General features: G+C 45.9%; 9 protein-coding genes, 2 long non-coding RNA genes, 1 other non-coding gene and 1 pseudogene across 13 annotated transcripts; 7 read left to right on the forward strand and 6 right to left on the reverse strand.

The window, feature by feature from the left end:
* The first annotated feature begins 19,080 nt into the window (after window positions 1–19,080).
* On the forward strand, window positions 19,081–23,635 carry LOC136450236 (flavanone 3-dioxygenase 2-like). Its single transcript, XM_066450609.1, has 4 exons — window positions 19,081–19,378; window positions 19,504–19,751; window positions 22,496–22,820; window positions 22,969–23,635. The coding sequence occupies exons 1-4, from the start codon at window positions 19,184–19,186 to the stop codon at window positions 23,209–23,211; spliced, it is 1,011 nt and encodes a 336-aa protein (XP_066306706.1). The 5' UTR covers window positions 19,081–19,183; the 3' UTR covers window positions 23,212–23,635.
* A 4,038-nt stretch (window positions 23,636–27,673) lies between these two features.
* On the forward strand, window positions 27,674–31,152 carry LOC136450242 (psbP-like protein 1, chloroplastic). The gene is made up of 7 exons (XM_066450621.1): window positions 27,674–27,935; window positions 28,044–28,124; window positions 28,296–28,378; window positions 28,524–28,646; window positions 28,748–28,819; window positions 30,507–30,603; window positions 30,767–31,152. The coding sequence occupies exons 1-7, from the start codon at window positions 27,770–27,772 to the stop codon at window positions 30,871–30,873; spliced, it is 729 nt and encodes a 242-aa protein (XP_066306718.1). The 5' UTR covers window positions 27,674–27,769; the 3' UTR covers window positions 30,874–31,152.
* A 1,357-nt stretch (window positions 31,153–32,509) lies between these two features.
* On the forward strand, window positions 32,510–35,499 carry LOC136450219 (uncharacterized). The gene is made up of 3 exons (XM_066450590.1): window positions 32,510–32,584; window positions 34,005–34,634; window positions 34,738–35,499. The coding sequence occupies exons 2-3, from the start codon at window positions 34,056–34,058 to the stop codon at window positions 35,326–35,328; spliced, it is 1,170 nt and encodes a 389-aa protein (XP_066306687.1). The 5' UTR covers window positions 32,510–32,584; window positions 34,005–34,055; the 3' UTR covers window positions 35,329–35,499.
* Window positions 35,500–36,042: 543 nt separating this feature from the next.
* LOC136450266 (uncharacterized) lies at window positions 36,043–37,463 on the reverse strand. The gene is made up of 3 exons (XR_010758289.1): window positions 36,984–37,463; window positions 36,589–36,636; window positions 36,043–36,187 (listed from the first exon to the last, which is right to left on the reverse strand). It is a non-coding gene; the product is annotated as an uncharacterized lncRNA (long non-coding RNA).
* A 3,784-nt stretch (window positions 37,464–41,247) lies between these two features.
* On the forward strand, window positions 41,248–42,883 carry LOC136470030 (DEAD-box ATP-dependent RNA helicase 10-like). Its single transcript, XM_066468007.1, has 7 exons — window positions 41,248–41,277; window positions 41,421–41,567; window positions 41,720–41,857; window positions 41,973–42,084; window positions 42,194–42,282; window positions 42,409–42,564; window positions 42,866–42,883. Exons 1-7 carry the CDS (start codon window positions 41,248–41,250, stop codon window positions 42,881–42,883), a joined length of 690 nt encoding a protein of 229 aa, XP_066324104.1.
* Window positions 42,884–54,990: 12,107 nt separating this feature from the next.
* Window positions 54,991–65,615, reverse strand: LOC136450272 (uncharacterized). 2 transcript variants are annotated; one of them, XR_010758291.1, is made up of 5 exons: window positions 65,562–65,615; window positions 62,584–62,973; window positions 62,216–62,411; window positions 55,267–57,609; window positions 54,991–55,166 (listed from the first exon to the last, which is right to left on the reverse strand). It is a non-coding gene; the product is annotated as an uncharacterized lncRNA (long non-coding RNA). The 2 variants fall into 2 exon arrangements; XR_010758297.1 differs by lacking the exons at window positions 62,216–62,411; window positions 62,584–62,973; window positions 65,562–65,615 and adding exons at window positions 57,782–58,171; window positions 58,921–59,180.
* On the forward strand, window positions 63,147–64,563 carry LOC136510939 (U-box domain-containing protein 7-like). The gene is made up of 3 exons (XM_066505218.1): window positions 63,147–63,164; window positions 63,214–63,293; window positions 63,444–64,563. Exons 1-3 carry the CDS (start codon window positions 63,147–63,149, stop codon window positions 64,561–64,563), a joined length of 1,218 nt encoding a protein of 405 aa, XP_066361315.1.
* Window positions 65,616–66,610: 995 nt separating the features above from the next.
* Window positions 66,611–68,704, forward strand: LOC136450250 (uncharacterized). The gene is made up of 4 exons (XM_066450631.1): window positions 66,611–66,915; window positions 67,006–67,178; window positions 67,290–67,353; window positions 68,327–68,704. The coding sequence occupies exons 1-4, from the start codon at window positions 66,708–66,710 to the stop codon at window positions 68,533–68,535; spliced, it is 654 nt and encodes a 217-aa protein (XP_066306728.1). The 5' UTR covers window positions 66,611–66,707; the 3' UTR covers window positions 68,536–68,704.
* A 24,052-nt stretch (window positions 68,705–92,756) lies between these two features.
* LOC136450229 (probable long-chain-alcohol O-fatty-acyltransferase 4) lies at window positions 92,757–93,914 on the reverse strand. The gene has a single exon (XM_066450599.1). It carries the CDS (start codon window positions 93,843–93,845, stop codon window positions 92,802–92,804), a length of 1,044 nt encoding a protein of 347 aa, XP_066306696.1. The 5' UTR covers window positions 93,846–93,914; the 3' UTR covers window positions 92,757–92,801.
* Window positions 93,915–100,472: 6,558 nt separating this feature from the next.
* Window positions 100,473–100,579, reverse strand: LOC136512624 (small nucleolar RNA R71). The gene has a single exon (XR_010773172.1). It is a non-coding gene; the product is annotated as a small nucleolar RNA R71 (small nucleolar RNA).
* Window positions 100,580–103,199: 2,620 nt separating this feature from the next.
* On the forward strand, window positions 103,200–103,377 carry LOC136512391 (U2 spliceosomal RNA; annotated as a pseudogene).
* Window positions 103,378–105,428: 2,051 nt separating this feature from the next.
* On the reverse strand, window positions 105,429–110,652 carry LOC136450211 (DEAD-box ATP-dependent RNA helicase 10-like). The gene is made up of 13 exons (XM_066450579.1): window positions 110,287–110,652; window positions 110,033–110,165; window positions 109,880–109,949; window positions 109,473–109,535; window positions 108,976–109,050; window positions 108,630–108,749; window positions 108,239–108,280; window positions 108,060–108,134; window positions 106,805–106,951; window positions 106,516–106,653; window positions 106,283–106,394; window positions 106,090–106,178; window positions 105,429–105,957 (listed from the first exon to the last, which is right to left on the reverse strand). The coding sequence occupies exons 1-13, from the start codon at window positions 110,465–110,467 to the stop codon at window positions 105,838–105,840; spliced, it is 1,365 nt and encodes a 454-aa protein (XP_066306676.1). The 5' UTR covers window positions 110,468–110,652; the 3' UTR covers window positions 105,429–105,837.
* Window positions 110,653–133,647: 22,995 nt separating this feature from the next.
* On the reverse strand, window positions 133,648–133,956 carry LOC136470037 (peroxidase 45-like). Its single transcript, XM_066468015.1, has one exon. It carries the CDS (start codon window positions 133,954–133,956, stop codon window positions 133,648–133,650), a length of 309 nt encoding a protein of 102 aa, XP_066324112.1.
* Window positions 133,957–142,197: the final 8,241 nt, after the last annotated feature.

Here is a 142,197-nt window from a genome sequence, read left to right on the forward strand (position 1 = left end):
ACCTTCGACGTCGTCGATCTGTATTACCCATACAATGCCATCTTGGGCAGAGGATTCACAACCAAATTCAATGCAGCCCTACATATGGCCTATCTATGCATGAAAATACCAGCACTCCATGGTATTATCATAGTCCAAGGTAGCCAGAAAGAAGCAAGAAACATAGAAAAAGCTATCTACAGAGCCCAAAGAAACATCAATGCAGTCGAGTCGGCAAACAAAGAACTAGAGCCTCCGGATATGCCCAGAGGAAAAATAGATATGGCAGGTCAAGAAGAGACAAAGCTGATCCCTCTAGAAAAGGAGTTACCAGACAGAAAAGTAACAATCAGCTCACAATTGAGCAAGGTAGAAGAGGAAGAGCTTATGGAAACTCTAGTAAAAAACAAGGACATCTTCGCCTGGTCAGCCTCCGACCTCTAGGGAGTCAGCAGGGACATCATACAGCACGGACTGGATATCAATGAAAACATGAGACCAAGAAAGCAGAAATAGAGAAAAATGTCGGAGGACAGAATCCTGACAGCAAAGGCAGAGGTGCAAAGATTGCTAGATGCAAAAGTGATCAGGGAAGTCAAGTATTCAGAATGGCTTGCAAACGTAGTACTGGTACCAAAGAAAAATGGCAAAATGAGAATGTGCATAGATTTCACAGATCTGAATAAAGCTTGCAAAAAAGACCATTTCCCATTGCCAAGAATAGACGCCTCCGTCGACAAGGCAGCCAGATGCCAGAGGTTCTCTCTCCTTGACTGTTTCTCTAGGTATCACCAAATCTAGATGAAAAAAGAAGACAAAGATAAGACAAGTTTCACCACTCCATTCGGGACATATTGCTATACCAGAATGCCAGAGGGCCTCAAAAATGCTGGAGCAACCTTTGCCAGAATGACAAAGGAAGTTTTGGGCTCACAACTAGATAGAAACATCATAGCCTACATCAACAACATAGTGGTCATGAGCAAGAACAAGAATGATCATGTCTCCGACTTATAGGAGACCTTCACCAACCTCAGGACAGCTGGCCTCCGCCTCAACCCAGAAAAATGCATATTTGGAGTCACAAAAGAGAAGATGCTCGGTTATATCATAAGCAGCGAAGGCATCAAAGCAAACCCGGACAAAGCCAGAGCAATAATGACAATGGCAGAGCCCAAAAACAAGAAAGAAGTGCAAAAGCTAATGGGAAGAATAGCAGCGCTCAACAAATTCATCTCAAAATCAGCAGAACGCAGCCTACCCTTCTTCCAAGCCCTGAGGGGCGGAGGCAACTTTGAATGGGGGTCCAAGCAGTCGGAGGCATTTCATAACTTGAAAGAGTATCTGGCAAACTCACTGATGGTCTCTGTCCCAGAATCGGACAACCACCTATTGCTGTATGTGGCAGCCTCCGACCATGCAGTCAGTGTAGTCTTACTCCATGAGCTGGAAAAAGAATCAGGCAAAACTCAAAAACCAGTTTATTTCATCTCAGAAGCACTGTCCGGAGCCAAGCTAAACTACATAGAGGTAGAGAAAGTTGCCTACGCAGTGCTGATGGCATCAAGAAAACTAAAGCATTATTTCCAAGCCCACAAAATCTTAGTTCCAACATCGCTGCCACTACAAGACTTGCTCAGAAACAAAGAAGCCTCCGGCAGAATAGGCAAATGGGCTACAGAGCTATCACAGTTTGGTATCTCATATGTCCCTAGAACAGCAATCAAATCATAAGCATTAGCCGATTTTGTAGCAGATTGGACACCTCCGACAGAGCCCAGGGTACAACCAACAACTCAAGGCTGGATAGCATTCACGGATGGAGCCTAGGGCCAAGCCAGAGCAGCAGTCTCTACCGTCCTAACGGCACCCTCCGACGTCAGACTGAAATACGTAGCAAGGCTAGAGTTTAAATCAACAAACAACATAGCAGAATATGAAGGCCTGATCTTAGCGCTGAGCAAAGCAAAGGCCCTAGGGGTAAAAACTTTGACAGTCAAAACAGATTCTCAAGTGGTCACTGGCCAAGTAGAGAAAGAATACACAGCAAGAGAGCCAGAACTCATCAAATACCTATCCGTTGTCAAAAATTTGGAGCGGAGATTCGAGGGTTTCACCCTGAAGCACATCCCAAGATCAGAAAATGCATAGGCAGATGAATTGGCAAAGGCTACGGCAAACAACCTGCCACTGCTACCAAACACTTTTTACCAGATCTTGAAGTCTCCGGCAACTGTGGAGACATCCAAGGCACTAAAGCCCATACTACACCTGCAAAATGAAGATTGGAGAAAGGAGATAACAGAATTCCTAGAATGCAAAACCACCGAAGAAGATGAAGCAAAAGCAGCAAGAATACAGGCAAGGGCAAGAAATTACACAATCATAGATGGTGTACTATACAAGAAAGGAGTAGTCCAGCCTCTCCTCAAATGCATATCGTAGAGCGAAAGCATAGAGTTGCTTCAAGAAATACACTCAGGAATTTGTGGGTCGCACATTGGCTCTAGAGCTTTATCAGCAAAGGCAATAAGGCAAGGCTTTTATTGGTCAACACACATACAAGACGCAGAGCAGACAGTCAGAACATGCAAAGCATGCCAAACATTCTCTCCAGGACAGTCAAAACCATCGTCGGAGACCCAGCTTATACCTCTGACATGGCCGCTACAAAGATAGGGTATGGACCTGGTCGGCCCATTACCGCCATCCCAAGGAGGAAACAGATTTGCAGTAATAGTAGTGGAATATTTCACAAGATGGATAGAGGCAAAGCCGCTGGCGAAGATAACCTCAGAAACTATCAGAAAATTCTTCTGGCAGAACATCATTTGCAGATTCGGTGTACCGAGGATTTTAACAGTAGACAATGGAAAACAATTCGATTCAGAGAACTTCAAAAAATTCTGCAAAAGCATAGGGACAAAACTAGCCTTCGCCTCGGTATACCACCCAGAGTCCAATGGCGCTGTGGAAAGAGCAAACAGAATAGTGTTTTCAGCAATATCAAAAACATCGCTGGGCCTACGTAAAGGAAAATGGATAGATGAATTACCTAGAGTTATTTGGTCACACAATACATCCGTCTCAAGAACAATAGGATTCACACCATTCAAACTGCTTTATGGAGAAGAGACCATGATGCTAGAAGAAATAAAGTATGAAAGCCTCCGCACAACGAGTCAGCTGATGTTGCAAGATGAAGAATATGCAAAAGAAACAATAGAAGCAATAAGACTGGAAGCAGTAAAAAACATTGCAAAATATCAGTCTCAAACCAAAAACTAGAGAGACTCCCAGGTGGTAAGGAAAGACATAAAACACGAAGACCTCGTACTCAGAAGAAAACCCAACGCACAACTTGTCGGTAAGTTGCAACCGAAATGGGAAGGCCCATACATAGCAACGGCAGCAGGCCAACCTGGTTCTTTCCACTTGACAGACAGCGAAGGTGTCATGACAACCCACACATGGAATATTGACAGCCTTCGCAGATACTATATCTAGGCAATGTACCAAAGGGCAACCTCCGCAAAATATAAGCGGAGGCGCCTCCATGCATTTACCTTAGTTTTTTTTACTACAATCAAAACAAAATGTAAAAGAGCCTACACTCTTTTCCTCACAGGGGAACTCCAAGCGGAGGTGAGGTTTTTAACGAGGCAGGCTCAATGTAAAAATCCTCTACAAGTATAAAGAGGTAATTCCCCAAAAGAACGCCCAAAAAACCCAAAACCGAAAGCGGCCAGCTCTGGCGCCGCAATATTCGGTAAACAAAAACTACAGGTCCTTTCAAAGCGCCAGCCATAGGCAAGGGCAATTTGAAACGACCTCTATGGCCGAATAGGCCTTCGACCTTGACAAAGACTTGATCAAAGTCAGGCATCAAGGCAAAATTTTCTCTTGGCCGAACAGGCCTTCGACCTTGACAAAGACCTGACCAAAGTCAGGCATCAAGGCAAAATTTTCTTTTGGCCAAAAAGGCCTCCGACCCTTGATAAAGACCTGACCAAAGTCAGGCATCAAGGCAAAAATTTTTGGCCGAACAGGCCTCCAACCCTTGACGAAGACCTAATCAAAGTCAGGTAGCAAGGTCAAAAAAACGGGGGGGGCCAAAAAGGCCTCCGACCCTAGAAGAAGACCTGAACAAGTTCAGGCGCCAAAAAACACTGCCACCACTGTGGTGCCAGGCCTCTTTACTTCAAAAAGATCTCAAGGGGAACGAATAATTTAGGCAAGATACAGGCTATTAAAGCCAAGATACGTTCCAACTAACAACGTACAAAAATGTTAATACCCGAATGCCACCACCCCACTATAAAAATGGATTCCCCCCATGCCCTTAAGAAACTCAGTCAGCATAAGGCGCAAGGGCGCAAGGGGGGAGCAAGCCATAGCATAGGCAAAAGCCATAGCGATAGCCATGGAGGCAGGGGTCTCCTTAGATATCCAAGTCGGCCGTAGATATTGTACGAAAACTCATAAAATCGGAGGCAACAGTAGACAGTCGGAGGCAGTGGGGAAAGGGATAGGACCTACGGCACGGTGATGAACAGCAAAGGCCTACGGGAGAAGGGGGATATCGCACGAAAACTCATAACATCCCCCTGATGCCGGAGACCTAACCTACCATCTCCAAAGATCAACCGTGTCCCATGGGTGTGCAGCGTCGGAGACCCATGCCTCCAGATAACTAAAACACCCAGCTAAAGAAATATCAAAAGTCTCCGCCGTCTGCACAAGCTGCGCCAAACCTCTAGTCGGATCAAACAACGATTCGGCAAGCCTCGCCAGGCGGACTTCAAGTACGCCTTCGCCGGTCGAAAAACTATGGAGACTTCTACCCCGGCCATCAAGCGAGCACAGAGAATGAGAAAAAATGGGGCGAGGGTCCTGGCCACCACCTCTGTATCGTGCGCGTTCGCCCAAGCAAAGGACAACGGTGTGCGAGCTCGGGACTAGACGAGATATGTAAGCTACCACGATGGGCTCAAGCCATCGCACAAACAATCAAGAAAGTGAACCTATCTTGTATTCCATAAAGCGTCGGGAAACATTCTTACAGCACACCAACTTGAAATAAAATCCTAACTATTGTGGCGAAGGTCCGCGCCAAACGAGCGCGCGAGTAAACCCAGCGCGCTCGTCGTCTATGTCAAACCTAACTGACTCGAACATGTCGCGCGCAACGCTGCGGGGAAAGGAACGCCAATACTCCCAAAGCTCTCCGCTCACATAAATACCGTCGTTGTAGAGAGTCAAAGGCGCAACATCTTGCGCAGGCTCCCGATTCGGAACCTGTGCAAGGTTGAAATTTTCCACAAAACCATTCAGAACAAAGTAAACTTTATTCACAAAAGTCCAGCTAGACTGTAGAATACACGCTAAAAATAACTAAGTGCTGCAAAGAGCCTAGACCTCCGGTGCATCGGCCATGGCGGAAGTACCGGGAGCGGAGCCCGCATCAACTATGGGCGGGCACGGCGCCTGCAGCCTCCGACCACCACCACCACCACCGATAGTAGATCCCCCCGGAGTGCCGCCAGCGGCGGAGGCACCAACCGCAGTCGCCGAGCGCGGAACTGACGGAGGCCTGCCCGCAAGACTCTTCTGTGCATCCTACAGCATAGGCTAGAGTGTCAGGGGCAAAAGCAACGAAAGCCTTCACAGCATCGCCAAAAACAAAAAGAAAAAGGGGTGGCTACAAAGACTACAAATACCTTCACCCTCTTGTCCTCCGCCAGTTTCCGGGCAGCAGATCTCCCAAATGGAGCCCAAAAGTGCCCAATGAAATTTCTCAAGGTTTTTCGCAAACCAAGAGAGGTCTCACCGAGCTCCTCTAGACCAGGCAGCGCCCCCTTCAGGATACTTTCGGTATGCGTACACCCGCCGCGTGCCAAAAGTTTGGTGTAATTCGCCACTCTCGCTAGCGCCCCGTAGTCCGTGCAACCGTTGATCAGGCCGGGGAGCTTCGCACGGTGACGCTTTAGCCAGGAGGCGAGGGTGTACACGCTGTCTTCCTCCGGAGGAGCGGAGGTTTCACCTCCGAGCTCGGCGATGGTGGCCCGGTAGTGGCCAATGGTTGCAGCAAGGACTCCTTTGACCGAGTCCAAACGCCTCGTTGTCAAAGACAGCTGCTCCCTCACCGCTGCTGCGGATTCCTTCTCAGAGGTAAGCTCTCGCTAGAAACCCTCGATCAGCTCGTTCGCCCTACGGGCCTGCTCGACGGACAAAACCTCCGCTTCCCAGGCCTTGGCGAGATCAGCCCTCAAGACATCCTTCTCTCACCCCCTTCTCCGTCAGAGACAGGCGGAGAGCTGTAAGAGAGTCCGACAGACCCCCCTTTTCACCTTCCAGGCGCTCGATTTCTGCCTTGAGCGCTTCGATCGCGGCGTCTCAGTCGGAGACCTTGTGGGTACAGTGCTCTTCCATAACAACACCTGTGTGATACCCCTATGACCAGAGGGAAAAAACCAAAGCGATCAGCAATGGAATCAAGAACAAGTCTAGAAGCGAGCATACAGAAAAAATAAAAGAAGGAAAGGGGCAAAACCACCGGAGACGCACCAGGCTCTGGTGTTCCAGGTGAACACGGAGAAGCTGGAAGAAATCTATGTCCCTCAAACGCTGTTTGAAGTGATCTGTTCAAAGAAGAACAAACAAACATGAAACGATAAGGTGAGAAAAGCAAATCTCACGTTAAACGCACCAACAGCCAAAGACCACCTCCGACGTCTCCAAGAACGGCAAGATAACACTCCTCCCAACCTAAGATAGAAGTGTCAGAGGAGCCTACGTAAAAAAAACAACAACAACAGCTCAGGTCAGAGGGCAGATCAGAAACAGGCCAGATGATGATCAAAATAAAAACATTTTATACTTACTCGAACCCGGCGCCGTCAGCCCCGGCTGCCCTGGACCGAACCTAGCACCCACAGCGGCTGCTCGCTCCTTCGGGGTGAGGAGTCCAGCCATGACATCACCTGCAAAGCGACAGATACAGAATATTAACACTTAGCGCAATACGCAAAAGAATGAACCGGGCGAAGACAATAAACACAAAGATGTGCACCAAACAGACATACTCATAAAAAGCCCAGGCTGGGCAGCTTGCCACGCCCTCTGAGCAGAAGTCTCCGCCATATCATGTGGCGGAGGCCCAAAGGGCCGGACTTCCTCAGCCAGCGGCCCGGCGGGCGGAGGACTCAAAGAAGGCCGAGCCACCGGGGCCTCCTCAGCAAGCGCGGCCTCCAGCCGCCCGACGTCGGCCGTAGGCACGGGCGAAGGCGCGACAATGGCAGGGGACGAAGGAGCATGCCGCGGGATGGCCTCCGTGTCCTCTTCAGAGCTTGAGCATAGCCCGCCAAGAACGTCGGGCATAGGCTCGATGGCGCTATCTTCTGGCTGTTCGCCGACGCTTGTAGCACCATGCGAGGGGCGCGCTAGGGCAGCGCTGGTTTCTAGACGCCCGGCACCGCTCACAGCTCCGCTCGTCAGCCACACCAGAGCTACGGGAGACACGCGATCCCCTCCGCTCGCAACTTGCGCGTCCGCTGATGGGACGGAGGAGCTCTCAATGTCTTCACTGCCGGCGGAGGCCACGCCCGCACTACCGGCAGAAGACATGGCCGGCACAATCAATGGAGCACTACTCTTCTTCTTTTTCATGGGCGCCCGAGCGACAATGGTGCCCTTCCTCTTCTTAGACCCGGCCTCTGCCGTAATGTTCTTCGTGAAGGCCTTCTTCTTATTTTTCTCAATCGAGGCCAGAACCTCAGCGGGAACCTCACGCTCCCGGTAGACGATCCTGACCTCCTCAAAAACTCGATTGAGCCGCGGCATGGTGCCTGCCACGACCATCCGAGACGTGTACTCATGCTCGGAAATCTTGCCAACCAACCCTATGGCGGCTTCCTCAACCTCGGAGATGAAACTGTCCTCCGTCACCCCCTCCCCCAAAGACTGGCCAAAACGGGGAAACGGAATCTCAGCCTCCAGCCCAAAGACGGGAACCTTCACCTGTTCTAGTCGAAAGGCTAGGTTGTTTTTGCCTAGGGGCCAGTAGTTGGAGGCCATAATCTCCTCCACCAGGTCACGGCCACCGAAGTAGCGGCACGCCGCCGCAAAAGCCTAATCACAAGACTCCCTCGTCGGAGACACCTCCTCCGGCGGATCCACACGTGTGAGCGGCGCCATCTCCTCCATCCTCGAAGTCAATGGGTACTCTGAGAACTTCGTGCCATCCTCGGCGATGCTATGGACCCCGTAGGTCTTCACGTAGAACCATTGCTCAAGCCAGCCGTGGTCCCACTTGCCCTTCTGGCAGAAAGAGATCTCTAGGCGGTCCGCGCCCTGGTTCCTCTTAGACATGAAGGTGCAACTACCGTACTGGTAGATCACCTCCACCTCCTTGCCCTCCCGCACCTCCTTTTTCTTCTTCGGCTGCTTCTGCAGCTCGTAGTACGCGTAGAAGGTATCCACATCCGGCTCGGCACCGTAAGAAACGCACGCCCAGCAAAATTTGCTAAGCGTGAGGAAGGCAGTAGGGGTCAGATGATGGAGCTGGACATTGAAGGTCTCCAACACCCGACGGAGGAAGGGGATGTAAGGAAGGCGGAGGCCGCAGGTGAAGAAGTCCCGAAAGACCACCGCGTATCCCTCCTCCGGCTCTGGAACAGTCTGACCCGGCGGAGGGATTTTTACCCTAGAAGAAGGAAAACATGACTCCTTCAACATCTCCACGATTGCCTCCTCAGTAATGGAGGAGGGGCCGAAGTCCCAAGACTTTATTGCCATATCTCTGGAGTCCGCGGTGATCAGGTCTCCGATAGACGCAGAGACACTCCCCAAATCCTCCTCCACTAGTTTTTCAAGCTCCAACGCGGAGGCAGAGGCGAGCATGCACTCCTCAAAGTGCGCACCCTAGCCGATGGCCCTAACGCCGAGAAGGTGGCGGTAGGGTCTAGAAAAGGCGGGCCTGCGAGTTTGGGTGGGGCAGAAAGGAAAGCCACCGCGACAGCAACCTAAGCGTGAGTCGCAAGCAGAAAGACGGAACGCGTGGGGGCAGCAAAAGGCGAAAGCGAAGAGAGCAGAGAGCGATTTCTCGAATGCAATGAAAGCGAATGAGCGGTACGAGGGGGACCCCGCCACCAACAGCACCCTTATATAGGCAGCGGGCAGGCGGTCTAGCTCCCGCCACACAACGGTCACCTCCGGAAGATTCGCCCGCCGCACAACGGTCACCTTCGGAAAATTTGCCCGCCGCGCAATGGTCACCTCCGAAAAAGTCGCAGGGTATGCAACGGACACTGACACGGTAGAAACGGCCGCACCGTAGGGCAACGGCTAGATTTGCTGCCCAACGGCTACTCTCAACGAGACCAACGGCCACGCCAGAGCGGGCCAGGGGGGAAGTAGCGAGGCCTCGCTCGAAGACACCGATGAATATGGCCTCCGCCCCCGCGGACGCCTTTGGCCAAGGCGTTTTGAGCTCACGGCACGCTCCGGCGAGCCATGGTCTCAAAAGGGGGGAACTGTTGTAACACAGCTTCGGCGAGTAACAAAGGCCTCCGACAGCAAGGTGTCGCTAAGGCGTCTTCGACCGTCTTAGGGCGGAGACCTGGCGCTGATTAAAGGAACTTTCCTGGCTATGCTCGTAGGGCACTACATGAGGCTCGGCGGGCTTGTCGCGAATTCTGCCCAGGCCGGGCGCTGAGACCTCCGACCTATAGTTAGGCGGACGCCGCCCCGCTTCGGCTCGCCTCCGGCGATGTGGGCGAAGGCCGCCTTACCTCGGACGTCGCCCTGCTTCGGCTCGCCTCCGGCGATGAGGGCGGAGGCCGCCTTACCTCTGAACTAATCAAACAAACAATCTTGCCTAAGTGTGTGTAGGTACTCAAGCGCAGGCGCCCGTGGTCCGCGCAAATGCACCAGCATGGCCCCTGCGCGGCCGGGCGGAGACCTGCGGATGATGTCTCCGACCAGACCGGCGGAGACCTGCCAAGGCGACGGCGCGCCCTTGAAGGCGAAGGCCAGCGTTGAGAACCATGGCCCCCACGCGGCCGGGCGGAGACTCGTGGGTGATGTCTCCGACCGGCCGGCGGAGACCCGCCGAGGCAGCAGCGCGCCCCTGGAGATGGAGACCAGCGCCGGGGACCCAGGCCTTTGGGCCGGCTGCTCATGGAGGCCCATTACTTGAAGACGGCATGGCAGGATTGCCCCGTAAACAAGAGGCTAGCGGCGGAATATTCCAGGAATGTACTGTAGCAGTTGAGGGGCATTGTAATAAATTCTGTCATGGAGTAGTTGAGCCCTATAAATATGGAACACTTGTAACCGTGCAGGTTGGTTGGTGAATGAATTAATGAAACCCTAGTTCTTTGTGCCAGCTTCCCTCAAGTTCACCTGTCGAGCCTATCCTGAGCCTCCGCCCGAGGGCGATCCCTGACGGGCGGAGGCCCCAGTCTCTCCCACACTGTCTGAAACCGCCAGTTTCAACACAATAAAACTTGAATGAAATACTCACTCTCAATGCAAAGTTTTATTTTAGAGTTTCATAAACATTTAATTTCATGACTCATAGATAATTGGTAATCGTGTCAAGAGAGTTTCATTTTCTTCTCTCTTCTTAAATACACTGCCACATCATAAAAATGACTATATGACAACATATTTAATGCATATAAAACTCCCATGAAACTACTGAGACTGTCCTAATAAAGTTTGGAGTTGTTGCTTTCCAAATCCCGATTGTAAACCATGACGACTGGATGCATGCCTATTGGCTAGCTGGGTAGCAGCTAGCTATGTCGACACTGAGTAGACTCCAAGTGTTTTGAATTCGACTACTAGCAGACCGTGAGAAATATAGTTTATCCAAGATAATCCGATACCAAATGCTTATTTGGTGTGGTCATGGCTCACATGATCGTGCCCATGCTTGTTCTAGCGCGATGAGCAGGATGTTTTATTCGGTGGGCTAGTAGCTTTCGTAGTAGAGTTTGAGGTCCTTTATGGTTGGGCTTTGTCCAGCTTCGACTTCGCTACTATTCATACACCGTAGCTATTGTAGCATAAAGCCATTTAAAACAGTAAGACACTGGCATCACCGGCTTTATAGTTTATTTTATTGTAAACTTTTTCACCAGCTTCAGTCTACGGTAGCTCAGCAGTAACGCTGCAGTGAACTTGCCAGAGAAGATAGAGCTCATTTTTTTTAGCCCTTGTTTAGCAGTAGGAATTTGAATTTTGGGGCTACTGTAGCACGTTCATTTTTATTTGGTAAATAGTGTTCAAACATAGACTAATTAGGCTCAAAACGTTCGTCTCGCAATTTCCCACCAAACTGTGCAATTAGTTTTTCTTTTCGTCTACATTTAATGCTCCATGCACAGGCCGCAAACATTCGATGTGACAGATACTATAGCAACTTTTTGGAAGTTGGGGTAGAACTAAACAAGGGCTTAGTATGCCAAAGATGCCCGGGGCCGTCAGCATAGATGATGATGATGATGTTTAAAAAAGTTGGTGTCGCAATGGCATTGATAGTACTCAAGAGTTCGCGACCTACAGTATCGTTCGACCTTTCTTTGACATGTATTGTGGATTTTTTTTTTTTGGGGGGGGGGGGGGGGGGGGGGGGGGGGGGGGGGGTGTCTATTTGTTTTTTCGTGGCCGAGTCACCGATGGTGTCATGGCTAAAAAGGTGCAAACATTGTCGGCTGCCCACTCTCCCTGTCTCATCGATCTATGATGTCACATATTTGTTCATGTGTGCCAAGGCGCAGGCGACGACGGTGCACGGGGCATGGAGTTGCACTGGCAGGATCGCCTCGGTCTCTCTCTCTCAGCGATCTGTGATGTTGTTCTAAGTAATCTTTGTTGTATCAATTTGCAGCTTCGATTTGTGAGGGTAGCCGACAGTGGTGGATATGGTAGACATGCGGTGGGGAAGACGGCCAGTCGTGCCGCACGGAGGCAAGGCGTAGCGGGTAGCGTGCGAGGGAATCAAGGAGCTACAACGGAGGTGTTCTATGATTTCTTTTCTTTTCTTTTTTGCTTTTTGAAATCCTCATTACTGCTAGTTGAGAGTCCGACAGTCGCCCTGTTCGCTTGGTTTATAAGCTATATTTTTTTAGCCAATGAATAATATTTTTCTCTCGCAATAAATCAGCCAAGACTTATCAGCTAAACGAACAGGACAAGTGCTAACTTCTTATCTCCACTATCGGTTAAAAACCCGAAAGGTACCTTGAGACCGACACTAATCTCCAAGTCTACTGCAGTGGTTGTTTGTCAAGGATAGAGTGTATAGTGATTCAAAGTCTTTGGCTCGGCAAGTGGTGGCCGCTGAATGGCTACAAATGGGGATTGGTACCCTTTTTTTTGTGATGGGGATTGGGACGTAGTGGAGTGGAGCTCTCCAATGTACGGGTTCATCTACTCTGGGTCTGATCTTAATTTGTTTTACTTGGCAATGGTGGTAGTAGTGTCACTTTTGTTGAAGACAATTTGTAGAGTTTGAAAATATTTCTGACCAAAGTGAAAACTCTTATCATGGCATTCGGCGTTGTCTTTCCGAACGTTTGTCCTTGGTGGTGGACTACCAAAATGGTGGAGTTTCCTAGTGTTTAAAGCAGCAGTAAGAACACCACCATTTCTAGCACATGAGAATCCCCCTGAGAGGCATTTGGTAGGGAAAAAACTGATACTAAATATGTTAAATGCTAAACAATAGAACTCCCGTCACTGGGAGAACCTGCAGATTCTGGTTGTGGTGAATGGAATTGGACGCTCTGTTGTGTTTTATCGCTCGCCGTGGCATGATATTTGTCTTTTTTTTATTTCTTTGGTAAAATTACAGCCTGCATACATCTTAACTAGCTATGCGGACGTATTTGTCATGACCTATTATCGAGAGAAGACGATATCGTATTATTCAGCAATCAGCAAAGACTAACTTGGGAGTATGTGTGTGCATAGATTGGGTAGGCTGAAAGGAAGCAGTCAAAGGTTGGCAGTCGGCCGAGTTCAGTCGCCCGCGACCGCGAGCTAAACAACAGAAGTGTGGCCATCAAGATCGCCGGTCATTTTGACGTGTCTCGTAGTAGGGTCTTGGCATCGACCACGATGGCACCACGATGAAGAATTCCACGCGGAAATGCCGACTTGCGACTATGTAGTAAGAGCCGGTGCCGACTCATGCACACGTGGAAGCTACGCATCGATATGTATATCCAAACGCTACCGCAGCCAAACCAGCTCTACGTACGTGCTCAGTCGAGGAGAAATACGTACTAATACTGATAGATGTGCTAGCTCGCCACGCATGCGTGTATATCCAAATGTGTTCTGTAATCTGAGAAGGTCAGTAGTCAGCAGTCATCCACAGTCCATGAAACATGGCATCATGTCCGCTGCTGAATGGTGACAAGCCTGTGACTGTGAGTGACCGTTCGAACCATCGATCTATGATCTATCCTGTCAAACTAAGGACATGTTTCATAAAGCTCCAGAAAAATAGCTCTAGCTATTAATTTTGGATAAAAAAAAATAGCTTCAGCTTTAAAGGTTAGAAAAACGTTCGGTAGCTTTTTCTAATGGTTAAAAAGAATAAATTTTCATAATACTCTATTTTCTCTTTTTTTTTCTTCTCTATCCATCTTATCCTGTCCCACAACACCACCGCACAACACGTCTTCTCTACTCTTTCTTTTTCCTCCTCCCGAGCTCCCACCGTATGGGCCGCCACCCACGTCGACCCTCCCTTCCCCAGCCCATCTCCCCTTGCACCGCCGCTCAACCTCCCATGGCTGCCCCTCTGTGTGCACAGCGGCACGTATGGTTGCATGCCCGTGTGGTCCGTACCACCGGCCGATGGCACGCGAGGGGCATCAACATCCAATTAATCAAGCAAAGGAGTCGGTCGAAGCTAGATTTTTCAACTCTTCCACCTTTCTACGGTGATGTTTTTGTCGTGCCTTATTTGGTAGCGTCGTGCGTGAAGCTAGTACTATAGGTGCCAAAGAAGCGCTACCAAACAGGCCCTAAACTGTGTTTGCCATTGGAGATTGGTTACTATTATTTGCAGTAGATATATACTGTTTACACTACAGGGAAGAGCACGCTACTATAGTATGTTTCTATTGTTTGGCTATAGCTTTTTAGAAGATCTATCACTAGAACGTTCCCACCTATCTCATCGCTGCCGCTAATGATAGCCACGAAATGTTTTGGCATCAATAATCTTAAGCGAGTAAAATATTTGTATCTTAGTACATACCTTAGGCCCAATTTGGATCCCTGGGCTAAACTTTAGCCTCTTTATTTCAAGAGTTAATCTTTAGCCTTGGGCTAAACTTTAGTCCCTTGGTCTGTTTGGATACATGACTAAAAGGTGGCTAAAGGTGAAAGAGAGAGGATAGGGAAAGAGAGTAAAGTCTCGTATTAGCACTTTTAGTCCTCTTTAGCTTACCTTGCCAGGGGGGCTAATGGAGGGCTAAAGATTAGCCCCTCTTTTTAGTCCTCCTGTTTGGATTCCCAAGGGCTAAAAGATGGCTAAAAGTGAAGGGCTAATCTTTAGCCCCTTGATCCAAACAAGGCCTTAATTCTAGATGACCACAATTTAAACCTCTCCATTATGTTGTTTACATACGTAGTAAATAATGTATTCAGCCCTCAAATAATTGTTGAATTGTTAAATATTAAATGTTAAATGAATATAAAAATACGAATCGTAGCATTGAATATGTTGATTGGTTTATTCAATGTAAGTAATGAATCTAGATATATGTTCTCCTTAAGCTATGTATACAAGTATGTATTTATATTCATATAATTATCTTGTTTACAAGTTTTGCATAATTAATTAAAAAAATTTATACTATTTATAAATTCGCTAAATAAAATATAGTTTTCTATAGTTTTTCATGGCTATTAGAAGACGCCACCGCTAAATGTATTAGCCCACGGTTTAAAACCTCGACGCACGGAATTAACAAAACATATCTTGCTGTCGAATAGTCTATCGTAGTCGCTGAGCGCCTGCGCTTAGTGGAAGGCGAAGCATTCGGTTTGTTCGCTGATTGATTTCTGGGCTGATAAGCTCGACTGATGCTGGTTTGTTGTGAGAGGAAAATACTGTTATCATTGTACTCCGTCGGGACCGCCGCCCGTCGTCGTCCATTGCACCTCGACGACGCTAGTCGGAGATCGCAGGATCTTCCCTCGTCGGTTGTCCTGTCGGGCTGTCCCATCCCGCTGCCGCATGGGCGAAGCTCAGGGCAGGTCGCCGCGGCCGGCGGTGCTCGGACGTACGACAGGACCAGCCAGGTTCGATGCATGCACTCGACGGTTGCCTTCATTCCGTTCCGCGAAGCTCCCTCCCACGGTCCCACGAATTATTTTTCCGGTCCTGCCGAATCTGCCGTTGGGTGCGTGTCGGGAGCCGGGTGCGTTTGCGATGCCGCCGCATTGGCCATTGGGACGCGCCACCCCCCCCCCCCCCCCCCCCCCCCCCCCCCCCCCAACTGTCTGCTTCTGCTCTGCTCCCAGTCAGTCTCAGAGCGACAAAGAGAACACTCTGCCACTGTCGTGTCTGCTGTCCTTGGTCGTTAAATAAAAACGCACGTTGTTTTTGGGAGCATTGGTTGCTCCTGCTCCGTGGCATTATCTAGCCTCCGTTTGTACAGTGAGGCTCGTGAATCCAGCCGAAAGGTAGAAACGGATACAAAGATCCACGCTGCCGAAAGGTACAGTGAGCTCAACAAGGCGCTGTCATCTTTTCTTTTTTACTAGGAGAGGAAGCCTTTCGCCAGCCTACTCCTGTCGATTAGCTTAATGCGTTTGCAACGACGGCGACAGGGGCCGCGGCGCCGCAGTTCCGCCGGTGCGTTCACTCGACGCGCTAAATCTAGCGCTCCTTTTTCTCCCAATCGCTTGCATGCGTCTCCTTCGATTCTTCTGTTCCGGTGCTTGCTTCTGACCAAATTCATACGTGTTCCGAAGTCCGAACGACAAATAGTGGGCCTCCAAAGTACTAGTAGTTGTTAAAATCTGCAATTTTGCCATATGATTTCACGTCTTTACAATCTTAATTAACTAAGAGGTCTAATTCTTCTATGCTAACCCTTTTAACATTCCTGCCATTGTGTAAAAAAATAGCCTTCGTGTGGATTTCAAGTGATTTTTTATTAAAAAAATCAACTTTGATCGATGCAGGTTGTTTCTTTTCCGCTAATATTTATTCTAGGGTGATCTTTGTTGCCGGCTCTAGAAGAAAACGACACCTACTGGATCGAGCAAAAGCAAGAACATTCAAAGTTCTTGATCCGTTCAGCAATCTCTGTGCTCTCTCACTGCCTTAAGTCCGCCGTTTTCCCCTAGGATTTGGACAATTCATCCGGTAAACCTTAGCGTAAATAACTTCAGTTAGTTGACGTAGTATCTGAATTCAATAGTATAATGACGCATTATTTGGACCTTATCAGTCGGCTTATCAGCTAGTATCTATAGTATTTTCCTCTCACAATAAAACAGCTTCAGTCGGCTTATCAGCCAGCTTTAATAATAGCCGAACGGAGATATGTCAGTACTACTGAACCCTGAAGGCTGAAGGCAACACGTTTCCTGCTTCGTCCAGACGGTCAAATGTGCAGCCAACTTGAGCACTATGGATTGGGACGAAGGAAGGTTCCAGCCAGTGAGCCAGCAGGTAATTGATTTGAATTCAAACCAGCAGAGCCGCAGCCGCCTTGACAGAAGAACAGTAGTGTATGTAGATAGGAATAGTTTTTTTTATTTCAATTGTAGATAGGAATAGTTGACCCATGGATCAAGCCATCAAGGCTAGGCCAGAGAACAGTAGTGTATGTGCTGGTGAAACATAGTACCTAGATATATGAGTTGTACATGACTATGACTTGTAACTCGAGCTGTATTGGCTATATATCAAAACCTAGGTTTGTGTGTGGTGTCTCTCTCTCTCTGCCTACCGTACTGATACACAAGTATACCTTACCTATGTGAACAAATCCAAAAGATCGATTCATCATAATTTGAGATTGACTAAGAGCCCTTTTGGCAGGGCTCTCAGAAGAGCTTTTGCTCCCACTCTACCAAGAGCCGTCCCAGACACTGATGAATGAAATAGCTCTGGCCAGGGAGCTAGCATAAGCCGCTGGAAAGGAAAATGAACTGCGTGCAAGTAACCAGAAATTGTGGCTTCCACGCTCTTTTTATTTCTCTACTTCACATGGCACAAATTTTGAGACTTTCAAAGCATTTTTCTTCTCAAATATGTACCCAATTTTTGATATGTTGTTTGCAATTAATTCAATACAAGAAGATCAAACCTGAATATATTTTAAACTTTTGAAGAAAAAATCTCTACTTTAAAATTAGAACATTGGATTTTTTGTTTTCTTTTGCTCGGAATATCCTAGACATTATATAAATGTTGCGCAAAGTAGCATGACATCTTGGACATATACAACTATCTTCCACTCATTCCAGAAGATACAAATGAAGTCGTTTTGTCAAACATTTTCTAAAAAAGCTCCAGCTCCACCGGAGAACTATCTCTCTAGAGGAGCCTGAGTTGTTTTAGGATGAGCTGGAGCCTACCAAATTATCACTAAGTCACTGCAGACACCTCGATATTGATAGATACGTCGTCTAATACTAAATGAAATATTTAGACGTAAATGCGAGCACAGATGCTAATCCGAAGACCTGAATCGGAGGTGGCCAGGCTCCACCTAATTTCGCTGCATTGAAGTCTCTATTGATAGACTATACTAATACAACTGTAATGATTATGTGTACATATGTGATCATAGCTTTGATAAGATTTTCAAATGATAGTCCATAACTATATATATATATATAGACACACACACGCACACTCCTAAAAGGTATGGTAGCAAAATGTATGGGAAGTGGACCTGTACATATCCCCTACCTTTAGGCCTGAACAAACTGTATTAGACTTGTTTGGGTGAAAGGGGCTAAAGATTAGCTCTCCACTTTTAATCACCTTTTAGTTCTTGGGGATCCAAACAGGGGGCTAATCTTTAGCCCTCCATTAACCCATTAGCCCTTGCAAGGTTGGCTAAAGGGGGTTAAAAGTGCTAACAGGTGACTTTACCCTCTTTCTCTCTCCTCTTTCTTTCACCTTTTAGTCATATATTCAAACAGCCCAATAGACTAAACTTTAGCACCTTCATTTCAAAGGCTAATTTTTTAGTGCTGAGCTAAACTTTAGCCAAGAAGATCGCCTTACTAGGACTAAGGAAAAAGGAAAAGAAGGACCACAGTGAAGCATCCCACGCTTGACATTTTTGTACGTGCGCTTGACATTTCTGTATGGCCCCGTTCGCTGGTCCAAAATTTGGCTGAAATTGGCTGAAAACACTGTTCTAGCTAAAATGTTGTAAGAGAAAAACAATGTTTCAACTTAAAAAAAAAAACTGAACAAGTCAAGTTTCAGACCAGTCGAACGGATTATATGTCTCTGACTCCCTGTCGATCCGTTTGTACACTGCAATCCCACAGACCATTCACGGGAACGAAAACCGGCGAGAAAACAGTGTGCCGTCCAACTAACCTTTGCAACCACCCAGCACAAAGCTTGAAGCCGTTTTTCTACTGACTACTGGTATATGCTACCGTGACCATGAGAAGACACGCTGGGTTCCCTCAACTCTGCACGAGTTCCTGCCACGCCAACGCCTGAATCGCGTTTCGCACGCCCTCGCGCTCGGTGGGTGATCCACCATGCTCGGCAGGTTGACAGGTAGCTTCAGCTCGGCACGCGGCGAACGCTGAAGCTGTAGGCGTGGGACGCTCACATCACGCGACGCGCAGTGGACACAGAACCGGCCAAATCCCGCTGCTGCCGTCAGTGCCCTGACGTTGCCCTGCGCCGTGTCGCTGACGATCGCTCAGCGGCCTCAGCCGCCTCAGCCCGATCAACTGGGAGCCGAGCGTAGCACGGATCCCGAGGTCTCGCCGGCCCCACGTGTCATCTCGATCGGAAGCTTGTGCCGCTGCTAGCTGGTAGCTGCTCGTCTCGTCGTCGGTCGATCACGTTGCGTGTCTATTTATTATTAAGACACGGGCATGGAGCACGCGGCCTAGCTGCGGCAGATCAGACGCCGGGAGCTCGCTCGGAGGCGCTAGAGTCTGGAGCAGCGTGCCAGCGGGCATGGCGGAGCAGCTCATCTCCACGGCCGAGCACGACAGGCTGCCGGACAGCTACGTCCGGCCAGAGACCCAGCGGCCGCGCCTGCGCGAGGTCGTCCCCGACGCGGAGATCCCCGTGGTCGACCTCGCCGACCCCGACCGCGCCGCCGTCGTCGCCAGGGTCGCCGAGGCGTGCCGCACCCACGGCTTCTTCCAGGTGGGTACTGGGTACGGCTCGGTAGTCTTGGTCGTCGGCTCGCGGCTGGCCGTGCGCTCGATCGTAGTACTGGTTTGGTGAATATAAATAAATAATTCCGATCCCTGTTGTCGCCCACCGGCCAGGTGCTCAGCCACGGGGTGCCGGAGGAGCTGACGGCGGCGATGTTGTCCGTGGCGTACGAATTCTTCCGGCTCCCCGCGGAGGAGAAGGCGAAGCTCTACTCCGACGACCCGGGCAAGAAGATGCGGCTGTCCACCAGCTTCAACGTGCGCAAGGAGACGGTGCACAACTGGCGGGACTACCTCCGCCTGCACTGCCACCCGCTGGAGCACTACGTCCCCGACTGGCCGGACAACCCGCCATCATTCAGGTGCCACTACCTGCCTGCCTCCTACCCAGCTTCGAAAGCTCAGTACTCTGCTCCAGTACTATAGTAGCTGCCCATTTGTTGCTTGTGTTGTATTCTCGCTCTGCTCCGCTGCTCGTCCAATCCGGTGAGACGGGAAGACGACGACGGACCCTAACAAATCCTTAAAAATAAGAGTGCAGAGAGAGATGACCCATTGACTCTTTTTTCTTTATCGCCTAGACTAGACCAGATTATAAGGACCAAAAGAGTAGCTTTGCTATAATTTTAATATTAAATTAAAAAAATAATCTTCTTTTAAGAAAAAAAATGCATCTGAAAATTGATTATGGCTTGTTCGGTCCTGTATTCAACTCCATCCGTGTGTGTTAGATGGGTTGATACATCAACACACATAGATTAAGATAGATTCATGAGCATTAGACAGGGCCTTACTGGAACAGGCAATACCCTGGGCTGGAGGAACACCATGTAACGGGGAAAAGAATTATGCACTCGAGGTGTACAGCTCCACGTGTCGTCTGTCGTGTGCAGTACCACTCTGCCTGTCGACGTGTCCGTAGTGCTGGGCTGAGCGGAAAATCTTTCCGAGGCCATGGGTTCCGCACTGCACAGAAGAACCAGGAAGGCCGATCATGAGTTCATGACACATCAGTAGTAGCAGCAGCCAAGATGTGTTGCACTGGCATCGCTAGACATCACGAGTGCACAATTCTGTTTGTGTGAAAAAAAAACGGTAAAAATCTACACTCAAAAGAGAAGCCAAGGACTTACATGAATATCGGTGATTCGTGAGTTATTGTTGCCGAGCTTTAGGTTTAGATTGATACTACCCCCATCTAAAAAAAGATGCAATTTTTAGGTTTAGATTGATACTACCCCCATCTAAAAAAAAGATGCAATTTTTAGGTTTAGATTGAATCAGGCTTACTTAACTTAAGAAAATTTGTGTTTTTTTTTCTCGAGAACGTGTCCTTCACTCTTTTTTGGATGGTGGCTCTGAGAAAGATGACAAGCCTATCCTTCAGTCTTATGTTAACTGCAGACAGATAGGAATCATTATTGGCCCCGTTCGCTGGTCTGAAACTTGACTGAAACTGGCTGGCTTTGTGAGAGAGAAACACTGTAGCGGCTGGTTGATGAATAGTGTTCTGTGAGGGTGTTCAGCCGGCTGGTAAAACCAGCGAACACGCCCCTTGTCTCCTGCTGCTTTCCTCACGAGACCCGTGACTGAAGCGCTGGACAGTGCTTCAAGGGAGGGGGAATTCGAAAGTGACTAAGGGCCGTTTGGTTTTTATTAAGTCAGGTGACTTATTAAGTCAGGTGATTAAAAATTAGTGACTTATAAGTCATGTCTGTTTGGTTGTAGATGACTTATAAGGTGTGGGCCTCACGCAAAAAGGGTGGCTTATAAGTTTTAGGGCATGTTTGATTTCAAATAGGTCACATACTTATAAGTTAAAAAGTGAAATAAGTGACTTATTTTGTCAAACACCACCAACTTATAAGTCATCCCTGTTTATAAGTTAAGCAGGGGTGAACCAACTTAAAACTTATAAGCAGGGGTGACTTATAAGTTGGTAGTGTTTGACAAAATCAATCACTTATTTCACTTTTAACTTATAACAAACAGACCCTAACCACCGTCACCGTGTACCTTGGACGTCTCTACCATGTGCTGGCGGCCAGTTTTAAAGCTGTTTCTAGGACAGGCAGACCTCCCTGCCGTCAGAGAAGATAAGCCGACCGAGCCTCCAAGGAAATCCTATACGTATAGAGTAGCAGTTACTAGGAATGGCAGTATAGAACGAACGCGCGCGAGCGGTGGTCCATCACTCCATCCAATCCGAGACGCCACTTGCCCGGTGCTCCTCCACTCAACTTGCCTAGCTTTGCTCAGTCCGTGCTACAGGTAGCTAGTAGCGTTGTCGATGCAGCCATCGCACCTGACGAACAGCACTGCTGGTGGCATGGTGATGGTGGAGTGTATTTGAGACGACAGTGAGACAGACCAACTCACTGTCTTCTCTGTTTTCTTAAGGTCTGTTTGGCAGAACTCTCTCTCACACACACTTTGGCTCTGCCTCCGTGCTATATTAACTAAGGAGCCGTAGTTGGATCGGAGGACCCATAAAATGATGGCCTCATCGACCTCCTAGTGTATTTCATAATAAGGGAGCCGGAAGGATCGGAGCTATAAGAAGAAACAAACCCTTAGTTCCCCTTTGTTAGGCTCGATCCGACTCATGTAGATTACGATAGTAAGTGAATCTAGCAGCGACAAAAAACAATAGAGACAAACAGAAATAGTACCGAAGCCAAGATTTTGAGGCTCCACGACGATATATTATCGCTATAGTGCCACAACGCAATGAGAGCCACACAACGCAAATAGAATAGCACGTGTGATCTTGTCCCCGGTCACATGAAAGAAAATGACCGCATGCGTACAGTAACGACGATGCGTTACAGTAAGTGTCCGCCGTCCAACAGACGACGACAACGCCTGCTCACTTGCTACCATCGATCTTGCAGCTTGCATGGGATTTACTTATGCTTAAACTTAAACAGTGGCTTGTCTATTGTACTGTCAGTAGTGACTTACATAGTACTCCATAGAATCATCTCACAAACAAACAAAGGTTGTCTGGACACTGTACGTACATGTTCTAATTAACAGTTTGTTTGTTGTTTGTTGTTTGGTGGTGGCCGGCCGGCAATGGCAACGTCCACGTACGCACGTACAGGGAGACCGTGAGCGCGTACTGCAGGGAGGTCCGGGAGCTGGGGTTCATGATATACGGCGCCATCTCCGAGGGCCTGGGCCTGGAAGGAGGGTACATCAAGGAGACGCTGGGCGAGCAGGAGCAGCACATGGCGGTGAACTTCTACCCGCGGTGCCCGGCGCCGGAGCTCACGTACGGGCTCCCCGCGCACACGGACCCCAACGCGCTCACCATCCTGCTCATGGACCAGCAGGTGGCCGGCCTCCAGGTGCTCAAGGGCGGCCGCTGGATCGCCGTCAACCCGCGGCCCAGCGCGCTCGTCGTCAACATCGGGGACCAGCTGCAGGTAGTGACGAGATCGACTGCTCGATCGATCGTCTGCCACCCACCTAGTAGTACACGTTCTGGCACTGGCAGCAGCTCAACTACTGAACCCGTGTCCTCTCTCTCTCTCTCTCTCTCTCTCTCTCTCTCTCTCTCTCTCGATCCTGCAGGCGCTGAGCAACGGCAGGTACAAGAGCGTGTGGCACCGCGCCGTCGTCAACTCCGACAGGCCCAGGATGTCGGTGGCGTCGTTCCTCTGCCCCTGCAACGACGTGCGCATCAGCCCCGCCACCAAGCTCGTCACCGGCGACACGCCGGCCGTCTACAGGGACTACACCTACGCCGAGTACTACGCCAAGTTCTGGAGCAGGAACCTGGAGCAGGAGCACTGCCTCGAGCTCTTCAGGACCTAGCAGCACCTGCGTACACGGTAGTAGCAGAGGAGGAACAGCAACAGAGTAGACGCTTCTCTTTCATTTAGCTTTTCGGTTTTGCGCATCCCGTGCATGTAGTAGTATGTATACGCAACACCTCTACTCTGGTAGTTTGTTCGTTAGAATTGAACTTGCCGAATCAATAAAAAACTGTGTGTACCCCTCATCAGCTTCCCCTCCAACTCGGCTTTGCTTGTTCTCCTAGGACTAGGAGTACAAGAATTCACGGCGGGGTCTGTAAAATTGCTTCTAGGCTCCTGATAGTGTTAATTTCTAGGGATCGTTTTGGGCCGAGTTGGAGGGGAATGGGCCAACTCTCACTGTCTTCCTTTCACTAGAGTAGCAGTAGCAGTAGCAGCAGCAGCAATGGCGAATGGGTTCAGAGAAGAAGAACAGATAGCGAGAATGGATTCAGTTTTCTTTTCAGCACATGCACGGTCTTTATACCCCTTCGGCCACCAGCCATACGTCACAATTACATCATTATTACGTCACTAAGCCGTTACATCCGCTAAGCGCCAGCTAAACCCAAACAGACAAGGAAATTTTTGGAAGAAACTAGACTAGTTCAGCAGAGTCAAGCAAAGCCTCCAAACGAACTTTGAATCATGGATCCTCAGCCTAAATTCCGATGTTTAAGCAGCTTTCTGTTTGTTTTTTTGTTTCAGCCAGCCCAAATCACTCAGCCAACAGTGTTTTCCTCTCACAGCAAACCAGTACCAGCCAACCCAAATCAGTCCAGAAACCAACCAGCGAACAGGCCGTTCTTTTTATTTTCTTTGTTTCTTTCCTCGTTCCCTAGAGCTTTATGCTTTGTTGAGAAATTTTACAATGGTTGGAAAAAAATATAGACCATTCATTGGACAAGATCGGATGGTGGAAAAATATGATGTACCCAACGAAAGTACTTGGAGGTACCAAATAGACGGGGGCAGTACCAAAATAGGTGGGACAACGTCTATTTTTTATTTTATAGTTTATTTTCCAATAAGGATAAATAAGTTATTTTAGTATTGTTATTCAAGGACACCCACAAGCCCTGCAGCCGCCGTCGCCGTCCGCCCGCAGAGTCCTACCTCTGCGGCCTCGCCGAGTTCGGAACCGGCCTGCGCCGCGAGACCAACGTGCTCTGGAGGCCACCGCCCGGGCCGCGTACACGGAGCCGTAGCTGCAGCACCCCGGCGGGCTCATAGGTTTTGACGCGCCGCGGACAGAGCTCGCGCCCGTGCCGGCTCAGTCGCGCAGCTGGACGGTGCCTGGACGCCCGCTGGACACCTCGGCGTGCTACTTCCCAAACATGGCCGAGATATGGGCGCCGCTGCCGTCGCCTCGCCCCGACGGCAAGCCGCCAGGTCTCTGCAACACCCTGACATAGGAGACGCCTTCGAGCCAGGACGGAGACCGTAGAGTTCACGGGATTGTTGCGCGGAGACAGCGATTTGGTACGCTTGCGTGCTCCAGCCTCCATCCATTCGTCATTCATGGACGACGACGACTGCAAGCTAGAATAGTTGTTCTTGCTCTTCTCCCCTTGTACTCTTGTCTGTTCTTGTTTTCCTTTTCCCTTCGCGTGGACATATAAGACGATGTAGCTGGTATTTTGCTGTGTATTAACACATGTAAATTACTACAGAGGCACGATTGGTACGCTTGCTCCAGTCTACTCTGAAAACCACCATCAGACACCTAATGGATGATACGCTTGTCCGTATATATACCGCGTCGATGCCACGGACAAGTAGAAGTCCGTGCAAACGATGCCTCTCTGTCAGCGTCGCAGCTCTTGCGCGTGTCCTGTCCCGGCCGGTCTCGCTTGGCAGTCGGAAGCGCTGCGGTGACCTCGTCGCCCGTGCGAACGAACAGTATTTTCAGCCCGGTAAGCGGGGCATTATTTAGAAAATAGGAAAAGATGAAAGTACTTGAAGGTAGGAAGGTACCTTTTCAACCATCCTAAAAGATTTCTTCTTTATTTTGTAATTTTGGCACCTTTTTATTTGTAATAAAATCTATGTAGGGGCTAAGGCCCCTCCAGTTTCTAAAACAAATCCCAAACAGACAGCTAACAACTAACCGTCGCCCTTCAGCCACTTGGTCAACCATAAGCCCTTGCTTATACAAGAATTCATGTCCGGGTCTGAGCGGAGAAGGGGAGTCTCTCTCTCTCATCTGTAAAATTGTACTGAGTGTCACATGACCATGTGGGCTGGTTTGACCTTTTTTGTTGGGCTTCTAGGCTCCTTGCACTACAGCCCATGTACTACATTTCTTTTACAGGAATGCTATACAACACACGTGTGTTTTAGCACTAAAAAAACATATGGATTTTAGTCCACCGGATTGTTGCCTCAGTGTATCTGCATCCGTCAGATCTGCTACGCTGAAACTGAAATTTGCCCGACGCGAACGCAGCCTGTTGTTTTCCGACGCACGCAGCATGTTGTTCGTCAGATCCGTCAGATCGCTGGCGCACGCAGCCTGTTGTTTTCCGACGCGACGCGAACGCGAATCTGACGACCATGAGGAACGGGCAGGCAATGGAATCAACCCCTCCGTAATTTTGTTCTTTCATAAAAAAAATTGTTTTATGTGATATGTAATTTGTGATATGTGGATCTATGATCTTGTGATTGTCTAGAGGTAGAAGAAGGATAGAGGCTGTTGGATCTTAATTTTATGGTGCAAAAAAAAATTCATGTGTTGAAATTGTATAAAACGCATGGTTGTGCAGTAGAAGGATTTTGTTCTGGACTTCTGGCCTTCCAGGAAGACGACCAACTGTCCGGTCTTCCTTTCAGTAGAGCAGCAGCGACAGGGAATGGGTTCAGATAGCGAGATGGACTTTGAGAGAATGGATTCAACTATCATAATTCAGTTTCCTGTTCAGCACATAAACGGTCTTTATACCCCTTCGGTCACCAGCCATACGTAACAATTACATCACTAACGTCACTAAGCCGTTACATCAGCTAAGCGCCAGCTAATCCCAAATGGCCAGCTAACGGCCAACCGTCGCCCTTCAGCTACTTGGTCAAGCATAGCCCTTTGCTTATACAATAATTCAACGGCGTGTTTGGATAGGACCCTGGTACCAGGCACGTCGGCCAGGCAACGCATCGGACCCAACCGTCCAAAATCGGACGTCTAGGGACGATGCCTCAGCCAGGCAAGTTTCCCAGCACGTCGGCAAGAAGGGGAGTTTTTTTTTTTCTCTTCTCTGTAAAATTGTACAAGTGTCAGATGGCCATGTGGGCTGGTTTGACCTTTTTTGTTGGGCTTTTAGGCTCTTGGCAGTACAGCCCATGTACCACATTTTTTTGTAGTTAATTTATAGGAATCGTTGTGGCCTTCCGGGAAGACAACCTGCCTGCTTGTCGCTGCAGCTTCTTTGGTTGTGGCTGTGGCTGGCTGATGTGGTCAACATTTTCACAGGCTATTCTCTTCGTCTGCACCCTTATATCTATTAATTTGTATGGGCTATGAGTGTTTTTTTTACATAGGCAATGTAGTTTCAAGCTAGGTAATGTATGTTTATTTGTTTCAACTGCATTTATATCCTCTCTTTTCTCATTTTAAGCCTTTTTATATTGTAAATTTATTATATTTCATCATTTTCTTTGCTGCTTATAGTATATTTTATAGCTTCCTTGCAAAAAATATTTTGTAGCTATTTTTACTTCAAATTTTGCGACAAGAACGACAACTTGTTCGCACAACATAATTTGATTCTCTGCAAAGAATTTTTATATATGTTTACTAATGGAAACATAGGGGGACTTTGGTTATTTCTACAACTTAGCATGGATATTTTGAATATAATGCCAAAAAAATTTATTTATTGAAACATTGTTCCTGCAAAGCTAGAATTTTTTTGCTATGAAGCTAGAATGATTTCCTCATAATGATAGAACATTTTCTCGTGAAACTATAACATTTTCTCAAAAAGCCAAAATATTTTTATCAGAACTTACCTTTTCTGAACAAATCACTTATGTTTACAAAAAAAGTACTTTTGTTCAAGCCTGGGTATTTTTTATTTAAGCTAGAGCATGTTTCTTGGAAGGCCGATAGAGCATTATTTCATTGAGGTATATCATTTATTCAGAAACAATCAGGGTGCCTTTTGAAAATTTTGATTTGCATGAATAACCACTGATACAGATACTACAAGATATGTATAGACGGAATAAATATAAATAAAGTACTCACAAGAAATACAAGAAACCGAGAAAGAAAATAGAAAATAGAAAACAGAAAACGAGCTGATGTTTTTTTTTCTCCAAAAAATGGGTTTCTCCGGTCCCGCCTCCCGCATTGGGCCAGGCCGGGGTGGCTGTTGGACCAGGCGGAGCCGATCAGGGCCCCGCGCCGCTGTCCAGGCCCAACTCGCGCATGGCTCGGCTCCGGCTTGGCGGCACGCGTCGTGTGGACCAGAAAGGGAGCGAAATCCTACTCGGCGCACGGAGTCCGCAAGCTGCTTTTCGTCGCTTCGCTTTCGCTCCCCTCCCCCACCCTCCTCGTCGACGCCACGACGCCTCCCATGGCCACGGCCGTGCCCGCCGCCTCCCTCCGCGCGCCATCGTCCTCTCCAGCGGCCGCCGCACGCCGTCTTGGGGCCGGAGCCCCGTCGCTGCGCAAGCGGCATTGCGCCGTCGCGCCCGTCGCCGCCGCCTGCGGCCCCGCGCCGCCGCGGCAGCTCGACAACGGTTGGTACCCCCACCGCCGCTTCTCCTGAGCAGGATTGCGTCTCCCTGCCCCCGTACCTTTATGGCGTCTCGCTTTACCGACGTTGCTGTGTGACCTGCCTGACGCAGAGGAGGCGGCTAGCTCCGGACGGCGGCGGGTGCTTGTGGCCGGTGCCGCCGCGTTCCTCTCCCGGCCTAATCCGGCGGCATGTGAGTTGCTTCTTCGAATTTACTTCACTCTCGCCTTAGACTGCTTCGCCCTCTGCAGCGTTGCGTGCTTTGATTGATGTACACTGACCGCTCAGTGGGAGACGAGCTTGCACTGTGAATGGTTTATTTGATCAAAACTGCGCCTCTGAGTGCGATTCTGATCTGGTATAGTCGCATCAGAGGCTAAGAAAGGGTTCCTGCCTGTCGTCGACAAGAAGGCTGGTTACTCCTTCCTCTACCCGTTCGGATGGGAGGTGACAAACACTTCTTGTATTAATTATTGTCCTTGATTGATTGAAGAGAAAGAAACACAATTTGGCTTAGTTTTTTTTTTTTTTTTTGGCTGCACGATGTATTTTATCATGATGTGTGTGAGGCTAATCACATTATCCTATCCAGGAAGTGGCTGTGCAAGGGCAAGACAAGGTGTACAAAGATGTGATAGAGCCTCTGGAGAGTGTGAGCGTCAACTCTATTCCCACTAGCAAGGAGGATATTCGTGATCTTGGTCCTCCGGATAAGGTTTACTATTCTCTTTTCCATAATCCATAAATAAACTAGGATAGTCCGTAGTTATCCAGCGTAAAGGGTCCAACTTCGATTTATTAACTCCTATTTTCCAGGTTGCCGAGGCTTTGATAAAAAAAGTTTTGGCACCACCAACACAAAAGACAAAGTTAATTGAGGCGAAAGAGGTGTGCCTTCCTTCCAATTTGCTGTGCTTCATCTAACTATTCCTGTTAATATTCATGGACACCAGTGCATGTCAAATCTTTGAGGATTAGGGAATGATGATTTATGACATATCATGGTTCTTTAAAAAAAAACATTCAGCCATGCTAATTGGTTATGTGGACAGAATTATAAAAGACTGAATGAACTTGGTGCTGATTGACGAATCTTTCTGAGTTCATTTTATTATTAGGTCGAGCATTAAGCTGAACAGCTACTCTCTGAAAATAAGATATGTACTAGTGATGGTTTCCACCTGCAGCATTTATTGAAATTTGTTGCCTGGTTTCCATGTTTCAGCTGGTATGCTGAGCTAATAAAAGATTTGGTAGTCAGTTACCAACTTGAAAGTACAGGTGACAATATGACAGATAAAACGTATCAGCACCACCGTAAACTAGCTAGTACTTCTCCCATTTGTATTAGAATCAATTTGTTATTTGTGGAACATCATGTTCTTCACATTGACCATGCTATTCTGTTCTTGAAAGATATATTTTGGTATTTTGCTTATGACAAGATACCAAGGAATGTTATGTGGTGGGCATTGACAAACATAAAGTCCCAACAAAGTATGTTACCCTCATCAAGGACATGTACAACAATGCCATGACTAGTGTACGAACAAATGATGGCAGCATAGATTACTTCCCGATTAAAATAGGACTTCATCAAGGGTCAGCATTGAGCCCTTATCTCTTTGCTTTGGTAATGGATGAAGTGACTAGGGACATTCAAGGGAATATCCCTTGGTGTATACTGTTTGCAGACGATGTAGTGCTAGTTGATAAAAGCTAGGCATGAGTTAATAGGAATCTGGAGTTATAGCGGCAGACCCTTGAGTCCAAAGGTTTTAGAGTAAGTCGAAGTAAAACAGAATACATGAGATGTGACTTTGGCAACGCTACACATGAGTAGGGAGACGTGAGTTTGGAAGGTCAAGTGGTGCCTAGGAAAGATACCTTCCGTTATTTAGGATTGATGCTGCAGAAGGATGGAGATATTGATGCAGACGTTTGTCATAGGATTAAAGCAGGGTGGATGAAGTGGCGCCAAGCATCTGGCATTCTCTGTGACAAGAGGGTACCACAAAAGCTGAAAGGCAAGTTTTATATAACGGCGATTAGACCCGCTATGTTGTATGGCGCTGAATGTTGGCCTACAAAAAGACGACATGTCCAACAACTGAATGTCGCGGAAATACGTATGTTGCGTTGGATTTGTGGTCACACAAGGATGGATCGAGTTCGGAGCGATGATATACGTGACCGTTTAGTGGTAGCACCAATTGAAGAAAAGCTTGTCCAACATCGATTGAGGTGGTTTGGCCATGTCCAAAGGAGACCTTCAGAAGCAACAGTGCGTTGTGGAGTTCTAAGTCGAGATATCAATGTGAGAAGAGGTAGAGGAAGACCGAAATTGACATGGGAGGAGGCAATTAAAAGAGATTTAAAGGGTTGGGATATACCTAGAGATCTTTGTTTGGATAGGAGTGCTTGGAAAATAGCTATTGATGTGCCTGAACCATGACTAGGGGCTCATGTTGGGTTTCAACTCTAGCCTACCCCAACTCGCTTGGAACTAAAAGGCTTTATTGTTGTTGTTGTTGTTGTATGCTGTTAAATTTACAAGAAGTGTTTTGTCATGCAGAATGATGTTGATGGGAGAGCTTACTACACTTTTGAGTTCACAGCTCAGGCTCCAAACTACACAAGACATGCACTTGGTGCTATTGTAATTGCAAATGGTATGACCTTCCACCTGCGATCTTCTCTGTCAATAAGATATTCTATTAGTAGTTAATATTTGTGATATATTGTACTCTCGACCTTGTAGTAACTGGAAAACTGTATGAATGGCGTAGCTTTTCACTGCCATCTACTGTTTTCTAATTGAGTGGGATATTGCAGGTAAATTTTTCACATTGACTACTGGAGCAAACGAGAGAAGATGGGAAAAGATGAAGGATAGGCTGCATACAGTGGTGGATTCCTTCAAAATCGAAAATAGAATATGAGGAATGCCTTAGTTGCTGTGCTGTTTTTCCTTTGTTGATTTGCTTTCTTTCGGAGCTGCAATGGTGAGATTTCAGTAGTAAATGTCGGGAATGTGGATTACACTGTTCTGTGTCATTCCGGAATGTTTGTTACAGAGATTTGAGCAACATTTGTTTGTACTTTATGTATAATATCTTTTCACCTTCGGTACTGTGATCCTTGAAGTTAGGAGGTCCAGACCTCTGCTGTGTAAATCTGTGGAAAATAAGCAATAGAAAGGCTTCACTCGTGGAAGATTATATGTGTGGCTAATCTATCATGTTCAATTCCCTGATTTAGGTTTGTAGAAGGAAATCAACGGTGCTGAATTTGACATGCAATTTACATGTAACTCGCGCGGATTATTCTGGTGCAGCCATATCATTCATCAGAATAGCGCAGTCTTCAGTTCGGTATCCCTGTTTGGTGATAAAAAATGCTCAAGATTTTCCACTTTTGAGAAAGGTGAGTGAATATTCAAGTGTGAGAATCAAACTACCTGGCATCAAAATTGGGCAGGAGATTTCTGAATGAAATGACACGAGAGAGAAGCAGAGGCAGGAGCCGTCTTGCTGATTCTCTGATTACCCGCTTCTCCTGTCAATTTTTTTTTTTTTTATCATCGTTAGGGAAAAATATGGCAAGATTCCTTAAATAAGTTGGTTGTTTCACTATTTGCGTGTAAACGAGTCTGTGCATCATCAATTTTCTCAAGAGGAGACAGGTGAGGTGACCTTGGTAAATCTTGTTATTCCTGAAGTACGTGTTCCAATACAAACGAGTCTGATGTCTTCGCCACAAAAGACGTTTCCCTTGTGAGAAGGTTTATCCAAGAGGGTAGTGCCCTGTCCCCTCCTACAGTCCTACGGATTAGATAGGAGTAGGGATGAAAACAGATCGGATATGGACGGATATCAACGATATTACATTTGTTTTCATATTTCTGTCCGGATTCGAATATGGATAGTGTCAACTATGTCGGATATGATACGACTGGATATCGACATCATAAATATACGATTTGAGTATTCAGATATGGATACGGTATCGGATGTTGGATATCCGGACTCGGATATGGACAGATCTCAACCCCTCTAAACGAATTCAGTTTCGAATACGGTCGAAAAATATCCGTACTGTTTTCATCCTGGAGGATAGAAGGCAGGGAGAAGAACACCTCACCGCTGCACTGCTCCTTCGCGGCGCTGCTTATCTGCCGCTCCCGGACCCGGAAATTTTGCCCTTAAGGGCGCATACTCCTACACATGCAACCGTTGATGCTGCTTTGAGATGTGTGCCACTTTTCACAGTACAGTTTGTATAAGCCTCGTATTTCTTCCTGGAGCATTTTTTTTACACGCCGTATATGAGTCTGACAGCACCTGACAACTTTCTCGCGACCCACCCGTCTTCCACTTTTTGCTTCGCTGCTTCTTTTCCCAACCCACGACGCCGCCTGCCGCCGCCGCCGCCGCCGCTCCATCTCGCCGCGCAGCCCCGCTCCACTTTAAGTTGATGTAGCGTCCCTTCTGGAAGCTAACTAGTTTTAATGTCTACATCGCTGGTTTGGACCAATTGGCAGGTAATAGAGATCCCTCCTAGGACAGTGTTGTTGAAGCTCATGGAAGCTATTGGTGCAAAAGGATCACCTATTTTCACGTATCTATTCCTTGTGGAAGTTTACGTTTCAAGGTGTTTGTTGAAATTGATATGTCAATTTTTCTATTTTCTTGTATATTGGTACGATCTACAAGAATAAAGGGGATATTCAAAGTTGTACTAATTACCGGGAAATTAAGTTGATGAGCCATACTATGAAGCTATGGGAGAGAGTTATCGAGCATCGCTTGAGAGCAATAACGTGGGTCTCTATGAACAAATTTAGTTTCATGCCCGAAAGGTCAACCATGGAAGCCATTTTCTTAATAAGACAAGTTATGGAGCGGTATAAGGAGAAGAAGGACCTACACATGATTTTTATTGACTTGAAGAAGGCTTATGATAAAATATCAATGAATGTTATGTGGTGGGCTTTGGACAAACATAAAGTCCCAACGAAGTACGTCGGGCTCATTAAGGACATGTACAACAATGTTGTGACTAGAGTTCGAACAAGTGATGGACACACGGATGACTTTCCGATTAGGATAGGACTACATCAAGGGTCAGCTTTGAGTCCTTATTTGTTTGCCTTAGTGATGGATGAGGTCACAAGGGACGTACAAGGGGACATCCCTTGGTGTATGCTTTTCGCGGACGATGTAGTGCTAGTTGATGAAAGCTGGACAGGAGTGAATCAGAAACTGGAGTTATGGCGGGAGACTTTAGAGTCCAAAGGTTTTAGACTCAGTAGAACTAAAACTGAGTATATGAGGTGTGACTTCGGCACTACTATTTAGGAGGAGGAAGATATTAGTTTGAAAGGTCAAGTAGTGTCTAGGAAGGATACATTTCGATATTTAAGATCAATGCTACAGAGAGACAGGGATATTGATGAAGATGTTAGCCATAGAATCAAAGCAGAGGCAACAAGCATCTGGTGTCCTATGTGACAGAAGAGTACCACAGAAGCTAAAAGGCAAGTTTTATAGGACGGCGATTAGACCTGCTATGTTGTATGGTGCAGAATGTTGACCTACGAAAAGACGACATGTTCAACAGATAAGTGTCGCGGAAATGCGTATGTTGCGTTGGATTTGCGATCATACAAGAAGGGATCGAGTTCAGAACGATGATATACGTGATAGATTAGGGGTAGCACCAATTGAAAAAAAAAACTTGTCCAACACCGGTTGAGATGGTTTGGATATGTCCAACGAAGACCTCCAGAGACAGAGGAAGACCGAAGTTGACTTGGATAGAGGCAATAAAAGGAGACTTGAAATGATGGAATATACCTAAAGACTTAGCCTTAGATAGAAATGCTTGAAAAATAGTTATTCACGTGTCTGAACCTTGATTGCTTCTGCTGGGTTTCAACTCTAGCCTACCCCAACTTGTTTGTGACTTAAAGGCTTTGTTGTTGTTGTTGTTGTTGTTGTTGTTGTGATTTAAATTGATGAGGTACCTCTCGTAGAAGTTTGCCAGTTAAATATACACTTCCTTGATACAGGCTAATGAGCAGGTAATAGAGATCCCTCCAAGGACAGTGTTGTTGAAGGTCATGGAAGCAATTGGTGCAAAAGCAGGACCTATTTTCACGTGCACACCATGTGGAAGTATACATTTCAAGGTCTGTGTTGAGCTCGATGTATCAGGCGCTAGATTCTCAGTTGGTAAGCCACCTCCAGTTGCTAAGGTGGAGGGTGAAATATGTGATTCTCCAGCACTAGCAGAAACCAGCGCTATCATTAATGCTTTCAAGTATTTAGGTGAGAAGCATTCCATTCAAGTTCTGGACTACAGTAGCAGCATAATTAAGATGCTTGGGTTAAGTTATGATTGGCGTGATGTCGATGATTTAGACTATTTAACTAAGAAGTTGATTGAGCAATGGGACTTGTCACTCAAACAATGTGAGCAGTTGTCACAACATTTAGACTACAAAGTGATTATGGATGATAATTATGTTGAGATTACTGAAGCTAGTCAAGTCTATACAACCTTGGATGATTTTATAATCTATATCATCAAGAGGTATAGGGGCATTCCTGTTTATGCACGTTCAGAACTAGAGAAGATTCAGGATGAACGCCTGAAATACAATGAAAATTCAACTAAGAAGCACAAGTTCCTAAGGAAGGTTAGTGCACTTCCTGTGTATCTCTGAAAATGGTTATGCACAATCCATATGTCCTTGAGTTGCTAGTTTTTCTAATGTAGAATATAAAATTGTACTGCTGCAGGTACATTATTTGCCGTCGGTTTGTTTTTCTGTAAAGGATGTGTTGGATTATGTCCTTTCTTATCTAGGTATAGGCAAAGCTGAGTACAACAGTGTTCCAAGCGACGGTGGTAAGATGAAGGGCGAGGCAAAGTTTTCATTTCCTTGTATGGTAGAAGGGAGATGTCACAAACTGGAAGTTCATAGCCAGGCTCTAGCATCTTCTAGGGCAGAGGAAGTTGCTGCACGTGCAGCGTTGCTATTCATGGAATCAAATTTCAATTTGAAGATTGTTGATCTGAATTATGCTGGTCGTCAGGCTGCTGAGAAGGAACATAAATCCGTGGAATTTATAATATATAGGTTGCTTGAGGTGGCTCATCAGATGAAGACTCAATTGGGTAACATGGTGGAGTGCATTGCAGGTGGATGTGCGGCATACAGTGGTGATCCAAGATTAGTGTTTGGAGGTCCTCCGTATCAAGAGCAAATGATGGCTGTTGAGTTCTGCTTCAAAAATGTAGAAGCTGTTCGAGCTGCTTGTGCCACGTGCTATGAGAGTGCTGCATCCATATTCCAGGAAATGGAAAAGCTAAGCTATAGGTTAGAGTGACCGTAAGGATTAACCATAGCTCGCCCTGGCTGCACCTAGCACTATGTAATATGTAGGATAATTTCTAGTTGATCATATTGTATCACGTAAATGCAGTACTAGTCATTATTTGTACTAGTAGAAATGTAGAATATGTTGTGACTATTATTTATCTCCCAACAGATCTTTGTATGGTTGGCATCTGAAGTGCGTTATTTTGTTCATCTGGACTTATACTCTAGTGCCGCGATGTGTTTGGTTGCATGTGGTTCACCACCTTGTCCCTTCGTATATTTTTGAGCCGGAGTTTTTTTTAGTTTTTTTCCGGTAGAGTTTTTTTTTCTCCAGTCCGAATGTCCGATCAAGTAATTCCCAGAATCTTACGAGTCCGATCATATTTTTTTATCGGAGATTTTATTTAGTTTTTTTTTCTTCCAATTTATATATTTTTAGATTTTTTTTCTTCCGATTTTTTTCTTGGAAGTGGCTAATGCACGGCCGGCCATAATATAGTGCTTCCGCACGGCCTTGCCGTTTTTGGTAAAAGTGCAATTATTAGACACCTTTTTTTGGCAAGATGCTAATTAACGCTGGCTTGTTGGCATGCCCGGAGGAAAAAAATTCCCACCCTCGAGGCTTGCGCGGCCTGTGCCCAGATACGACCACGGTTTTTGGGAAAAAGGCAAATCAGGCCCAGATATGCTTTAATGTACTACATGTATATGTTCATAAAAAGGACAATGTATTCATAAAAACATATTTTGTATCTGCAGTTTTCTAGATCACAACACTATACATCTAGTCCCTTGGAAAAAGCACACATTTACGCATCTTCTCTGTACATGGCCTGCATCTTGCTTCTCAGTATATGGCCTGTATCCTGCATGTTAAAAAAGGATAACACGTGTCATAATTTTGTTGCTGGATGGAGATAAATATGTTGCCTATTTGAGAAGACATTATTGTTCCTAGTGATGAGCAGGTTGCTGCTGGTAAATGCTGTAGTGGATTGTATTTTCTTGGGCAATTTAAGTGTCATTCGTTAGGCAACAATGTCTTCCTAAACAGGAAATTTATGTATTATGAAAAAGCAAGTATAGTGTCTATGTTCATTTGCAACCCCCACCCCCACCCCCAATTTATTTGCAAAAAAATAGAGATTCGATTAAAAGACGCAAGTGCCTAACTGACACGGATCTAAAATCTAATCCAATCATCCTCCAATATAATTTCCTCTCTCACCACATATGTACTTATTTACATATATTGCACACATCATACCTGCTTTGTGCTTTGTACTTGATCTCCCCCTGCTAGATAACTTAGAACCTGCAATGTAAAAACAGAAAAAAAACAAAGAGAGATTAGAGAAGAATGATATAAAAATTGCCTAATGATTTGCATCATTTTGCCTTGATCTTGCCACAATATTGCCTGGTCAGAGTACATTTAGTTTCCTATTCCCAATGAAGTTTAGTAACTAATCAATGCATACGTGACATGTAGTCAATTAGTGGTATCTCAACTAGAATCCATGATACCCCCAACCGATCCAGCTGTCATTTGTCCTACTGCTACATCGCAAAACATAAAAGAACCTAGCAAAAGACCAAAAGTGATAGGCCCATTGCTTGTCACTAGATATGGAAAAATGCTTGTACTGTTGGTTGGAATACCTGTGCATTGTCACTTGGTCTAGGGACCATGTTCAAAGAGTTCCCTGCCATCGATCTCTGGATTACTTGAGCATTGTCAGTGGGCCTTGCCACTTTATTCAAAGCACTCCCTGCCATTGAGCCATTTTTGAGGTGCTCCATTAAACTGGTCTGCTCTCATGGAATAAGAATCTCCAGAATCAGGAGGTAGTGCTGGATTTCCAATAATATCACATTCTGCAGCAAGAACCTCCATGTTCAGAATAACAAATAACCCTGTGATAACAATCAGCTTATCAGAAAGAGCAAATAGAAACCTGAAAATCCGTGCATAACCACAGCAGTAAAAGTGCAACGATCAAATCCCATCACATGATACGGTAATGCTGTAGTGGATTGCACTTTCTTAGGCAATTTAAGTGTCGTTCATTAGGCAACAATCTCTTCTTAAAATGGGCAATTTATGTATTCTGAAAAGCAAGTATAGTGTCTGTGTTCATCTGCAACCCACAGCCCCACCCCCACCCCCGGTTTAAAAATAAGAAGTACAGAGTTGATCTGGAGTGCGCATGTGGAGAACAAATGCAAGATTTTTGCTTGGATCTTAGTGCAAGATAAAATTCTAACGGCACAAAACCTACAGAGGAAAGGGTGGCCACACCATCAACAATGTGTGCTCTGCAATGGCCCTTTAGAGACCGGCCTCCACCTATGCCTATGTTGCCCCTTCGCGAAGGGGGTTTGGAATCATATCCTATCGTGGGAGAACTTCCATCAGATCCAGCAGCAACCCCAGGTGCAACCCACCGATATCAGATCATGGTGGGAAGAGGTGACGACGAAAGTGCCAAGATCAGAACGTAGGAGGCTGAACGGGGCACTAATCTACACCTTCTGGAACGTGTGGAAAGAAAGAAATAGGAGAATCTTCGACAACAAGATACATACAGTGCTGCAGGTGGCCTCAAAGATAAAGGATGATATAGACCAGAGGAAGAGAGCAATCGAATATGGGTAGCAGATGACCCCTCTCCAGTGGGCCGGGTGTTTTACACGCTTGAGGGGGGGGGGGGGGGGGGGGGGGGGAGGTTCTTTTCCTTTCCTCGACTAACTTAGTTTGTACATAAACTATCTTTTTCCCACTTAATTGAAAGGCAGAACTCCTGCCATTGCGTTTAAAAAAAATAAAAAATAAGCAGAGACATATGACTGTATGAACCATCACGATTAGCATTGCTATAGAAAATGACCCGTAGTACATATTTGGCATGCAGATCTCCCGTGAATGTAGAACTGTTAAACCTAGGACCGACCGTGGCCTCAATGCCATCAGGCCGGCCAGAGCTGTCTAGGCAGGCTGATCCTTTGGCACAGGAGTTCGCCATGCAGGAAAATCTCAGATTAGCAGCACAAAAAGATTGGAAGCAAGGGGCACTAGTTCGTTTGTCTGATGGTACCATGATGGTCTACCAGATAGATGGGTTGGTTAACGACAATTCAATCCAGCAACATGTGTCTAAGTCGCCAGCTAATTCTAAAAAACCCATTATCTAGTGAAAAAGATATGGGTATTGCCACCGAAAGCATTGACTGGAAAACAACGAACATGAACAAAGAGTAAGCATTGACTTGCCACTGAAACTCCATTATCTAGTGATCAAGACATGCTGGTCCCTTCGTCGAAACTTATTGTAGCCGTTCTTTCACAATGCATCAAAAAATATTGAGTAATGGGAAGCAAACTACTACTACTAGAAGTTGCTAGACTAGAAGCAAAGGACCCCTGATCTATCTATCAGTAAATCATACATTTATCAATCTCTCTAAAATCTAAATCAGTCTACTGCTGCTTGCGGTTGTGGTGCAATTCAGTAATAGGCCAGTTAGTTCAATTCAATAGCAGCTACGCTAGTTCAACAAACTAGATTCAGCACCATCTAATAAATTTGTATATAAAAACAACAATCAAAGCGGCAGTTCTGGTGTCTGCTAAAAACAAGTTTAAATCAGCTGAAGATCTTACTCAGTACATATCTGCCACAATTTTTAATTCCTAACAAGATTGTAGTATGTCAACAGAAGTTATAAATTGGTTCTTTCTGCAGGGTTTTCCACCTTTAGAAAGTTTCAGACTTGTAGTATGCAGATTAGTATTTTTAGCATGTTGCTGATGACTGGAAACAGAGAAAACAGGATAGAGCTAAAATATTTATATACGTAATCTGATGACTGAAAAAGAAAGAACCACAGGCTGTGTGTAACATCATTTTGGAAAATATATCCCAGCCATCCAGCAAAGGCAGAGGCACACACCAGTGACAGACACCCTGACTCAGCCTTTCAGCAAGGTTCCAAGTAAAAGTCAAAAACAGTACAAGATGATCATTTAACAGCAACGGCAAGCAGGCTCATTTTTAAAGTTTCAAACAAAGAGATGATCACTATTCTGGAGTTCTTCACTAGTATAGTTTCAGACAAAGAGATGATCACTATGCTTTCTCCATGCTCGCTACTACCACTACTGATGTGCCGTGCAAGTTGCTACTACTATACTGTATCAAAGGACCAAGTGCCTCAGGGAGCAGAATATAGAACTACGTCATGCAACTGAGGAAAAGGGGCAAGTGGCCAGCCTCCTCGATATCCATGTCAGTAAGGATGCTATATTTCTGATCCAGCATTCAAACTTGTGAGATTTAAACAGCAAGACAAACAAATTAAAGGGGTACTTTGCTGTAAGCACTCTAAAATATTTCTTACTTGAACTACTTCCTATAGGATCCATATAAAATTTCTGAAATACAACTCTTACTTACAATAACACTGACAATCAAGCTTGGCAATCTAGGCAGAGACACTATATACTTTATATACTACACATATCCAGAATCCAATCCATGAAAGAAAAGGAGGAGGTTATGCTCAGTACTACATGGTAATCTAGGCATGGCAAGAAAAGAAAAGGCACGAACAGATCACAGCCACGGTCAATCTTTCAATCTGCTAAGCAATCAGGCAAAAAAACGCAATTGTTTAGAGGACTCACCGACGACGGGTCGACGGACAGCGACTGCAGGTGGGCGGGAGATGGTGATGTACTGATGTGCGTAGGGATAATAGCTACTGCACAGAAATACACATATGAGAAATAAATCTAGGCACATCATTACATGATTTTTGAAAAAGATTTCAGGTGTACATATTACAGTTAAATGCCTACAATATGACAATACAGTAAGGGCAACTAGCTCAATCATGTACGACATCAGGTATTTCCATGTATGCTTAGAAACCAGAAACTCACATGAAGAAAATATGGTAATCAGCCTGCTCGGCTGCAATTATTTGGCTGTGGCTGCAGCTATACTTACATTAGTTTACCTTTGCAGCCAAAATAGCAGCAGCCGGCTGCAAGAAGCTGCATTTTCTTAGGCAATTTAAGTGTCATTCATTAGGCAACAATGTCTTCTTAAATAGACAATTTTTGTATTCTGAAAAAGCAAGTATAGCGTCTGTGTTCATTTGCAACCCACAGCCCCCAGATAACTCACTCATTGATGGCGTGCAAAAAAAAGTACACCAATAATATAGATGGCTCACTCATGATGAGCACAGAGGGAAGGTTAATGCAACGGGAGCCAATAACATCCTAGTAATACCAAGGTCTATTACCTGAACAGTATTTTCTCCTCTCCCCCCCAAGCATACACCTAGAGTGACCAAACAGCAACAAAGCCTTTTAGTTCTAAGAAAGTTGGTGCAGGTTAAGAGAATAAAAAACAAAATATGTGTTCAAGTAGAAAATGATGAGTACCAAAAAAGAAGATTTTACAATGCATAGAGATTGGATCAGGTCGTTTTGTGCAACTCATGGGACCTGCTCAGCTGTGCTTATGAAGCAGCTACAGCATTTGCTGCTGCTTATTTTCTACTACAAAGAATAGTAAATGTAGGCAGGCTTGCTGCAGCAGCAGCCACAACGCTTGCTGCAGCGAAGCAGTTCCGACAAGTCTGACATATACATAGCAGTTCCGATAAGTCTGACATATACATATCAACGCAATGCTTGATGGGGAAGCCCGTTGTCTTTGAGGCTGAGAATAGGAGATGGATTGCAAAAAGTTAGAAATAGCGGCAACTAAACATTGAGTGCACGAAACAGGTGAATACAAAAAAACAGAGCTAACAGATTGGTGATTGGAACCAATTTGATGTTTCGATTCTTCTTGTGTTGCATGTCTCTGTTAACTGTCTGGACAATCCCCAATTCATTTAATAAGCAGTTATGGAAAATCATGGCTGCAATGAAGTTACTGTATTGAATGTTGTTAACCTAATTCAACATGTGTTATGGGCGGAATAATTGAATTCTATATTGGTTAGCATTAGGCCATCACAGCAGAGTACCCTTTTCCATGATTTGTCTCTGATCTACCTTTTTTTTTATGTGAATTTCAGGATTGCTACCTTCTTCATGTTCTGAACGAGAGGCAAGACAGCATGATCATGATCTTTGTGCGCACATGTGAATCTACTAGGCTCCTTGCTCTTATGCTGAGGAATCTTGGTTTGAAAGCTATGTCTATCAGTGGCCAGATGAGTCAGGTTTACTTTCTTTGACTTAAAATGTCAGACATATAGATAATTATATGACTATTCCATTCAGTAGGTTAATCCTTCTGTTCTGTGAAGTGGATTTGTCTTGTTTATGTCTTCCCTTTAATAATACTTTTCCGTTTATTTTTCTTTATTACCAGGACAAGAGATTAGGTGCTTTGAACAGGTTCAAAGCGAAAGATTGCAATATCCTTATTTGCACTGATGTAGCAAGTCGTGGCCTTGACATTCAAGGAGTTGATATGGTGATCGATTATGATACTCCAATGAATTCTAAGGTCTCTTTCTGTCTGTTTGAGTACTGGGCCATTGTGATTTTGTTTTAACTGCTTACAATTAGATGTTCAAATTGGATTCGTTATGGTCTCAAATTTTATGCTGCGCGGCATGTAGGATTATGTTCATCGGGTGGGTAGGACCGCACGTGCAGGGCGGTCAGGTTATGCTGTATCTTTGGTGAATCAATATGAAGCCCAGTGGTTTGTGCTGATCGAGAAGCTCCTTGGTAATTACAGTTTTTCTTTTCACCTCCTTTTTTTTCTTGGCAATTGACAGCTATAGCTGGAGATGCCATCTTTCCAAAGCCTGCCTCTCTTATCAACTATGATTTGCAGGCAAGCAAATTGACCTGCGTAAGGTGGACAGAGATAAAGTCATGATACTTAAAGGGCCCATATCCGATGCAAAGAGAATTGCACTCACGGTACGTCCTCCTTTGACATCAGTATCGATTCTGTAATTTTTGCGCCATTCTTGCTGGTAGCAAATCTATGCAAAAGTATGGCTATCTGCTGGCTCTTACAGTCATGCTACTTATCTTGCCTTGTAGAAATTGAAGGATTCCGGCGGCCACAAGAAGCGGAGAAAGGTGGGAGATGATGTCGAAGAGGTGGAAGATCATTCTCATTCTAAGAGACCGAAATCCTTCAAGAAAAATTCTGACATTACAAGAGAGCTTTTCATATGCAGATACTATCCCCAAATTGTAAGTCTGCGAATAAGAGGATACATAGGTAAGCCGTGTCAAAAATTTTAGGGTCCATTTGTAGTTTAGAAAGACTATATTTTCTCAAACATTATTATCCAACACATGGTTACAGCATTGGTGGCATTCACTTCGGAAATGAACAAATCAAAGAAGCAAATCATATTGGGATGAAAATGTACGCCTAAAATGATTTCTTAAAAGTGGGTTTGAACCATCCTTTCATCAATATTCCAGTGCAAATGCATGAGCAAGATAGCCATACTAACATCTTTTATTTTCTTTCTATTTTCATTTTTAGATTGTCGCCGACACCTGAGAATAAGCATTGCAGTGCTCTAACTGGTATTGATTTGCCGCGCTCCTATTTTTGATTGATGCCCATATTATTTTGAGTCTGAGTTTAGTTTCATAACTTCATATACAAATTGTGACTCAGGCAATTCAACTCTAAATTTTCATATAGAAATCTGGTGCAGTAGAGTAGTACCTCCAACCTCAGTTTCATCATTCTGTCTAATGTCTCATATTCCCCATTATCATTGCATTGTACTCTTTATACAAAATAGCCTAACAGCACAAAGAAATATTGAAAATCACCGGTCTTGTTGCAAGGAAGGGCATGGCCGCGTCATCACAGCACACTGAATGTCAACACATTGGTAGATTCAATTTGTTTAAGTTTGTTTTGAGGTGGGTGGTATGTATAGCAGATAGCAAGAACCCACTCCCCACTGGTGTCATCATTAGAAGTGTATATAGAGTATGATGATAAGTGTATATAGTCAATTATTTATTATAAATTTGTTGGTTTTATTTTTATATGTAGGTACTGTTATCATTGTGCATGGTTGAATACATACCTGGTGCTGACTCATATGGATTGCTCTAATTAATGATGTCACTGATCTTAGAGCTGGTGCAAGTGGCTAGGGAAGAGCAGGCTATGTTACAGAACCGTTATTATGGTGGAACATCTGAGTATATCACGAAATTTCTTAGCCTACTCATGTAAGGCCTTGTATAATTGATAATTCAATCAATTGAAATTTTGAAGCGTACCATAAGAGAAATGACCGTTGTTGTGAAAGAAAGTTATCCTTTTAGCTGTGGGTTGATTTTTTATACGAATTCAAACATGGTGTTGGTGCTTACCAACCAACTCTTGTTGTAAATAAACTGTTTATTTTCATTCCGGTATATAAATTGAGCAGCAAACTCCTGCGGCAAATGCATGTTCTTATTTCTATTTGGATTCTTGTTATCTATTATATGAATCCTCTTGAATGTGTATTATTATTTCTCAAAATTTTCACTGTAATTCCTCCAATAAGAATGAACCTTTTTATGAACATGTGCGTGCCGTATATGTAGGAATTCAATTATTAAATATTTTTTTTGTACTCATCCATCTTGATATTTATAGACACGTGTGTATCGCACGTGCATATGTACTGTGCATATCTACTAGTAAATAGGAAAAATCACGTAAGAAGAGTCCCGAAGGATAATAAAAGAAATGTACAAACTCCGCCTTGGATACAAGTGCATGTGTAGAGCAAAAGGTTACGTACGTGTATACATTAGATTACATGCATTATTATACTTTCCAGTCGATTACTAAGCGCAACAGCTAGTTTTTGGATTTGTCGATCGGAGGAACTGCCATACCGCTGCACAACCGTAAGCTATATATATTAGCCCGATCGAGCGGCCGCCGTAACCCTAGCTTTCGCAAAACATTGTGTCAAGCCATATTACATCGCGTGACCGGAGTGGGAGGAGAGGAGGGCAGACCCAGCGGAGCCATCGTGCCCCCGGCCCCTTTCTGTCCGGCCTCCGACGGTGCACCGGCGACCAGTGGCGGATCCAGGAAAAATTTTAGGGGGGCTGAACAAAAGTGCGACAGCAACATACCTCCGACTGCTGCTCGATCTTTAGTCTCAGCCCCACCTACACGATAGAACTTTGCCTAAATTTAATGGGGGCTCCAGGGGCGCTACAGGGCTCCGGTATCGGTAGGGGGGCTCAAGCCCCCCCCCCCCTCGCCCCACCGTTGAACCGCCATGGACCGGTACCGCCATCTTCTGGTGCTGCGACACTTGGACGCACCATCCAGGGCGGCGGCGATGAACATGATTCCTGCCGAGAAGCAGCCGAACGCGGAGGTCGACGTAGCGGAGGAGTACGTCACGATGGCGGAGTTCGCCCATGGAGAGAAGGCGGTTATCACCACTAAGAAGCCGGTGGGCTACTCGCGCGCCGCTGCTCCTCATCTCCAGGTCGAGGATAGGTCACTTGCGCCACGCGTGCAGGTACGGCACCGGTTGATTCGTTTTATTTCATTTATTTCCGTTTTTCATTTATTTTCGTATGTTTTGCATGCTGGCCGTGCCGCCTAGGGTTTCTTGTATGGATTTGGAGTATTTCGATTTATTTCCGTATGTATTGCATGCTGGTCGCGCCGCCTAGGGTTTCTTGTATGGATTTGGAGGGTTCAAAATGGATCTGGGTGATATATTAACCGTAATTATTCCACGTCTACAGGTAGTCATGTTTCTAGCACTACAAGCGCTGAATGACCTATTCATGGTGGGCTGGTGCCCCAGAAACCTGACTGCGGCCAACATCACCCTAAGCAGGGCATCCATGACGCCGAAGCTTGTGGGTGTGGAACTTGTGAAGGTCAGCCCGGAAGGAGTCCAAGACTGTATGACCAGGCTCGCTACGGTCTTCCGCGAGGACTTGATGCTCAGCCTTTTAGCTGTGGGTTGATTTTTTATATGAATTCAAACAGGGTGTTGGTACTTACCAACCAACTCTTGTTGTAAATACACTGTTTATTTTCATTCGGTATATAAATTGAGCAGCAAACTCTTGGGGCAAATATATTTTCTTATTTCTATTTTGATTCTTGTTATCTATTATATGAATCCTCTTGAATGTGTATTATTATTTCTCGAAATTTTCAATGTAATTCCTCCAATAAGAATGAACCTTTTTATGAACACGTGCATGCCGTATATGTAGGAATTCAATTATTAAATATTTTTTTGTACTCATCCATCATGATATTTTTATAGACACATGTGTGTCGCACGTGCATATGTACTGTGCATATCTACTAGTAAATAGGAAAAATCACGTAAGAAGAGTCCCGTAGGATAATAAAAGAAATGTACAAACTCTGCCTTGGATACAAGTGCATGTGTAGAGCAAAATGTTACGTGCGTGTATACATTAGATTACATGCATTATTATACTTTCCGGTCGATTACTAAGCGCACCGGCTTGTTTTTGGATTTGTCGATCGGCGGAACCGCCTTACCACTGCACAACCATAAGCTATATATATATTAGCCCAATCGAGCGGCCACCGTAACCCTAGCTTTCGCAAAAAATCATGTCAAGCCGTATTACATCGCGTGGCCGGAGCAGGAGGAGAGGAGGGCAGACCCAACGGAGCCATCGCGCCCCCAGCCCCTTTCTGTCCGGCCTCCGACGGTGCACTGGCAGTCAGTGGCGGATCCAAGAAAAATTTTAGGGGGGCTGAACAAAAGTGCGACAGCGACGTACCTCCGACTGCTGCTCGATTTTTAGTCTAAGCCCCACCTACACGATAGAACTTTGCCTAAAAATTAATGGGGGCTCTAGGGGCGCTACAGGGCTCCGGTATCGGTAGAGGGGCTCAAGCTCCCCCCCACCATTGAATCCGCCGCTGCCGGCGACCGCCATCTTCTGGTGCTGCGGCACTTGGACGCGCCATCCAGGGCGGCGGCGATGAACATGATTCCTGTCGAGAAGCAACCGGACGCAGAGGTCGACGTAGCGGAGTAGTACGTCACGATGGCGAAGTTTGCCCACGGAGAGAAGGCGGTTATCACCACCGAGAAGCCGGTGGGCTACTCACGCGCCGCTGCTCCTCATCTCTAGGTTGAGGATAGGTCACTTGCGCCACGCGTGTAGGTACGACACCGGTTGATTCGTTTGATTTCATTTATTTCTGTTTTTCATTTATTTTCGTATGTTTTGCACGCTGGCCGTGCCGCCTAGGGTTTCTTGTATGGATTTGGAGTATTTCGATTTATTTCCGTATGTATTGCATGCTGGCCGCGCCGCCTAGGGTTTCTTGTATGGATTTGGAGGGTTCAAAATGGATCTGGGTGATATGTTAACCGTAATTATTCCACGTCTATAGGTGGCCATGTTTCTAGCACTACAAGCGTTGAATGACCTGTTCATGGTGGGTTGGTGCCCCAGGAACCTGACCGCGGCCAACATCACCCTAAGCAGGGCATCCATGACACTGAAGCTTGTGGGTGTGGAACTTGTGAAGGTCAGTCTGGAAGGAGTCCAAGACTGTATGACCAGGCTCGCATTGATGCTCAGCCTTTTAGCTGTGGGTTGAATTTTTATATGAATTCAAACATGGTGTTGGTACTTACCAACCAACTCTGGTTGTAAATACACTGTTTATTTTCATTCGGTATATAAATTGAGTAGCAAACTCCTGCGGCAAATACATTTTCTTATTTCTATTTGGATTCTTGTTATCTATTATATGAATCCTCTTGAACGTGTATTATTATTTCTTGAAATTTTCACTGTAATTCCTCCAAAAAGAATGAACCTTTTTATGAACACGTGTGTGTCGTATATGTAGGAATTCAATTATTAAATATTTTTTTTGTACTCATCCATCTTGATATTTTTATAGACACGTGTGTCGCACGTGCATATCTACTAGTAAATAGGAAAAATCACGTAAGAAGAGTCCCGTAGGATAATAAAAGAAATGTACAAACTCTGCCTTGGATATAAGTGCATGTGTAGAGCAAAATGTTACGTGCGTGTATACATTAGATTACATGCATTAGCATACTTTCAGGTCGATTACTAAGTGCAACGGCTTGTTTTTGGATTTGTCGATCCGTGGAACCATCTTACCGCTGCACAACCGTAAGCTATATATATATTAGCCCAATCGAGCGGCCGCTGTAACCCTAGCTTTCGCAAAAAATCGTGTCAAGTTGTATTACATCGCGTGGCCAGAGTGGGAGGATCGAGAGGAGGGCAGACCCAGCGGAGCCATCGCGCCCCCGGCCTGTTTTTGTCTAGCCTCCGACGGTGCACCGGCAGCCAGTGGCAGATCCACAAAAAATTTTAGGGGTTGAACTAAAGTGCGACAGTAACATACCTCCGACTGCTGCTCGATCTTTAGTCTCAGTCCCACCTACACGATAGAACTTTGCCTAAAAATTCATGGGGCTCAAGGGGCGCTCCAGGCCTCCGGTATCGGTAGGGGGGCTCAAGCCCCCCCACTGTTGAATCTGCCGCTGCTGGCGGCCGCCATGGACCGGTACCACCATCTTCTGGTGCTGCGGCACTTGGACGCGTCATCCGGGGCGGCGGCGATGAACATGATTCCAACCTAGAAGCAATCGGACACGGAGGTCGACGTAGCGGAGGAATACGTCACGATGGCGGAGTTCGCCCATGGAGAGAAGGCGGTTATCACCATCGAGAAGCCGGTGGGCTACTCACGCGCCGCTGCTCCTCATCTCCAGGTCAAGGATATGTCACTTGTGCCACGCGTGCTAGTACGACACCGGTTGATTCGTTTGATTTCATTTATTTCTGTTTTTAATTTATTTCCGTATGTTTTGCATGCTGGCCGCGTCGCCTAGGGTTTCTTGTATGGATTTGGAGTATTTTGATTTATTTTCGTATATATTGCATGCTGGCCGTGCCGCCTAGGCTTTCTTTTATGGATTTGGAGGGTTCGAAATGGATTTGGGTGATATGTTAATCATAATTATTCCGCGTCTACAGGTGGCCATGTTTGTAGCACTATAAGCGTTGAATGACCTGTTCATGGCAGGCTGGTGCCCCAGGAACCTAACCGTGGCCAACATCACCCTAAACAGCGCATCCATAATGCCGAAGTTGTGGGTCTGGAACTTGTGAAGGTCAGCCCGGAAGGAGTCCAAGACTGTATGACCAGGCTCGCTACGGTCTTCTGCGAGGACTTGCTGCTCAGCCTTTTAGCTATGGGTTGAATTTTGATATGAATTCAAACATGATGTTGTGCTTACCAACCAACTCTTGTTGTAAATACACTGTCTATTTTCATTCGGTATATAAATTGAGCAACAAACTCCTACGGCAAATACATATTCTTATTTCTATTTGGATTCTTGTTATCTATTATATGAATCCTCTTGAATGTGTATTATTATTTGTTGAAAGTTTCACTGTAATTCCTCCAATAAGAATGAACCTTTTTATGAACACGTGCATGCCGTATATGTAGGAATTCAATTATTAAATATTTTTTTGTACTCATCCATCTTGATATTTTTATAGACACGTGTGTGTCGCACGTGCATATGTATTGTGCATATCTACTAGTAAATAGGAAAAATCACGTAAGAAGAGTCCAGTAGGATAATAAAAGAAATGTACAAACTCAGCCTTGGATACAAGTGCATGTGTAGAGCAAAATGTTACGTGTGTGTATACATTAGATTACATGCATTATTATACTTTCCGGTCGATTACTAAGCGCAACGGCTTGTTTTTGGATTTGTCGATCGGTGGAACCGCCTTACCGCTGCACAACCGTAAGCTATATATATATTAGCCCAATCGAGCGGCCGCTGTAACCCTAGCTTTCGCAAAAAATCGTGTCAAGCCATATTACATCGCGTGGTCGGAGCGGGAGGAGAGGAGGGCAGACCCAGCGGAGCCATCGCGCCCCAGGCCCCTTTTTGTCTGGCCTCCGACGGTGCACCGGCAGCCAGTGGCGGATCCACAAAAAATTTTAGGGGGGGCTGAACTAAAGTGCGACAGCAACATATCTCCGACTGCTGCTCGATCTTTAGTCTCAGCCCCACCTACATGATAGAACTTTTCCTAAAAATTAATGGGGGCTCCAGGGGCGCTCTAGGGCTCCGGTATCGGTAGGGGGCTCAAGCCCCCCCCCCCCCCCCCCGTTGAATCCGCCGCTGTCGACGGTCGCCATGGACCGGTACCGCCGGTACCTCCATCTTCTGGTGTTGTGGCACTTGGACGTGCCATCCAGGGCGGCGGCGACAAACATGATTCTGCCGAGAAGCAACCTGACGCGGAGGTCGACGTAGCAGAGGAGTACGTCACGATGGCGGAGTTCACCTACGGAGAGAAGGCGGTTATCACCATCGAGAAGCCGGTGGGCTACTCACGCGTCGCTGCTCCTAATCTCCAGGTCGAGGATATGTCACTTGCGCCATGTGTGCAGGTACGACACCTGTTGATTCGTTTGATTTCATTTATTTCCGTTTTTCATTTATTTCCGTATGTTCTGCATGCTGGCCGCGCCGCCTAGGGTTTCTTGTATGGAATTGTAGTATTTCGATTTATTTCCATATGTATTGCATGCTGGCCGTGCCGCCTAGGGTTTCTTGTATGGATTTGGAGAGTTCGAAATGGATCTGGGTGATATGTTAACCATAATTATTAAACGTCTACAGGTGGCCCTGAATGACCTGTTCATGGAGGGCCGGTGCCCTAGGAACCTAACCGCGGCCAACATCACCCTAAGTAGGGCATCCATGACGCTGAAGTTGTGGGTCTAGAACTTGTGAAGGTCAGCCCGAAAGGAGTCCGAGACTGTATGACCAGGCTCGCTATGGTCTTCCGCGAGGACTTGATGCTCGGCCTTTTAGCTGTGGGTTGAATTTTGATATGAATTCAAACATGATGTTGGTGCTTACCAACCAACTCTTGTTGTAAATACACTGTTTATTTTCATTCGGTATATAAATTGAGCAGCAAACTCCTGCGGCAAATACATATTCTTATTTCTATTTGGATTCTTGTTATCTATTATACGAATCCTCTTGAACGTGTATTATTATTTCTCGAAATTTTCACTATAATTCCTCCAATAAGAATGAACCTTTTTATGAACACGTACGTGCCGTATACGTAGGAATTCAATTATTAAATTTTTTTTACTCATCCATCTTGATATTTTTATAGACATGTGCACGTGCATATGTACTGTGCATATCTACTATTTAATAGGAAAAATCACGAAGAAGAGTCCTGTAGGATAATAAAAGAAATGTACAAACTCCGCCTTGGATACAAGTGCATGTGTAGAGCAAAATGTCACGTGCGTGTATACATTAGATTACATGCATTATTATACTTTCTAGTCGATTACTAAGCGCAACAGCTTGTTTTTGGATTTGTCGATCGGTGGAACAGCCTTACCGCTGCACAACCGTAAGATATATATATATATATATATATATATATATATATATATATATATATATATATATATATATATATATATATATATAACTACTATCCTGTAGCTGGCTACAGAATAACTTATTCTGTAGCCACTTTAAGTTATGATAATTACTATGTTAATTTACGAGATTATAGTAACTCCTTACTAAGTGGTTTAATATAACGTTATGGTAAATATCCTCATGTGTTATAGTAACCCAACTATCGTAAATATGTATTGACATTATGGTAAATTAGTATATAAAATTATAGTAAATGGAGGTGGCTACAGAATAACTTATTTTGTAGCCGGCTACTGAATAGCCTCTCCCTATATATATATATATATATATATATATATATATATATATATATATATATATATATATATATATATATATATATATATATATATATATATATATATTAGCCCAATCGAGCGGCTGCCGTAACCCTAACTTTCGCTAAAAATCATGTCAAGCCATATTACATCGCGTGGCCGGAGCAGGAGGAGAGGAGGGCAGACCCAGCGGAGCCATCGCGCCCCCGGACCCTTTCTGTCCGGCCTCCCACGGTGCACCGGCAGCCAGTGGCGGATCCACGAATAATTTTAGGGGGGGCTGAACTAAAGTGCGACAGCAACATACGTCCGACTGCTGCTCGATCTTTAGTCTCAGCTCCACATACACGATAGAACTTTGTTTAAAAATTATGGGGGCTCCAGGGCTCCGGTATCGGTAGGGGGCTCAACCCCCCCCCTGTTGAATCCGCCGCTGCCGACGGCCGCCATGGACCGGTATCGCCATCTTCTAGTGTTGCGGCACTTGGACGCGCCCATCTAGGGAGGCGGCGATGAACATGATTCCTGTCGAGAAGCAACCTGACGCGGAGGTCGACGTAGCGGAGGAGTACGTCACGATGGCGGAGTTCACCCATGGAGAGAAGCGGTTATCACCACCGAGAAGCTGGTGGGCTACTCGCGCGCCGCTGCTCCTCATCTCCAGGTCGAGGATATGTCACTTGCGCCACACGTGCAGCTACGGCATCGGTTGATTCGTTTGATTTCATTTATTTCCGTTTTTCATTTATTTCCGTATGTTTTGAATGTTGGCCGCGCCGCCTAGGGTTTCTTTTATGGATTTGGTGTATTTTGATTTATTTCTATATGTATTGCATGCTGGCCGCGCCGCCTAGGGTTTCTTGTATGGATTTGGAGGGTTCGAAATGGATCTGGGTGATATGTTAACCGTAATTATTGGACGACTACAGGTGGCCATGTTTCTAGCACTACAAGCGCTGAATGACCTGTTCAAGGCGGGCTGGTGCCCCAGGAACCTGACCGCGGCCAACATCACCCTAAGCAGGGCATCCATGACGCCGAAGTTGTGGGTCTGGAACTTGTGAAGGTCAGCCCAGAAGGAGTCCAAGACTGTATGACCAGGCTCTGCTCAGTCTTTTAGCTGTGGGTTGAATTTTGATATGAATTCAAACATGGTGTTGGTGCTTACCAACCAACTCTTGTTGTAAATACACCGTTTATTTTCATTCGGTATATAAATTGAGCAGCAAACTACTGCAGCAAATACATATTCTTATTTCTATTTGGATTCTTATTATCTATTATATTAATCCTCTTGAACGTGTATTATTATTTCTTGAAATTTTCAATGTAATTCCTCCAATAAGAATGAACCTTTTTATGAACACGTGCGTGCCGTATATGTAGGAATTCAATTATTAATTTTTTTTTTACTCATCCATCTTGATATTTTTATAGACATAAGCACGTGCATATGAACTGTGCATATCTACTAGTAAATAGGAAAAAATCACGTAAGAAGAGTCCCGTAGGATAATAAAAGAAATGTACAAACTCCGCCTTGGATACAAGTGCATGTGTAGAGCAAAATGTTACGTGCGTGTATACATTAGATTACATGCATTATTATACTTTCTGGTCGATTACTAAGCGCAACGGCTAGTTTTTGGATTTTGTCGATCGGTGTAACCGCCTTACCGCTGCACAACCGTAAGATATATATATATATATATATATATATATATATATATATATATATATATATATATATATATATATATATATATATATATATATATATATATATATATTAGCCCGATCGAGCGGCCGCCGTAACCCTAGCTTTCGCAAAAAATTGTGTCAAGCCGTATTACATCGTGTGGCCAGAGCGGGAGGAGAGGAGGGCAAACCCACAAGAGCCATCGCGCCCCAGGCTGTCCGGCCTCCGACGGTGCACCGGCGGCAAGTGGCGGATTCAGGAAAAATTTTAGGGGGGCTGAACAAAAGTGCGACAACAACATACCTCCGACTGCTGCTCGATCTTAAGTCTCAGCCCCACCTACACGATAGAACTTTACCTAAAAATTCATGGAGGCTCCAGGGGCTCTCTAGGGCTCCGGTATCGGTAGCCCCCCCCCCCCCCACCCCACCACCATTGAATCCACCGCTGCCGGTGGCCGCCATGGACCGGTGCCGCCATGGACCGGTACCGCCATGTTCTGGTGCTACGGCACTTGGACGCGCCATCCAGGGCGGCGGCGATGAACATGATTCCCGCCAAGAAGCAGCCGGACGCGGAGGTCGACGTAGCGGAGGAGTACGTCACGATGGCGGAGTTCGCCCACGGAAAGAAGGCGGTTATCACCACCTAGAAGCCAGTGGGCTACTCGCGTGCCGCTGCTCCTCATCTCCAAGTCGAGGATAGGTCACTTGCGCCACGCGTGCAGGTACGGCGCCGGTTGATTCGTTTGATTTCATTTATTTCCGTTTTTCATTTATTTCCGTATGTTTTGCATGCTGGCCGCGCTGCCTATGGTTACTTGTATGGATTTGGAGTATTTCAATTTATTTCTGTATGTATTGCATGCTGGCCGCGCCGCCTAGGTTTCTTGTATGGATTTGGATGGTTTGAAATGGATCTGGGTGATATGTTAACCGTAATTATTCCACGTCTACAGGTGGCCATGTTTCTAGCACTACAAGCACTGAATGACCTGTTCATGGCGGGCTGGTGCCCCAGGAACCTGAACGCGGCCAACATCACCCTAAGCAGGGCATCCATGACACCGAAGCTTGTGGGTGTGGAACTTGTGAAGGTCAGCCCGAAAGGAGTCTAATACTGTATGACCAGGCTCGCTACGGTCTTCCGCGAGGACTTGCTGCTCAGCCTTCCTCTGCACCTCGAAGTGAAGCACCTGCTCGCAGTGATGACGAACGATGCCGCCGACCTTCTCCCGCTGGTGCTCTACCACCCGTCGCTCGCACCTATGCAGAATAGGTGCGAGTACTTCGGGCGTATGTATGGTTATCTTCGGTATGTTCTCCATCCGAACCATAAGGTAGCGTACGAGTTCTTTCTGGACAACGTCATCTTCCTCGAGGAGTGGGACGCACAGCTGAACAACGACATGTATCTGCACCGCTTCTACAGTTCCGCACCAGCTTCGGCCAAGTACTTTCCTCAGGGCAAGGGAACGCCTGCTGCCGGGAGTCAGGCCCACGCCCAGCTGACCGATGCCCAGAAGTCCGCCGCCGAAAAGGAGGCAGCGAAGGAAGTCTTGCGGTACCACCGCGATCTCCCAGCGCACGGCCTGCGGGAGGCGGCCCACGCTCACAGCCCAGACGGTATGATATTCAACCGCACTAGCATGGCCAGGATGTTATACTCCGTACTCGATGGCGTTATGGTGTCCTTGGCCGAGTGCCTGGCCCGTGTTGGGCATTTTGGGTGTTTAGACCTCGAATCACTGTTCCCGGCAGAGTTGCGAGCAAGAAGCCCAGATCATGAAAAGGCATCGCAGTTGGTTCAGATGTAGAATGCCCTAGATCATGAAAGGGCATCGCAGTTAGTTGAGATGCATGTAACTAAGATAGGACTCTTATGTTATCTCCTTGTGTACATCTATATCAATCCGTTGAGTATTATTCATCTATAGCATTTGCCCGTGTGTTGCTACGAGAGTTTCAAAATTCTAAGTTGCCAGTATATCATCGATGCTCAAATTCACCCATACATCTCAGTGATCATTCATAGAACAAACAGAAAATGTTAAACCGAGCATGAAGCAAATTTGAAAGACTACTTAAATATAGAACCTCCAACAAATCAAAAGAATTAATTATATGCTAGAATACCATTGTTTCACACCAAAGGTTAAAATACTACACAAATAAGTTACAGGGAAATGCTCAAGTACAACACCCTTCATCTGCTCGAAGTTCAGGTTATCACTCATGTTTGTGGCTGCCGAGTCCAGGCTTTAAAGTGGCACAAGAATTCCTGTTGGAAAAAAAGGGGATTGAATCAATGTAATTGGACCAAGACATATCTCCTATATTAGTTGTAGCCATGATTAAATCAATGATCAACGCATTTTTACCTTTTTAGTACTAATGCAATACCAACATGAGTGGGTGAGGGAGGGGTCGGGTTCTTTCAGATGCAAACTATACTTGGTGGTAGTAAAGGGATGGTTGGTAGGAAACGAAGCAAGAGCTCACTCATTCTGGTGCCTCACAGGCAGGCACCTGCATTTTTAGGAGACGTGGGCACATAGATGACATACATTAGCTTGTCCTAAATGTCATATAATTACAAACAGAGGGACTTACACCTGAAGAACCCAATAGTTATTGATATTGCTTGCTGCTTATGTTCATACAATTACCAGATATAAATACCATTCAAAATTTATTTGCAATAGGCATACCGTGTCTAGCCATCTGTGTATTTAACTTACGAAAGTTTAATCGAAGATCCTTGAAATTTGTTGCTTCATACACGATAAAGTTTCTGCACAAAAAATGGTTATACTTGGTATAAGCCTGGATCAGGAGAAAGAGAATCTATACGCCTCCAGGTTATTGTCAGTTATGAGGTTAGCATCATCTTGAAACATAAGATGGTTTAGGTCAAAGCAAGAAACAAATCAAGAATACTCGTCTCCGTATGCTGAAACATTCAGCATGCTGATCTCAGTAGTAACAGTACTTCAACACAACAAATTATATGTTAAGACTAAGGACAGCAATTTTCATATTTAGATTCCAGAGTTTTTCACTAAAAATATTTAGAGATCAGACAAAAGGTTATTAGTTGACAGGCACAGTAAGAAACAAGCAGCTCGATACCAGCAGAAAAATTGCCCTCAGCAATTTCTTACACTTGCAGCATGTCTTGGATGAAAGGAAACTTGCATCAATTTCTTCCGCTTGCAAACTACCTCACAGGATACCAGAGTACTAAGGTTCATACAAGTTAAGCCTTTCAAGAGAGTAAGCAGAGGACACCTAAACTTTCTAGGCTATAGTTCAACAAAAGAACGGGATTGATAAATATGAACTTGCATATAGATATTACCTTGACACTTGACACGTTGTCCTGAAGGTTTAAGCATCTCTGTCCATTGATGTATTGACATCATATGCTTTATTCTTTTCTTAATGTCTAATGAATGATTTTTCTTAGGATCCCCATCACCAACAGAATTCTGAAGTCAACAGGTCAACCAAGCTACATCAGAAAACAGTTAGTGGAGTGCACATCGTTATTTTTGGAAAAGTTCATGCTGAAACACACATTTGATTATCAACTGCTACATGACACTATGAAAGGGTAAAAAAGTATTAAACATGCCATAATTTTCAAATGACAAAAAACACAGGTCCATTGCACTTCCAAAAATTTCTGGGAAACTAATTTTACGCTTAGACCTTAGGTATGTAGGAGGGGTACATATAAACGTAAAAATTTGACAATTCAAGCCTGAAGCCTAGATATTTTTACCACACACGCAGGAGAGATACATATCTTTATTTTAGGCTTGATATGAGCAGCGTTAATTCTATCAGCATCTCAGCAATATGCCACCAAGTTTCGGTGTTATTGGTGAGGTCCTATAAACTATACATACCAATATATCAGACATATATTTAAAATATTTTATGTCAGACTTTTTTTTGCACATTTTCAGTGAAATTTCATCCATAAATTTGAATTTAACAGCTGATAAAATACCAAATATCAGCTATAATGAGACTTATCGGATCTATCAGCTGGCAACCATGTTTATGCATAGATCGAAGGACATGTTCTAATACACAATAACTGAACTACTGAAGCCCTGGTATACCTGCAGAATCATTGCTACTGTGACAGACTGACAGTCTAGGCTGAACCATGATTGGAGATAATACTGTCGCCGGGAATATTACACATATGCTAGACATAGCATTAAAGCAGTAGAATGGAGATATACAGAACATGATGAAATGAACTTTGGATTAGACAATACAACATCAAAGGTCTCCATAAAGGGCGTACCCAGTGCAGAGAGCTCCCGCTCTATGCGGGGTATGGGGAAGGGTGTCAGTGGCAAGCCTTACCCTCGCCTGTGCAATGCGAGGAGACCGCGACTCGAACCCGGGACCTTCCGGTCACAGGCGGTAAGACTCTACCGCTTGCACCAGGCCCGCCATCAAAGGTCTCCATGCAGGAACAAAATGAAATGAAGGTTATGATTCTTACTTCCTTTAGTAGGGCAGACTCAAAATCAGAATCATCAAGCTTAACTTTATAGCTGGCTTTGTCTGGAGGAGTACCGCAGAAATCATCCATGAATCCATGATGGCATCTTTCTTGCCTTGTGTACGGGAACAAGCCGGGAGCCCTGGAACTGGCCCTGCTTCTGCACCACTGTGTACTACGCCGAAATGAAGGCTTTCTGAGAAAGTAGCCAACAATTTTACAGATTAAAATAGTAGCTGTGACGTCTAGTAGAAATGATTGAGACGTACTGCAGGATCATGGTTCAGCTAGACTCTTTTACAGTAGAATGTAGAAATCAACCAAATAAAAATCGATGCCCAGCCAGCAGGCGATGTGTAGTGGCGTACCAGGTGGAGGATGGACCAGGTTCACGAGCCTGTGTCGCTCGTCGCCGTGGTAGCCACTCACCGTCGCGACTACGGACCCCATCCCGTGGAAATCAGAGGGAGAGTGAGAGAAGGGCAGAGATACCGAGTGAGAGGAGCCAGATTCAGTAACTTTACAGAGCAAAGTTACAACCTAACTTTCCCTCAATCTCCACCCTCCGCTTACCATCTGACGGCAACAGTGGTTTGAAAACCAGCACTTACCTTTTCACCAGCCCACGCCAACAAACGAGGAAGGCCAACATTTCGAAGAAATTTACTTGATGGCAAAACATGAGCAACAACTTCAGCAGGAGTCTTTGGTTGTTACCCTTCTGGTGTAGGCTGAGCCATCATGGTATCCATTTGGTCCTAACACGATAAGAAAAATAGTTTGCATTAGAATTAGTATACAAATGTGGAAAAAAATCAAGCAATAACTGACTGAATAGAAAAACATACTACATTTGATGACAAAACAAGCTAGAACCAGTACGGATAATTTTATTGTTGCCACTTAAAAGTAGTGAATTCAGATTTCAGACTATGAAGCTAAAAAGAGTTGTTTGTTTCACTCCAGGACATTGCTTGAATGGCACATTGAAACTACTAGAAACCTGTGGACCTGCTGCTTCAAGGACACTACTAAAAGTATGCAAAGTTTTGTAGGTTGCAGACCTGCTGCTGCTATAAACCTGTGGCCACTTCAATTACAGTAAATAAATTGTACTCTGATCCTTCAAATAATTAAACTCAGTTGCTACCCCCAACTTCCCAATTTCAGTTTTGGCAAATTAGTCTTGGCATAGATGAGTAACAGTTTTGGCACACATGGAACAATTTTAGTTCACATTTTCCAGCTGGACTTGTTTATCATGAATGTCAAAGGAACTTTCACTAACATTTTTGGAATAGAAATATTACCAGCTGTAGAAAAATATTAAATGAACTTTTGCAAACTTGCAGCACTACAAGCAGGAATATGCTAGGCTAAGGCAGCAGATCATTAACTTACAGAACTCCAGCAGGTTCAGTTTTTATATGAAGTCCCAATGATAGAAACCACAGTAAGTTTGTATGGCTATTAATTTATGAATTCTAAGTAATTTGATTGCAGATACCTCATCTCCAGTTTCCTCCATATCTTCAGGTTCATACAGAGGATCAGATTCTTCTCGAGCCCTGCCCTTGCTCTTTGTAGTTGAACTGTTGACAATTGAAGCCAATGTGGGGATACCAAGGCTACGCAATACTTATTGTCATTATCGTTTGAGCCCTCTCTCTTTCAATATCTGTTATCTCCTCTTTCAATACATGGTTGCCAGCTGATAGATCCGATAAGTCTCATTATATCTGATATTTTATCAGCCGTTAAATTCAAATTTTTGGATGAAATTTCACAGAAAATGTGCAAAAAAAAAAAGTCTGACATAAAATGTGTAACCCTAGCTTTCGCAAAAAATCGTGTCAAGCCGTATTACATCGTGTGGCCGGAGCGGGAGGAGAGGAGGGCAGACCCAGCGGAGACATCGGGCCCCCGGCCCCTTTCTGTCCGGCCTCAGACGGTGCCCCGACGGCCGCCATGGACCGGTACCGCCATCTTCTGATGCTGTGGCACTTGGACGCGCCATCCAGGGCGGCGGCGATGAACATGATTCCTGCCGAGAAGCAGCCGGACGCAGAGGTCGATGTAGCGGAGGAGTACGTCACGATGGCGGAGTTCGCCCGCGAAGAGAAGGCGGTTATCACCACCGAGAAGCCGGTGGGCTACGACTCGCGCTTCGCTGCTCCTCATCTCCAGGTCGAGGATAGGTCACTTGCGCCACGCGTGTAGGTACGGCGCCGGTTGATTCGTTTGATTTCATTTATTTCCGTATGTTTTGCATGCTGGCCGCGCCGCCTAGGGTTTCTTGTATGGATTTGGAGTATTTCGATTTATTTCCGTATGTATTGCATGCTGGCCGCGCCGCCTAGGGTTTCTTGTATGGATTTGGAAGGTTCGAAATGGATCTGGGTGATATGTTAACCGTAATTATTCCACGACTACAGGTGGCCATGTTTCTAGCACTACAAGCGCTGAATGACCTGTTCATGGCGGGCTGGTGCCCCAGGAACCTGACCACGGCCAACATCACCCTAAGCAGGGCATCCATGACGCCGAAGCTTGTGGGTATGGAACTTGTGAAGGTCAGCCCGGAAGAAGTCCAAGACTGTATGGCCAGGCTCGCTACGGTCTTCCGCGAGGACTTGCTGCTCAGCCTTCCCCTGCACCTCGAAGTGAAGCACCTGCTCACAGTGATGACGAACGACGCCGCCGACCTCCTCCCGCTGGTGCTCTACCACCCGTCGCTCGCACCTATGGAGAATAGGTGCGAGTACTTCGGGCGCATGTATGGTTATCTTCGGTATGTTCTCCATCCGAACCATAAGGTAGCGTACAAGTTCGTTCTGGGCAACGTCATCTTCCCCGAGGACTGGGACGCACAGCTGAAGAGCAACATGTATCTGCACCGCTTCTGAACCAACTGTGATGCCCTTTCATGATCTAGGGCTTCTTGCTCACAACTGTGCCGGGGAAGACTGATTCGAGGTCTAAGCACCCAAAATGCCCAACACGGGCCAGGCACTCGGCCAAGGACACCATAACGCCATCGAGTACGGAGTATAACATCCTGGCCATGCCAGTGCGGTTGAATATCATATCGTCTGGGCTGTGAGCGTGGGCCACCTCCCGCAGGCCGTGCGCTGGGAGATCACGGTGGTACCGCAAGACTTCCTTCGCTGCCTCCTTTTTGGCGGCGGACTTCTGGGCATCGGTCAGCTGGGCGTGGGCCTGACTCCCGGCAGCAGGGCGTTCCCTTGCCCTAAGGAAAGTAATTGGCCGATGCTGGTGCGGAACTGTAGAAGCGGTGCAGATACATGTTGCTCTTCAGCTGTGCGTCCCAGTCCTCGGGGAAGATGACATTGCCCAGAACAAACTCGTACGCTACCTTATGGTTCGGATGAAGAACATACCGAAGATAACCATACATGCGCCCGAAGTACTCGCACCTATTCTCCATAGGTGCGATCGATGGGTGGTAGAGCACCAGCGGGAGAAGGTCGGCAGCGTCGTTCGTCATCACTGCGAGCATGTGCTTCACTTTGAGTTGCAGGGGAAGGCTGAGCAGCAAGTCAGCAAGTCCTCGCGGAAGACCGTAGCGAGCCTGGTCATACAGGCTTGGACTCCTTCCGGACTGACCTTCACAAGTTTCAGACCCACAAGCTTCGACGTCATGGATGCCCTGCTTAGGGTGATGTTGGCCGCGGTCAAGTTCCTGGGGCACCAGCCCACCATGAACAGGTCATTCAGCGCTTGTAGTGCTAGAAACATGGCCACCTGTAGACGTGGAATAATTACGGTTAACATATCACCCAAATCCATTTCGAACCCTCCAAATCCATACAAGAAACCCTAGGCGGCGCGGCCAGCATGCAATACATACAGAAATAAATCGAAATACTCCAAATCCATACAAGAAACCCTAGGCGGCGCGGCCAGCATGCAAAACATACGAAAATAAATGAAAAACGGAAATAAATGAAATCAAACGAATCAATCGGCGCCGTACCTACACGCGTGGCGCAAGTGACCTATCCTCGACCTGGAGATGAGGAGCAGCGAAGCGCGAGTCGTAGCCCACCAGCTTCTCGGTGGTGATAACCGCCTTCTCTCCGCGGGCGAACTCCGCCATCGTGACGTACTCCTCCGCTACGTCGACCTCCGCGTCCGGCTGCTTCTCGGCAGGAATCATGTTCATCGCCGCCGCCTTGGATGGCGCGTCCAAGTGCCGCATCACCAGAAGATGGCGGTACCGGTCCATGGCGGCCGCCGGTGCACCGTCGGAAGCCGGACAGAAAGGGGTCGGGGGCGCGATGGCTCCGCTGGGTCTGCCCTCCTCTCCTCCCGCTCCGGCCACGCGATGTAATACGGCTTGACACGATTTTTTGCGAAAGCTAGGGTTCCACATTTTATGTCAAACTTTTTTTTGCACATTTTCAGTGAAATTTCATCCATAAATTTGAATTTAACGGCTGATAAAATACCAAATATCAGCTATAATGAGACTTATCGGATCTATCAGCTGGCAACCATGTTTATGCATAGATCGAAGGACATGTTCTAATACACAATAACTGAACTACTGAAGCCTTGGTATACCTGCAGAATCATTGCTACTGTGACAGACTGACAGTCTAGCTGAACCATGATTGGAGATAATACTGTCGCCGGGAATATTACACATATGCTAGACATAGCATTAAAGCAGTAGAATGGAGATATACAGAACATGATGAAATGAACTGTGGATTAGACAATACAACATCAAAGGTCTCCATGCAGGAACAAAATGAAATGAAGGTTATGATTCTTACTTCTTTTAGTAGGGCAGACTCAAAATCAGAATCATCAAGCTTAACTTTATAGCTGGCTTTGTCTGGAGGAGTACCGCAGAAATCATCCATGAATCCATGATGGCATTTTTCTTGCCTTGTGTACGGGAACAAGCCGGCAGCCCTGGAACTGGCCCTGCTTCTGCACCACTGTGTACTACGCCGAAATGAAGGCTTTCTGAGAAAGTAGCCAACAATTTTACAGATTAAAATAGTATCTGTGACGTCTAGTAGAAATGATTGAGACGTACTGCAGGATCATGGTTCAGCTAGACTCTTTTACAGTAGAATGTAGAAATCAACCAAATAAAAATCGATGCCCAGCCAGCAGGCGATGTGTAGTGGCGTACCAGGTGGAGGATGGACCAGGTTCACGAGCCTGTGTCGCTCGTCGCCGTGGTAGCCACTCACTGTCGCGACTACGGACCCCATCCCATGGAAATCAGAGGGAGAGTGAGAGAAGGGCAGAGATGCCGAGTGAGAGGAGCCAGATTCAGTAACTTTACAGAGCAAAGTTACAACCTAACTTTCCCTCAATCTCCACCCTCCGCTTACCATCTGACGGCAACAGTGGTTTGAAAACCAGCACTTACCTTTTCACCAGCCCACGCCAACAAACGAGGAAGGCCAACATTTCGAAGAAATTTACTTGATGGCAAAACATGAGCAACAACTTCAGCAGGAGTCTTTGGTTGTTACCCTTCTGGTGTAGGCTGAGCCATCATGGTATCCATTTGGTCCTAACAAGATAAGAAAAATAGTTTGCATTAGAATTAGTATACAAATGTGGAAAAAATCAAGCAATAGCTGACTGAATAGAAAAACATACTACATTTGATGACAAAACAAGCTAGAACCAGTACGGATAATTTTATTGTTGCCACTTAAAAGTAGTGAATTCAGATTTCAGACTATGAAGCTAAAAAGAGTTGTTTGTTTCACTCCAGGACATTGCTTGAATGGCACATTGAAACTACTAGAAACCTGTGGACCTGCTGCTAGCTGCTACAAACCTGCAGACCTGCTGCTTCAAGGACACTACTAAAAGTATGCAAAGTATGCAATTTTAGGCGATTGAAAAAAAGTAGTGCTCTATTAGCACTGCAACTTTAGGTAATTGAGAAAAGGGCAAAATTGTTCTCTGAACTCCACATTGCAGTATGTTTTCTGTCCATCTGAAATCTGTTGCCATTTTGGTTATCTGCTGAAGTGCTGATGAGCTTCTGCTCTTGGTTTTCAGAAATAAGGTGCACATCGTCAAGGCCGGTCTGCTCAAGAAGCTGCCGCAGCTCACGGACGAGAAGGACTTGTCGAGAAGCCAGGAGCTGGCGCTGCTGGTCCTTTCCATCTCGTCACTGGCCAACACCGACTCCCCCCTCTCCACCACCGAGCTCCTGCCGTTCCTCGTGGCCACCCTCAGCGCCGCCGACGTCCCGTCCGACACGAAGCTGCCGTGCCTGGCGGCCCTCCGCAACCTGTCGAAGAAGCTCGAGCACGCGCGCGACGTGGTCTCCAGCGGCGCCGTGCGCGCGCTGCTGTCCCTGTCCCTGTCCCTGTCGCTGGACCGGAAGACGTCCGAGGCGGTGCCGTGCTTCCTCGGGGAGCTGGCGGCGAGGAAGGCGATGGAGGAGGAGGAGGGCGAGGCGGCGGCGCGGGCGGTCCTGGAGGCCATGACGCGGCACGAGAGCGCGCGGTGCCAGGAGCACGCGACGTACCTGGCCATGGTGCTCGCGCACGGCAGCCGCGCGCTGCGGAGCAGGATGCGCCAGCTCGGCGTCGTGCAGGCGCTCCTGGAGGTCTCGCTGCTCGGCAGCCCGCTGGCGCAGAGGCGGGCGGCCAAGATCCTGCAGTGGTTCAAGGAGGAAGGGCCGCAGAGCAGCAGGATCAGGGCGCACTCGTCGGTTCGTGCACCTCGTCGTCGCGGAGACTCCCGGATCCGCTTCTTCCTCCTTCGTCGGCCGCCGGAGCAGTACGCCGTGACCTCGACGAACCACGCGCGCCCGCTGGAACTCGTGCCCGCGACCGAGCTCGCGTCTGCGGCGGCGCTGGCACCCACGGTGGCCCTCGTGCCCGCATCGCCGGCCGGCGAGGAGGCCGCGCGCTCGCACTGCACACGGCCGCCGCGGCCTGCCGCCTTGCACCCCGGCCGTGCGGCCGCCGCGCCCGCACATCCTGCAGCCCAACCGCGCGTCAGGGCGCTGCCGCCGGAGACCCGCCGCCGAGAGCCGCCGCCGCCCGCTCCCTCTCCGATGTGTTTTGGAGGAGTCGAGGAACAGCCTGCAAGGCACAAAGCGCAGCGTAGGTACTTGGTCTTTTCTTTTCAGGTTTGAATTTTTTTAATTTATTTATTCACTGGGCATTAGACGGACACTCAAAGTAGGAGTAGACGGGGGTCGTATTCTATGGTTACGATTCTACCAGATATGTCTTTTTGATTCCGTCGAAAATCGATTTTACGGTATAGGCGCTTATGACCTCCCCCTCTATGCCTTGCGGTAATGATTCCTCTGGCATTACGACCTTTACCACAACGGTGCCGTCCATGGATCAATTTATTTCGTGGATTGGATTTCACTTACCTGTCTACGGTTCCCTTGCGTGTGCTCGGGATAAGAAAAAAATTCGAACGATTAAATTACTTCTCCCGAATATCCAACTGACTGATTAATTTCTTATAACGTACTCTATTTTTCTTTGCCAAATAAGCCAGCAAACGTTGACGTTTTCCCAAAAGTCTTCGTAGACCTCTTTCCGATGAAAAATCTTTTTTGTGTAATTCTAAATTTCAGTTCAAAATAACAAGAGTAAAAATACAAAATTAAAAAAATAAGAGCAAAATCACAATTAAAGTACTGGACAAAGAGAAGAACGTAATTTTCCCATATATAAATGTATGCTTACGCTATTGAATGAAAGATTAAAAAAGTGATCCCAAAATTTATCTAATCCTAAATTAGGACAATATTAACATAAGATCTATCTGTTAGATTCAGAATACTAAGCCACATAAGTGATATCTGAAAATATGATACAGGCCAAGATGCACAAACAAGAAATTAGCTAGAAATAGAACAAACTATGATTATTTTTAATCATTGCAAAAATAGACGAATCAGCTGATACTCATTACTTCCATACACTGCCACAAAACACAGTAATTCTAGGAACAGAAGTAGAGCAATCTATGGCATGCCTGTATGCAGATCTAAATAAACACCACGATCTGACGTGAAGACATCTCGGCACAGGTAAAACCCCTTCACGGCCTTTCTACGCGATGACCAAACTGCTAACAGTAACTAAAAAATTCCAGATTTCATGAGTTTACCTGTTGGTTGCTGCCTGCTTGCTCCCACCTTCCGACCAGGAGCCATGGTGCTCCCACCTTTCCAAGTGGCGCGTGGAGTGGGGGGAGGGGGATCGCGGCTTCTTGCGGGGGAGCGAGGGAGCTCGCAGCTCCTGACGACGGCGCCTGCTGCATGAGTCGGCGTGAGGAGGGCGGAGTGAGGAGCCAGGGCCCGCGGGAGCGACGCCTGGTAGTCGCCGTCGGCCGGAGTCGGTGTCCTGGGAGTCGGCGCCTGCTGCGTCGCCGCGTCGAGTGGGGCGGAGTGAAGGGCGGCGATTTGGAATTGGGAGAAATAGCAAGCGTGCGGCATCGGCGGGAGAGAAAAAGATGGCGGCAAGTGAAAATTTTGGGTATAGTTTTCATCGGGTGAAGAAGCCGAGTGTGGTGGCGGCGGATGATTTTTTTTTTTTTTTTGCGCATGGTGTCGGCGGGAGAAGGGAGAGTGGTGGCGGTCGATGGAGGGCAGAAATCTTATTAGTGCCGAAGTACATGTTCCAAACAAGAAGGCGTATCCACGAGGGGAGTGTCCTGCCTGGCCACACCTACGGATGGGATTTTAACTTTTTATCATCCTTACCGATGGCACTTCTTTGTTTGCCATATTTATACGCGTCTCTACATATTTGTTATCATAAACAGTAACGTTCCTACGTTTTTGTCTTTATACGTGCCTCTATGTTGACAAAAACGTGAGAGAGTTACTGTTTACCATAGCAAATGTGTCTACGGTACCGTTTAGTTCCACTTCATTTTACAAAATTTTTCAAGATTTTCCGTCACATCGAATATTTGGACGCATACATAAAGCATTAAATATACATAAAAAAATAAAACTAATTACATAATTTAGACGAAATTCACGAGACGAATCTTTTAAGCCTAATTAGCCTATGATTGAACATTAATTGCTAAATAACAACGAAAATATTACGATACCATTTCAACAAAAATTTTGTCAGCTAAACCAGGCCTACGTATAAAGATGGCAAACTGACAAAAAGTAAAAAATCCCCCTGCGGATTAGATAGGACAGGAGGCAGGGAGTAGAGAGAACACCTCACCGCTGCACTGCTCCTTCGCGGCGCTGCTTATCTTCCGCTCCCGGCTCCCCTCCTCCCCCGCGCCGCGATGAACACAGCCATGGCCACCACTTCCTTATCCCTCCAAGGCCGCCCTTCCCATGCCCCCACCAGGAAGCTCTCCTCCCCGTTCCTCGGCGCCCCCGCGTCCTTCCTCCGGCCGCTGGCGCCCGCGCCCGCCGCCGGCCCCTCCTCGCGGCGGACGCTCGCTGTCAGGGCCATGGCGCCGCCCAAGCCGGGAGGCAAGGCCAAGAAAGGTCCGTGCACCCTCTCTAGGCCGGCGTCGTCAGCATTCCTGCCGCATGAGGGATGACATTCTTGCGCCTAACCCCTTTGTTGTCCTGCAGTGGTAGGCCTTATAAAGCTGGCCCTCGAAGCCGGCAAGGCGACGCCGGCGCCGCCCGTCGGCCCGGCGCTTGGTGCCAAGGGTGTCAACATCATGGCGTTCTGCAAGGAGTACAATGCCAAGACGGCCGACAAGCCTGGCTACATCATCCCCGTCGAGATCACCGTGTTTGATGTGAGTGAGACTAACGCTGTCCGTCCTACTTTGGGCGCTTGTCTGAGAATCGATTGCTAATGTGGAGTTATGGTTCTCGTAATACTGGTTCATTTGCTTCGCATTTTGCAGGATAAGAGCTTTACCTTCGTCTTAAAGACCCCTCCGGCTTCAGTCCTGCTACTCAAGGCTGCAGGTGCACACCCTGTACTTTAGCTTGAATCTATTCTTCAGAGTTTTCTGGTGCATTCATCAAATTGCCCAAATTTTGTAGCCAAGTTTTGTCATGCCAATGATTTGGCAAGCCAAAGTTAGGTAAAAAATTTGCCATAGATTTGACAAGCTAAATGTGAGAAGTTGGCACGTTTTGGTAGCCAATCAAATAATAGCCAAAATCATGGCTTAGCCAAATCTTTGGTTTGGCATATTTTGGAAGCTAACCAATCATGCCCTATAAGACTATAAAAGCAATACGACATGAAGGAAAAGGAATGGTATTTATGGTTTGTGCAAGTGTACCACATTGGATTAGGCAATTAGCGATCCGGTGTGTAACTCTTTTAGATATTATTAAGTTCAGTCAGCTCCTGATCTCTCAAAAATAAAAGTTCAGACATTCCACATTGTTTTTTTTTTCACATGTTTGTATAACGGCGAATGCAACTGCAATTCAATTTAGTTTGAGCAGTCGACAGTTGTTCAATGATTCAGTGTTGGGTGTTGGTAACAGTAACTTGGTATTTTTTATTTGCTGTCTTTGAACCCTAGCTTTCCATTTCCAATTCCCATGAACTCATGCAACAATTCATTGTTTTGGATGTTCAGCCTAGATAAATAAGATTCTTCTAGAAAGAGGAGTTTTATTCCGTTCTAAGTACATTCACTCACAAGTCACTACACATAAATACATAATATATATGTTTGCATGTTAATTAAGGTATGGCCATGAACTATGGGCTGCAGAGAATGAATGTCGCAGCATCAGTACCTGCAAATGCATATGCTGGTGTCAGACAGCCAGCTTTCTATGTTAGAGCATATGTTCTCTTTTCCATTTGGTCCCTTATATGTTCTCGTGATAACGAATCCTCATTCTTAGGACAGAAAATGGTTCGAAAGAGCCACAATGGTTCCTTACATTATTATTGTCTGAATCTTGGTTCTTATAGGTGTCGAAAAAGGTTCGAAAGAGCCACAGCGAGCGAAGGTGGGAAAAGTAACAGCGGATCAAGTGCGTGCAATAGCTCAAGAGAAGTTACCGGACTTGAACTGCAAGAGCATCGACTCTGCTATGAGGATCATCGCTGGCACTGCCGCTAACATGGGCATCGATATCGATCCTCCAATCCTTGTGAAGAAGGAAAAGGTCCTCTTATAGTATGTTTTGCTGGCACACGCAGATCATCCCACCAATGGCCATTTGTAGATTATGCTTTCCTTTTTTGCTCATCAATTCGTTGTGCCTACTTGAAGTTTTCCTCTAGTTCCAATGACCTTGTTCCACAGTCTTATCATCTGGTGTAGAGCTTCAACTTTTCCTTGCAAAATCATTGTAAAAGGGGGTATCCCAAGCCTAGGGCCCTCGGGCCGTGGCCATGCACCAAAATTATCTGGGGGGCTCAGGGGCAGGCGCGCCTTCGCCTGCGCGGCCCACCAAGCCTGCCTCCTCTTGGAGTGAGAGAATCCATCGAGTAATGAAGATGTTAACTTATAGTACAAGCAAGAGAACTCTTAAAAAAAAGAAATCTACCGATCTATCATTGACAAATATCTTTTAGTCTATAGCCCTACCTAGGGGGGACTCACACTCGCTAGACGGCAAAAGTACGTCTCCCACATCTCTCTCTCAAAAAATATCTACCCACTTGGTCGCCTATTGCACGCTTCACGGCCTCGTGAGACCGGTTCGTCCGCCGCACTTAGCATTTGCCGCTGTAGCCATCTCCTCGTCGCGCATGCCCATTCATGCCTCTCGCTCCTTGCTCCCGCAGTCGCAACCGCTGCGCGCCCACCCGCGCAACTCGCTCCCGTGCCGTTGGGCGCGTCGCTCGCCTCTGCTTGTGCTCGTGGTGCCGTTGCGCGCCTCAGGTCCATCCCCGACCTTGCGAAGGGCACCCATGAGCGCGACCTGTGCTAGTGGTGCTCGCACCCCCAGGCCGGAATCAACCGGCCCTAACCTCCCCTCCCATATGTTGCAATATATGTTTCAAATATTTCAGATGTTTCAGAGGTATGTTGTAGGTGTTTTCGTATGGATGTTGCAAAAGTAGATCGGGATGCTGCATATGTTGCAAGTGTTTTAGAGGCATGTTGCAAGTGTTTCAGAGGCATGTTGCAAGTGTCGACGAAATATGGTCGGCAGTCTACCTAGGGGTATGCCCAAGGTAGTAGATTGTTGGCAGACAGATGCGCAAGCCACAAACAAGACGGTGACGCAAGACAGACACGAGGTTTTATCCAGGTTCGGCCGTCGCGAAGGCGTAATACCTACATCCTGCGTCTGATTGTATTGTTGTATGTCAATGAGAGATGTTTTCTAGAGGGGTCCCCTGCCCGCCTTATATAGTCCGAGGGACAGGGTTACAGATCTGGAAACTAATCATAGCCAGTTACAATTGCCATAGGTGGTCGGATAAGGATTCCTATTCTAACCGACCAGGATCTTGCTTGATCTCCAAATCTGCCTTGACTCCTTGCGCGGGACTCCGAACAGGTTGGTCAGGCCGCGTGTCGTCTTTTAGTGGACCAAACCCCTTGATCCGGGCCGACCCAAGCCTAGCCGTAAGGGTATAGGGGTTAATACCCCCACAGCTAGTCCCCGAGCACCATGTATTATGCTGCGACACACCATTTGATCTCCTTCGACTAATGCGATCCATCTTCATGTCATCTCCAACTGATTAAAACATTGACCAACCAAATGTGCCAGCATTCTGATCAGAACAGAGAGCAGTAGACCACGATTATAGCCGAAGATTCTGGTTGTCCAAAGAATGCATGGTGCTCTTAAAGAAAAAAGAAAAAGATTTCTTTCCTTATCAAGTGTGTCCACTTGTATTTCTGATAAGAAATGTAAGTGACCCTTGGACAGTAGTAATCCTGACAATCAGTCAAAGCATAGGGGTTGATTAAATAAACACATTCACCGCAAGGTGAAGTGTGCCCACTTAGTCCCCGAGCCTGGTAGTAGATGACGCAGGCACGTGGTGTCAGGGTCTAAAAAGAATTTCCACTGAAGTTAAGAATCCAATCGTTGTACAATCAATACGAGATGCACTGGCAGGTGCATCGTACCGATGTAGTCCCCGAGCTTGCTGGAAGGCGAAGTATAAGCCTTGTAGCAAGGTCCAAATAAATGCCTCTCAACTGTATGTGAGTACATATCACATGTAGCCGAGGAGAGCAGTCGCCGAGCATTGTTCAGAACATTCCTCGAGCATGGTAATGGTCGGAGCAGTCCCCGAGCATGATAGTGGTCTGGACAGTCCCCGAGCACGGTAGTGGTCTGGGCAGTCCCCGAGCACGGTAGTGGTCTGGACAGTCCCCGAGCACAGTAGTGGTCTGGGCAGTCCCCGAGCACGGTAGTGGTCTGGGCAGTCCCCGAGCACGGTAGTGGTCTGGACAGTCCCCGAGCACTGTAGTGGTCTGGGCAGTCCCCGAGCACGGTAGTGGTCTGGGTAGTCCCCGAGCACGATAGTGGTCTAGACCATCCCTGAGCACGAGACATGCGACGAAGAAACGAATGCCACTTGCACTATTATTTGGTGTATTTATTTATCTTCTTACTCTATCAAGTCCAATCTAACACGTCGGGTCAAAAAAGTAGACGGGTATAGCACATCATACTGCCCTCTTGTCCTTTCAAACAAACAGTCACTTGGCACCTATATAGAGGTGCGCCAGTGTGGGCCCTCTCACACTGGCAACGAAGAGACGCATACACTGATAACGAAGAGGCACATATATTGGCATAGATCTCGAGGTTGTGAAAACAACCGTCTACGGCGTGTGTGCACGTCTCCCAAGAATCTCGGGCAGATGAAATGGTGGAACTCTTGGTTATTTATAATATAGAATTGGTAAGTTACTTTTTACCGAACCCCATTACCATTCGCCGCCGCAGCCTTCGTCTTTCTCTTGCCAACCCTAATACCTCCGAAATCATCACCAATCACCCCCCATCATATCCACCTTCATCAGCAAGGGCGGATTCATGGCGAAGAGTGACGCGCAGAAGAAAGCCGGAGTCATGGCGAAGGAGTGGTGGAAGTCAAGAAGCAACGAGCAGACCATCGAAGACCTCGTCATCATGGGAGTACTCCACAACAAGGAACTCGCAGGATGGCGCACGCCGGAGGGCGAGGGGTACCCCGATCCACAACCAGGTGAGATTGTGGTTTTCGAAGATTTCTTCAAGCGGGGTTTTGGGGTCCCAGTGCACCCTTTCCTTCAGGGGCTCTGTTTGTATTACGAGGTTGGGATTTGCAATCTGCATTCCAACTCGATTCTTCTTGTCTCCACCTTCATTCATCTTTGCGAAGCATATGGTGGCTTCTAGCCCCATTTCGACTTCTTTCGCCATCTTTTCTGTCTGCGGAAGAAAGGAAGCGGTGGCTCGAAGATAGCCGGAGGTGTGTACCTCAATCTTCGTGATGGGATGAAGGCCTAGTACCTGCACTGCCCTTAGAACACGTCGCTTGACGACTGGTACAAGAAGTGGTTCTACATCCGCGAAGAGCCGAACATGATCACACTGTGCGACGTGGGGTTCATTTCGGAGAAGAAGAACAACTGGTCAGAGAAGGCTGAGCATGTGGAACAGATCTCAGAACTTCTTGGGATGATCCCGTGGAAGAAACTGGACGGTCCGAGCGTGGTCGGGAACTTCATCAGCCGAAGGATCCAGCCCTGCCAGAGGAGGGTACATCCTGGCTACGAGTACCAAGGTAGCGCAGATCCAACGAGGACGAGGCAGGAGGCGCTTGACAAGATCGAAATCAGAGCTAGAATTGGAGAGCTATTCATCTTAGCTGATCCAAATTATGTTAGATTGAGCGCCATCAAGCACGCTTTCAAGCTCGCCCGACCTCCCCCAAAGGTAACTCAACTTGCCTTGTACCCGTAATCTCATTTTGTAGTAGAAACTTACTATGTGATTGCCTATTTTTTTCCCAGGTTAATGGTTGGGATAGAGCGACAGTGTTTGTGTCGCCACCCCCTGGTGTAGATTGGCCGCAAGTTGCTGACCCGACCACCCAGACCAGCATCGGGGGCGAGGATGTGGACTGGGCCGTGCTCGGAGTTGGGGAGGAGGCAGCGGCCAGAGCTACTGGTAAGTAGCCGGCGACCAGCAAGCGTCGTCAGGCGATCTTGACTTTGTCAGACGACGACACAGAGGATGCAGACATCTTTCAGCTCGTCCCTCGAAAGAGGAGGAGGCAACTGGAGTCGACGGAGCAAGGTGGCTCCTCCGTGCCGGTAGGACTCACATCGCATACCCCCACAGCACCGAGGACAAGCGGCAAAGGGGTCGAGCATCAAGCCCCGACGCCGATGCTGGTCGTAGAGGGAGACCAAGTGGCACCCGCAGAGCACGCGGAGCAAGCACGGCCGAAGAGACGCGCCTTCGCCACATCATTCCATGCTTCCAACATGTCAGTACTTGTAACCTTGATGTTAGCTTACAATTTATATTGAATACTGTTGTCTTCTGAACTTATCTCGGATATATTAGGTCGGCGTCCACCGAAAATCCCGACCAACTAGCCGGGAGCGGCTTGGCTCCACCAGCAATGTCAGAGAAAACTGCCCAGTAGCCGGCCATGGAAGAACCTATAGCAGAAAGTCCACCGGAGCCTCAGCAGACAAGCGGCTAGACAACAGTCCCCAAACAGGTGGTTGAGGGGAGAGCCGAGCCAAGTACAGTTGCTCCAAGCACTAACCCTGCTGAGGGGGACACTTCAGCGCCAAGGGAAACAGGCCAAACTGAGGAGCAGCAGACGGAGGTGGCACAGAGCACATTTGTCGATGCTACGGCCCGTGGGAAGGCCATAGTGATTGCAGAAGCTACAAACTCTGGACCAGCACCGCTACCCAAAGAAGAGGCCAAAGAGGATGAAGTAGAGGAGGTCCTGGGCCGTCCCTAGGACAAACGACAACATGTATATGTGTCGCGCTGGCGGAACAACCAATGGGTTCATGAGGAAATCCCAGAGGTCGAAGAGACCATAAAAGTTGAACGAGTGGCGAAACATCTGGTGATGGAAGTCCAGGTATGTTTTGCTTGACCACCTGATCCTGCTATCTAGTCAAACTGTCTTACTTAGCTTTTTACATGCAGGACTTAATGAAGACCGCAAGGTACCGAAAGAAGTACTTCGACCAGATTAAGGGGATCACAGCAAGCAATAAAGAACTAGCGGCCGAGGTGGAACGTTTGCGCCAACAACTTGAAGTCGCCAACCATGAGAGGACGGAGCAAGAGGCGCAGAACCAGAACCTGGTCGTCCAGCTAAGTAACAAAGAGCAGGAAAAAACAAGTAAGTTGTCACTTTATCACAACAAGCGCATGACACGTGTTGTTGCATTGTTGGTAGTAACAGTTCTAGTGCAGGCTTAGAAGCCAAAGTAGTCCATCTCCAAGAGGAGAATAGCCGTGTGGCCGTAGAGTGTGGTCGCCTGAAGGAGGACAACAAGAAACTGGTGCATGATTAGTCGCAACTCCGGGACCACACAACCAAGATGAAGGAGGAACTGAAAAGTAAGTGTTCCAGACCACCTTGCTCACTTTGTTGCCCACCTTATCTTGTCATGGCATGACATTTTAATGTCTTGTGCGGTTTACAGTTTTAAAAGTCAATGCCAAGAAGCATCTGGAAACCGTGATGAAAGATCGTGACGGCTGGAAGGCGTGATGCCTAGAGATCACCAAGGATCAGGACACATGGAAGAACCGGTGCCAGGAAGTGGCAACTAGCATTTTGCCAGTCCTCAACCTTATCGACCCAGCACTTACAGAGGAAGTGCCAAGGACGCCACAGCTCGGACTGGTCGATAGATGTCGAAAGGCATGGGGATGGTTCCAAGAGTTCGTGAAGGAGGCGGGTGAGTACACAGGCGCGCATGTGCTAAGCATGGTGCGTGCCCACTACCCCTGATCGATCTCAAGCGCCTGAAGGCTGGGTACCCGAAGGAGGTAGATCCAGACAAGGCTGAGCAGCTTCAGATGACCCAGCTGGACTTATCAGCAAAAATAATTGGTGACATTAACCTGTGTGGAGGCGGGATAGCACCTGTATAGGGTACGCCATCAATGAGTCAGCTAGAAGCGCAATCAGTTTTAAGCCAGCCGACGAAGCCTGCGGTCTCGACCAGCCAGGCATCGGTGGGGCCATCTTCTTCAGCTCGACCAGTACAAGAGTCCCCGGGACTCGAGCACGATGCCAGACCCAGCGAGCAGCAGGTGTCGCGTGACCCGACCAGCCAATAGTATAGGCTGTAGCTGTAGAAGAAGATGTAGTTGTGTTATTGTAAACTTGGGCCTTTTCAGGCAAGCTTGTAATAACGTAACTGTATCTCTCATAAGCTTGTTTGTTTTATATAAAACGTATTTACGCTTGGAACTCGTGTTGGTGTAACTGAGTAAGAACATGTTAACGTTCTGTTTAGTTGTACCAGTTCAGTCGACACGTCATCCTGATAGGTTTGTATGGCCCTGGTTTGTCCTATGGTCGGAGTGTGAGGTGCGTAGCCTGTGCACACATAGACGTAGATAAGTCAAACCAGAGGGGACCTGCCGATCACCCATAGCGTAGAGAGCAGATCCTATGCACGCGTTGGGAGAAATCGGAGACAGGGCCTGCTCTGAAAACCCGGGAAGGAATGGTGGTCGATTTTGACTGGTTGAGTTAGAATAACAGTAGACTTCGAAGTGACACATTAGAGTGGTCGGAGAAATCATAATAGCTTTATTGAATTAAATCAAAAGTACAAGGGGAGTACATATCTTAGTAGTTAAGCATAGAAACGCCTAAGCTTGTCGATGTGCCATGAATTGGGTACGTCTATACCATCCAGATGAGCTAACCTGTAAGACGTTGGTCTTGTAACTTCCTTGACCATGAAGGGCCCTTCCCATGGAGTTAGAGTTTGTGGACACCGGCCTGATTCATTTTCCACTTCAGGACCAGGTCCCCAACCACAAAGGATCGCTCCTTAATGTTCTTGTTGTAGTACCTACGCAAAACAGCAAGGTATTTGGCTGTACGTATGCAAGAATCGAGCCGCTTCTCTTCTGCACTATTCACTTCTAGCTCCCTCGCTTCATTGGCCTTGTCCTCATCGAAGTTCTTTACCCGTGCTGATCTAAAGGCTATATCTGTTGGGAGCACTGCCTCAGCACCATAAACCATGAAGTATGGTGATACGCCGGTATTGCGACTGGGCTGGGTTCTGAGGCCCCAGACCACGGCTCGTAACTCTTTGAGCCATCTTCCAGGAGCTTTGTTGTTTTCTCTATACATCCTCTTCTTAAGTGCATCTAAGATCATATCGTTTGCCCGCTCGACCTGTCCATTAGCTCTAGGGTGTGCCACTGAGACGTATTTTACTACTATGGTCCTTTCATCACAGAAGTCCCAAAAAGTGTTCCCGGTGAACTGAGTACCCAGATCAGTGATGATGCTGTTAGGTATGCCGAAGCGATGGATGACATGGTCGATGAACGTGATGGCTTTTTCTGAAGATGCCTGTACCAGAGACATGTACTCTATCCACTTAGAAAATTTGTCGATCAGCATAAAGACACATGTAAATTTCCCAAGAGCCGACTTGAAGGGTCCGATCATATCTAGTCCCCAGCATGCGAAAGGCCAAGAGGCTGGTATTGTCTGAATCTCATGTGCTGGTACGTGGACTCTTTTGACGAAGAACTGACAACCCTCACAATGGTGGATTAGCTTCTCTGCATCGGCTACAGTTGACGGCCAATAAAACCCTGCTCGGAAGACCTTGCCAACCAGTGTTCTGAAAGCCACGTGGTTGCCGCAGGAGCCAGAGTGGATTTGGTCTAGGAGATGTTCACCATCCTCCTGGGTTATACACTTCATCAAGATTTCCTCCTTTGTGTTCTTGCACCACAATTTGTCATCGACGAGCAGATACTGCTTACTACGTCGCATTAGGCATTCGTTTTCTGTTCGATCGGTGTAACCGCTACCATCTGCTAGGTACTTGATTAAAGAGACTCTCCAATCAGGCTTCTTAGTGATCAGAGGTGGTTCGATGGTGTTTGACGCCAGAACCATAGCCACCAAAAGCTGGTCTGGAGGCTTGTCGACTGTGGGATCTTTCTCTTCAATGGAAGGCGTGAGCAAGTCTTGAACAAATACGCCATGTGGGACTTTAGCTCGGGATGATCCTAACTTTGACAGCGCATCTGCTGCTTGATTTTTGTCCTGGACCACATGTGTGTACTCGATGCCGTAAAACTTGCCTTTTAGCTTTCTGATTGATTTGCAGTATGCATCCATCTTTTCGCTGGTCGTGTTCTAGTCCTTGTTGAGCTGGTTGATGACCAGAGCTGAGTCTCCGTAGACATAGAGACGTTTGACACCGAGCTCGACCGCAATGCGCAAACCATGTAGGCATGCTTCGTACTCGGCGGCGTTATTAGATGCTGGGAAATGAATCTTGAGGACATACCGAAGCTGCTCCTTGGATGGTGACACGAAAAGGACTCCTGCTCCTACGCCGTCGATGTTGAGAGAGCCGTCGAAATACATCTTCCAATACTCATCGGGCCCCTAAGAGGTAGGTGTGCTTAAGTCTGTCCACTCGATGATGAAATCGACAAGTGCCTGAGACTTGATTGTATTTCGGCTTGCAAATTCCAACGAGAAAGGGCATAACTCCATTGCCCATTTGACGATGCGCCCGTTCGCATCCTTGTTGCTAATGATGTCTCGCAGAGGGTACTCAGTCATGACCACCACACGGTATCCGTCGAAGTAATGTTTCAACTTTTGGGATGCTATCAGTATGGCGTAGATCAATTTCTGAATCTATGGGTACCTGGTCTTGGATTCATTGAGTACCTCACTGATGAAATAGATTGGTCGTTGTACCTTGTAGACGTGGCCGGGCTCATCACGCTCGACCACCATGGCAGTGGAGACCACTCGATTAGTTGCCGCAATGTAAAGCAGGAGTGTTTTGTCTTCTCTGGGAGCAGTGAGGACTGGAGGTGACGTAAGGTATTGTTTCAGCTATGTGAAGGCAGCGTCTGCTTCCTCCGACCACTCAAACTTCTCGGATGCTTTGAGCAGTTTAAAGAATGGTAATCCTTTTTCACCTAATCTTGATATGAAACGGCTGAGAGCGACCATGCATCCGGTAAGCTTCTGAACATCCTTCACCTTTTTGAGTAGCTTCATGTCCAAGACAGCTTTGACTTTCTCTGGGTTAGGGCATATGCCGTCGTGACTGATGATGTTGCCAAGTAGTATGCCAGAAGGAACACCAAAGATGCACTTCTTTGGGTTTAATTTTCATTAGAATGTGTTAAGGGCTGCAAAGGTGCATTCCAGGTTGTCAACAAGGGTATGTGCTTCCTTGGTTTTGACAACTACATCATCAACATAAGCCTCGACGAGGTCGTCTTTTATCTTGTCTTTGAGGCAGGCCTGTATAGCGCGTTGGTAGGTAGCCCCGGCGTTCTTGAGCCCGAACGACATGGTCGTGTAGCAGTAGGCGCCAAAAGGCGTGATAAAAGATGTCTTGATCTGGTCATCCTTTTTTAGAGCAATCTGGTGATAACCAGAGTAGCAATCGAGAAAGGAAAGCAGCTCGCAACCAGCCGTTGAATCTACGACCTCGTCTATGCGAGGTAAGCCAAAAGGGTCTTTAGGGCAGTGTTTGTTGAGATCAGTGTAATCAACGCATATTCTCCATTCATTATTTTTTTTGCGTACAAGGACCGGGTTGGCTAACCACTCCGGATGATACACTTCTTTAATAAATCCGACTACCAAAAGCCGTGTAACTTCTACCCTAATCGCCTCCTTTTTGTCGCGAGCGAACCGTCGTAGCTTCTGCTTGATAGGTTTGGCCTTGCCATCGACATTTAAGGAGTGCTCGATCAAGTTCTGAGGTACACCGGGCATATCAGTAGGTTTCCATGCAAACACGCTCACGTTGCTCCTCAAGAACCTAACGAGCGCGTCTTCCTATTTAGGATCCAGGTTGGCCCCGATAAGGGCCGTTTTGCTGGGATCACCGTCGACCAGCTGGATCGTTTTGTGCTCTTTGGACTTGACGTTCTTGTGCGGGGCCTCAAGGTTTAGGATCTCTAGGTGGTCAGCTAGGGTCTTCTTGGCGTCGAGCGTGGTCTCAGCCATGCGAATGGAGAGGTCATGAGCCTTTGCTATTTTAAAGCTGTCATCCTCGCAGGTGTAAGCTGCATACACGTTGCCCTTGAGAGTTAGAACCCCCTTCTCAGTAGGCATCTTGAGCACCAAATACCTGTAGTGAGGTATGGCCATGAACTTGGTGAGCGCTGGTCGACCAAGGATAGCATGGTAGGTGCCTTCGAAGTCGGCGACCACGAAGTTGACGTAGTCGGTGCGGAAGTAGTCTAGGTACCAAATTACACAGGTAGCGTGATCTGCCCGAGAGGAGTAGAGCTCTGTCTAGGGAGAACACCCTAGAACTGTGCCTCATACGGCTTGAGATCAGCCGGGGTTATCTTCAAAGCCGACAAACTATTCTTGAACAGTATATCAATAGAGCTGCCGTCGTCAATCAGCACTCTATCGAACTGGACCCTGTTGATACAAGGATCAAGGATCAGGGGAAAATGTCCTGGCTTTGGTATTGCGGCCCATTGGTCCTTTCTGCTGAAGGAGATCTTGTGGTGAGACCACGGAGGGAGTCGTGGATTGACGATGAGGTTGTCGGTGTTGGCCACGTTCAAGTAGGCGCGGGCGAGCAGCTTGCGTTCCCGTTTGGTCTCGATGGACACTTTTCCTCCAATGATGGTGTGGACGCGATCGGTTGACTTGACGTACTTGTGACGGGGATCTGTGTCTTCATCATCATTATCCTCGTTGCGTTGTTCCCCTGCGTCGTTAGGCTTGTCGGACGTATTCAAAGCCTGTTGATGTGTGTAGATAGACTTGAGAACGCGTCAATTCTCCATGGTATGGTTTGACTTGGGGTGGAGCTAGCAGGGTCCTTTCAATGCTTTGGCGTAGTCTTCTTCATAGTTGCGACGTCCACCACCTTTCTTAACGGTGTTGACCTCGCCGTCGTCTTCCCGAGCACGCTTGCCCCTGTAATCGTCACGGCGATTACGCTGGTCGCGGTAGTCGCGGGGGTCGTTGCGCTGGTTGCGGTGATCAAAATTGTCGTTCCGACCATGGTTGTCGCGGTAGTCGTCACGGTGTGGGGGTGGTCGGAGCATGGAACCCTTGCTGCTTCTTCGATGATTATCTTTTTAGCATCGTCGGCGCCCACATATTTCTTGGCAGTGGCCAGGAGCGCTGTGACTGATTTGGGTCTCTTACGGAGGAGCTCGTCCCATTAGGCGTCGTGGAAGCGGAGACTAGTGATGAAAGCCTTGATTGCCTCGTTGTCGGAGATTGATAGGACCTTGATGCGCATCTTTGAGAAACATCGGATGTACTCGCATAGTGGCTCGTCTTTCCGATCTCGAATCCGCTGCAGATCATATTTGTTGTCAGGTTGCTCGCAAGTGGCAATGAAGTTGTCGATGAAAGCTTGCTTGAGCTCTTGCCAAGAATCGAAGTAGTTTGCCGGCAAGCTGACCAGCCATTAGTGACCTGCATGACCAACAGCGACTGGGAAGTAGTTAGACATGACGTGCTCGTCAGCCATGGCTGATCTGCACACGGTTTCATAGAGCATGACCCATAATTCAGGGTTCTCCTTGCCATCGTACTTCTAAAGTTTTTCGAACTTGAAGTTCTTGGGCCATATGACTGGGCGAAGATGCGGAGTAAATTGCTTCAAACCTAGAGGGCCGTGGGCAGTATCATATTCCATACGGCGATAGCTTTCGTGGGATGCACGATCGTTGTCTCTTTGGTTGATGCGATCACGTAGATCGTGTTCTCCGAGGTAATGGCAGAGATCGTTATTGCCATCACAGCGATCTCGGTTGCCCCCCTGATTAACCCTGCGACCGTGGTTATCACGGCGATTATCGCGGTTGTCTCGGCAGTTGTCATCCCGGAAGTCGCGACGGTTGTCATCCCGACGACGGTTGTCATCCCGACCACTATCATGGCCACCGTTTTTGCCTTGACGGTTGTCTAATGGGTTGTTGTTGCGCGAGCCACGTTGGTTGGGTGGCTGTGAGCGACTTGAGTACTAGCGGCTGTGGCTTGATTCGACTGACACGGATGGAGTCCGGGCTTGATTTACAATTTCTGCGGTCTGGGCCATAGCAGCCGTCAGGTAAGCTTGTATATCATCACGAACTACCTGAGTTTCTGGGGTATTGGGTAGTCGTTGCATTGTCGCCATAGCAACGGCTACATTGGCGCTTGGAGTCCTAAAGACCTGCTTGTCCCCCACCCTATCAAAGGCATTGTTAAGATCACGTGGCTAGACCCTTATACGTCGGGCCTCCTCTTCCGCCTCGGCTTCGATTTGTCGGCGATTAAACTGATCAATATTGCGTGCTTCACATGCCAGCCTTTCTTGTTCTGTCTCGTTGACTGCCGGTGGTTCGTCATTACTGACAATGTTGATCAAGTCTCCTCGCCTTGGTAGGAAGGATGGGAATCGTGGGTATCCTAGGGCGTGGTCTGGGATATCCAGATCGTATTCGACGCCTTCATCGTCGTGATTCTAGAGCTCGGTGCGAACAGAGGCATTAGATGCGGTGCCGGACGAAGAGCTTGAGCCACCCTCTTGAACTGTGTGGACCGATCCTTCTTGATAATCCTCAATCCGGACCATGTTGACGAAGTTGCGTGGCTTTGGCCGAGGTCGAAGTATAAAACACATATTCGAGCAGCGTTGTTGTAGTTGGAGGCAGCGTTTCGCAGGCCATAGGGCTGGGCCTGGTAGTTCTCCATCGAGGCTTCATACTCGGAGAGCCGGAGACCCGTCGCGGAGGCTGGCCGACGACAAGCGGAGCGCCCTTCAGGAGTAGATATGACCATGAGATCTGTGCCGAGTCGTGCAAGACGACTGGCCCGAGCTGGTCGGGTAGATCTATTGTGGGTAGCGGTTACCTGCTCATTAGGTTGACTTTGAACTGAACTTACCCGAGCTAGGGTTTCAGCAAGTTGGGTGCCGACCCGATCGGTGGAGTCGAGCAGGTCGGTGTTGTCAATCTGCTTCCCTTTGTAGCGGGGAAGCGGACGACGGGTTGTCGGCGTGGTTGAAGGTGATGTGAATGTGGTCGAAGCTTGATCCACCGTGGTTAGAGCCTGATCCATCGTGGTTGGAGTTGGGTCCACCGTGGTCAGAGCCGTAGCCGATGCAGGTGAAGCAGTGGTCGACGCGGATTGAGTCCGCGCCTCCTTCGTGATCATGGCGATGAAGTCGTTGGAGCCAGTGGTCCAGGTGATCTAGCCGACGATGAATGTGAGGCCATTCGGCGTAGCCACGGAGCCAGAGATGATGACCATCTTGTTTGCTTGGAGAGCAGTACGCACACCCCCAACCTGGCACGCCACTGTCGATGAAATATGGTTGGCAGTCTACCTAGAGGTATGCCCAAGGTAGTAGATTGTTGGCAGACAGATGCGCAAGCCACAAACAAGACGGTGACGCAAGACAGACATGAGGTTTTATCCAGGTTCGGCCACCGCGAAGGCGTAATACCTACGTCCTGCGTCTGATTGTATTGTTGTATGTCAATGAGAGATGTTTTCTAGAGGGGTCCCCTGCCCACCTTATATAGTCCGGGGGACAGGGTTACAGATCTAGAAACTAATCCTAGCCAGATACAATTACCATAGGTGGTCGGATAAGGATTCCTATTCTAACCGACCAGGATCTTGCTTGATCTCCAAATTTGCCTTGACTCCTTGCGCGGGACTCCGAACAGGTTGGCCAGGCCGCGCGTCATCTTTTAGTGGACCGAACCCCCTGATCCGGGCCAGCCCAAGCCTAGCCGTAAGGGTATAGAGGTTAATACCCCCACATCTTTATTGCCATCTAGGGGAATAGACCCCCTATACCCTAAGGGTATTGGTGTTTTAGAGGCATGTTTATAGCCATAAGGGTATTGGTGTTTTAGAGGCATGTTGCAAGTGTTTCAGAGGCATGTTGCTAGCGTATGTTCAAAATATTTCATCTGTTTCAGACGTATGTTGTAAGCGTTTTTTATCCGGATGTTGCACATGTTTCACACCTATGTTGCAAGAGTATGTTCGAAATGTTTCAACTGTTTCAGTCTTATGTTGCAATAAGTGTTTTCATGTTGCAATTTGTAAGTGTTTTATCTGGATGTTGCATATATTTCACACACATATTGCAATTGTATGTTCCAAATGTTTCATCTGCTTCAGTCGTACGTTGCATCCAATTGTTTCATATTTCAAAGGTAGAGAGTCATGGGGGCACGGCCTGGACGTCGGGGGATGGGGCACGGTGAGCCGTGGGCCGATGGTCATGGCGCACAACGCACCTAGGATCCTACGAACGGAGCGTGCCCTCATGCTGGCTCTTGGGTCCTGCCCGCCTAGAGATAGAGGAAGAGGTCAGGGGGAAGGAGCGACGGGCGCGTGGGCGTCCAGACTCGTAGTCGCGGACAGAGAGGAGGGGGCCAAGGGGAAAGGAGCGGTAGGCACGGCCTTTTCCACGGGCGCACATAACGAAGGAGGTGCGAGCATTCCGACACACGCTTTTGCCTAGAAGTTTGGGCCCTAGTATCTAGATCCTCTCTGCACATCACGTCAGAAATGGGCCCTAGGCCTTGGGCTGTGGCCTTTTGCGCCATTACAATTGCGTATCACAATTGGTCCGAAGAGAGTAGGGTGTTACATTTTGAGAATACGTCAAGACTAAGGGCGCCCACAAGTCACAAGGCCACAATTGCAGTAATGACATATAACTATCATGTCATTTTTGTATAACTTTTTTTAAACAAGTTTGCACTTTATTATAACTGGGGAGGAACATTTACATCATGAGACACAAGACTTTGTGCAAACTCTGGGAGGGGATCAATCTAGACATGCGATCGATCCGGGTCCCAATTCAAACCAATCCGAGCAAGTTCGTGTGCACACCTATTGCTAGAGTGTGGCACATGAACAACATCGACTCAAAAAAATTCATGGACATCAGAAACTTTGCTTCTCTAAACAACACACCAGAAGCTGAAAAATCGTAAGAGCGGGACTGTAGAGCATCAACCAAGATTGTTGAATCGGTCTCCAAAATGATCTAGGACAAACCATGATCCATTGCTGCATACAAGGCTGCAAGGCATGCCTAGGACTCAGCACTTAACGCATCATGCGCTACATTGATTCTACCTGCACCAGCCAGCACCGTATCCCCTTTGTGATCCCTCACAATAAAACCCCAAGCACCTTTTTTCTTTCTGTACAAAGGCTCCATCAATATTAATCTTTAGGATGTCGGCTGATGGGGGAACCCAGCAAGAAAACCCACTTTGTCTCTTATTTGGTTTTGGTGTATGAAGAGCATCAATATATTTCATAGAATGTACCTTGTAAACCATCTCCTCAGTAGACAAGAGCTTATCCCCAGCGTTCGCCTTATTACAAGCATCCCACCATAGCCAAAGAAAGCCAATCACTAATAATTTCTTATCCTCCTCTAGAGAAAGAATTTTGGTGGCTACCTGTTTTGCAGAATCAAGGCCAATCAAAGTAAGGTGACGATCCTCCAAGTTCAAAGCTCTCCAACATTTTTTGACAAATTTGCATCTAAGAAAACAATGCCCACCATCCTCATTTAGCCTCCAACAAACAGGGCATCGGGTGTCAATGTCCATTCCTCGACGAAAGATATTCATACATAGGGGCAAGCTATTATGTGTGAACCTCCAGAAGAAAAGTTTCACCTTCGATGGACATTGGAACTTCCAATTTTTTCCAAATGATGTTTCTGTTATCTGAGCTGGCAGAGTCGGCACTTGCTTCACCTATCTACCTTCTTTTCAATAGCTCTTTCTTGTCTGTTAAAACGTGATATGCAGACTTGACAGAAAAGTCTTGTTTTGGATCAAAATGCCAAGCCAAAGTATCCTCCATTCCATTTTTCAACGGTATGGAAATAATGTTTTTTTGTATCTGCTTCCGAGAAAATTTCAGTTATTAGAGTTCTGTCCTAGTCACCAGAGGTTGGGTCAATTAATTCGGAGACCTTGTTTAAAATTGTTTGCCCCTTAGTGGTACAAGGTCTTCTAGTGACGCCCTGTGGGATCTAGGGGTCAGCCCAAATATTGATCTGAGTGCTGTCGCCAACCCTTCAAATCAAGCCATCTTTTAGAGCATGAACACCTCGAACAATACTTCTCCATGAATAAGAAATTACAGGCTTCTTGTGGCAGAACCGTCCGAAGTAACACACTCACAGAGGCGCTCGTCTTCCGCTAGACACTAAGTGCCCCGGAAGGGAGTTACATCAGCAGTTCTATCAGGCACACCCCAAGGGAGAACCCGAATAATCAACATTTTTCATCCAGAATCCAATAATGAGAATGAGCTTACAATATTTAGTCCATTTCATACAACAAGAGTTCTTAAAAATAAATTATTACAATACCAGAGTTCAGAGTGCGGAAATTAAACGACGGAATTAAAATAAACATCTAGCGATAAGATATAAGGATCCATCTATGCCTACCAGAAAAATCCTCCACTCAAAAACCAACCTTAAGCTGCACCTACAATAGGGGTAAATAAACCCTGAGTACACAATATACTCGCAAGCCTTACCCGACTAGTGAGAATAGTTTCCCGCCTCCAACGGATATGATAGGCTTTATGGCTTGCTGGTTTTCTTTTAGCAGAAAGCATTACTAATCGTGAATCCTTATGTGTTCATTTTATTAGCAGTCATGATTGGTTCATTAGCTAGCCATTCTAGATAAGCACATATTCTACTTTCAAGCATGGGTTGAGCAATTAGATCATTTCATCATACTTCATCTTATAGTTCTTACTATGGTGCTAGATCATAGTCATGTCGTACCGCATCACGCGGCGATTCACGAACCAATGTATCCTAGCTGAATACCCCGAAACACATGCCCCGCTTGTACCCTAGACACAAGCAAGACCAACCTACCACTCTCCTATCACAGGGTTAAGGTTCCCGTCTAAACTTGGACTCCAAGCCCCCGCTCCTTAGTCCCAGACTCAATGTGGTGCTTAGACCTCCACCATCCCCGTTGAGCCAGAACCCATGACAAGAAAGTGACAAGCCTTCCCACTCCCATAAGTAAGTATGTGCTCAGGATAATAAGTCTGTGACCTGACTACCATCCAAAGCAAAGGACGGTCCTTAACTAACATGGACAGGGAAAACAGTGTAACTAAGCTATGCCTGTTGACCGCGAGATACAACCTATTACACCCACCAATACCTGTACCACATCCCTGTCCGGTCTCCATTTTACTTTTGCCATTTTATTATGAGAGCAGTAATAATAATCATCTACTATGAGTAACGGCAGGTTACTCACGCTACCGAAAAACCTAAGCATAGCAGGTACTCGACCTAAGCTAGTAGGACTCATAGGTAGGTATATCTATGCATGTAGTTTCAACAATAAGCCTGTAACGTAAATGCACATCACGTATATATATCCAATGATTATTCAAAATAAGGGTTATGCACCAGGGCTTGCCTTGGGTAGGCGGGTGGTCAGCTATATCAAACATCGGTGGCTTTGAGGCTTCCTCCTATACGAAGACCTCCTCCTCATACTCCTCAATCACCTCCTCGTACTCCTACTCGCCCGCGGTCACGAACTCTACCAACTCGTTATCTACATGCATGAAATGATGATACACTGAAAGCATCTAGGCCCTAGTTGGGTTTCGGTGATTAATGACAATACATGATTACTGTGACTAACGTGTGTTTTGCAGAGGCAATTAAGTTAGGTCACGGTAATGGAGATCGATTGGGCAATCATGGTGGTCATGCCCCTACGATGGAAATCGTTTCGGTTTTCAAAGGATGAACAACAAGGTTAAGGATGGACTAGTTCTAAGTGTCGTTTGGTGTTGAAGAGACACTTAGAGTAGTTTAGGACTTTGTTTTTCCTTTGGCCATACTATTAAGGGGGGTATGGACAGGTAGCTTGATCTAGGTGAGTCTAGTGAGTTAGGTGTGGTGCACACTTGCTAAATCTAGCACTAGGTAGCTTCAAAATAGCCCTTAAATCCATTGGAGCAAACTTCATTCACGCATGATTGAGAGTTGGAAGTGAATGAAGGGTCAAATACTAACCGGACGCTGGCTTCGGTGTGACCGGACGCTGGCGTAGAGTCCGGTTAGTTTATTTGATCAAGGTGAAGTTGTCTTGAAGTGACCGAACGCCGAGGGCCAGCGTCCGGTCGACTCTAGTAAGGTTCCAGAGAGGGAAAATCACGACCGGACGCATCCGGTCACCACTTGATCACTGGAGTTTGGGGTGAACTGACCGGAGCGTCCGGTCACCCCGTAGAGGCACATAACGGTTTATTTTTCTGCCGGTGTTATAAATACTTCCTCTATTCGTGTGTGATGGTACTTTTGCTCATTCCAACAGCTAAGAAACACCTTTGAGAGTGTCAAGAAGAGCAAAGTCCTAGTGAGATGATTGAGATTTGAGAATCTCAAAGAGAGCCCTCATTAGTGAGATCAAGAGTACCAAAGTGTGCATCCACCCTTCTCATTAGACTTATCGTGGTCAAGTGAGAGTTCGTGCTTGTTACTCTTGGTGATCGCCATCACCTAGACGGCTTGGTAGTGATTAGGAGCTTGGTGATCATCCAACGGAGCTTGTGGATGACCCAACTCAAGTTATGAGCGGTTGTGGGTGATTCACCGCGACGGAGAGTCAAAGAATCAACCCATAGAGAACACTTGATCCTTGCGCGGATCAAGGGGGAGCTACACCCTTACGTGGGTGCTCCAACAAGGACTAGTGGAGAGTGGCGACATTCCGATACCTCGTCAAAACATCACCGCGTTCCACCTTCTCTCTTTACTTTGAGCAATTCAATTCTTGTCATTTACATTCATAGAGTTACCATGCTAGAGTAGGATTGGAACTTAGGTTGCAAGACTCTTTGTGCAATAGATCAATAGAAATACTTTCTAGGCACAAGGGGTTAATTAGGCTAACCGTAGGATTTAATTATTGCAAAGAAATTTAGAATTAGCCCAATTCACCCCACCCCTTTTGGGCATCTTGATCCTTTCATACACCACTTAGTAATACAACAACAACAACTCTTAAAATAAGAATAAATCTACCAAGCTACTAAGCTAACTCTAATGACTAAGATGCTAAGTTACCTATTATTCCCACTCAACAGGTATGAAACCTTTCAAGCATTATCTTAGCAACTAAAGGCATCTTTATTTTTATTACCGATTTAATATATATATACTAAAACAAGGAGTACATAGCTACCATATTTCTCAACCTATTCTAAGGCTACAAAAATTACAGTGAGCACATAATAATCTAATAAACCTACTGTAAAAATTTCATGGCCAAAGCTATTACCAAATTGCCACAAAAATTCCTATAATTATTAATCTAAATAACATTAAATACTTTCAAATGATTTAATAGACCTTAGCATCAACATAGACATGTATAAACTAACCATACTATCAGATAGACAACATTTTTAGGAACTCAATAGAATTTATTTCATAATTTTTGGATACTTATATGAATTGATATTAATTTCCAAAGTTCAACTTAGAATATAAAATATAAAACTATTTCTATTTTCCCGCCGAAATGATAAACGGATTTCGGCCCGCGCAAGGCGCGGCCCATGCGCGAAAACGGCCCGCGACGGGGAAGCCTACGCGCGCTGGTACTTTTGTGAAAATGCCCCCACTCCATCTGCTATTCATGCGACTACTATGCGGCCTATTCCTACAGTCGGCACTTAAGCAAAATAGCCCTCGCAACAGCTCATCTTCACAACGCCCAGGTCCTCGGCCATCCCTGCGCGCGGCAGGCGATGACACAAGGCGATGCGTCGGCCACCCGAGACCCGCGTCGACCCCACCAATGAGCCAAAACCACCTACGATCCTAATGCTAACCCAACGCGGTGATACAAAGCCACAGGGTGAACCGGAGCGAGCTGCCACCACGCACGACCGCCCACGACGGCGGCGCAGCCACCCCGGCGAGCTATAGCACTAACAGGCCGGTAGAGGGGGTGGCTAAGCACTAATAACACATCGTGAGTCTGCCCGAAGTGATGGTTGGGGCAGAGGGCAGCTGAGGGAAGCTGGCCACGTGCGGCCGAGCTTGGTGGCGGCGCACCGCGGTGACACGGTCGCGTCAGCGACGAAGGTGAGCCAGTAGCGACTGGGCTGAGGTGCGCGGGGTGAAGGAAAGAGCTAGGCGAAAGTAGTGGTATAGCGAATTGGACAGTGGACGAATGGCGAGCAAGCTGTCCACGCCCACGGCCAAGCGTGGCCTTAACGACTCGCCGGGGCGAAAACGCCAAATTGGTGCCCGGCCGACCATCATCAAAACTGTGGGTGGCTCAGGCGATGAGAGGACAAGAGAGCACAGGTGTAGGCGTGTGGAATTAATGAGAGACGCCTCTCGCGTCCAGGCGTTATCGTGGCGCAGCGGCGGCGACAGGGGAAAAGGCAGGGGAACGTGGCCGAACGGGAGGCGGTGGGGCTAGACACGGTTGGCATGACCGACACGGCCCGTGGCTAGGCACTAGCCGACAGACACGCACACATGCGATCGGTGTGGCCCGCGCATCGTAGTGCCATCAATGGTGTGGTGACGGCGTGCACAGCCATGTGTGGCGGCATCAACACGGCCAGAGACACGACGCAATGTGCAAGAAGACGCGATGGCAGCAGCAACAGCCACATTGCGACATGAGACAGCGGCAGCAGTAGAGCAGCAGCGCGATAGCGGGATGGGACGCTCGCGTGTTAGGGCAGCACGACGGCCAGGGCACCGAGCTCGCTTGGCAGCAGCATCATGAGACTAGGCCGACCCACCCATGGTGGCCGACCGAGCACGACAGAGTATGCACGCGCGGGGCGCCCGAGGCGATGACGTCACGTCCTAGAGACGCGGTGACCGCGCCCACGCGAGGAAACAGGCTGAGAACGTGTTGTGCACCATTTTTAAAGCGTTCAAAAAATCTAAACCGTTGATCCAATCCCCAAACCACCTTTGCTATGCCTTAGAAGATATAATAAGCTACTAAAACAAACTATAATACCACTCCACTCCTTAACCCAATTTCTCAACAAAAATTACCAAACATAGCTTTGTGAATCTATTTTCAGACTTAAGAAATTGACCAAGTCTTGTGTTGGATTTGCTTCAAATTCGATTTCCAAGCTATTAAAAATGTTAGCTAGTGTTATTATCTTGTTAAAACAAAAGTTGCACTATCTTCTACAAAATGTGTACTTCAAACTTTATTAAGGTCTCACATATATGTTTTATAGCATTTTTGCTTAATAAAAATTGGTTTCTAACCTTAAGTGATATAACATGACTATTGAATTCTCTTTATGTATCATTTGTGTTAATCATTTTTTATGCCAAGAAATTTATCTTTGCACATTCTCACATACATTAACACATAATCATGATGCTCATGAAATGTTATTAGTTGAAAACTTGCAGTGTAACACCGAGGGTATTACACTTCTCCACTACTGACAAGAGATCCCCATCAGGAAAGTATTTGGATCTTAGAACGTGAGCACACGGAGAATCAGGATTTAGTAGAAGGCCCCACCCTTGTCTTGCGAGCATAGCCAAATTGAAATGGTGCATGTCTCTATAACCCAAGCCACCCCTTTCCTTTCTACAACATAGTAATTCCCAAGATAACCAATGCATTTTATTTTCCTTGTCCTGCTAAGCCCACCAGAATCTACTTATCATACTACTAATTTCATCACATAAAGATTTCGTCAGATCAAAACATGACATTGCATAACTTGGAATAGCTTGAGCAACGGCCTTAATAAGAACACCCTTGCCAGCCTTCGATCAGAGCTTCTCTTTCCACCCTTGTATTCTTTTCCAAACTCTTTCATTCAAATATTCAAAAGTTCTTTTTTTATTGTCCCATATAAACTGGAAGTCCCAAATACTTCTCATTTCGTGCTTCTGATGTAATGCCCAAGACAGACATCAAATGGTTTCTCTCTACATTTTTGGTATTCAAACTGAACATGACTGAAGATTTCTCTTTATTGATAGTTTGCCCGTGCAATCCTCGTACAATGAAAGAATATTTCGCAGATGATATGCACTCCATTCATCAGTTTTCAGGAGTAGCAGAGAATCATCAGCAAACAAAAGATGATTTATACTCGGTGCATTATGACACACTTTAACCCTAGTCAACTCTCCCTCTAACTTCGGCTTCATGTAACAGGCAGGAAAACGCCTCAGCACATAGCAGGAAAGGTAGGGAAAATGGGATCACCTTGCCTGAGTCCACGTTGGGGAGAAATCTCCTCTATTAGCTCACCGTTAACCTTGATGCGATAGGTGACGGTTGAAACACAATTCATAATAACCTGAACCCAGCCTGTGTGAAAACCCAGCTTAAGTAACATCTTCTCCAAGAAGGACCATTCAACATGATCATATGCTTTACTCATATCTAATTTAACAGTTGCATAACCATCTGGTCCCCTCTTCTTTGTCTTCATAAAATGTGTCATTTCATAAGCCAGGAGGACATTATCTGTAATAAGGCGTCCAGGCACAAAAGCACTTTGATTCAAAGAAATAATCTCAGGTAAGATGACCTTCAACCGATTTGACAGAACTTTGGAGGCAATTTTGTACACAACATTACAGAGGCTGATCGGTCGAAGGTCTGTTAACGTTTCTGGGTTTTGCACTTTTGGGATCAACACAATGATTGTTTTATTCCAGCCTTCCGGCACTGTGCCCCCATTTAGCAGATTCTTCACTTCTCTGACTACATCCTCCCCAACAATATTTCAGTACTGCTTGTAAAAGAGGGTTGGCAAACCATCCACCCCTGGAGCCTTTAGACCCCCCATACTATCAAGAGCTTGTTTTATCTCCTCATCCCCATATTCTTCCATTAAGTAGTTGTTCATATCAGTCGTAACCCTTCAATGCACCTGATTTAGCAATTCTTCAATACTACTGCGTTGGGTCTACTCTTTTACTGTTTTGGTAAGCAAGCATTCTGATGCCCTAAGGTCGTTCATGTGCATCACCGTTTCTTAGATGTGTGTATAGTTCCACTACTATTAGCATACCAAACTTATTTATGTATATGCTAGAGTTATTTTGATGTTAAACTTTGTCATAAATATGACGAGTGATTTGCTAGCCACACCTTTTGTAATTGCAACATTTTGTCTAACTTTAGTTATGATAAAATTAGACATTAACCTGAAGGGCGGGCCTAGTGCAAGCGGTAGAGTCTTACCGCTTGTGACCGGAAGGTCCCGGGTTCGAGTCGCGGTCTCCTCGCATTGCACAGGTGAAGGTAAGGCTTGCCACTGACACCCTTTTCTAGACCCAATACAGAGCGGGAGCTCTCTGCACTGGGTACGCCCTTTAAAATTAGACATTAACCTAGGAAGTAATAAGGTAGCACCCCACATGACCACATGTAACTCGCTCACATTGTTTAGTAGACACACCCCATGCAAATGCTAAAATATAAGGTCTTCTAGGTGAGCAAACACACCTAAAGACAATATTCAAATGCATACCTACTGTTAATGTATGTCACCGAACCAAATATGATAATCAGAAAAAGTTATATGTGTTATTTGTCTTACCACATAACATGTTCTAAAATTATTTAGATACCTTAGAGAGTACATGATTTGTTCTAGATTTTTTTAAATACCTTATATTTTATAATGAAGGAAATACATTACTTAATAATTCTTATAATATACAGATTTTGAGCCACACATAGTGATTTTGTGAGAGGCAGAGCAGCTGGAGCGGCTATAAAATCAGCTGCCCTATGAGGATGTTTGGGACTGCTTCATAAACTTTACCATGAAACAACTCCACAAAAATCAAGAGTTTGTGGAACACCCCTTTAGATGCACTTACAACTCCATCATTTCTTTTCCTCGAATAGAGTACGTGAAGCTAAAATCATTTGGCTAAAAAAACACGGAGCAGAGCTGGAAAAATATGAAGCGGGGTTATCCCAAACACTCCATGCCCAGTATTTTAACCCGCTTGCATCCCTCCCAACTATCATATCACTCCTGTCATCCGGATCTGAAAGACAATGTGTATTTAATTACCGAAAGTTGACAGCCACAGTCACAGCTCATCACTAAAGAAACACTATTAGCGCATCCACCAACCACATCACGACAACTGTCGGATCTAAATCCTGCGGTGGAGATAACATCAAGGTTGCATGCCTTTTGCTCAAGGTCACATGGTTGACGAGACGAGATCTGTGGCGCCGGCGAGCCGCCGGGCGGCCTGCTCCATGAGCACCACCATGCCCTGGCACTCCTGCAGCACCATCTCGTCAAGGCCGCCCTTGACCATGGCCGGGAAGAAGAGCCAGAACCCCGTCCCGGCCACGAAGGCCAGCGTGAGCGGCACGGCGGCGGCCCGCGGCGGGCGCCACCACCCGGCATGCGACGCCCACCATCCTTCGGCGGCCGCGCACGCCCCGTGCAGGAGGAAGAAGGCGGTCACCTCGCCGCTCGGCGTTCTCCACATGATGTAGTAGAACATGAGCTCGTGCATGAGGCCGGACACGAGGAACGTCGCCAGGACGCCGGCCGCGCTGCCGAGGAGCGCGCGGACGGGGCGGAACACCGACGGCCGGAGGATGGACGGCACCATGAGGTTCCACCGCCGGCCCCAGAAGTCACGCAGCGACGAGGCCAGGTAAGGGCGGTCCACCTGCGGCTCCATCTCCATCCCGAGCAGGTCGTGGATCACGGTGTGGACGGTGGCGAGGAGGAGATCCAGCGAGAAGTAGATGTGAAAGGTGTAGAGGACGAGGAGCTGGTACCTGCTCATCGAGCTCTTGAACTGGTACGCGTAGATGACGCCCGGGATGACGGCGCCGGAGAGGAGTATCCTCGCTGGGCCACGGACGGGGGCTTGGCTCTTCTCTTTGGACTGCCGCCGGAGCTTGACGGGGAGGGAGGCCGAGCAGACGAAGTGGGAGGGGTGGAGGGAAGGGTCGAGGGGGCCAATGCCGGCGGCGAGGAGGAGCAGCTTGAAGGAGCCGAGCCAGGCGAGGAAGAAGGCCGAGGTGCCGCGGAACGTGGACGTCGAGAAGGCGAAGGGGATCGCGCAGAGGAGCGCGACGACGGGCAGGAGCGCCAGGAGGCGAGGCGCGCCTGGCCGGAGACGCGCCGCGGCGAGGCGGGCGTACGACATCGCCACCCACACCGCCGCGGAGACCTTCACGAGAGCGCCGACCTCGCCGTCCATTAGCGCCGTCGCCATGCCCATGTGGATGGTTGGACGGAGACACAGAAATCGATGGGCTCTCTGCTGCTGCTGCTGCTGAGGTTCTTGTGTTTTTGTGCTGTGGCTTCCGCGGTGGTGTCTGTGACGTCGCACCGCCGTTTCTTTTGTCCGTTTTCTTTTGCTCATATAAAACGATGAACTTGAAGACATCAGTGGGCTTCTTTTACCACTTCTATATACTCCCTCCGTCCACAAAAAAAAATACAATTATAAAAAACGTGTCGGTCAAACTTATTCAAGTTTAACCAAATTTATAGTAAATAGTATAAATATTTATGTATCCAAATAAATTTATTATAAAAATATATTATATAACTAATCTAACGGTATTTATTTTGTATTATGAATGTTAGTACTTTTTTTATATAAAATTCAGTCAAAGTTCAAATAGCTTGACTTCTCGAAAAACAAAAATTGCATTTTTTTTTTTTGGACGGAGGTAGTAGTACGTTAGCACTACTCATACTCGTTACTAAACTTGAATTACTAGGAAAAGATAAATAAAAACAATTCTCCTGTATGGCTGTATTTGAGGGGCCTGGTTTTTGTTATTGTTTAGGCAACATATATTTTGTCATTACTTAACTATAGAAAAAAATATAAGTTAACTCCCGTGAGTTGTTTTTTCATTATACTAGAAAAATACCCCACATGTAGTTGTGGAAATAGCAAATAAAACTATACTAGTTATACTTACTTATATGAACAAATAAATATCATAATACATGTTAGTGCATGATTTAGCACTCTGATGTAGACAACCAAATATATGTTAGTAAATGATGTGGCTTGTTAATGTGAATAGCTCAAACGAAGACATAATTCCAAGTGCTAGTGGATACTGATGTAGACAGCTTGCATGGCGAGATAAAATGCTAGTGGTAGTTGATATAGATAGATACATATAGATATAGATTAGTTGATTGTGTAAGATGTTGAAAAAATCACACATATAGTGTAGCAGCTCCCAGATTAAAAATAATAGTGAAAAAGTTTTTGTACTACCAAAAATGTTTCCAAATTTGATCATTTATGGGACATGTCATTGTGTATTGAAAAGAACGGATCGAATCATAAGCCCTATAGTATTTTTCACTTATATATTTTATTACTAAAATAGAATAAAAAAGGCCAGGAACTAAAACGAATATGCGGTTTACAAGATATAAGAAAGAACAAATTTGAACATAAACATGTGAATGACGATCAGAGATTGAAAAGGCAAAACGAAAATACCAACATTGAAAGAAGAAATATGACTTTAATTCCTATAGTTCTATTTAATACGGTAAGATCTACTAAAATAGTACAACACTACAAGAATATAAGTCCACAACACAACATAGCGGCCAAAAATCCACCATGAGCGAGGTTGGGCTGCTGTAGTGAGGTGTGGTTAGATAGGCTGAATTAATGGACTGACTATAACGGATATCCGGGCTAAAAGCGAGATGTCCAGACAAAGAATAGGGAAAGCAAAAAAGATTAAAAAAATAGCTACATCATTTTTGTCTTGTTTTCAAATTTGCCAAAGATGGAAAGTGAAACCAATCAAGATGCTTGTGAATACGAATTCAAGCTGGTTAACCATAGAAATTGAGGCTAAGCCAATGGGATTTTATCCCAACCATTTCAGCCCTATGCCTAAATAAGTAATAGGTCTATGGACCTCTCCTTTCGAAGACACCATTTGTTGCGTCAATAAAGCCTTCTTCAATTGTAAGTTTCGTCACACTATTTTCCAAGAGTGCCCTATGTTGACGGTAGTTATCATCCATTATAAACATGAATATAACTTGAAATAATGCATAAAAATGATCAGCGACATAGACTTAGGGGTTTAAACTGACAATTTTCATGAGTTTTGGTGAATCTGTATTTTCAGCAGGGTTTATTCAGAAAATCGTCAAGGGGGGACCTATTCGTCAAAGAAAATTATGGAATTCCATAGCAAAACCGACGCGGGAAGACTCTAGAACACTCCAGAAGCCACGTCATCGAAGCAGAGAGCGAGGGAGGATAGGTGGGGCCGCCCAGCCCCTGTGGGCCTTGCCTGTCAGCCTCGTTGTTATGTTGGTTCCCCACCGTCTCCTAGGATGCATCTACGCTGTTCTTTAAGTCGGTTTGATCCAAGGGCTCACATTGGATGCTCCGGCCTATATAATCAGCCCCTGCCTCCTCCTCCAGAGCATGTTGCCATAAGTCAAGTTTAGACCAGAAATTAGGGTTTTCAGAGAGAAGAGAATAGAGCTCAAATTCTTCAAGCTTCTAGTATAGGCTAGCTAGCAAGGGTCAAGAAGAGTGTGGGCTATTGCTCAAGATTTCGGATCTGTCGTCTGGAAACTGGTATAGCCATTGTATCTCTATATTTATGACTTTGTGCTACTTCAATATTATGTTGCTATTTATTATGTTTCTAGTTTGCTCTAGATATATGCTTGATATAGTTATGATTGATGATGAGTTTATGCATATGTTTGCAAAGCGCTTAATTCAATACTCGAGTGAGTTAAGTGGTCGATACTATGTAAGCATGGTGCTTTGTGGGGGATATGCCTCTCGGTACCCACAAGACAAGACATGGGCCGCACCATCAGAGGTGGCCCAGCCCATAAGATCAAGGCGTGTGGTGCACGACACTGCTCGGCGTGCACCGTAAGGCTACAATAAGATATTGTATAATACCAAATAGGGTACTTTCCTTGTAACCCTACCCCTCCAGAGCATATAAGGAAGGGTAGGGGTCCCCTAGTTGACATCCCCATACATATCTTAGGCTTAGCCTAAGGCATCTGATCACACGCAATATCATACGATAGCCAATACAAACCAACAGACCACAGGAGTAGGGTATTACGTCGCGCTGATGGCCCGAACTTGTCTAACTCTTGTGTCTCCATTGCCTTCTTGTTCTTGATTACGCGCACCACTGCCGATAAATCTACCTTCGTGGGATACCCCTCGAAGGACTGCCGATGATATTCTATCGACAATTGGCGTGCCAGGTAGGGGTGTGCATGTTGTTTCCATGACAAACAAGATGGTACACTTTTCAAGCTCTTCGTCATCTCCAAAGCTCGGCCAGATCTTTACGGTCAGATCGATCTCTTAGGTCATCAATGCTGACGGAGGCGGAGAGATCATCGAGCCGGTGCAGATCGATTCTGCGCCAACCACACCAACACCTACAATGGCAGATCCAATCTTAGAACTGCCTTTGAGGTCATCTTCACCAACAACTCACCGCCTGCTCCCTTGCTACCCGAGGAAGTAGGTCGACAACGATGATCTGATTGCATCCATCGATCGGGTTGGCTAGAAGCTCGTCGACCACCTAGGGACAACAATAACGCCTTCCAAGATCACGACAAAGTGGTCGCCACTATCTTCGGGGTCCTCGCCACCGTCGAGAACAGAACAAATAAAAAACTCACCGCTCGCCGGGTGCTCGCCGTCAACGCCGACCAGATAGCGCCATACACCGTCGACCAGGCATTTTGTCTAAAGCTAAGTCACGCTTTATTATTTTTCTAGATATTTCATATATCTCCCAATGTTTATCCGAGCTATTTTCTCTATGTTTGCTCTCCAAATGATTTTCTTTCATGTATATCATCTTAAAGATGACATATAACTAAGTCTAAGGCAAAACCCCGAACAGTCATGTTGATGCTCGGATGTTTCCAGAGACGGCCCTGTCTCTAACTTCTTCCTACACGTGCACGAGTGCATGCCCTCTGCGTTTAGAGTGGTCGGCAGCGCCTCTTTAGCGACGCCCTGCTCTTCCTACACGCACACAGGCTCCGCGCTCCGCGTTATGGTTAACAGGCTAGCTAGGGCTGGAGACTCAGCTACACACTAACTGGTCGGGCGGTTTATATTAAATATAAACACATCTTTAGAATAACACTAAGTGTTCACACCAACTGATCGCCGAGCTGCATACGCTACTTCATCACCATTGCTGATTCTTCTTCGAAGTTTATATATTTTATTTTTACATCATGTACTACCCGTTCTATATATTTGTATTGCAGGATCACCATCAGGTGATCGGACCATCTAGTGCTCAGACTTCTCCACCGATCAACTGGTCAGACCGCTAGGTTCATGGACTTGATCGCCGACTAGTTGATCGAACTGTTCGCCGGTCGCTTCTACTCAATGCTCACTTCGCCACCGACTAGTTGACCGGACTATTCGTCGCTCATGCTTCATCGTCAGCTAAGCTGGGGACTCCTCGGCGTTCAGATTGTTCGTCGCTTCATCGTCAGCTACGCTGGGGACTCCTTGGTGTCTAGATTCTTTGTGCAAGCGTCTCAAGCTAAGTTGGGGACTCCCTTCGTGGTCGGACCACCTAATGGATAGACTTCACTGCCAACCAATTGGTCAGACTACTCGGCGCTCACACCTGCTCAGTGTTCACTTTGCCGCCGACTAGTTGGATGGACTGCTCATCGCATGGGCTTCATCATCAGCTACGCTGGGGGCTCGTCAGCTACGCTGGGGACTCCTCGATGTTCGGATTCTTCGTGCAAGCATCTCCAGCTAAGCTGGGGACTCCCTTGGCGGCTGGGTCTTGCTACGTCTCATTGATGTGCTATCAAGCTGCTCCAGGCTATTCGGATCAGGGTGCCGATCTTGAGCAGCACGTCTAGGGTCTTGATACACGCATGTCAGATGACGTCGGCAAGCTTTTAGATTTATTTTCTTTGACCCTGCTACAAGATTCATTCTTCATATTCTAGTAGGCTTGGGGACTAAGTGGTTACACTTCACCTAGCGGTGAATGTAGTGCTCTTTTCCTGATTTACCCTCCTTATTGACGGAGTCTAAGTGGCTACACTTCTCCTAAGTGGAAGAATTTTCAAATTTTATCTTAAGCCCCTTATATCCTTCTGGCAAACCTCAGCTTGGAGTAAGTCTAGGCTTGCTCACAGTTGAACTACTCGGACACCATTCCCACTACTCAGACAATAGCTCAGATGACAGTTCAACTGCTCGGATACTCGCTTCAACAGCTCAGCTCCCAGTTAAACTGGTCAGACACATGTTCCTGATGATCAGCAGCAAGTTGGATAGCTCGGACAAGCTCAAGATGGTGTTGCTCAGCGGATACAAGGCGCTTGGGGACTAGCTATGGGGGATATGCCCTCGGTACTCACAAGACAAGACATGGGCCGCACCATTAGAGGTGGCACAGCCCACAAGATCAAGGCGTGCGGTGCACGACACTGCTCGGCGTGCACCGTAAGGCTACAATAAAATATTATATAATACCAAATAGGGTACTTTCCTTATAACCCTACCCCTCCAGAGCATATAAGGGGGGCAGGGGTCCCTTAGTCGACATCCCCATACAGATCCTAGGTTTAGCCTAAGGCATCTGATCACACGCAATATCATGCGATAGACAATACAAACCAACAGACCACAAGAGTAGGGTATTACATCGCGCTGATGGCCCAAACCTGTCTAACTCTTGTGTCTCTGTTGTCTTCTTATTCTTAATTACGCGCACCACTGCCGATAAATCTACCTTCGTGGGATACCTCTCGAAGGACTGCCGACGATATTCTATCGACATGCTTAGATATTGTTTGCATGCGGATGCATTCTGCACTCTAGGTCATATGGTAGATCATGGATGTGACACTTTTGTTGAGTCCTTTGTAGTCCACTCCTCATTTGTAGAGCAAGTAGAACACGGTTACGAAGGGAGACAAGCTCTATTCTTGATCTTCCTTAGTAATGTTTCTTATGCATAGATCCAAAGTTAGTTATACTATAGACGAGAGTGTATATATTAGGGTGTACAAAATACTTAGTAAATATGAAATGACTTAGGAATCTTTTGCTCTTAACGAATCTCCTGCTTAGTCGTACTATATTTTATGAGTCTCTATTTCTATCTATGGAATTCCGTTAATACCTTACGCTTATGAGTCTCTATTTCTCTGAGTTTACAAGTGTCATTAATAATTACCAACCACGCATTTCTAGCATTATGCTAGGGATGACAACCTAGTAAAGAGTGATGCTAAGAAATGTCAACAAGCATTTCTAGCGTCGTTGCCGGGGAGGGGCACATGGCTAAGAGAATTGACCAAATAGATACTTATTGATAAAATCATAACCTCTGATTTAGCAGGCTTACCCTTGTTTGTCTTTGTTCATATCTTATACAAGGTATTGCAGACTTGGTTGTGATTCACCAACAATTTTTAATTAGAATCAACCTAATCAAGAGGAAGCTCAACACCAGTTCTTGAAGCCATGGCTGAAAAGACTCTGCGCGAATTCTCTGCTCCAAGCACTGAGAACATCCGCACTGGACCAACACTCAAAACCAACAACCTTGAGTTTGAGCTCAAGCCAAGCCTCAGCAACATGGTGCAAGCTACCCCATTCAACGAAAAGGCACATGAAGATACTAGTGCTCACCTTTAGAATTTTCTAGAGATTAACATCATACAACTCTGCCTGTTTTCATTCTCACTAGTGGGAAGAGCTAAGCAGTGGTTCTACATCAACAAAGATGACATCAATACATGGGCAAAGTGTTTAAAGGCCTTTCTAGAAAAGTTCTTCCCTATAGACAGGACCAATGCCTTAAGAGGAAAGATTTCAAACTTCCAACAGCAGAGAGGAGAAACCATTTCAGAAGCATGGGAATGTTTCCAAGAATACATTTCAGATTCTCCTCATCATGGGATGGAAGATTAGTTGCTCATGCAAAGTTTCTACCATGGATTAACTCAAAAAGCTCATGAACAACTCGATGCCACTGCTAGAGGATCATTTATGTCACTCACCCTTGGAAAAGCTAAAACTCTTATGGAAAATATAGCCTCTAATCAAGGCTGGTCGTCATGCAACATTCAATTATGCAATAAGAGTGAAGAAGTATCAGAAGAGGTGTGTGCATTATCAACTAAGATAGACGTACTATTAAATTCGCTTGAACAACGAGCTAATTACAAGAAAGATCGTCAGGTCATTCAAGATGCATTCAATGCTCAAAACACATGTGAAGAATACTTGGGGGTAGAATTCCCTAAATATCAGGAGGATGCAAACATCGTCGTCAACAATTCTGCTACACAACAACAGAGACAAAGGTGGAATCAACAACAACGGACGACTTACCAAGGTAAGTACACAAGTGCTAGTATTTTCATATAGAAATGGTAGTCAAAGAATCTTTCCCTATGTTTTTTATGCAGTAGAGAAACTTGCCAATGTAGCGAGCTTATTCAACATAGAAAGTTTTTTTCTCAACATCTTGCAAGCCTAGGCAAAATTCTCTCATGGTTTTGTTTTCCTAGTGCTAATTCAAGATTTAGTTTCATACTGTATAGTTGGTTGTATTTATCGTTGGTTCTGTTCTCTCATTTGTTACATAGGCATCTTTCATATGTCTTTCAAAACATGGATGCTCCATCTTATAAATCCAAGCGCAGGGCAACACCACCTTTTGTAGCTTGCAAGCTTCCATCATCAGAAGTGACTGCACATCTGCATCCCAGGAATTAGATTGAGAGAATTCCTTATTTGACACCAGACAAATGACCCGTTTCTTTCTTGGCCCTAAAAAATTTCCGTTCCCTATTTGACATCGAGTTCAACTTTCGTTCCTTATACGACACTCCGTTAGGTTTGTCATCCGTGAACCGTTAACTGCCATGTGAAAAGACGATTTTGCCCCTATGGGCCCCCACCACCCTTCTCCCTTCTCTCCTCCCCTTGTCCACGGCCCCGCTCGGCGAAGCGCTCACGCGTCCGCGCACGTGTGGCTCACACCACCGCCATGGGCTCCGAAGAAGCTGCTGGCGCACCCGCTTCCGTGCGAGATCCGGCGTCCTCTGGCTCGGCTCCTCCCTGTGAGATCCAGCGTCCTTCGGTGCGGAGCTCACCTGTGCAGCATTGACCGCCTCGTCGTCCGGCCACCGCGAGCCTTGCCGCCACCACCGCACGTGACTCGTCCGTAGTCGTCACTAGCGGATCGATCGCCTCGATCGACGTCTAGAGCCTTGCTCTGCAACCGGCTGGCGCTCACAGTCATGGCACACGTGATGCCTCCTCTGGCGCCGCCGCACGGTGAGAATAAGAGCAACAGCTTCGGCGGCAAGCATCAGCGGCAGGCGATGACGCTGGCTGCGGCTCAGCAGCGGTCGGCGTCGTTCCATGGGCGTGGGACCGAGCAGCGGCACCACCAGCCGCAGAAGCAGAGGCCCAAGACACTGCCTGACCTGCTCGCCGGCGTCAACGCAACGAGCTTCCGTTCCGGGTCCCCGCCCCCGGACGGTGGTGACATGGGGAGGAGTCCGAGGAGGATGCCGAGCAAGGTTCTGGTGAGTGTGGCGGTGCAGCAGAGCATGTGGCTGCTGCACGTCATGGCGTCCGCCGAGTGGACTGTGGCCGACCTGGTGGCCGCCGCCGCACCTAGCAGAGCGCGTGCGTGCCGTCACTGCCACCGCACAGAGACGGCTGCGCACGCACGTGACTGCTGCCACCGTCGTTCCGAGTCGCGCCACGCCAGCCTCGCGCGTGCGTGGTGCCTCTGCCGCCGCGCCAAGATCGCCACTGCACCTGGCGCTAGACTGGCATGTGCCCATCACCTGCTCGATGAAATGCTATTGAGAAGTGTTGTGGTACATTGAGAAGTGCACTTGGGAGCCGGGCCGTGGAGAAAGGGAGGAGAGGAGGGAGAAGGGTGGTGGGGCCCACAGGGGCAAAAACGTCTTTTCACATGTCAGTTAACGGTTCATGGATGGCAAACCCAACGGAGTGTCGTATAAGAAACGAAAGTTAAACTTGGTGTCAAATAGGGAACGAAAATTTTTTTGAGGGCCAAAAAAAAGAATGAATCATTTGTCTGGTGTCAAATAAGAAATTCTCTCAATTAGATTACCCTGCTGTTAGTAGAGGAAGAAAGGTCTTCAACTTTGATTAGCGCATGCCAAAAAATCGCAGCCTGCTGCCTGCCAAGGAAGTCACACAGAGAAAATGAACCAACAAAATCTCTTGATAAAGTAGTTCTTGAACAGTCAGAGAAGGCCAATCTGGTTCTGCGCTGGGCCTTCGTTAGCTGTGTGCACTGGATTTAGGCCCGTTGAACAGTCAGAGAAGGCCAATGCCCATCAAGCCCAGGCCAAGATTGCTTAATGGACCGTTAAGCCTAACATCATAATTAATACGGCCTTGTTTTGCTAACGAACCTCAGATTGAGATTAACATCAGCTATTGAACTGAGGAATTGTACCACACCGAGGGGTGGCAGACATATGAGGCGTGTATAAAAGAAGGTGCATAGCAACAAGGCAACTCATAGTCATATCTTTCTCGATCTTTTGGCTAATCTGTTCTTATCAGTTTAATATCTGATACGTGGAACACGTGCCCACAATGATATTAAATTTATTTTTTTGTGGGGGAGAATCTAATATGGTAGCTTGCTAAAGGTTCTTGTTGCCCTAGCGTTGCACTATTGCTTGGGCCTGGCACACCACAAACAAATCAGAATCAAACTAGAAAACATAGCGCGGCTTTTTATGGAGCTGCTAGTAGTTGCGTAGAAGTCCAATCCAGTGTAAGCATTTTAATTTTGAGATTTACCTAATTTCAAGTCAAGACATGAATATTATTAGAACAAAGTCGGCTTTCATCGATGGAGCTTCTACGCGGTCTAGGGTGACGAGTGGTGAGGAAGGGAAGAAACCCGGCGGCGCGTAAAATGAGTCGTGGGTTGAGTAGGCATATATATATAGGGAGAGGCTATTCAGTAGCCAGCTACAGAATAAGTTATTCTGTAGCCACCTCCGTTTACCATAATTTTATATACTAATTTACGATAATGTCAATATATATTTACTATAGTTGGGTTACTATAACACATAGGAATATTTACCATAACGTTATAGTAAACCACTTAGTAAGGAGTTACTATAATCTCATAAATTAATATAGTAATTATCGTAACTCAAAGTGGCTACAGAATAAGTTATTTTGTAGCCAGCTACAGAGTAGTAGTTCTATATATATATATATATATATATATATATATATATATATATATATATATATATATATATATATATATATATATATATATATATATAGGATCGTGAAGCTGGTAGAATCACTCAATTGTTTTATTTTATGTGTGTTATGGGTAAGCAAGCTTAAAAATTTCATAGCAATTTGAATAAAGAAACTAACTCTATTAATTTTTTTTTAGAAAACTCTTGAGAAATCTAGTTCCACATTAATAGCAAAAAATTACACTAAAACATGTGATGTTATGTGTTTACAGTGTAGTGCTAGTTGTGTATAGTTCAACAAACTTGGTTTGGCATTTTTTAAATTTTTATTTGTTTTATTATGTTATTTACAAAATTTCAGTTGTTTTAGATAAATAATAAATTCGCAGGAAAATAGGAAAACGTCGTCGGGCCAAATTCGGCCCAGTAAGGCCCAGGTTCGGCGGGAAACAGGCCCGAGCAGGAGGCAGGCCGGCCCATTCAAAAGGCCTAGATTGCAGGTTGATTTCGGTAAAGTTCGAGGTCTTTTTTGCAAAAAAAAAACCCTGAGAGGAGGCCTGGACTGCGGGTTGATTCCACTAAAGTTCGAGGTTTTTTTTTTTGCAAAAAAACCACGCCTCGCACGCTCCGGGCCGTTCACGCGCCTGATCCGACGGCCGGGAACGGTTGGCGACGTGGCCACGCTCGCCGGCTAGCTTTTGGGTGCAGGTTTCATATGTAAAGATGTTGAAAATTTTTGGCTTGCAAAAACTTGAAGAAAGAAATAGTTAGTCTAATAAAATAAATTTTTAGACTAAATTAATTAATAATTAATCTATGATATGATTTTGATCTTTATATATACAATTTATGTAGTTGATATTTTTTTTACAAAATGGAGTTCATATATATGTCTATTTCTTTTGGTTATAGTTCACTTCAATTTTCATGGAATAGGAATTCAAAAAACATGTCACCGATCGACAGCATCGCAGCTTTTCGGATGCAAATGATCCAACTCAGATAAAATGAAACGAAGCTTACAATTTTCATGGAATAGACATCGATCCAACTCAGATAAAATGAAACAAAGCTTACAACTTTCATGGAATAGACATCGAATGCATCTTTCAAAAAATAAAATAACTAATGCAAACGAAACGATCCAACTCAGATAAAATGAAACGAAGCTTACAATTTTCATGGAATCGACATCTAATGATATTACTCAATCCTTTCAAAAAAAAAATGATACTACTCAAATAAAATAAGAATAAAAAAAAAAGCATGTCACGGATCGACAGCATTGACGTTTCTTGCTCCTGTAGCGTGCAGCTTTTTGCAGGCTTGCTTGGTTTTTGTGCTTTCTGAGTTTCTGTCGTTCAGGTATTTGGAGGCGTATGCTAGGTACTAAGTACATTAATAACCGCGGTGCTCTAGCGCAATTTCACTATTTCCAGTGAGTGAAAGGAAAATACCAACAAAGAATTAAGGACAAATAATTGTCAACAATGAACTTAAAAAAAGAAGAAGTGCGCTCTATATAAACAATGTATGGTCGTATAAAGCTGCATTTTTCTTTCACCCAATCACCCCTGTGAAGGAAACACCCTGTTTCAGTCATCTGTTAACACATGCCGACGGCTGCCTATGCCTTCGGGCAAAAGAGACCCAGTAGTTAACAAGACTCCAATGAAATAGCTCAGCCTTCAGCAAAAATAAAAATGATTTCCTTGTGTAACATGGTTTGGGTCGGGATGGCAAAATTGGGAGACTTGCGTCAACGGAAGCAATGGTGACAAGTAAAAGTCTTAACTGGCCCTAAGTATATAGCTAAAGCATTAAGCATCACTGCAAACCCACAGGGTGTGCGCTGAACCACAGAGGACTTGGATAAAAATGAAGCAGCTGTACACTCGGGATTCTAACTCATCAGGCGAGCTCCGGAACCTTCATCGTCTGTTTGATTTCTTGAAGGATTTCGGTCTCTTAGAATGAGAATGATCTTCCACCTCTTCGTCGTCATCTCCCACCTTTCTCCGCTTCTTGTGGCCGCCGGAATCCTTAAATTTCTACAAGGCAAGATAAGTAGCATGACAGTAACTGTAAGCGCCAGCAGATAGCCATACTTTTGCACAGATTTGCTACCAGCAAGAATGGCGCCAAAATTACAGAATCGATACTGATTTCAAAGGAGGACGTACCGTAAGTGCAATTCTCTTTGCATCGGATATGGGCCCTTTAAGTATCATGACTTCATCTCTGTCCACCTTACGCTGGTCAATTTGCATGCCTGCAAATTGTAGTTGATAAGAGAGGCAGGCTTTGGAAAAATGACATCTCCAGCTATGGCTGTCAATTGCTAAGAAAAAAAAGGTGAAAAAAAACTGTAATTACCAAGGAGCTTCTCGATCAGCACGAACCACTGGGCTTCATATTGATTCACCAAAGATACAGCATATCCTGACCGCCCTGCACGTGCGGTCCTACCCACCCGATGAACATAATCCTACATGTCGCGCAGTATAAAATTTAAGACCATAACAAATCCAATTTGAACATCTAATTGTAAGCAGTTAAAATGAAATCACAATGGCCCAAGACAAGTACTCAAACCGACAGAAAGAGACCTTAGAATTCATTGGAATATCATAATTGATGACCATATCAACTCCTTGAATGTCAAGGCCACGACTTGCTACATCAGTGCAAATAAGGATATTGCAATCTTTCGCTTTGAACCTGTTCAAAGCACCTAGTCTCTTGTCCTGGTAATAAAGAAAAATAAACAAAAAGTATTATTAAAGGGAAGACATAAACAAGACAAATCCACTTCACAGAACAGAAGGATTAACCTACTGAATGGAATAGTCATATAATTATCTATATGTCTGACATTTTAAGTCAAAGAAAGTAAACCTGACTCATCTGGCCACTGATAGACATAGCTTTCAAACCAAGATTCCTCAGCATAAGAGCAAGGAGCCTAGTAGATTCACATGTGCGCACAAAGACCATGATCATGCTGTCTTGCCTCTCATTCAGAACATGAAGAAGATAGCAATCCTGAAATTCACATAAAAAAGGTAGATCAGAGACAAATGATGGAAAAGGGTACTCTGCTGTGATGGACAAATGGTAACCAATATAGAATTCAATTAGTCCGCCCATAACACATGTTGAATTAGGTTAACGACATTCAATACGGTAAATTCATTGCAGCCATGATTTTCCATAACTGCTTATTAAATGAATTGGGGATTGTCCAGACAGTTAACATAGAGATGCAACACAAGAAGAATCGAAACATCAAATTGGTTCCAATCATTTGGTTGGTTGCTCACTTATGTATCAAAAGGTTCAAACCATTTAGTTGTAAAAGAGTGAGAAAATATGTTATTGTGAAGTACTTCCGAAATGGTAGAGCCTGTTGCATTTGTTTTCTTTAGGCTGTCAAGGGGATGAAGGGTGGGCCTGGTGCAAGTGGTAGAGTCTTACCGCCTGTGACCGGAAGGTCCCGGGTTCGAGTCGCGGTCTCCTCGCATTGCACGGGCGAGGGTAAGGCTTGACACTAACACCCTTCCCCAGACCCCGCACAGAGCGGGAGCTCTCTGCACTGGGTACGCCCTTTTTTTTAGGCTGACAAGGGGATAGGTGCTATAACTAGGCATAGAGTGAATAACAAAGAACTTGAAGCAAATTGTAGATCCACTACAATGCATGTTGACATACATGCATGTATTTATCAAAATAGTACTCCTTCCTTCCCAGAATATAAGCATTTCTGGGTTTGTCCTAACTCCTTAGTCAAATTACTCACTTACTTGAGGTTTGACAAAGTTTATATAAAAGAACAATAATATTTACTATATCAAAGAAGCGCCATTAGATCCATTGTGACATATTTTTGTAGTTTACTTCTTTGCTTTGATGTGGTATATGTTAATAATCTTCTCAATAAACTTAGTCAAACTTAGACTACTTTGACTTAGGACAAAACCAGAAAAGATCACACATTGCAACAAAGCTAGGCATATCATGCATTGTCCATGATAACACAAAAAAGTCTTGAGGGCATGGATTTGGATCACATGGACTGAAGAAAATCATTTAAGCAGCAAGGACAGCAGCAGCAGCAACACATATAGGTGGAGGCTTTGAGCAAATATCTGACCTTGTCATCTGCAGGAACAAAATAGAACTCTTGTTTAAGTGAATCTACTGTAGAATATTTGGAGGCCGCTTCAACCTGTTTCCACAAAAAAATGTTGTAAACACAGGTAGAGAAAAGAAAGTAGACCCAAGATGTCAACTCTTTGCTTAGTAACTGAAAAGGCAAAGATAGAATGTCACCTTAGCAGGATTCCTGAGGCAAGCACGTTGCAGCTTATTTACCTAAGTTATTGGAAAGGGAGCTTCATTTAGTCAAACAAAACGCATGCAAAGCGGTGTTAATGAAATTAGTCCATGAAAATATGGACTGATTGTATTGAAAAGATCACACTAGGAAAGAATGATCTAGTATGAAATAACAGAAAATCAACTAACAGTAACATTTGCCATGATAAAGATGAGACACCATCACTCTTTGATCATCTCAGGCTTGTGATTACCAATGGCAGCAATGAACATGCCCGTATCAAGAACTTAATGCTATTATTAATTTATTTCATTTGTGTGATTAAAAGGTTCCATAAGTTAAGTAGTTTCATCTCATAAATAAATAAGCACACTGTGCACAAACCTTTTTGGTCATAGTCGCTGAGAAAAGGAAAGTCCTCCTGTCTTTAGGGATCTCTCTCAGAATGTCATCGAGGGATTTCTCAAACTCCACATTAAGTAACTTATCGGCTTCATCCAATACCTAGCAATACAAAAGAACATAACAATAATTTTTTTTAACCTATTCAACTAGTTATCTCAAATTAAGACATATGCTCCAAAATGTAAGGATAGTCACACTTAAGATGCTTTGACTCGGTACTATGCTAGAACTACATCTGTTTCCAGACGAAGGAAGTATCTAGCAAGAAATTCACGACATACACCCTGAGACTTTTTACTTAGATATAAGAAAAATGAATACACACCAAATACTTGATTTTCTTAAGACTAAAACCTTTAGTCTCTGTCAAATGGTCCAAAAGACGGCCAGGAGTTCCAACCTAGGTTTTGAAGGAAGTATTACGGAGAAGGTTAGCACAGATGAAGACAAAACAATATGTGAAATAAAATCAACTTAAACAGAGTATTTCACTTATATAAATAATAGCATACAACAAATTTCAGTGTCATGCAAGTATGGAAGAGCCAAAGAGAATCAAAGCTGGTATGGTTGTTGTTACAAAGTACTTCTCAGGCTTAATGCAATGACTCTCTCCAAGAGCTCAATGAGAAGCAGGATTTGATAAGGATGCCGATCCATTGTGGTGGCTTTTCAGAAGTAATTTTATTTAATGTATACATTTCAAAGTAACACAGATTGGAAACATACTTTAGAGTCATCAAAAACATCTTTTGCTATATAAATGTGGAAAGGAACTTTAGCTTGGAATAAGAAGAGGAAATCAGGAAATGTATAACTCACCACAATGTGCGGACGTTTTCCAATGGATAACACTTGTTGCACCCGATCCACTCCTCCAACAAGCTGGTGAAAGAATAAAATGTCAGCTAGAACCAAGGTATCCACAAAGGCACAAAGTCAAATAATAGGCATGAGAAATACAATATCACCAGGTGACATTTGAATGCATCTAATCTAATAGTGCAAGTATGTCTATGTCAGAACAGAGAACTGAGCGATGCTGTGGTGGAAGTGGGGGAAAGTGAAGAGATGGGTACCTCAACTTATCATAAAGTTACAAGCATAACTAAGATAAGAACGTTGTAACATAGATAAAGTACAACTGTATCAATGCGTCACGATTTGCCACATTCAGACGCTGACAGCCAAAAGGAATTCGCTTGCATAATTGCAATGATAACACTCACCACTGAGCAACGCAAACCAATAGCTGATCCGAGCGCCTCAAACTGCTCCGCGATCTGAATCGCCAGTTCTCTGATTAGCAACCACGGACACTCCAAATTAGATACTGGTGCGTCGCCCCTCAACGAAGTAATTGACTGAGAAATGAAACCCACCTCGTTGGCGAGAGCACGCAAGCGAAGAAAGACTGCTCGGCCTGCCGGTTGCTGAGCAGCTCCTGCAGGATGGGCAGCGCGAACGCGCCCGTCTTCCCGGACCCCGTCTGCGCCAGCGCTATCAGGTCCTTCCCTGCGAAAACCAAGGCGGCCGCCGAATTAAGAGTCCGCAGCCGAAGCCGAAGGCGCAACAGCCCGCCACATGGCGCGCCGCGCAGCGTGTGCACTGGATGGAACGAGTGGGATAGCAGTACCTTGGAGCGCGTGGGGGATGGCCTCGGCCTGAATCCTGGTGGGCTCCTTCCACCCCATGGCGTCGCACGCCTCCACTAGCTCCGCGCAGATACCCAGCTCCGCGAACGTCGAAGCCTGGCGAGCCGCCGGCTCCTCCTTCCCGTTCCCGACGGCCTCCACGGCCGCGTCCCCGTTCGCCATGGCTGGTTCGCGAGCTCTGAGCTGCCTGTCCGAGCTGCGCGTGAGGACTGAGAAGGTTGCTGGTGTGCGGCGGCGTGGAACGAGGCGGGCTGCGCGGGGTTTATGGTTGGGTATGGTACTGCCGGCGCGGAGGACGACGCAGAAAAACGTGACGGGCGCGTCCGGTCGTCCGCGATGAAACGAAACCCTAGCGGCAGCAAACAACTATTGGGCTGGTGCTGGAATGGGGTCGGAGAACTGGCCCAGCCCGTGAAGACGACGCCCCTTTGAGCTATTTCGGCGGAGGAGGAGAGAGACGGGTTTGTGGCCCAGTAGCTTTGCCCGCTCTCGGACGCTCTCGTGGGCCCTGACGCGGCCGTAGTCCAGTTTGCCCCCCGGCCGCGAGCTGTGGAGAGCGGGCTCATGTTTTGGGCCGGACTGGGAGACGGTGGGAGGAGGATCCTGTTTTCCCGATAAAAGCGGGTACGCCGAGAACACGAGCAACTGCAAACGCACAGGAAAAGCTTTCTTTGCCCACAAGGGCATATGCCCCCCGCGCGCGCCGTTGGATGCAAAATTTCCCACAAAACGCAAGAGCTGCAGCCAAGCTAAGGCAGAGGAAGCGCCAGCCAACCAGAGATGAGGGCTTTTCGCTTTCAGCTTCGTCTGCCTTACCGCTACCGGACTGCTTCTAGGCTTCTAGCTACCACGGACGGTGCTCCGTCGGAGCCGCCCCTGGCATGGCTGTTTCTAGCGCCAGCGGCGATGATCGTGCTGCCCCCATCAGCGCCCCCGCGGATGCCATGCGAGAAGAAAAGATGATGTCAGCTTCGATGACTAGATAGTAGATACTGACATGGGCGACAGTGGTGACTTTCCTGCTGCTGATCTCGCGCAGTCTCCGCTGCACCGCAGCTAGGGAGGTGGAGCGGGCGGGCGTCGCCGCCGTGGCCGGAAACCGTGAAATGGCCACGAAAGTGTTGGAGGCCATAGCCACGCACTAGCAGAGAAACGACTTTTGATCTATTTCGAAATTTAGCTTTAGTCCTGGTATTTTTTGGGACTAGAGAAACCTTTGGTCCCGGTTGGTAGCTCTAACCGGGACTAAAGGTCCATATCCAATGGCTAGTGCGGCAGGCTTTTGCTGCAGGGGACCTTTAGTTTCGGTTGGAGTTATCAACCAGGACTAAAGGTTAACTTTTACTCTCGGTTGGTCCCTTCAACCGGGAGTAAAAGTCTACTTCCGGCTGGAGACTCTGTCCGGGATTAGAAAGAGACATTTAGTCCCGGTTGCTGTCTCCAACAGTTTATGTTAACGCGGGACTTCAAAAAATTTCCTTGGCAAAAATTTTACCGCCTCCAACAGTTTCTCTCTCCTCTTCTTCATCCTTATCTTCACAACATCCTCACGCCAGTGCTTCATCTCATCCTCTCTTCAGTCTTCACTCTCTCTCTCTCTTCAATCTCCAATCCACCGGATTTTTTTTTCCAAGCTGTGCGCCATTGTGCGAGCCGAGCTACGACGACGGTCGTCCGCGCCACGCTGCTTTCGTTTTGGAAAACTCAAGATTTGGAAGAGCACGGAAAGCGGTGAGGACGTGGCTGTTCTGCGGGGATGCCTTGGCTGCCCGCTCGAAGTAGCTGGAGGCGCGCTCCTCGTCGCGGTGCACGTCCCAGACCAGCTTGGCGTACTCCGACAAGAGCTCGCCGTGGTCGGGGTCGGCCAGTATCGCACGGGAGTAGTACTCCTCTGCTCTCTTGTAGTCCCCTTTCACCTGAAACCCAACGTGCAGCCCCGTTCGTTTGACTAATAAGTCATAACTGAATGTACTGATGGCTGATTTGTTGTGAGAGAAAAATATTTTCGTTCGCTGAAAAAATACGGCTTATAAGACAGGCGAACAGAGTTAGGGGTGAGAGGGTCGCGGTCAAGTTAGTTTGTTGTAGTCAGTCTTGCCTATCTTTGGTTGTGCAGTGTGAATTTTTTTATTTTTAACACTTTTTGTAAACTAATTTTAAATCTAACACTGTTTATTTTTTTTTTCAAAACTAACACTTTTGGCCGCGTCTATTGCCATGGCGTGGCGAAACGCCTGTGTCGCACCATGTATGGTGGCGAGGTGGGAGGATGACGTGGCGACGACATGGCAGGGTCTGTCGCGCCATCCATCTTGGCGTGGCTATGACGCGGCAGCACTGGTGGCGCGGCAAGGCCCAGTAAAAGCTCGCGACGCCCCCACTGCGCCCACCCTCGCCCTCGACCCCACCGCACGCCGCCGACGCCTGCCCCCGCCCCTCGCCCAGCGCCGCCACTGCCTTGTGTGCGCCAGCCGCCGCCGCCTCGCCAGTGTTGAGGCGCCAGCGTCTGTGCTGCCGCCTCACGTGCTCCACGCTAGTGTTGAGGCACCAGTGGCCATCTCCTTCGGCTTGGGTGACCCCAAAAGCTCCCCGCTCATATCAAGGTAGCTCCCTCTCTCTATTTCTTGTTATTATGAATGTTATTTTAATTAGGGTTAGTTATTTAGGATAGTTAGGGTTAGTGATTTAGTATAGTTAGGTTAGTGAATTTATTTATTTAGGTAGGTAGTTTTTAAGGTTTAGGTTGTGTGTTGTAGCATAGTTAAGGTTTGGTTAGGTAGTTAGGGTTTAGGTTACTGTTAGTTAGGACTCTCGGTTGTTCACTTTTGGGTTACTGATAGTTAGGGTTTAGGTTACTATTACGCTATGAGAGGATACAACGAAGACATGTACGGAGGGGGAGACTTCAACGAGACCCGTGGTAGGAATCTTTGCTCCATTTGTAAAGAATCTGGTCACAAGGCTAGCAGGCATAGAAGACGAGGGCAACATGTCCATACATAGAAGTTGCTTATTTTCCTAGTGAAGTTGTTTAATATGTCTGTTAATGTTACTTTGAATATATACATGTGCTTTCACATTGTGTTCCTATTGCATAACAAGTAGTTCAAATTTTGCAATGCTACATAATGTTAATTTGAATATTGTCAATTTGAATACTCTAACCCTTTGTTTATCAATTTGTAATAGGATGACCCCTCCCACGTAGCACCAGTTGTACCCCCTTCTTGAGATGGAGTTCAACGAGCCGCCTCGAGCACGCTTCTTAACTGACACCGACGTAGAGGTGTCCTTGCCTCCTTTGAGGCCCCGCATGCACACCAGGGCGCACTAGTGTGACGAGCGTTACACGTCGTACATATGGCGTGCCGGCTTCCTCGGGCTTGTACGTGTTGTCAACTACGATCTTTTGCCCCTTGACCTAACACTATTTACCACAGCTGTAGACAGGTGCAAGTGCCTTCACTGTACATAAACATTCTTCTAACAAATTCAAGACAACTAACAGTCGTTCTATTCTTATAATAGGTGGAGGCCTAAGACCCACACGTTCCACCTACCTTGCGATGAGATGACCTTGACCATGCAGGACGTGAAAGGCTATCTTTGGCCTTCGGTTGGGGAGACTTCTAGTGACAGGTATAGTTCACAACGATCACTGAAGGGAGCTAGTGGCTCAGTTCACATGCTTTCTTTCACCGGACGACGAGGTTTCTAAGACAAATAAGTGAGCAATTCAAGCCTATTTAATACTTGCGTTGCTTTCCTGTAGCCATCGGGTCTCATTTTCTTTAGTGAATTTTAGGAAAAGTTTTGGTGTTTCATCGTCGTGGATCACAGAGCGCTTTGATTACTTGGACCCATAGGCTGATGCTGCTCAGATCGATAGGTTCGCTAGAGTGTGGCTCTGGCACTTCCTTGGTGCTTTCCTATTCCTAGACGCCTCGGGCAACACCATTAGTTGGATCTTCCTTGACATACTACGCCAGCCGTGGGATAACATAGCAGCGTATGGCTGGGGCAGCGTAGTCCTGGCATGGATGTATTGACACCTATGTGTTGCCTGCCATCGCACCTCAGGGTATGCGAACCTTGGGGGTTGCTCCTACCTACTCTAGGTTTGGTGTTGGGAACGATGGCCCATTAGGAGACCCCTTGTTACTGGTTTATCGATAAGTACTTCAATTCACTATATTCTTCGAGGCAGTTACATATGATGAAATTATTAATGGCTAATTCATTATTGTGTTCAATGCAGCATTGAAATGGGCAGGATACACTCCCTATAGCTTTGTATATCTAGACACAAGCAGGGTTAGTTATAGGGAATGCGAGGCGCAAGTACAGGGGGTACACGGACTGTCTCGATGTCCTGACACAGCACTAGGTTACGCTCTCTTTACTATCATACATGCGTCTTATTCAATGTACACTATATCACTGAAAGCATCTAGGTCTCTAGTTGGGTTTTGGTGATTAATGACAATACAAGATTACTATGACTAACGTGTGTTTTGCAGAGACAAGTAAGTTATGTCATGGTAATGGAGATCAATTAGGCAATCGAGGTTGTCATGCCTCTATGATAGAAATCGTTTTGGTTTTTAAAGGATAGACGACAAGGTTAAGGATGACTAGTTCTAAGTGTCGATTGGAGTTGGAGTGACACTTAGAGTAGTTTAGGACTTTGTTTTTCCTTTGGTTGTACTATTAAGGGGGGTATGGATGGGTAGCTTGACCTAGGTGAGTCTAGTGAGTTAAGTGTAGTGCACACTTGTTAAAACTAGCTCTAGGTAGCTCCTATGAATGCCTAAGATCCTTTGGAGCAAACTTTATTCACATATGATCGAGAGTTAGAAGTGAATGGAGGGTCAAATGCTGACCGGACACTGGCCCCGGTGCGACCGGACACTGGCCGCAGAGTCCGGTCAGTTCATTTGATCAATAGACTGCGTTCGGTGCGACCGGATGCTGGAGAGGTCAAGTGACCGGACGCTGCCGGCAGCGTCCGGTCGACTCTAGTAAGGTTCCAGAGAAGGGAATCTGTGACCGGACGCGTCCGGTCAGTACTGACCGGACCCTGAGGGTTCAACGTCCGATCGAGTCCAGTAAGGTTCCAATAAGGGTTTAATGCGACCGGACACGTCCGGTCAGTGGTGACCGGACCCTGCCAGTGTCCGATCAACACATTTTCGCTGGTTCGCGGGTTGAACTGACCGAAGCATCCGGTCAACATGACCGAAGCGTCCGGTCACCCCGTAGAAGCTCATAGCGGTTCGTTTTTCAGGCTGCCTTATAAATAGAAGCTCCACTCGTGTGTGGAGTCACTTTTGCTCATTCCAACAGCTAAGAAACACATTTGTGAGTGCCAAGAAGAGCAAGGTCCTAGTGAGATGATTGAGATTTGAGAATCCAAGAGAGTAGCCTCATTAGTGAATCAAGAGTAGCAAAGTGTGCATCCATCTTCTCATTAGGCTTCGCGTGGTCAAGTGAGAGTTTGTGCTTGTTACTCTTGGTGATCGCCATCACCTAGATGGCTTGGTGGTGGTTGGGAACTTGGTGATCACCCGGCGGAGCTTGTGGGTGACCCAACTCAAGTTGTGAGTGGCTTTGGGTGATTCGCTACGACGGAGTATCGAAGAATCAACCCGTAGAGAGCACTTGATCCTTGCGCATATCAAGGGGGAGCTACACCCTTGTGCGGGTGCTTCAACAAGGACTAGTGGGAAGTGGCGACTCTCCGATACCTCGGCAAAACATCATCGTGTTCCTCTCTCTATTTACTTTGAGCATTTACTTTAGGTATTTACTTTGAGCAATTCAATACTTGTCTTTACATTCATAGAATTATCATGCTAGAGTAAGTTTGGAACATAGGTTGCAAGTCCTTTATGCGTTAGTTTGATAGAAATACTTTTCTAGGCATAAGGGGTTAATTGGGCTATCCATAGGATTTGATTATTGCAAGAAAATTTAGAATTAGCCTAATTCATCCCCCCTCTTGGGCATCTTGATCCTTTCAATTGGTATTAGAGTCTTGTGCTCATGTTTTTAAGCTTAACCGCTTAGAGCAAGATGTCTCACGGGGATGGACCTCCTCCTATCTTTGAGGGAGATGACTTTCCATATTGGAAAATCTGTATGGAGGCGTACTTAGAAGCTCTAGACATTGGTATTCTTAGAGCCGCCTCTCAAGGCTTCCCAAAACCTCGGGATGCAACTAATTTACAAGGCGATGAGGTTAATTATGAAAAATGGAATGCAAAGGCTCGAAACACCATCTTTAGAGGCCTTTGCAAAGATGTGTTCAACCGCGTAAGGAACTACAAAGACGCCCAAGCACTATGGTCGGACGTTTGTGCGCTCCATGAGGGAACCAAGAGTGAGCGTGAGGAACGCTATCATCTTGTAATCAAAAAGCTAAATTCCTTTGAGATGCTTCCTAAAGAAAGTGCTAATGAGATGTATTCACATTTAAATGTTCTTGTAGAGGAAGTCAATGGGCTTAGACTTACTCAAATGTCACCATCCGACATTGTGAGAAAGATCTTGAGTGTCCTCACTAATGACAAATATGGGCACATTGTGACCGTGCTACATCAAGGTGATCTTTTCGCTGCTACACCAACACAAATCTAAGGAAAGATCAATGCTCATGAGATGTTCATGCACATCACGCCACAAGATGGCTCATCCTCTACAAAAAAGAAAGAGAAGGACTTAACATTTAAAGCTAGCCAAGATAAGGGCAAAGCAAGACTTGAGTATGAGAGCTCAAGTGATGAAGAAGATGATGAAGAAAGTCTTGCTCTCATGGTAAAAAAGACCGCCAAGATGCTAAAGAAGTTAAACAAGAGTGGCATCAAGTTTGACGACAAGAAGAAGAAGTTCTTCACTAGCTCAAGAAGAAAGCCAATCTCCGAGATGGATTGCTACAATTGTGGTGAACTTGGCCATCTAGCTCATCAATACATAAAGCCCAAGAAAGATAAGTTCAAGAACAAGAACAAGGGCAAGAAAGATGACTCAAGCAATGAAGATGAAGATGAGAAGAAAAAGAATAAGCCATATAAGAAGAGAGATGGCAAGAAGAAGGACTTCTACAAGAAGAAGAGTGGAAAGGCCTACATTGTCGGTGATTGGCTCACGGACTTTGATTCATCAAGTGGATCATCCGATAATGATAGTGACAATGAGAAGGTGGCCGCCATTGCTATTGATCTTGCATCTTCACTGCCACCATCGCCATCATCCCCTACACACCTATGCCTTATAGCCAAGGGTGAACGCAAGGTAACTAAGAATAATGATAGTAGTGATGATGAGCAAGCTAGTGATGATGATAGCGATAGCGATGATGATGATTCACCTACATATGATGATCTTGTCAAAATACTAAGAAAATACACTAAGATCATTAGAAAGAGTAGAGCTATAGATGAAAAACTTGATGCTAAAAATGATTCACTCTTAGCTAAGTGCGATACATTAGAAAAGGCTAATGATGAGCTTATAGAAACCAATGATGCTATATCATCCAAACTCAAGGAGCTCAAATCTTCTAAGAAAGAGCTTAAAGATAAACATGATAAACTTGAGTGGGTGCATAATGAGCTCATCACTAGTCACAACAAGCTAAAAGATGAGTATACAACTCTTAAGATCAATTATGATACTCTTGTCATTGCTCAAGAATTCCTATCAAATGAGCCACATGATGCTACTAACCATGTTGTTAAGATTGATATAGCTACATCATATGATGATTTGATTGATAAAAGCATTGAGCAAGGATCTAGTGGCAAAGGCAAGCAAGTGGTTGAGTGCAATGACTATGATGAATATGTCAAGCTCAAGAACACAAATGAGAAGCTCATGAAAGATCTTGAAGAAATGAAAAGCCACAACACCGTTGTGCTAGAAACTCTTGATCATGACAAAGAGTTGATTCTTGAGAATGAGAAGCTCAAAGAAGAAAACAAGAAGCTCAAGGAAGAGAAGAAAGATGATGCTCTTAAGGAAGAAAATAAGAAGCTCAAGTTGGAGAAAGAGCATCTCAAGATTAGATTGAGCAAGTTTGCTAGAGGCAAGCACCTCCAAAGTGAGCTACTCATGAACATCGTCATGAAGATGGATAGAAGTGGCATTGGATATGTGGCAAGTATAGAGAAGAAGAAGGCTCAAGTTCAACAACAACAATCAAAGCCAAAGCCAAAGCCAAAGAGATGTTTTGAGTGTGGACAAGAAGGCCACTTTGCTCATGAGTGTCAAACTCCACCGCCACAACCCTTGCCCAAGCATGCTAGACCCTTTGCCTTCAATGCTCACTACATGCTTAGAAAGGACTCTAGTGAAAAGATGAAAGTCATATTCTTAGATTCTCCTAACAAGAATAGGCCTAAGAAGATTTGGGTGGCTAAGTCACTTGTTGAGAAGGTGAAGTGCCCTCAATAAGTTTGGATTCCTAAAGTTTGAATCTCATGTGTGTAGGTGAACTACAAGACCGGTGGAAGTCATTGGGTTATTGATAGTGGTTGCACTCAACATATGACCGGTGATCCTCGTATGTTTACCTCACTAGATGAAGAGGTAGATGGACAAGAGAAAATAACATTTGGAGATAATTCAAAGGGCAAGGTTAAAGGATTGGGCAAAGTGGCAATATCAAATGACCATTCCATCTCTAATGTGCTATATGTTGCTTCATTGAGCTTCAACTTGCTATCCGTTGAACAATTGTATGATCTTGGCTTCCAATGCTTGTTCACCGAGAAGGAGGTTGTTGTATCCAAGGTAGATGACAATCAAGTGATATTCAATGGATTTAGATACAACAACTTATATCTAGTGGACTTCACCTCCGAAGATGCAAATTTGAAGACTTGCCTATTCACCAAAACAACACTTGGGTGGCTATGGCATAGAAGACTTGCTTATATTGGGATGAGCTCACTCGAGAAGCTTATGAAGAATGATTTGGTGAGAGGGTTGAAGGATGTGAAGTTTGAGAAGGACAAGCTTTGTAGTGCATGTCAAGCCGGCAAGCAAGTTGCAAATACTCATCCAACCAAAGCTTTTATGTCAACCATAAGAGTGCTAGAACTTCTACACATGGATTTATTTAGACCAACAACATACAAGAGTTTGGGAGGGAATCTTTATTGTCTTGTGATTATGGATGACTATTCAAGGTATACATGGGTATTCTTCCTTCATGACAAATTTGAAGTTGCATCTTGCTTCAAGAAGTTTGCCAAGAGAGCTCAAAATGAATTTGAAGTGAAGCTTAAAAAGATTAGAAGTGACAATGGGAAAGAATTTGACAATACAAACATTGAAGCCTATTGTGATGAAGTTGGGATCAAGCATGAAGTCTCTGCAACTTATACTCCTCAACAAAATAGTGTAGTTGAGAGGAAGAATCGGACTTTGATCACTCTTGCAAGGACAATGCTAGATGAGTATAACACCCCCGAAGCTCTATGGGCGGAAGCAATCAACACCGCATGCTATGCATCAAACCACCTATTTTTTCAAAAGTTCCTTGGCAAGACACCTTATGAGTTGCTCAATGGAAAGAAGCCGAACGTCTCCTTCGTTAGGGTGTTTGGTTGCAAATGCTACATCTACAAGAAGCAGTAACACCTAGGGAAGTTCTAAAGACGTTGTGATATTGGTTTTCTTATTGGTTACTCATCAAAGTCCAAAGCATATAGAGTATTTAATTATGCCACTGGCTTGGTTGAAGAAATATATGATGTGGAATTTGATGAATCTAACAGCTCCCAAGGAGCACATGAGAATCTTGATAATGTAGGTGATGAACCATTGAGGGAGGTTATGAAGAATATTCTAGTGGGAGACATCAAGCCAAAAGATGATGAAGATGATGTACAAATTATTTATCAACCTTCTTCATTAAGTGTACCACAAGATGGTGAAAAAGATGGGAGAGTAGAAAATAAAGATACTCATATCTCCCATGAGCAAATGGTGGTTCAAGCACAAGATGTTGATGCTCCATAACCTCCTCCCCAAGTGGTTAATAGAAGAAATACACCTCTCCTACAAGATCATCTACAAGATCTCATCATAGGGAGTCCATCAAAGGGTGTAATGACTCGATCTCAAAAACTTACTTTATTTATTGCTCATCACTCTTTTGTCTCTTGCTATGAGCCTACCAAGGTAGAAGAAGCTCTTAAAGATCTAGATTGGATCAATGCCATGCATGAAGAGTTGAACAACTTCACTTGTAATGAAGTTTGGACTCTTGAAGAGCGACCAAAAGGTACAAGAGTCATTGAAACAAAGTGAGTGTTCCGCAACAAGCAAGATGATCAAGGTGTTGTTGTGAGGAACAAGGCAAGACTAGTTGCAAAGGGGTTCTCTCAAGTTGAAGATTTGAATTTTGAAGAGACCTTTGCATCGGTTGCAAGATTAGAAGCCATCCATATCCTTCTTGCATATGCATCACATCATGAAATGAAACTATATCAAATGGATGTGAAAAGTACATTTTTAAATGGCTTTATTAATAAACTAGTCTATGTTGATCAACCTCCTGGGTTTGAAGACCCTAGATATCCTAATCATGTTTATAGGTTATCCAAGGCATTATATGGGCTTAAGCAAGCCCCAAGAGCTTTGTATGAGCGCCTTCGGGACTTTCTCATTGAGAAGGGCTTCACCATTGAGAAGGTCGACACCACATTATTCACTAAGAAGCTTGATGGGCATATCTTCATTTGTCAAGTATATGTTGATGATATCATCTTTGGATCATCAAATGAAGACTCATGCAAAGAATTTGGTGAATTGATGTCGAAGGAGTTCGAGATGTCCATGATTGGTGAGCTTACATTCTTTTTTGGTTTTCAAGTCAAGCAAATGAAAGAAGGCATCGTCATCTCTGAAGAGAAATACACAAAAGATCTTCTCAAGAGATTCAAGATGGATGAATGTAAGCCAATCAAGACACCAATGCCTACCAATGGATATCTCGACCTAGATGAGGGAGGTAACCTGATTGATCAAACTCTCTACCATTCTATGATTAGTAGCTTATTATATTTAACCGCATCTAGGCCCAACATCATATTTAGTGTGTGTATGCGTGCTAGATTTCAAGCTAGTCCTAAGGAAACACATTTAATTGTCGTAAAAAAAATCCTTAGGTATCTTAAACACACACCAAGCATTGGCCTTTGGTATCCCAAAGGAGCTATATTTGAATTAATTGACTATTCCGATTTGGATTATGCCGGATGCAAAGTTGATAGAAAGAGCACATCCGGAGGGTGTCATTTGCTTGGTAGATCACTTGTGTCTTGGTCCTCTAAGAAACAAAATAGTGTGGCTTTGTCCACCGTCAAAACGGAATACATTACCGCGGGTGCTTATTGTGTACAAATTTTATACATGAAACAAACTTTGCTAGACTATGGTGTAGTTCTAGAAAAAGTACCTCTTTTGTGCGATAATGAAAGTGCGGTAAAACTTGCAAATAATCTGGTTCAACACTCTTGCACCAAGCACATAGATATCCGCCATCACTTTCTAAGAGATCATGTTGCTAAAAATGATATATCACTAGAAGGTGTAAGAACCGAAGATCAATTAGCGGATATCTTCACTAAACCACTAGATGAGGCTATATTTTGTAGATTGAGGAATGAGCTCAATGTACATGACTTTAGCAACTTCTCTAAAAATTGAGCTTGTGTTGTCCCTTGCATTCATTGTAATATACAATATGTTTAATCTTTGGCAATGCATATAGGGCTTGTCTAACATGGTTAAGATAACCACCAAAAAGCATATGAAGAAGCTTAACCTTGGATCAAACTTGATAAGCAACTAGATTTACTTACAAGTATTGCATATGCATGAATGTTGTTTTGTTCCATTTGCCCTCTTATTGACTATTTTCTTAAAAAGAATTATAGCCTAAGGCAAAATATTTTGAAAAATATGAGGGTTTGAGAGAGGTCACTCACATCAGTCCTAATTGGTGTTTATTTGGATCTTATTCAAGTTGGGACTTGATTGGGAAAAGGCAGCGCGAAGGAACTTTGAAGATTTGCTAGAAAAGGTGCATCGGACGCTGCTGTCCAGCGTCCGATCAGTTCACTGGAGGTGAACTGCTGCTGAAGGAGTGACCGGATGCTGCGTTTGTGCGTTCGATCAGGAAGAGATCCAGCGTTCGGTCGTTTGAAGAAGGAATAGGCTGTACTGACCGAACCCTGCCTGCGTTTGGTCATGGACCACCGGACACGTCCGGTCGTGATTCTAGAGGAATTGGACCTCTGGAATCGACCGGACGCTGGGTGGTAGCGTCTGGTCGCTACCACCGGAGCGTCCGGTCAGTGGATCTCGTGCGGCTTCAGGACTCCTCTTCTGTTTCCTTATCTGTTGCGTTTGGGGACCTCATTTAACCGCAGACATAGTGTTTTTTCTTGACCTAACCCCGTATGCCGCCATGATAGCCAGCACCGCCGCAGATCCTCCGCGTCTCCCGTGCCCAAGCCATCGCGCCGCCGCAGCCGTGCCCTAGCCAACGCGCCACCACATCTATTCCACGCCGTTGAGCTTCCTTGTCGTCGGAGTCTGCCCGCGCTCGCCCCTACTCCGTGGCCGAGCGCCTCCCACAACCTTTGCGCCGCCGTAGCCAAGACCGTGTGCCCAGCGCTGCCAGCCAGTGTGCCGTCACCACACCGCGCCTTCTGCGCCTGTAGCGCCGCCAGCCAGCTTGCCACCTCCACCGCGCCAATTGGCTGCAGTGCTCGGGCCAGCCTCCAAGCACCATCGCAGCAGCAGTTCTTGCGCCCTGGCCCTACTTCCTCATTGGTAAGGCCCAACTCTTGCTCTCAAGTTCATTCGTCTGTAACCTAGACCAAATTGCAAGCACTAATTTCAAATCATCTAGGGCAGTCAATTCTTTCACCGTTCATAATCCTAACTTCAACTGGTTCCGAGGTTTCCCCCGCGTGACACGTCTCTTCTTCTCTCGGATCGCCGGTTCGTCAGGTAGCATGCCCATCGCTTCAATTTCGTACCTATTGCTTGCTTCCTAGGGTTTTCACATCTATTAGATATATTGTATTTATTCGTATATCCATCTATTCCATCGTGCAGCGAGTCGATGTCGTTGAGGTTCTTGTGGCAGTTGTCAGACAACTCGGAGCCAAGCTCGCGAGTAAGGATCAAGGCCAAGCCTCAGGAGTGTCAGTTTGACAGTTGATTGTAACACCCCGGTGTTATGCCAGCATTTAGGCACTGCAATCATGCATATTGTGCATCATCAAGCATCCTAATCATACATACCTAATCATGTAAATAATAACTGAAACCATGCTTCGAAACGTATGAAACATGCTCGTGAAACATGAATGTTGCATACACTCGTTTAGAGTTGTTTTTGCCCAAATTATGCTTGCTAGGTTAGTAAAACATGTTTGGCTGTGATTGTAAATCATCTAGAATTATTTAGCATAATTTTTGGAGCAAAGTTTGTATCTAAATTATTGCCAAATTTTGCTTTAAAAATAATTCTCCAAAATTAGGGTTTTGAGTTAAAATTGACTTTAATTTTATAATTCAAAATCTAGCAAGAATTGGACTTTGGTCATAAAAGCAAAGTTGTAGAGGATTAAATTCTAAGCAACTTTTATTTTTGGGCCATTTTCAAAAGAAGTCATTTTCTTGCTCAAAAGGGTATTTGAAAACTGCTATTTGAAATTTCCTTGAAAATAGAAAATTGAAAAGTGTTTCTATCCTTTCACGTGCCGCCGCCTCGCTTCTCGGCCCACGGCCAAAGCCGGCTCGGCCTGCCACCGCGCCTGCCGCTCGCCTGCCCCGCGTCTGGCCCAGCCCACCTCACGCGCATGGCCTGCCTCCGCGCTGCGCCGCGCCATTCCCGCGCGCCGTGTCCCGACCAGCGCCAGAGCGCGACCGCCGCGTGGCGACCATGCGCCGATGACGCCCGCCGTGCGGCAGCCACAGCCTGCCTCCGTTTCCATGCGCCCGCCTTCATGTGCTGTCCCCGCTACACCCCCCATTTCGCACTCACGCTCTCTCAGACGCAGCAGCAGCAGCAGCGCGCGCTGCTCTCGCCACCGAATGCCGCCGTTGCCTCGCCAGCGACATACTCCTCCTCTCACGCCTCCATTCTTTGATTCCCACCGCAAGAAGCTCCGCCTAGCCTCCCTGCCTCACCTACGCTCGCTCGCGGTCGCCATCGTCGAGGTAAGGGCCGAGCTTGGCGCCTCCTTCCTCTTCGGCGAGCGCGCTGCCATGGCCCCGTGGTTCGTCACGCCGCCGGGCTAGCGCCACCCTCCTAGCCGGTGCAGCTTGGCATGGTGTGCACGCTGGCACCACCCACGCCATCGAAAGGGCTCACCACCGGTGAGCACCGGCCAGCGGAGCTCCTCCCCTACTCTCAGGTCGCTGACCTGTGGGGTCATAGGGCCTAGCCGTAGTGGCGTGGCTCCTTCGCCCGGCCGAGCTGGGCCAGAATGGCTTGGGCCGAAGCCCCGAGCTAGGCCGCTGCCCTCCCCTTCGCTCGGTCTACGCAAGCCAAATGTGGCCGTGGGCCAGTTGTTTCCACGGGCCGGCCCAGTAGTAATAGGAAAATTTCGTTTTCAGTTTTCTTTTATTATTTGGAAAGAGAAATGCTTTGAAAAATATTTGTATACTCAAATTTGCTCCAAATTTGTTGAAACAAATTTTGCTAGGTTCCTTGTCACCAGATCTACATGATAAAAATATTGCATGTCATTTTTGAGATACTTTTCTGTAGAGCTTTAATTAATTCTTGATATTGCTGATATCTTGTAAAATGGTTAGTAAATCCTATATGTATCAGAAAAATATGATTCCAAGTTTGCTACTCTTCTTGTGTAATGTACTTCCTAAGAAAAATATGTGTCATGCATGTACTATAGAAAAATTATGAGGTGTAGTTCAAGTGCCTTTAATGGCTGATTTTTGTTATTTTTGCTAGAGAGCAAAATTTGAATAAAACATGCATGTGATAATTTTTGTATAGTAATTATTTGTTGTATAGAACATAGGAAAAATATTTCATCTATTGTTTGACACTTTTCACAGTACAAAGTATTTTCATATTCATAATCATGCCATAGCTTGTTATTTTTGTGTAGGCTAATCCACTCATTCAAATACCATAAAAATCTAAGGGTAGACTACTTAGGGTAGTACTGTGCTATGGTAATTTTCTAAGATTTTTCTAAGCAATAAAAATAGATGTTGCTATTCAAACCTATTATTAATTAGGCTTTAATCAAGTGTTGCTTTATGTGTGATTAAGAAATTAGTGAAGCTTTGGTGTATCTTTGAAGCATTTAATGAGATGTGTTGACTTAGCATATTAGTAGTAGAAGAGAATGCAGTAGATGACATGTGCTTGTAGTATATGTTCTTGGATGATGTTGACTACCTTGCATTCAAGCATATCCATTGTATTCATCTCATCCGATGCACCGATTACATAAGCACTTACGCACATTGCATCATACAGGATCGCAAACCGAGAACCTAGTCGTCATACCTGAGGAGCCTGAGGAGCAGCTCGAGGTGCAGCCGCAGGAAGTGACCGAAGCCGACGAGGAGGACGTTGAGGAACTTCCGGAGTGCCCCGATCACCGCCCGAGCTCCTTCGAGAGAGGCAAACCCCGGAGCATTTTCTTCCCGGTTTGCAATTGTTAATTAACTGCTTTACTTTAATTGATGCATTACGTTCAGGAGTTGTTTGCAACCGTTGCTGCATTATACCTTGTCTACCTTTGTTATACTATATCCTTGTTACCCTAGTATCCGTCGTCGAGTCAATGCTTAGCTGGCTTAGACCGGTAGAAGTCGGGTGATTTCCTATCACCTGCGAGCTATAGGTGGTTACCTGGATCTGCTTGGATGACTACGAGGTCATGGTATAACTAAGTGTTAAATGAAGTTGAGACCGGACGGAGACTTATAGAGTTTTGGACTGTAGTGCTTTCTGTCTATGTCGATTAAGGACCGACCGTTGTTGGGCCTCGAGTCATGTTGAACGTATGCCTTACATTTAGCTGGCCGAATAAAGTACCTTTCGACCGTGAAGCTAGGAGATTATTCGGGCCAAGTAGATTGCCCGCAGCGCACTGTGCTGGAGCAGGTGTGGTAGGACACGGGGGCGAGATGATAAGACCAAAGTGCAGTCGGTCGGCCCTCGGGTACATGTGGTTCCTGGCAAACTCGAGATTCCTAGATAGTTGACTCGGTGACCGATACCTCACTTTAGCGGGTAAGTGAGGTTTATGTAAGGAATAAATCACCAGCTGGTTACGAATCGATTCGAATCGCCATCGCTCCTGGATAGTGAGCACTTGACTTGAGTTACTTCATCGTAGTAATGTTAATAGAACACTTGGACAGTTATAATGAATATGATAAGATAGAAGTTGCTAATGATCATGGGTTATCATTATTGGCTTAATCACATGTTTGCTCTAGTATAGGTGCAAATCTAGTCGACAGGTTAATAATAATTAACTTGACAATAATGCTTTTGGAAAGGTTCTTGAAATGCTAAAAATGCTTCCTTTGCAAATGAGTCAGCTACCCTACTATAAAGCCTTTTATAATCCTTGGTGTCACTTATTTTCGGTTATGTCGGGTAAGTCTAGCTGAGTATCTTCTCATACTCAGGGTTTTATTCCCACTTGTTGCAGATGGGCAGATGTATTACGGCTATTGTATCAACTGCCTGTATCCTGTGATGGGTGATGCTTAGGACCATGGGCATGGTCATTCCTTATGTCTCGTCTGATGCTTTTGTTGGAGATGATCATTAGCTGGCACTATAATTGAACTCTGTGTGAGTGTGTGTGGTTTTGAACAAATGGCTTCCGCTACTTCTATTTGAACTCGTTTTGTAATAACAATGTTTAAACTCTGATGTATCTGAGATGCAAACTTTTATGTAATATGTGATGGTGACCGCTAAACTTATTATGATCTTGGCTGGGATGTGAGTTGGTTTGAAATCCTTCGTGATTTCACAGACTAGCGAGTTATACAGGCTTAAGTTTGCTAAATCATCTGCTCTAGCGGATGATTTTCTTACTTAATTTCGTATAATTGGTCGGTTCTATTACATTGATCTTTGTCAGTGGCAGGTCATCCTCTTGTTAGATTAGATGGCTCACACGAAGAATGTCAGAGGTGGTCCAGGAGATGACGATCGGAGGCCCCCACCTCGCCAGCCTACAGGATCGAAAGGCAAGGCAACGAAGTAGGTGACATCCAAGAAGCGCAAGTACCCCCACGCAGAGATAGCGAGAGCAGCAGCTGTTGTAGAGGCCGCTGAGCGTGCCGAGAGAGGAGGCAATTGCAGTGGTGTTGTCATAGTAGATCTATAGCTCACACCAGCATAGAGGGCAGCAGTTGAGGAGGCTGAGCATCATCATGGTGGTCCACCTAGAACTATCATGATGGCAGGACGTCGACTGGCTCTTATAGAGCCTCGACCTTAGGGGGAGCTCCAGCAGGAGCCACAACAACAGCCCCCACCAGTAGAGCCTCAGCCAGCTCAGGAGACCCAGGAGGGCCAGCAGGCCAAGGAGATCGAGCCGGCACCTTAGCTATGCTGCTCTGGTCATACCAGTGCTATAGTTCTAGCGAGGCCAGCTACACAACGCAGGGGTTCATGCCCACCGCCCAAACCATAGGGTCCGTCTCTAGTGGTACACCTTGACTTGAGGGCCATCATAGCTAGACAGGTTCGCTAGCTAAGGTTTGTTGAGTTTGACGTGTGATTCCCTCTGAGGAGGGATGAGAGAGCAGCAAAGGGCTTTTATACACTGCTCTAGGAGGACTTCTATAATGCTTATCTCAATAGTGGGGTAGTGTTCAGATCTCAGCGAGTCTACAGTATAGAGTCTATTGTGGCAGCAGCCAAAGAGCATATCCGCCCCTACTTGTCATATTTGCCAGGGCTGACAGATTGATTGGCCAGACAGGAGTTTATGTACCATCTTGGGTTCGATAGTTTTATGCTTCACTCTTCATTGATCTGCATCATAACTTCATACACTTTGCATTCAACGGTAGAGATTATAGGGTGATGAGTTTCAGGGCCTAGGAGATACTGAGGTTATAGGATTAGCCTGTCAAATTGCATGAGGTATGTTATAGACAGCAGGAGCCTCCTAGGCGTCCTCATGGAGGGTTGGTGCCCCCTACAGATCTTGTGCACCATTGCTTCAAGGAGCCCTTTGGTGAGAGGTCGAGGAGGAACCCTAGTGACTTGACTCCTACAGCTCATATGCTAGAGGCCATTATCAGGAGGACACTACTTCTCAGGTTGAGATACAAAGAGGGTCTAACTCGCCTACAGCTCTGGCTCCTTAATGCCCTGATGCAGCAGACTGTGTTCGACATTTGAGACCTCCTTCTATCAGAGATGGAGGATACTATTGCTGAGGGCTTCAAGGGTCACAGACAGCTTCCATATGCACATTGGATTACTTTCCTGATGCTCTAGTCTGTGCATGTTAGAAAAACCCCAGAGTTGGTTGCCGAGTACAGAGGTGCCACCACAGAGTTTTTGGCTTATAACATGGCATAGAGGATCAGGCACAGCACTCCACAGGCACCTGCTCAGCCCAGTCATCGTCCAGATGTTCCAGAGTCAGTAGCTCAGTAGGATGAGATCATTAGAGGCATAGCCGCTACTGAGGAGGAGGAGCTTGAGGCATAGCAGGAGATGACCGAGTCTAGTGATAGTTCGGATGATGATTATTAGCCGATTCCTCAGATGCCTCCACGCAGACATGATGCAGAGGTCAATAGTTCCAGCTCAACTCCACCTGCACCACAGATGGACCCCGCATTGATTGCTATTCTTGAGCGGATGCAGCAGGATCAGGCACAATAGGCATAGGAGACCGCTGCCAACTTCGCATAGTTTCAGGCTCATCAGGATGAGTTCCAGTGGCAGCAACAGCTCCTCCAGCAGCAGCAGCAGCAGATGCATCACCAGCAATTACTCATGCAACAACAGCTTATGGGATTTATGCAGCATGTAGTGATAGCACTTGGGGCCCCTCTGCCATAGCCTTTGCCCCAGCTTGCTCAGCCTGCCACCACTTCGATGACTCCAGCTATATAGCCCAATGGGCTTTAGAGTCAGGGACAACCTCTAGCTCAGTTTGCTTCACCTATAGTTCAGGTGTCCTAGTAGTTGTCCTCACCAGTGGTAGCCCCGCAGTTCACTCCATATCACACGGGCTTCTCACCGGAGCAGTCACCCTTGCTATTCATGCCTGACATGTCAGTCTCTAGGAGTCTTGGAGCATCTTTCAGTGAGTTGACCGACATGCCTACACCACCTCATATGCATACCGTCGGTCCTTCTACAGCAGCCCTTGTCGCAGTGACTACTCAAAGGCTCCCCTCGTCTATCGCCTCGTTAGATCCTACGACAGACGTTCCAGCAGCATCACAAGCAGCACCTGCCCTAGCTCAGACCCAAACCACTTCAGAGACATTGCCAGCCATAGAGGGTCAGTCAGTTCAGAGCTCAGGGTCAGATGATGATGGCGCCTAGTTTTAGTTTGCTCCTCATACCTCAGCACCTGGCTCGTCCACTGTAGCCCCGCCGATCGACCCTTAGGTTTTGGTGTTTGACGCTAAAGGGGGAGAGGGTTTGAGTATGTAGACTCAGGGGGAGCGACATTTAGGGGGAGCTAGTTATCTAGTATTAGCTTATTATATACATTTGGAGTTTTATCTGTGTGATACACTATTATGTTCATGCATTCGTGTGTTACTTTCATGCATATTATTATATTTATGTGATAGTGCTATCTACGTGATTGTGATATATGACATGTGTGCTCTCTACTTTTCATTATTTGTATGTCATATCACTTGTGTTATGCTCATTTGCCTTTACTTCCGCTTTTATACTCAAATGCAAATGAGCTTTGGTACTTGTACTCTTGCTTAATTCATATCCTTTGAGTACATTGTGTTGGCTTGGGTTATATAAGCTTGCATAACTCTTTTGTTCTTATCGACAAAAGCTTATATGAACCAAGCCCGTCAAAAACCTCACTCTTTCACATACTCAAGGTGGTATTGTCATCAATCACCAAAAAAGGGGAGATTGAAAGCATTTAGGCCCCTAGTTGGATTTTGGTGATTAATGACAATATAAGATTACTATGACTAATGTGTGTTTTGCAGAGACAAGTAAGTTAGGTCATGGTAATGGAGATCAATTGGGCAATCGAGGTTGTCATGCCCCTACGATGAAAATCATTTTGGTTTTCAAAGGATGGACGACAAGGTTAAGGATGACTAGTTCTAAGTGTCAATTGGAGTTGGAGTGACACTTATAGTAGTTTAGGACTTTGTTTTTCCTTTGGACATACTATTAAGGGGGTATGGACAGGTAGCTTGCCCTAGGTGAGTCTAGTGAGTTAAGTGTGGTGCACACTTATTAAAACTAGCTCTAGGTAGCTCCTATGAATGCCTAAGATCCTTTAGAGCAAACTTCATTCACATATGATCGAGAGTTAGAAGTGAATGGAGGGTCAAATGCTGACGAGACGCTGGCCCCAGTGCGATCGGACGCTGGTCATAGAGTCTGGTCAGTTTATTTGATCAACAGACTGTGTTCGGTGTGATCGGACGCTGGAGAGGTCAAGTGACCGGACGCTGAAAGGCAGCGTCCAGTCGACTCCAGTAAGGTTCCAGAGAAGAGAATCTACGACCGAACGCGTCTGGTCAGTATTGACTGGACCCTGAGGGTTCAGCGTCCGGTCGAGTCCAGTAAGGTTCCAGTAAGGGTTTAATGCGACCAGACGTGTCCGTTCAGTGGTGACCAGACCCTGCCAGCGTCCGATCAACACATTTTTGCTGGTTCGTGGGTTGAACTGACTAGAGCGTCTGGTCAACACGACCGGAGCGTCCGGTCACCCCGCAGAAGCTCATAACAGTTCGTTTTTTAGGATGCCTTATAAATAGAAGCTCCACTCATGTATGGAGTCACTTTTGCTCATTCCAACAGCTGAGAAACACGTTTGTGAGTGCCAAGAAGAGCAAGGTCCTAGTGAGGTGATTGAGATTTGAGAATCCAAGAGAGTAGCCTCATTAGTGAATCAAGAGTAGCAAAGTGTGCATCCATCTTCTCATTAGGCTTCGCGTGGTCAAGTGACAGTTCGTGCTTGTTACTCTTGGTGTTCGCCATCATCTAGACGGCTTGGTGGTGGTTGGGAGCTTGGTGATCACCCGACGGAGCTTGCGGGTGACCCAACTCAAGTTGTGAGCGGCTTTGGGTGATTCGCCATGACGGAGTGTCGAAGAATCAACCCATAGAGAGCACTTGATCCTTGCACGGATCAAGGGGGAGCTACACCCTTGCGCGGGTGCTCCAACGAGGACTAGTGGGGAGTGGCGACTCTCCGATACCTCGGTAAAATGTCGCCGCGTTCCTCTCTCTCTCTATTTACTTTGAGCATTTACTTTAGGTATTTACTTTGAGCAATTCAATACTTGTCTTTACATTCATAGAATTGCCATGCTAGAGTAAGTTTGGAACATAGGTTGCAAGTCCTTTATGCGTTAGTTTGATAGAAACACTTTTCTAGGCACAGGGAGTTAATTGGGCTATCCATAGGATTTGATTATTGCAAGAAAATTTAGAATTAGCCCAATTCACCCCCCCTCTTAGGCATCTTGATCCTTTCAATCACAACCTAACTCAATTACAAAATGTTTAGGTGCATTGGTGTCCTTGGGATGCTTCGGAGCTCTAGTACTATCTGTGTCCTGTCACTAGGGATGAGTCAGACGGGTATCGCTGCAACATACCTCTTATTTTTTTCCACGTGGTCGAGATTCACTTGTCCATCAGAGTTTGCAGGTAGTTTAGAAGAATCATAGGCTACCCACCACTGCTTTACTCCACCAACCAATAATTGCATGGGTGCATTATCGATTAATAACAAAGCTACAATTCAGAGGTGTATATGGTACAACTAACAATCGTTTTGTTGCAGGTATGACCGCAGGAAGATGTACAAGACCAAGGATTGACGCGTGACACACGACGCGTACATCCAGTTGTGGCAAACCAAGGACCGACAGCCGGTAGATGCGAGTCCCCCACACGACCAGCACACCTTTAACGAGTACCTGCGGTGGCTTCATAGGTCTACGAGGACACGTATCAAGAGCCTGTACACTGAGGAGGAGATTGACGAGGACAACGAGGAATATGTGATCGAAGATGTGTACGACGTTGCCACTAGGAACGGCACACAACTACAGAGAGCTCCGCTTCAAAGATACATGGTAAGATACTCCAATGGTGCAATTTATTATCCATTTCGTATTAAGTATGTGTACTAAAATTGTCCAACCACGTTTCTATACCCAGACAACACAATTGTCAAGGTTATCCAACGAAGCAGCGCTTTGGCTTCACGAGTCTAGAGGGCACGGGTCAGGCGTTCTTGAGGCTTTTATGGAGGTAAACATAAACTTATTCGTTCCGAAAATATTTCTTTAGTGTATATGCATTTGAGAAATGCACTAACTTTAACGTCTATTTATGCAGAAGGTGAAGCGGAGCTGCAAGAAGCTAGCTCAGAAGTTGAGCTGCATGGACACTCCTTGGGTGAAACCCGATTACCCGGCGCGGTCGGGTGGCACATCTTCTGGCTCTCGGAGGACACCAACCGACTCTTCTCGGCCGGTGATAGGTGTCGCTTCTGCAGTGTGTACACCACCACATCATAGCGATGGGAAGGACCCTGCAAACGAGGACGACAAGGACGACGATGATGACGACCACGATGACCCCAGGCTTCCGCATACAGCACCACCAGTGGGACGATTGGCGGCAAGACGAGATCGACATGTGTCAGCTCGGTGGAGCCCCGCTTGGTACCCAAGGAGCCTCACAGGTAGTTTCTTTAAATACGTAGGCTCTATGAACTAACGATCATAAAGATTATAAATAATCGTGCATATCATATACTTGCAGGGTACGAGCCGTACGCACCGACAACGCGACCACACCGATGTTGGCTACACTCACAATGTGTTGCCTACAAATCCAAAGAGACAGAAGCGTCCGATGGATCCTTACACTCCTGGAACTTAGTTGGTTATGTCGAACTTATGTCGAGCAAATATTGTCGTCTGAAACTTATGTCGAACAAATGTTATGTGGCAACTTATCAACTAGCGCACGGACTCTATTTATTTGGTTCATATTCGTTTCAATGCGTCGCAGCAGCACTGCCAGTGAGATTAACTAGCAACTAGTTCTAGAACCGGTATTCCCGGCGTATCTCGCCGCCGGTGGCTGGCGTCTTGACCCCGATCCCCCCGAGCTTGGTCATCGCCGCCACGGAATCACCGAAGAAGGCACCCTGGTTGGACGCGTAGTAGTCGACCGTGCTGCGCGACCTCATGTCGGAGTAGAGCACCTGATCGGAGCCCAGGAGACCCTTGCCGACCTGCAGGTTCTGGTAGAAGGCGTTGTCGAAGCCCACCGGCGAGGGGTCGAGGAAGGCGAAGGCGTTGGGGTCGGAGCTGTAAGTGCCATTCAGCTGCGACGCGAAGCCAGGGTCCATGGTCGCGTCTCTGTTGATCCTCACCGACAGCAGCTCCTGTACAATTGCAATTGAGGCTGGTCTTCTATCTGTGTTCAGGTCCTGCCGCGTCGTGGGCCTTGGCGCGTCAGTGCCGCGCCGTGGTCTATGGCGCGGCAAACCCTGCCATGTCAACGGTCAGCGCCTCCGGTCTTCGCCACGTCATCCTCCCGCCGCGCCACCATACATGGCGCGGCACAGGCGTTTCGCCGGGCCATGGCAATAGGCGCGGCAAAAAGTGTTAGTTTTGAAAAAAAATAAACAGAGTGTTAGATTTAAAATTAGTTTACAAAAAAGTGTTAAAAAATCTGCAATGTGATGTCTTCAAATTGCTTATGCTTTCGAAATGTTGTGTGAAATGGAGCCTGGGACTGTGTGCTGATTGTGCGTAACAAGGCATTGGTGTCACGTGGAGTTCTCAAATCACATCGATCCTTAATTTGCCATAAATCTCACATGCTTAAATCTCAATGCAGCCCACTACTAGTCCGCTTCAAACAGACGTTATCTGTCGTCGTAAAAAAAAGGAAATCCAGAACGGGCAAGGCTTAACCTAGCCAAGTGCAACGGCTGACGGCATTACTGCACTAGCTTAGCTAATGACTAGTATTAAAAACTCTACATAGTGCTATTGTGTGCCTATCAATATTTATTATTATGAAAAATTCATAAAGTCCCATGTTTTCTTTTTTTTAATTAAAAAAGAACAAATATCACCCTTTCCGCATATGGCAGCCTGACACCTCGGCTTTCAGTGTAGTGCACGTACTCCGTTGTTCTGAACTTTGCAATTACTTTACAAAAGTTTGCATGTGCGTACACAGTATTACCAAGAAAATTGATGACAAAATTTATACGGTGCTATCAAAGTAGTAGTGGCCACAAATTGGCCAAAGCTTAAAACGCAATTTTCCAAACGCGCAACCGAGCCACATCGAGCTAATAATTGCCGTAGACGTCGACACTTCTTTCTTTTGTAGATATACCCGATGCGGCTCCCTCCCGTTATAACGAGCCCAAGACGTCGACCCTACCTAGATTTGCTTGGACGTGGAGACAATCCCGTGATGACTAGCTAGGGCGACGTTGATACTCTCTAGTTCAAGGATTACCCCATCCCCATGGCGTCGCACGCCTCTACGAACGTCGAAGCCTGCACTGGCGGAGCCAGGCTGCCAGGGGGCAGCAGGGGACACGCTGCTGAAAAATTTTAATGCCAATACGCTGTAGTTGGGTCTAATTAACTTGATACTATTTGCTTTTCCTAATTTACTCACATACATGGGCTTCCATCTACTCTTATTAAAGCAGTTTGGTTTGGCCGCCAACCAGTCCACGGTAGCAAAATTATTTTGATCCGTTTGATCGCTGCTTTGATATCCAGATCGCTTGTTACCTCCTGTACATTACCTCCTTACAAGCGCGGCTAAAAATATCTACCGACACCGCTGTCTTCTCGCCCCTTCCTCTCCCTCTTCTCCCCCCCCCCTCTCTTTCTCTCCCTCCCTCCCTCCAGATCTGGTGGCGCACCGGCCGGCGCGGCGCGGCCGGCCGTCCTCTGGCGTACCTGCACGGCCAGGCCTCAGCGCTGGGCGCAGCCGCTGCCCGGCGACCGCTGTCCTCTCCCGTGCGGTGCGCGCATCTCTCTCTCTCGCCTTCGCCCCCGACATGGCGTCGTGCCACCCGGCAGCGGGCGCCGGTGGATCCCCGCGCTGCGAACGACTGTGGAGACTGCGCCCCCCACCCCTGTGCAGCACAGCGGCGCGAGCGTGCCCGGCGGTCGGTGGCCCCCGGCAAGGGACCTTCGCACAGCACGACGCCGGCGGCGTAGCATGGCCACCCACATGAGCCACGGCTCCTCCCCACCCCCACCTCGTGCGACCTGGTGCAGGTGCCTCACGCGGCTCCACTGTTCCTCGTGTCATCGGCTCGCCGGTTCTCTCCACTTACCCTTCTCTCTCTCATTACCTCAGTGCCCATGATGTTGCTCCCTTGCATTATTTTTCACTGCATGTGACATTTGGAGGGGGGGGGGTCTTGGTGAAAGGAGGCAAACGAACAAGGCAAGGTCAGTTTCACCATACATCTATTGTTGTTCTCACCAAACGATATATGTTAATACAAATTGTTTTGCGTTGTGTACGGAGTAGCCTACTCGGTTCGGCGGGTCTTGAGAGCAGGCAACTGTTGTGCCATTGATCTGAGCATGTGACACTGTCGATAGTATTTGTTTCAGGTATCAGTGTACGATAAAAAAAGGAGACTATCTATATTGCTTTCCTGTTGATTTCTGGTTTACTCTTTGCATTTTGGTCACTTGCAATGATGAATACACTTTCCTCTTCCTGTGACATTTTACTTTCAGCGAATGGGCTGCTGCTGTGATGATTACACCATAAATTATGTTCAGTATTTGACGCAATGATTGATCTTCCTTTCTTTTATACATGACGTATGAGGCAATGATCATGACCTCTAAAATCTATTTTTCTCATGTCTTTTTACCTGTTCCATGATAGTTGGGGTGATGGTCAATTAGTTGTTCCTTTTTTTGGTGTCTCTTCTTATCTATTCTAAGTTTGGAGGTGCCGGTGAGAGTGGTGATTTCCTCCTTTCTGTACTCTCATGATTTCCTTTTGTTTTCCACTCACACTTGCTTATGATCATTGCCTACGATGTCAATAAACACATAATTGCGTTGTCTGAGCTTCTGTTTACTTCCTGAGAAGTGATAGATATATTCTTGTTCATTCTGGCCTTGTGATCATTGTCTATGATCGTTGGTTGTGACGATAGATTATATATTGTTAGTTCTGAACGCATGCCCTATTCCCAACGATTACGTTCTTAGGCTTTTGGCTCTCCTGTTTATTTGAGTTTTCGGTTCAATTATGTGCATTGGTCCTCTTTCAACTCAATTAATTGGAGTACCTGCAGCTGCAAGCCTCAGGAAGAAATACAACAAAGGCTAGTGCTTTCTTGCTATGTAAGTTTATCTAATATTAGGTTATTGTATGTGGCTAGTAATGTCCTTCGTTCCTCGTTTCGAATAGGAGCAACCAGACTACTACTCACGACAGTTCATTATTACATATAGAGGTTGATGATGAAGCAAGTGATGTATTCAAATTCACTCAGCCGGTTAGCCCATCTTGAAGCTATTGGGACATGTTAAAGTAGACATGCTCAGATGGTCTCTCCACAATAAAAACAGGTACTCAGTCAAATAAAGGAATATGCAACAAAATGCCTAAATTTACTTGATATTCTATAGTATGTATATTGTTTATGCCATCTACTTGTATGCATGTAGTACTACCTGCTATTATGGGTAGTTCCTTTTGATGGACATATCTATTGTTCCTGTCCTACGACTACATATACATATCCGTCTGCACATGTATGCCCATCTTCCTTCTGTTATTTAGCTACAGATTTCCTCATCCTCTAGAGCTTATTACTATTTCTTCTCTAATAAATTACACGGTGCTAACCTTATATGCTGCTCTAGCTCATTTGTTAGGATGCTAAACCATGCATGCTAGCTTCTAAACCTGAACTTGAACATGAATCTTAGTGTTAGTTTTTCCTTATATGTCAAGGGCCTCTTTTTACAATCTGTATTGGTTTCAACCATCAATGCTTCAGCCTAGGCTTTTTGGGCGTTTGAGAATGCCTTATGACCAGACTTTTGAATTATTAGTTGATACCTCTACCATTAATTTGGTGTATTGCTTCCAAAATATTTTGTGGTTGCATTGAACGGCTTACGAGAGTATGCTAGTTTCCTTCAAAGTTTTGCATCTTGTGCTTGTAGGCTGCTACAATTCAAATACTTTGTCTCTAATTGCCTTGGTGTGCTAGCTTTGCGTGGCTATTTACATTCATGGAGGTCTGTGTGTACAGGCTGCTGAAGCATTGTCATTTTCATAGCTCATGTTGTCGCTTGTCTTCTGCAGCAGAACATGCTCTTCCTACGTTCTGCTAAAGTTTTAAGCTATATCATCATTCCTGTTGCCAAAACTGGTCTAAAACCTCAGCTATCTGATTAGCAGTGCCATTTAACCCTACAAAGCGGTTGGAGTTGCCGGCTTTTGAGGCTATCCAAATAGAAACTGGGTATATATAAACTGTTGTCTCACATGTAATGTATGTATAAACTACCAAACAAAAAATTCTTTAGATTTGTCTTTTAACAATAGTAATTGTCTTCATTTTTTCGTGTACTATTATCTCAAATGGATTTTGTTCTCAGCACACTCCTATATATGGCTCACAATTTTTATACTTTGACGTCACTAATCTCATTAGCACCAGCTTTATGCACTCTGAATGTTGTTTTCTACTTACAGATCGATCCGAAAAATATGCCACTTCATGAAGTGTAGATAGCTAACATTGGGGAACACATCATTTACCAGGTGCATGATCGTACCATGCTTGTCGGAAAAACAACAGCACCTCATTTCAATTGCAAGGTTCACTGTAATAAGCTAATAACCTGAACATCGTCGGTTGTTATTTTTATGGCTTATTAGTGAATAGAGGGGCAAAAAAACTAAATATTTTTACTGAAATGTCAGCTTATTGTATAAGAACAGGCTTTTGTCACAGTATACACGTTTTAACATGCCATTTATCTTCTGGCATTTGATATGCCAATTTCCTGTAGGTTGTCTTTTGCCTAGGCATATCCTGTCTATTAATGCTACGAGACTTCTGAGCTCAACAAACCAAAGATTGAGCGGCTCATATTTTGGTGTCACTATTCTAAGGTGTTTCAGTAAATTATGTGGTTGTAATATTGACTTCCATGAACAATCTGTTAGATTTTAGTTTTGTTTGTTGTGCCTATGATTTAAGTTGCCCTGTTGACATTTTTTAAGAGATTTAGAGATTTTACAAGCTGCCGCTGCGTAAGATTGTGATTTCCTGTAGATCAATGACGAGACTCTTAACATTGTGTGCCCTCTTGTTGCAGGCTACCGTTTTACTTGGAAGCAAAGCTGACGTTCTCTGTATAATTGTGGTACCCTAAGACAGGTGCTTAGTTTATCCTTTGCTTCTATCTTACAGTTTCTTTTCAGCATAGGACTGATGCGTGCTTTCGGTATAGAAAACTACATCTATTTATGGGATTTCCTTTAAGCCAGATATTTATCAGCATGAAAATGAAATCGACTGGGACCTCCTTCAGTTGACAGCTCGAGCCACTGATATGGTCATCATTTATTTCCAGAAGGCTGCTTCCGTACGACAGAAACACTCTTTTTATCCTTTTAGAATTATTTACCTATACAACATATTTTGCATGTAGACAGACTGGATTTTCCTAAATTTTAAAATCCCATTACAAGTAGGTCACAAAAAAAATGTTGAGCGTGTCCGCTCAGAGCAATTTGAAGATAATACTGACACTGGCAAGGTAAACCAATGTCCTATCCCTATTCAGTTGTATTTATAGTCTCTGCAAGATTTGAGAACTCACTATTATTGACACTGTTGAGACCATACATCCAAAATATAATTCCGTCTTTAAACTAAAGCAAAAATAAATGATTTTCTAGGCCAAACTTACTTCCTCAGATAGCATCTATGTTTCATTTTATTTTTTAACGGACAAATCTATTTGCTTCATGCACTTTGGGTTTTCTTACATAAATAAAATTGTCCTAGATAGTTGCACTACCCTTTTACTTTTTCCACTATCAATGTAGAACATATAGCGCCGATCACTTCAGTCAAAAACTTTCAGAATTTGGTGACAGAAGCGGTCCATTTCATATATGTTCTGAGACCTAATCATTTATCTAAACCCATACTACCTATGATACCAAATCTTTTTTCTGCTACTATGACAGATTTAATAAGTGTCTTGCATACTCTTCATGCTAGTAACCATTTTCCTTATCCTACATGTACATGAAACGGTGACATGGATCTGGCGTTTTGTGACATGAACAAGTTTATGCTCAGTGCATACAACAGGTCCCTGTTCGCTTTCTTATATCCAGCTTATGTATGTAATAGTGCCTCCTAGATGGCAGCCCGTTTACATACTTCGAGACACTACTGTCCACTGTATATTATGTGTTAAGTTGGATGTTTAGAACTACCTGTACTCAGCTATATAGACCTATCTTTTGCGCATCTAACAAAAAAATGCTAAAGTTTCTGCTTCAGGAACACAATCTGCAATGTTTAGTTGTTTTGTAACAAGAATTTATGTTGTCTGAACAGACTACGTCTAACGAACGGCTTCCTATTGCTGACTACCTTGTGTTTTTTCTCTTCCAGGATCTCCAATATTTGGCAAAAAGTATGGCGGGTTGTTCCAACCATTTATAGCCAGCTCAGGTTAGTGTCCGATTTTACGTTCCTCTTATCTATGTTTTGAATGTGTCTATTCTAGGTTTGCCTTTTACCTTACACGACGACTGAGTTTGTTTACTGATGAAATTAGCATACTTAGAGTGAATTTAGCTACTCCTGAAATTTGTGCCACCATGTCTGCAGTTAGGTTGCCTCCTATTGTCATCTATCTTCTAGACTGTGATTTGTGATTTTTATAAACAACCTAGTTACAGTGTTGTTCATACCATCCTATCGCCCTGGACGACATCCATTTTTTTATCCAATTTTTTAGTTTGCATTTTTTTTCTTTTACCTAACTTGGGCCCTGGGTGGACATGCACTTTTTTCTTTACCTAACTTGCCCTTCTATCTGTTAAATCACGCTTTGCCTCATTGTACTGCTATTTCCAAAAAAAGATTTTGAAGCATTATCTATAAAATTATTTTCCTAAACATTTAGCTAACCAACATCATTTAGATAACAAGCTTTGTACGATGTGAATAGCGTACAACACATGTCTTGATGCGGTATGATAATACTTAGTCATGCTCCAGTAACCAAATGTGTTTCAAATTCCATGTGCTCTTGTTCGCAGACAAATAGCAACATGAAGTGCTCGTGCTAAGCATCATAATCCATCTCGTTGCCTTTTAGGTTCCTAATTGATCATATTGAAGCACATCTTTACTCACGGTAAATTGTTTTGCGCATGCACACATCATATATTTATCTTTTTGTTGACAGACTGAATAGATCTATCATATTCAAATGTATCACCAGATTCACCCCGCAAGCAGAGTTCAATGTCTTTCAGCAGCAGCCTTTCCAATCGTGGACAAAGATTACTAAAACACATCCCTTTGACATCTCAAGATGAAAGGATCAAACATTCAGAGGCGTAGTTAGCGCTTAATTTGCTACCTTCTCAGCCATCCAGAACACTGCTATCACTGATTTGTGTTGTCAAATATGTAAAAAAATACGTACTGCCCCATGTACAAAAAAGCTGAAGTGTTCGAGTTTATCTGTATAAAATGTCTATATTAACCTCCTTTGACTAATTCTCTTTCCATATAAAGATTAAACATGTATTTTTCATTTACCAGCTAATTCACATCGTGCGCCAGGTATTACAGTGCCAGGTATTTATCGTATCCATGCTCCGATCTTATAAAAATATATACACACCTCCAGATTTATGATTGGATTTACAACTGACTGCCGACGCACAACTGATTGCCGACGCGCGAGGACGCACGTAATGGACTAGTTATTTTTATTTGGGCCTGGTAGCTAGTGTCGTGAGGCCCTTGGCCATCAGTGCAGAAAACACAAACGCACGTCCGCCCGGCACTCACGGAGGCGGGACAGAGTCACGAGAAATTCACACGTAAAGAAAACAGAGTGCCCTTCGCCGAATCGCCCCTGCTGGTCCTCCTCGTCTTCTCCAACTCATCAGAAATAAAAAAAAAAATCCCTAACCCTCGTGCTCTCTTCAGTCTTCCCGGCCAAGCGCGGAGCCGTCCAGGCCAGTGACGAGTCCGCGAGAAACAGCCGAAGTGGCAGCCGATCAAAAGCCGACAGGCCAGCGGCCAGGACTCCAGTCTCAAGGAGGCCAAGCCACGGAGCCCTAATCAAGCAATAAGTGAGTAGTTGATCAAGGTGACCTAGGGGTGTTTAGATGTTTTTGGAATGACAACTTTTGCCCCTAGTCTTTTGCTGCAAAACTTTTGCTATTCAAACTTTTGTCATTTGGTGTTTAGATGCATGTTAAAAACTTTAGCTATGCAGACACTGTACGCGCCCCAAAAGATGTTTTTGTCTAGTTTTGGGCCTCTTGGGAACCAAATGCCAAAAGTTTTGTAGCC

This window comes from Miscanthus floridulus, chromosome 1, assembly GCF_019320115.1.
Source record: "Miscanthus floridulus cultivar M001 chromosome 1, ASM1932011v1, whole genome shotgun sequence".
NCBI classification, from domain to species: Eukaryota; Viridiplantae; Streptophyta; class Magnoliopsida; order Poales; family Poaceae; genus Miscanthus; species Miscanthus floridulus.

Bases quoted from the DNA above. Each gene is read 5' to 3' on its own strand.
- LOC136510939 (XM_066505218.1), top strand. The intron at 63,294-63,443 runs GCAATTTTAGGC...TATCTGCTGAAG, and splicing joins ACTAAAAGTATGCAAAGTAT to TGCTGATGAGCTTCTGCTCT.
- LOC136450236 (XM_066450609.1), top strand. From the start codon at position 19,184: ATGGCGGAGCAGCTCATCTCCACGGCCGAGCACGACAGGCTGCCGGAC. The intron at 19,379-19,503 runs GTGGGTACTGGG...CCCACCGGCCAG, and splicing joins GCACCCACGGCTTCTTCCAG to GTGCTCAGCCACGGGGTGCC. The intron at 22,821-22,968 runs GTAGTGACGAGA...TCGATCCTGCAG, and splicing joins ACATCGGGGACCAGCTGCAG to GCGCTGAGCAACGGCAGGTA.
- LOC136470030 (XM_066468007.1), top strand. From the start codon at position 41,248: ATGGAAAATCATGGCTGCAATGAAGTTACT. The intron at 41,568-41,719 runs GTTTACTTTCTT...CTTTATTACCAG, and splicing joins TCAGTGGCCAGATGAGTCAG to GACAAGAGATTAGGTGCTTT. The intron at 42,085-42,193 runs GTAATTACAGTT...TATGATTTGCAG, and splicing joins GCTGATCGAGAAGCTCCTTG to GCAAGCAAATTGACCTGCGT.
- LOC136450219 (XM_066450590.1), top strand. From the start codon at position 34,056: ATGGAAGCAATTGGTGCAAAAGCAGGACCTATTTTCACGTGCACACCA. The intron at 34,635-34,737 runs GTTAGTGCACTT...GTACTGCTGCAG, and splicing joins AGCACAAGTTCCTAAGGAAG to GTACATTATTTGCCGTCGGT.
- LOC136450211 (XM_066450579.1), bottom strand. From the start codon at position 110,467: ATGGCGAACGGGGACGCGGCCGTGGAGGCCGTCGGGAACGGGAAGGAG. The intron at 109,536-109,879 runs GTGAGTGTTATC...TTCTTTCACCAG, and splicing joins TTGGTTTGCGTTGCTCAGTG to CTTGTTGGAGGAGTGGATCG. The intron at 105,958-106,089 runs GTACGTCCTCCT...CTTGCCTTGTAG, and splicing joins CAAAGAGAATTGCACTTACG to AAATTTAAGGATTCCGGCGG.
- LOC136450242 (XM_066450621.1), top strand. From the start codon at position 27,770: ATGGCCACGGCCGTGCCCGCCGCCTCCCTCCGCGCGCCATCGTCCTCT. The intron at 28,125-28,295 runs GTGAGTTGCTTC...GATCTGGTATAG, and splicing joins CCGGCCTAATCCGGCGGCAT to TCGCATCAGAGGCTAAGAAA. The intron at 28,820-30,506 runs GTGTGCCTTCCT...TTTGTCATGCAG, and splicing joins AGTTAATTGAGGCGAAAGAG to AATGATGTTGATGGGAGAGC.
- LOC136450229 (XM_066450599.1), bottom strand. From the start codon at position 93,845: ATGGGCATGGCGACGGCGCTAATGGACGGCGAGGTCGGCGCTCTCGTG.
- LOC136450250 (XM_066450631.1), top strand. From the start codon at position 66,708: ATGAACACAGCCATGGCCACCACTTCCTTATCCCTCCAAGGCCGCCCT. The intron at 66,916-67,005 runs GTCCGTGCACCC...GTTGTCCTGCAG, and splicing joins GGGAGGCAAGGCCAAGAAAG to TGGTAGGCCTTATAAAGCTG. The intron at 67,179-67,289 runs GTGAGTGAGACT...CGCATTTTGCAG, and splicing joins TCGAGATCACCGTGTTTGAT to GATAAGAGCTTTACCTTCGT.
- LOC136470037 (XM_066468015.1), bottom strand. From the start codon at position 133,956: ATGGACCCTGGCTTCGCGTCGCAGCTGAATGGCACTTACAGCTCCGAC.